Raw genomic sequence first — 144,179 nt, 5'->3', positions numbered from 1 at the left:
AGTATAATAATGTGTAAAAACGTTGCAATATTAAATTACCCTTTCTCAGACATAGAACTTGAAGACAATTTTTGAAGGAAAGTTGAAAATATAAAACGTTTTATTGTTTCCTTTAGAGTTCGCATGAATGCCTCTACAGTTGAGAATTATTATTGATCAAATAGCAAAGTCACTTCAAATACGACAGTATTTATTTAAAGCAACAACGTGCTATTGTTATCGCTTTAACTTCCTACTATGATAAGGAATATTGATTGGCGATAAGAAATCCCCAATGTGAGTGGGGATACCGCGGTCTTTGCTTTTCAACCCATGGAAAAAATGAAAATTTCAAAGCACTTAAAAAACAGGTAATTCAACAATTCAATTAAATTAAATGCCAGACACTTCACTAAGCTACCGTAAAAGCATACCGAAATGAAACATCTTACCTCACCAAGTAGCACGCATATAATGCCCCTAAAGTTTTTAGTCCCTCCCGTCTGGCAGGAGCAAGGATGTGGAGAGATTCTAAAGTTTCCCGAAGATGTGCGAAAGCTTTTGTCGGTGTGTATTCACTCTCCTTTTTTCCACTTCCTCGCCTCTCGGAAAATGTGCGATGATTGGTCAAGTAGAAAATATTTCGCAGAATTGCGCAGATTTTTATGCGCAATAATTATGTACCACATGTTCGTTCGTTCTCTCTCTCTCTCTCTCGCTCGGTGTGCTAAATTTGACTATTATCATTATGTATCGCGCGTTTGCTGTTATATTTCTAAACATTAATATAAATATATAAAAACACAACAGAAAGGTTAACGGTGCAGTACTATGAAAAACGATAACTAGCAAAACGGATAAATGGATCAAACTAAACGAAGTTCATGCGAAAAAGCTTCTGAAAATCGAATCCTAAACATACACCACGTGGAAATTGTTTCCCTCTCTAATAATCTGCCAGAATGGTTCTAATGGCTGGCCACGTGTCGTCATCATTGGTTATAAATCGTACTTTTCAATTCGAACGGGCCAACTCTATAATACCACTGGTGTTGGTGGAAGAATGAATGGGAATTGTGGGCAGCCTTCACCAGGCCGTTCATTGGCCGAGGTCAGGGTTGAGATCATTACATGCTGCCAGCCAGCTGCCAGCAGCACCTTCCAAACGGCTTCCAAATTCGATTTAGAGACGACGAATAACGCGGAAACTAACACCATCACAATGACTGAGCTGTGAATTGATGTTCACCGTATAGCCCTTAGAGCAGGGGTGACCAAAGTATGGCCCGCGGGCCAAACGTGGCCCGCGAGGTGATTTTTTGTGGCCCGCGGACCCATTTTGAATGATAATGTAAAATGGCCCGTTGACCAGTTGTAAAATGATTTCTATATTTTTTCAAAATGAAGGTTTATTTTAAACATTATTTTGCTTATTTTTTATGAAATATTATTTTTTTAAATCATGGATTTATCCATTTTTTGAACGACACAAATCAAGGTTGTTAATCGATAAAACTATCGTCGATAACATTCTCGTCTGACGATAACGACAATAGTTATCGTTATTTCGATAGTTCTATCGACGATAATCTTATCGCCAATAATGAACGATAACGCATTTTTTAAATCTTTCTAAAATCGATTAATTAAGCCATATCATTTTAAATTTTCAAAGATTTCACTAAGAATTTATTTTTTGAAATTGTAGAAAGTACATAATTATAAATATGTACTCAAAATGGTTCACAAAATACCGTATGTTTTCCTAAAATACTCAAATTTTCATAATTTGCAAAACAAACTAATTGAAATTTCGTATGCGTTTTTTAAATACTAAAATTTTTACAAATAACCGTATTTTTCGAAAAAACTCAAAATTTTCAAACATGCAAATTTGAAAATTTCAATATTTTCGAAAAATACGGTAATTTGTGATTTTTTTTGTATTTTCCAAAAAAAAACTCTAATAAATTGAAAAGGCATACCAAATATCCCTTCGTTTGATACCCATATTGCAAATTATGAACATTGAGTGCTTTCGAAAAAAATACGGTAATTAGTGAAAAATTTTGAGTACATATTTTACCTTGAAACTTACTAGATTTTCAAAAAAAAATCTTATTTAATGCATTAAACATTTAACATAATATGGTTGAATTAAGTCGATTTCTAAAACGAGTTATCGTCCATTATCAGCAATAAGATTATCGCCGATAGTATTACAGAAATAACGATAAAATTTTCGTTATATTTATCAATCCTCGATAATTTTAACGTTTACAACCTTGCTAAATACCTTTTTTCAAATACCTTATACAATCAAATCAACAAAACTGACGGGCAACTGTCATATTCTGTTGCCTATTATTGTTAATTTCCAAAAAAATTCAAAAAATTGCACAAGTTCAAAAAAAATCAAGTGATACATGAATTTTTTAGTCTACTAACGAAATTTCATTACTTAAATAACCAATTTTATACATTTGGCCCGCATGCTCATTTGAGCTTCAAATTTGGCCCGGCATCCAAAAACTTTGAGCACCCCTGCCTTTGAGCTTTCAAACAGCTATAACAGGAATTTGGCTAGCCTTGGACGGGATAATCTATAAAATATAGACACCGCTAAAAATTAGAGTCTTGTTTTATTTTTATATTTCTATTTTACTTTTTAAAGATAAGGAGTACTTCATATTATTTTTAATATTGATTAAAGCATTAGCTGCTTTAATATTTCAGCCTATCTAACCCCAGACTAGCCACTTATTATAAAGGGGCAGCATTTTTCGATGATTATAAATATTCAGTGCGCTTGTGATCAATTGAAATATCAAAGTTATATACAATCTGTAAAATTTAGTTCCAATACATAAAAAAATATGAATAATGCATATTTTTGAATCCATTATTATCCAAATTTATGAAGTTGATGTCAGTAAACGCTTCAGTTTCGTCAAGGTATGATAGATTTGAGCTCCTTAAGGTAAAAAATTTCTGTGTAAAATCGCATGCAAAAGCATGCACATCACCTTTGTGAGCAAAAGCATGTAATATTGTATGAGAAAACGTGTACACAAAAAGCATGTACAAAAGAAAAATAAGTAAATATTGCACACCTCAAAAATAACATCAGTCTGGTGAGAGTCATATCCAGATTACCAAGTCCGCGCCCCAACCATCTCGGCTATCTCGCCGCTGTGAAGTTAGATGGATCAACACCGATGTAGCTGTACGTTCCCCATACATCGTATACAATTAATTCAGTTTACGACATACGGGAAACCCACTGGTACATCGGCGTTGAACATGTCATTTTCAAGACGGTGAGATAGCCGAGACGGTTGGGGCGTGGACTAGGTAATCTGGATATGACTTTCACCAGATTGATGTTATTTTTGGGGTATGCAATATTTATTTATTTTTGTGTCGTACATGCTTTTTGTGTACACGTTTTCTCATACAATATAACATGCTTTTGCTCACAAAGGTGATGTGCATGCTTTTGCATGCGATTTTACCATCGGATTTTTTGCTGTGTAGCCTTATGTGTGGGACAAACTCGATTTGCTTTTTTCTCAGCTCACTTACATTTATGCGATCACGGGCAGTGCAAGTCTGTCAAACACTCTGTCTGTCTGTCTATCTGTGTATAAAAACAATCCTGAGATTTTGAGGAATTGAACTTTGAATATGAACAAAAAACCTATAAGAATCAGGTAGGATTCGAACTCACACCTTTGGATTGATGGTCTGGGACGCTAACCAGTCGGACATCATAGGGAGATAGCGTCGCTATTTTTAGACAACGTTTTCCACTTTTGCGCATCGAAACCAACTACTTTATCGACTGCATTTTGCTGGGCGAGATAGGACGCCGTCTATTTTTAGACGATGACTCAGCACTTTTACACTCTTGCGCTTAAAAAAACCAGGTGGCAGCACGATGTAACGCCACGTCCCTATTATATAACTACTAACACCGTCTCAAAACAGCCCAGGGCCATCTCATATACTCATCAACTGGACGAGGGAGTCGTGGATTGCCTGGCGCGAGTCATCTGCATTACCGAAGAAATCGTTAGCCAGAGAAAGGTATTCGTTTCAAAGGTTCTTGAGATATATGATGGTTTCTAACCGAACCGTCTCAGTTGAAATATACTGTGGTCATGGCCAAGTCCTGCCAAGACGGGGGTTCAAATACATACATACATACATACATCAAATCCACTGGTCCAGCAATTTTCTGATTGGATTTTTTTATATGATCGGGGTATGAAATAGTAGTTTATGCAACAAGTTGCCAAAAGATGATTTTTTTCTTAGCCCGAGACGTAAATTTATCGAACGAGGTTTACAAAGTTGGATAAATACGACGAAAGCTGAAAAACAATTTTTGCCACGAGTTCCATACAACATTTTTTGCAATTCCAAAAAACACCAAAAAAAAAAGCAATCCACTTTAACGACCCCCGGGTCTTTTGTGGTCTCTGTTGCAAGTTTCTGCTCATTTCTAGGCGTCCGAAGGTTATGTGTGGTGAGTCACTCAAAACCTCTTTTACGCTAATGGGCCGACGTTTTACTTCCCCATCCGATAGAAGGCGTGATCGGGCAAATCTCGTCTCGAAAAATGCCACCGGGACCGTGTGGGATTGAACCCAGGCCATACTGGGGTGAGAGGCTACCACGCTAACCACTGCGCCACCGTACTCGGCCAAAAACACCATTTGGATGGAATTGTGAGTCAAATGTCTATTGACTAAATAAATCCCCTTTTAAATCAAAACAATGTTTAAAAGTACCGTAAAACGGGGTGACTTTGATAGGATTTCAATTTGTTTTTAGAATATTTTCCAACAGGTAAGGTTTTTCTCAGGATTATTATTTTTAAAACATGTACTGGGGTAGGCCACACAAAGTCCATGCACTATTTTGGAAAAAAAAGTTTTTTCAATAGTGTTTAGAAAAATAGTTACGTTAAAAATTCTTAGTTTTAATTCCGGGGTGACTTTGATAGTCATAGTTTTTCTTGTTAAAATCATATTTAAGATGTTCAAACTTTATTTGTACGTTAAATGTACCATCACTAAAGTAGTTGATATAGTTTGTAAGAAAAAAAAAATTTTACATTTAGTTAACTAAGTTTATAAGCTTTTTTACAAAATACATATAAATTTTAGGTAAAATTGTTAAAAAGTCGGAATTTTGCCTGAAATTTGTTAAAAATAGTTTTGTTTATAAAATTATCGATTTATATTACATTTTATACTGAATTCGAAGCACGAATCACAAGTTTTCACATTTTACAGGAAATTTGTTCAACTGAAATTGCCTATAAATTTGGAGAATTTTTTAATTGTGTTTCAAAAACACATATTATATATTATTTACAAACTTATTTAACCTTCTCCTAGTGGAAAATTGTCCAAAGAATCCGAAAATGCATTCCGTTTTCCGGTTAAAAATCATGTTCATTGAGAAAACCTTGACACTTTGAGAAGTTTAAGATAATGACTTCCATCAACATTTTCTTAACTATAGTTAACTAACTTTATAAACTTTTCAAAAATTTATGAAAAGTTCTTCTTGAGGTACTTTGAACACTTCTCTACCACGGTCAGTATGTTTCTGAATCATTCCTTACGTATATTAATTGTACTCTTCATTTAGCGGAAAAATCGCAAACCTATCAAAGTCACCCCGGCTATCAAAGTCACCCCGTTTTACTTATTACTGTTCAAAACAAGTGGTGATAAGTTCAACTTTTCAGCCTCCATTTCAGTACTGAAAAGAAGATTTGTTTTGAAACGTGTTTCTATTCAATTCTATTATTTTTGGTAGAGAAAATTAGGCTGTTTCGTCGTTCGTGAATGACAGGAAAAATAAATATTTTTACGACGGAATTGTAAAAAAAAGGTTTTTGTTATCCGTTATGAAAATACTTACTTATCCTGTCATTAGGGGTCGTGCATAAACCACGTGGCCTTTTTTTGGAGAATTTTTGAGCCCCCCTCCCCCCTCATGGTTTTTCGTGGTTTCACGCCAACCCCCCCCCCCCCCGTATATGGCCACGTGGCTTTTTCCTCCCAGGTGAAAAATCTTTAAAAAAAACAAAATAAGTATAGATTTCAAAAATGTTTATCCACAAATGATGTACCGTCAGTGGTGGTGACTTTTGGTCAAAAAAGTTCATTTTTAGAGCAGGATTATAGCCTTACCTCAGTGAGGAAGGCAAAACGTTATTACTGTTGTTATTTTAACACAATAAAATCATTTCAAATTATATCGAAATAAATAATGTTGGGGAATGCTCGTGAATTTACCAACATTTTCCCAGAATATGGCTAGTATAATCACACCGTTCATAAATGCCAATCGTTTTAAAATTAACTCAAACTCACCCTTTAGAGGGGGTGACATTGGGTCAAATAGAAAACATTTTAATTTGTGAAGGTGCTGTAACACCATTAAAACCAATTTAATAATATATATTTAAAAAAACAGAAATTCACTTAAAAGTGTGAAAAAAGTATGATATCACAAAGTTTAAGGTAAATAATAACAGTATAACAATTTATTGAAATGGTACAGAAAGTAAAAAATACTCTCAACAAAACAAGCAACTTAGTAAAACATATGTATTCAAAATTATGGAATTGCAGTGCAATTAATTGCATCCAGAATAAATATGCTTTAAGAATTAAAGCTATTTTGATATATAAACAGCATTCATGATTTGATTTAAATGCGCTTTTAAATATTTTCTTAAAACCGAAATTAATTAAATAGAATAGTTTTGTTTCAGGAAAAAAATATTTTCATTTTATTTTAAGGGAAATATCTAGTTATGAAAGCTCCTTGTTAATATTTATTTTATTCCAAACATTCATAAAAATCCAAACTAAAGCATTTTTTCATTTTAATTAAGCATGATTGATTCCAATGATTCAGTTTGTCCAAAAAAGTCGAGCAATGTAATTTTTTTCTCCATACAAGAATCAGAGGCAGGGACAAACATTCAATATTACGACCTTTTGAAATGTTAGTCTTAATTTAATTTTTTTGAAAATATTGATTTCGAAAAGATCGGAAAATTTCACGAAAGTTTTATTTATAAACATTGAAAATCGCACCATTAGTTGCTGAGATATCGACATAAGAAAATTGTGGGTTGTTTGGGTAGTAAACATCCATTTTTCTGTTTTAAATTCTTTGCATGGCAATGTCTCAGCAACAAAGCAACAAAGAATTTTCTCAGCATTTCAAAAACATTTTTTTTCAAAATTGGGCAAACATGGGCAGCAAAAGTTACCTAAAAATAGCTATAACATGAAAACGGTGCACTTTATGAAAATTTCACTAAAGTACTTTTAGATTGCAAATTCGATTTTACATCGAAAAATAAAATTGAAATTAAGTTGCGGTCAACATTTCGATTTTTTTTTAATCAGTATTGATTCAAAAATTAATAACTCAAGCAACGATTTTTTGACCGTTCTGGAAATTTCTGAAAAGTTGGCAAAATAAAAAAAGTGTTTTTTTGCAAATCATGTTTTAGTAACAAAAAGTGAAATTAAAAATCAGCAAAGTAAATTACCATTTATCATTTTTTTCAGTGTAGTCCTTATCCATACCAACAACTTTGCCGAAGACACCAAATCAACCAAAAATTTCTTCAAAAGATACAGATTTTTTAATTTTCATTGCTGCAAAATTTGTATGGAAAACTATATGGACAAACTAATGATGCAAAATGGCTTGGGCGCCAAAAAAGGTTTCAGACGGATTAAAAAAATCAAAAATAAAAATTTAAGAATAAAGACCGATTTTGTATAGAATTGCTCGAAAATCGATTTCATGTCTTTGGAAAAGTTGTAGACAACGCGCTAAAAATCATTCTTTTAGTCATGGACATCCAAATTGTTTAAGTCTTACTCTTATTTAAATTGATTTTGCTATCGACTACGTGTTTTGATAAATTTAAAAAAGATTGAGCTAAAATTTGGAATTTATTTTACAATTTTTTTTCAGTTGTTTAAATAGGCAATTATCTACGATTTAAGATTTTTGATCCAACTTTTGGTTGCTGAGATATTACCTCAAAATAAATACAAAAAAAATTAAATAAGTTAATTTATCAATCTTTTCAATGTCTTTGAAATAATTACCACTGGGACGCCCAACGCATGTCCAATATACACGGATGCCAAAACCTCCCTAAAACGTTGGAACGGTAACTTCAACTCACAGGTTTTCGGGCTTGTCTCCGCGGATTTTCGAGCGATTTTTTTAACTAGAGCAAACAAAAGTTGGAACGACGTTTTTGATGGCATAAATTACAGATTTTATCAAATCGAGTTCTGCAAAGTTTAAGGATCATCTAGACATCCTTATAATTCACTCAAAAAAAAAAAATGTCCCGGTTGGTTGAGTTATGCCCGAGAACCAGCGAGTTGAAAATATCGTTCCATCTTTTTTTAAGGAGTTTTATTTATGTTGATCTTTAACGGCATTGTATTGAAATTTATTTCACAAATTGATATCGGCATTTAAAAATGAAGTGACTCTTTAAAACTTAAATTATTTTAATGTGTCTATATATTTGAGTGGTTTTATCTCAAATATGAAGTTGAGGGTATAGTATATTTTCTCAGCTTAAAGAAAAACTAATATTTTCAGGAAAGGGCACCTTTGGCCCCTATTTTTTTAATCTTTAAATTAATTGAGAAACAAAAACAATGTTTGCTTGAAGCTCGTTTTTTACTCTAAAAATCTAAAATATTTGCCCATGTTTCTCTTTGGCTCAAGAGATGGTCCCTATTAACATACAAAGAAAAACAAAAAAAAATACCTACAACTTTGACGATGGATAGTAAACGTGTATTTTATGAAATGTTATGTAATATAACATTCCGAATTGTGTAACCCATGAAATAAGGAATATATTTTAGACCAAAATATTCATCAAATTTTTTGGTGAATCTTAAAGTATGTATCGTTTTTTCGTTACTGGTTATTTTTTAATGTTAGACGTTTCATTTGCAAATGAGGTAGTGAAACTGAAATTTTGCGCGATAATCCTGAAATTGGGGTTTTTAGTTTCTTTGTACTTAAAAAAATATTGCATGAGAGAGGAGATACAAGATATCTTGAGTTTGTTTTAAGTGTCAAAAGGAAATCTTTCGATTAAGATTCTTCGATCACTTATAGGACCAGCTACGGTAATTAGCTAAGATCTGAGACTTTAAAAATTATTTTTTTTCGCAGAGAATCATTTTTAGACACTTCATTTATAATACATATTTAGTTTTTTGCCTTGTTACGAAAATCTTTTAAAATTGTCAGCAATATTTATTTTTTAAGTTGTTCCAAAATAGAACTATCGAAGACTACATCTACTTTCAATGCAAATTTGCAAGCACATTTTTAGCTACTTGATACCATCAACAAAAAAATGAAATTGTGTTTGCATTTTGGTACGCATTTTTTAGGGTGTATTAACTTTGGATACTGTCACTTTATTTTTTAACAGCCTTTAAACTTTTGCAAGACGTAGTTACATGAGTATTAAAAAGTGTACATTCAATAACAGGCTCAAAGTATTGATATGAATCTGCCGAAATATATAATTCAATATTGAATTGGAAAATATTCAGACATTGAAATATAAGTAATAATTTTAAACACAATAATTGTATGGTTTTGAAGTGTAACAAAAAATGTATGCATGTAAGTAAATTCAAAGCGCGTATTTTTTTGTTTTTTTTTTCAAGAAAAGACTTTTTTTTAAAGGCCACGTGGTCAGCCGTCGAACCCCCCCCCCTCCCCCCCATGGCTTTTCATGGTTTTTTTCGGTCGGATTTCGGACCCCCTCCCCCCCCCCTAAGGAGACCACGTGGTTTATGCACGACCCCTTATATATATATTGACAAAATTGCCTGTTCATCATAAATAAAAAAAAACAGGCAATTACTTGTTTCAAAAGTTATACTTCTCGACAATATTTTGGTTTAAGATGACCAAACACAAAGACACCTAACTAAAGCAGAGAAGCAAACGTTTCATTAAAAAGTCACATTCAAAAGTGTTTGCAAAAAAAATCGTTGTAAAATTCACGTTTTTTAGCACTCCTCGTATTTGTCCAAATCGTGCAGCAGTAAATATTTCAGTTGAAAACTTTTTTTTTCATGAATTTATCTGCAATTTTTTCTTCAAATAACCATAATTAACAATGGAAGGATTTTCATCTCATTTATCTCACCCGCCACGTCGTCGAAGACATCACTTGGAAAAGTTTCCCTGGACGACGGCGAGGGTCGTTCACATAATTTGTTATAAGGCACCATAAATTTTCTTTGATGAAGAAAACCAACCGACGACTCGAACGCTTCCGTTTGAACCTATTCTATTATACACGAAAAATCGTGCACAGTTCGGAAGAAAAAAGATTTATCACTGTTGCGAATTTTTCAATACCGATTCCAAGAAAGTTTCTCCTTCTTCTGTGCTTGCAGCTTTTATGCTATCATCAACTTCACATGGTTGCCTGCCTCAGCCTCCGCTGTCCATTTCCGTATCCAACCCGTGTGTTCCGGGCCCCAATCCAAACGTGTCTGGTGTTCAAGCAGCTTCCTCGCAACAAATTTATTTTAATCTTTCGGAAGCATCGTCCTGTCGTCGGTCATCTTCTGTCGGCCAAGACTTCCACTAGTAGGGCCGGTATATTTTTCCCATGTTTCCCCCCTCGATTTTTGTCGCTTTTGTGGCTGCCTGGCAGTGGTGCCGCGTTCGGACACTGGCTATTCAGCAAAACTGTGAAAATTTATGCGAATTTAATTTCGTTGGATACTTTGGCCACCGAACACGCGACCGTTCGTTGCCTGAGAACTTTTGTGCATAGTTTGTCACCGGGGCGAACCGGGGCGACTATCGTTGATAGGCAATTCATTTCCTTTGGGATGTTCCATTGCTCTTTCATGGGTGAGATGACACCGTACCGGCAAACCTAATAAATTGTCCGATGGCAAATTGGAACCTGGCGTCTAATGGAAATGACATCTAGTAAGGCGGCTCGATGATAAACATGTTCAGATTTGCGAATTCAATAGATAATTTACTTTATCAAATTGGCTGTATCAAAACTATGAGTTATAGCTTCTCTGCGTATGTATAATGAATTGTTGTTTATATTCGATATTAAACAATAAATCTGAAGGAGATAAATGTACTGGTTGGTGGTCTCAAGCAGGCAAACATAATAAATTGAAAATAATAATAATCAATTTTGAAAAACATAATGCGATCTCTATTACACAAGATACTGTAAAGTTTATTGTTCTGTCTTGTCGAGTGGAACGCCTACCGGTGGGCCTTTCTCAAATAGCCACAAAACTCTTACTTTTTGCCTTTCTTACAAAAGAAAGGTTTAAGGTTTGCTTTTGGAAAAACGCTTTTTTCAGAAATCTAAAAAAAATCGTGCTCGGCGAGGATTCGTCCCAGGAAAAAAATCCTATTACAAAATTGAAGGTTTAGATGCGCTCTTTCGATTGAATTTTGGCCCAAAACCCGGAACTCAAAGTCTGAGCTTTGAGTTTTGAGAGCTCTTTTTCTGAAATACATGAGCGATGTCTGTATCCGCTCTTAAAAATTTGTGTCTTCCATCACTGGAAAACCGCTCGTAAAACCCACAATTTTTATAAATCAGATCTGTAGCCGTGGGGTCGGAGACGAACATTTTATTTTTTGATTCACAATTTTCGACCGGTAAATGTGGTCAAAGCCATTTTTAGATGTATTTTTTGGACTATTTTACAGATAACACTATCAAATTAAACGAATTCAGTTTCAAACAAAAAGCCATTCGAAAACATGCGCCATAAACTGATTGGGCCCAAAATTTGAAGCTTTTCTAAAATGTATTTCCAGAGATATAGCCATTTTAGTGTTTTTCGTCTTATTTTTACCCTTTTTTTTCCTATTAAATTTTTGGATTTATACAAAATTATATACTGAACATCAAATTCAAAGTCCCAGCCCATTCTCGATCGAAAGCATTCGGCATGAATTGTATTCGAGTAAATTTTGGTATTGATCAGACGGTTGGTTCAAAAGTTATAGCTGTATGATTTTTCTTTATATACAGAGTAAATTTCTCAAAAAAGGTAAGGGGTCATTCAGAATCATTCTCCCCAATGATTTATTTGCAATTTCACTCAAATTTATCTTTCTAACTGAGTGTTCACGACTCGATCAAACTTCTCAACAAATTTTACATCGATTGGATTTCGCACTTTTATTTGAGAGCGTTTGATTTTTTGCCTTTCTTACAAAAGAAAGGTTTAAGGTTTGCTTTTAGAAAAACGCTTTTTTTCAGAAATCTAAAAAAAATCGTGCTCGGCGAGGATTCGTCCCAGGAAAAAATCCTATTACAAAATTGAAGGTTTAGATGCGCTCTTTCGATTGAATTTTGGCCCGAAACCCGGAACTCAAAGTCTGATTTTTGAGAGCTCTTTTTCTGAAATACATGAGCGATGTCTGTATCCGCTCTTAAAAATTTGTGTCTTCCATCACTGGAAAACCGCTCGTAAAACCCACAATTTTTATAAATCAGATCTGTAGCCGTGGGGTCGGAGATGAACATTTTATTTTTCGATTCACAATTTTCGACCGGTAAATGTGGTCAAAGCCATTTTTAGATGTATTTTTTGGACTATTTTACAGATAACACTATCAAATTAAACGAATTCAGTTTCAAACAAAAAGCCATTCGAAAACATGCGCCATAAACTGATTGGGCCCAAAATTTGAAGCTTTTCCAAAATGTATTTCCAGAGATATAGCCATTTTAGTGTTTTTCGTCTTATTTTTACCCTATTTTTTCCTATTAAATTTTTGGATTTATACAAAATCATATACTGAACATCAAATTCAAAGTCCCAGCCCATTCTCGATCGAAAGCATTCGGCATGAATTGTATTCGAGTAAATTTTGGTATTGATCAGACGGTTGGTTCAAAAGTTATAGCTGTATGATTTTTCTTTATATACAGAGTAAATTTCTCAAAAAAGGTAAGGGGTCATTCAGAATCATTCTCCCCAATGATTTATTTGCAATTTCACTCAAATTTATCTTTCTAACTGAGTGTTCACGACTCGATCAAACTTCTCAACAAATTTTACATCGATTGGATTTCGCACTTTTATTTGAGAGCGTTTGACTTTTTGCCTTTCTTACAACAGAAAGGTTTAAGGTTTGCTTTTGGAAAAACGCTTTTTTCAGAAATCTAAAAAGAATCGTGCTCGGCGAGGATTCGTCCCAGGAAAAAATCCTATTACAAAATTGAAGGTTTAGATGCGCTCTTTCGATTGAATTTTGGCCCGAAACCCGGAACTCAAAGTCTGATTTTTGAGAGCTCTTTTTCTGAAATACATGAGCGATGTTTTAAGGTTTAAGGTTTGCTTTTGGAAAAACGCATTTTTCAGAAATCTAAAAAAAATCGTGCTCGGCGAGGATTCGTCCCAGGAAAAAATCCTATTACAAAATTGAAGGTTTAGATGCGCTCTTTCGATTGAATTTTGGCCCGAAACCCGGAACTCAAAGTCTGATTTTTGAGAGCTCTTTTTCTGAAATACATGAGCGATGTCTGTATCCGCTCTTAAAAATTTGTGTCTTCCATCACTGGAAAACCGCTCGTAAAACCCACAATTTTTATAAATCAGATCTGTAGCCGTGGGGTCGGAGACGAACATTTTATTTTTTGATTCACAATTTTCGACCGGTAAATGTGGTCAAAGCCATTTTTAGAGGTATTTTTTGGACTATTTTACAGATAACACTATCAAATTAAACGAATTCAGTTTCAAACAAAAAGCCATTCGAAAACATGCGCCATAAACTGATTGGTCCCAAAATTTGAAGCTTTTCCAAAATGTATTTCCAGAGATATAGCCATTTTAGTGTTTTTCGTCTTATTTTTACCCTATTTTTTCCTATTAAATTTTTGGATTTATACAAAATCATATACTGAACATCAAATTCGAAGTCCCGGCTCGTTCTCGCTCGAAAGCTCGACAAGTCGTCAAGTCGAAGCTTCAACGCCAGCGCTTTTATGCTTGCGCATTTTACGCTGCGCGTGAAAGTGTTCTTTCTGGCTTCTCATAATAGATCGACAAAGTGCAATTGTGATACATATTTTTTGCCTTTCTTACAAAAGAAAGGTTTAAGGTTTGCTTTTGGAAAAACGCTTTTTTCAGAAATCTAAAAAAAATCGTGCACGGCGAGGATTCGTCCCAGGAAAAAATCCTATTACTAAATTGAAGGTTTAGATGCGCTCTTTCGATTGAATTTTGGCCCGAAACCCGGAACTCAAAGTCTGATTTTGAGAGCTCTTTTTCTGAAATACATGGCCGATGTCTGTATCCGCTCTTAAAAATTTGTGTCTTCCATCACTGGAAAACCGCTCGTAAAACCCATAATTTTTAAAAGCCAGATCTGTAGCCGTGGGGTCGGAGACGAACATTTTATTTGTCGATTCACAATTTTCGACCAGTAAATGTGGTCAAAGCCATTTTTAGAGGTATTTTTTGGACTATTTTACAGATAACACTATCAAATTTAAAGAATTCAGTTTCAAACAAAAAGCCATTCGAAAACATGCGCCATAAACTGTTTGGGCCCAAAATTTGAAGCTTTTCCAAAATGTATTTCCAGAGATATAGCGATTTTAGTGTTTTTCGTCTTATTTTTACCCTATTTTTTCCTATTAAATTTTTGGATTTATACAAAATCATATACTGAACATCAAATTCAAAGTCCCAGCCCATTCTCGATCGAAAGCATTTGGTATGAATTGTATTCGAGTAAATTTTGGTATTGATCAGACGGTTGGTTCAATAGTTATAGCTGTATGATTTTTCTTTATATACAGAGTAAATTTCTCAAAAAAGGTAAGGGGTCATTCAGAATAATTCTCCCCAAGGATTTATTAGTAATTTCACTTAAATTTATCTTTCTAACTGAGTGTTCACAACTCGATCAAACTTGATTGCCCTGTCTAACTCGGTGCGAGTCGGTCGTGTTTAGCGAGTCTCTTACACGCGAGTTTTTTGTGCGATTTTTCGGCGTCTTCGACGGCGATTTCCCGTTCCGGCGGTTGCAGGTGGTGCGGACCACGTTCCGGAAGAAGTGGACACGGCGACGGCGCAGAAGCGGCAGTTCCCCAAGGCAGCTTCCCGAGTTCCCGCTCCCGTGAGGCGGCAGCAGGAGAAGGCTGCGGCAGACGCAAACGAGCGGTGGTCGCAGGAGGCGGCCCCGGAGAGTCGACTGCAGTCGACGGACCAGTTTCCGGCCAGGCCAGGTCGGAGACAACCCCGGTGTTTGTGTGTGGCTGGCAGCAGGCAGCACAACAACAACAACAAGCGCGCGAAAACGAGCTTCCCGCGCATCCCGCTGCGGGCGGCAGCCAGTGCGGCCAGTTCGGCGGTGAGTGCGAAAGGCGAGTTTTTTGTTTGCTTTCAGTTTTTTTTTTCTCATAGTTTTTTTTTCCTGTTAGTTTTTTTTTCTCATTTCTTTTGCGTTATTTTAGTCTCATTATTTTTAGTTTTGATTAGTTTTCTTCCGTTTTTCCGCAATTATGGATCCGACCGAGTCGGAACATGAAGAATCTGAATTCGATTCAACCCTTGAGGATGATGAGGACGTGGAAATGGCGGACTCCGTTTTGGGAGTTCCTTCAAACACCACCAACAGGGACCTCTTCCTGAAGGATAAGGATGTTGGCGGTAAAGGGGGATCCTCGGACGGGTCTAAGACGAAGAAGCGAAAGCGTCCTAAATCAGTTCCGAATCCGGTTCCCCCTCAACCACCGATTCCTCCCTTGACTCCAGACCCGATTCCTCCCAATCCAGATCCAATTCCTCCCAATCCAGATCCAATTCCTCCTAAAACACCAGTGCCGAATCCGGATCCAAATCCCCCCCCCGCCCCTGAATCCTCATTCTCAAAAACCGATTCCACGTCCTCGTCAGTATCAAGAGGGATCGCAAACGGAATGGGTGGTCTTCTTCCGGCCCAAACAGAAGCCGTTAAACTTTGTACAGATCACCAAGGATTTGCAGAAGCACTATCCTGGGGTGGTCGAATGTACCAAGCTGAACAAGAGCAAGCTCCGCGTGATCGTGAACTCCGCGGTGCAAGCGAATCAGATCGTAACTGATCTGCGGTTCAGCATTGAGTACCGTGTTTGGATTCCGGCCCACAAAGTCGAAATCGATGGCGTGGTGACCGATGACAGTCTGTCGCTTGTCGACCTCTCAAGGGCGGTTGGACGCTTCAAGAACCCTAAACTTCCAGCTGTGGAGGTACTCGAGTGCCGGCAACTGGGCAACGTCACCACCGAGGGTGGCCAGAAGAAGTTCATTCCTTCTGCCTCGTTCCGGGTGACTTTTGCAGGGTCAGCTCTGCCGGACTACATTGAGCTGTACAAGCTTCGGCTTCCAGTTCGATTGTACGTTCCGCGAGTGATGAGCTGCGAAAACTGCCAGCAGTTGGGACACACCAAGACCTACTGCAGCAACAAGAGCAAGTGCTCAAAGTGCGCCGGCCCCCACAAGGACGTGGATTGCCAAAAGCAGGCTGAAAAATGCCTGCTTTGTGGCGGGGAACCGCACAAAACTCGGCAGTGCCCAAAGTACAAGGAGCGCGAGGACAAGATGAAGCGATCCTTGAGGGAACGCTCCAAGAAGTCCTTCGCGGAAATCCTGAGTCAGGTGACCCACCCCAATCGCTTCGCTCCTTTGGCGGACGAAGATTCGGGGGACGAAGATTCCGATGTGGAGGTCCTCTTCCAGAGAGACGAGGAAAGTGACTCTTCCGGGCCGAACCCGAAGCGCAACAAGGCTTCCAAGTCCAAAAAAGCCGCTGGCGGCAAGGGTAAGGAAAGTGACTCGTTGAACTTCGAGGAGGATTTTCCTTTCGGTCCGTCGGGTAAGCCCGCTCCGAAGCCGGTACCGAAGCCAGTTCCCAAGCCGCTGAAGCCCGTTCCCAAGCTGCCAAAGATCCCCCTGAAACCGGTTCCTCAACCGAATCCGATCACCGATGCCTTCAAAGGAGTCCTTCCTTTTTCCACAATCGTGGAATGGCTGTGCTCTTTTGTGAGTGAACCGACGCGTTTAATCATAAAGCGGTTTGAGCCTCTCGCTAGACACATCGGGAAACAGCTTGCTAGCACGATGCCCCTCTTGTCGTTCATTTCCTTTGATGGGTAATACACCAAAAACGAAAAACGGCATCTCCTTTCTACAATGGAATTGTAGAAGTTTAACCCCCAAGTTAAACGATTTTCAACAATTCGCATTCGAACGGGACTGTGATGTGTTTGCGCTGAGCGAAACGTTTCTTATCGGAGATGAGACGCCAGCTTTCCGGGGGTACAACATCATCACAGAGAGCAGGGCAGGACCAAATAGAGGTGGAGGCGTACTGATTGGGGTCAGGAAATGCCACACTTTTAGAAAGGTCACGCTCCCGAAGCTAGGAGGAATCGAAGCAGTCGCAGTACAGGCCAGGATCAGAGGATTGGACATTTGCATTGTGTCCGTCTACGTTCCCCCACAGGTGTCGTTAACTCGACAAAAGTTGTGGGGTATGCTTGAGCTGTTGCAGGCACCGCGACTGGTTCTGGGTGACTTTAATCTTCACAGCACCGAGTGGGGAAGTCACAAAACAGACCCTCAAGCATATCTGATTCATGAACTGTGCGACGACTTCCAGATGACCCTCCTAAACAGGGACAAGCAAGTTACGCGGATTGCAACTCCACCAACTCCAACCACGTCCGGTACGAAGGCGAGTGCCATCGACTTGTCGCTCTGTTCCAACAGTTTGGCAGTTCTCTGTGACTGGAACGTGCTCCAAGATCCTCGTGGCAGTGATCATTTGCCGATCGCTATTCTGGTTAGCCATGGCCCACAGCAATCGACAACGGTGGAGATGCCTTACGATCTGACGCGAAATATCGACTGGAAACAGTACGCGGAGGCAGTCTCTATTGGAGTTGAATTGCGAGCTGGGTTGGCACCGCTTGAAGAATATGCGTTTCTGGCTAATATGATCTATGACAGTGCGTTACAAGCTCAGACGAAACCTGTCCCGGGACCGTACATCCGAACGCGCCCTCCACTTCCCTGGTGGGACAAGGAGTGTACGGATCTCTCGGCGGCCAGGTCTGAAGCTTATGTGGACTTCTGCAAGTGTGGAATCCGAGCGAACTTCCAAAAGTACAGAGCTCTTGATCGCAGGTACAGTAATACTCTGAAGCGGAAGAAGCGAATGTACTGGCGGGAGTTCGTTGAAGGACTACCAGCAGATACGTCCATGAGCACTCTGTGGCGCGTTGCGAGGGCCATGCGTAGAGGTTCCGTTCCGAACGAGAGTGTGGAAAAATCGGACAAGTGGATATTGGATTTCGCCAAGAAGGTGTGCCCGGACTCGGTGCCGACACAACCATCATTCGACGTTGTTGATGGGAGCGATGCTAATCCTCCCTTCTCGATGGTAGAGCTCTCCATAGCACTATTGACGGGCAACAACACTGCTCCTGGTCCGGACAAGATCAAGTTCAGCTTGCTGAAGAATCTTCCGGACGTCGCCAAGCAGCGTCTGTTGAATCTGTTCAACACGTTGGTGGAGCAGAACATAATTCCACACGAATGGCGACAGGTCCGGGTGGTTGCCATTCAAAAGCCCGGTAAGCCGGCATCCGACCACAACTCGTATCGTCCAATCAGCTTGCTGTCGTGTCTACGCAAGTTGCTGGAGAAGATGATCCTCGACCGCCTCGAACCATGGATGGAACGAGAGCACTTGCTGTCAGACACGCAGTATGGCTTCCGGAGAGGCAAGGGAACAAGCGACTGTCTAGCCTTGCTGGCCACAGGAATCGACATAGCCCGTGGTAAAAAACAGCAAATGGCTTCTGTCTTCCTAGACATCAAGGGTGCATTCGATTCAGTCTCCATCGAGGTGTTGGGAGTAAAGCTGCGGCGAAGCGGTCTCAATCCGACGATGTGCAACTTCCTCATCAACCTGTTGTCAGAAAAACACATGCACTTTGTGCAAGGTGATCTGGCAATCACCCGGATAAGTTACATGGGTTTGGCACAAGGCTCACGCCTAAGTCCATCCATGTATAACTTCTACGTCAGCGATATCGATGATTGCTTGACCGGAGACTGCTCCCTTATACAGTACGCAGATGACGCAGTGGTTTCAATCGCTGCCAAGAAGGAAGTTGATCTGCTAGAACCCTTGCAAGATACCCTGAACAACTTGGCCCATTGGGCAGTTGGAAAGGGTATTGAATTCTCTCCGGAGAAGACGGAACTGGTCGTTTTTACGGGGAAGCATGAACCGCCGCAGCTCAATCTTTCTCTCTCGGGAAAGACTATCGAGCAGTCGGACCACTTCATGTACATGGGTACCATCTTCGATCAAAAGGGAACATGGGGGAAGCACATTAACTACCTGAAGCAAAAGTGCCTGCAAAGAACTAATTTTCTGCGCAGCGTCTCTGGCAACCGGTGGGGTGCTCATCCTTCTGACCTGCTTCGACTGTACAAGACAACGATACTCTCGGTGCTGGAATATGGCAGTTTCTGCTTCCAAACAGCTGCGAAATCACGCTTGTTGGTTCTCCAGCGGATACAGTACCGAAGTCTTCGCATTGTCTTGGGATGCATGCACTCAACTCACAACATGACCCTCGAGGTCTTGGCGGGAGTGTTGCCTCTGCGAACTCGTTACTACGAACTGTCTTACCGGTTCCTGATCCGGTGTGATTACAGGAATAAACTGGTAATTGACAACTTTGAAACGTTGCTGAACCTTCACGTTGAGTCTCGGCGCATGCTTCTATATTATGACTTTATGTCATCGTGGGAATGGAGCCCGAGCACAACGGTACAGCGCACGCCTCCGTTAACCAGCAGCACCCTGATTGGCTTCGACACGTCCATGAAAGCCGATACTCGCGGTATCCCAAACCATCTTCTGCGGGGGGTTGTACCGTCGATCTTCGCATCAAAGTACAACCATGTTCCTCCAAACAACAGATTCTTCACCGATGGCTCCAAGCTCGACGGCTGTACGGGCTTCGGTGTTTATCATGAATCTTATCAGCTGTTCTTTAAGCTGAAGGACCCGAGTTCGGTTTACGTCGCAGAGTTAGCCGCAGTTTACTGCGCACTGCGAATCATCGAGACCATGCCACCTGATCACTACTTCATCTTCACCGATAGCTTTAGCTCTGTTGGGGCTATCCGGTCTCTGAAGCCGACCAGGGAGTCTGCGTTTTTCCTCACGGAAATACGCAAGACTTTAAACAACCTGGCGGCTCAGTCCTTCAGCATCAAGGTGGTATGGGTCCGCGCTCATTGCTCGATTCCGGGTAATGAAAAAGCGGACTTGCTCGCCAAGAAGGGTGCTGAGAGTGGAGACATTTTTGAAAGGCCAATTAGCCTACAAGAATGCTACGGTTTTCCGAGGCAGCGTGCGCTTCAGGATTGGCAAAATCAATGGGACGACGACACCAAAGGACGTTGGATGTATTCCATACGACCTAAGGTGCAAAGAAAAGCCTGGTTCAAGGGAATGGACTTGACGCGTGGATTTATCAGAACGATGTCCCGCCTTATGTCGAACCATTACTCGTCCAAGGCTCATCTTTACCGTATCAACATGAGTGATACGAACTTATGCGACTGTGGGCAGGGTTATCAGGACATCGACCATCTCGTATGGGCGTGTCCAGATCACCATGTTTACAGAATTAAGTTGAAAGATACCCTCAGGGCCCGAGGAAGACCACCAGAAATTCCGATGCGAGACGCGTTATCTCAACTAGACCTTGATGTTCTCTATCCGATCTATCAGTTCCTCTTAGATTCCAAAATATCTATTTAGTTTTTCTTCCAGTTAGTTTTCCTTCAGTTAGTTTTCCTTCTGTTAGTATAACTCGCCTTCGCACAAAGCCGTCGTTTCTGGTTGCACCGGAAGCAAAGCAAGAACGCCCCAGCAGCTGGACACCGAGTTGCGGCTGAGGACAAAACGCAAAGGCCAGCAGAGCCAACCAAGACACAATCCCTCTTCCCTTCCCTCGCCTTGTCTTTAACATCAATTCCTTCCCTACTAACCCCGAGTAGGCCGCGGGTAATCGGCTCCCCTCCCACTAACATTTACACACAAGATCCTCTGTAATTATTAAGTCAAATGTAATTACAAAAGCCGACTCGGTCCTAACCAGGTCCCAGTACCGAAAAGGACCTAATAAAAATAATTTTATGAAAAAAAAAAACTCGATCAAACTTCTCAGCAAATTTTACATCGATTGGATTCCGCACTTTTATTTGAGAGCGTTTGACTTTTTGCCTTTCTTACAAAAGAAAGGTTTAAGGTTTGCTTTTGGAAAAAACGCTTTTTTCAGAAATCTAAAAAAAATCGTGCACGGCGAGGATTCGTCCCAGAAAAAAATCCTATTACTAAATTGAAGGTTTAGATGCGCTCTTTCGATTGAATTTTGGCCCGAAACCCGGAACTCAAAGTCTGATTTTTGAGAGATCTTTTTCTGAAATACATGGCCGATGTCTGTATCCGCTCTTAAAAATTTGTGTCTTCCATCACTGGAAAACCGCTCGTAAAACCCATAATTTTTAAAAGCCAGATCTGTAGCCGTAGGGTCGGAGACGAACATTTTATTTGTCGATTCACAATTTTCGACCAGTAAATGTGGTCAAAGCCATTTTTAGAGGTATTTTTTGGACTATTTTACAGATAACACTATCAAATTTAAAGAATTCAGTTTCAAACAAAAAGCCATTCGAAAACATGCGCCATAAACTGTTTGGGCCCAAAATTTGAAGCTTTTCCAAAATGTATTTCCAGAGATATAGCCATTTTAGTGTTTTTCGTCTTATTTTTACCCTATTTTTTCCTATTAAATTTTTGGATTTATACAAAATCATATACTGAACATCAAATTCGAAGTCCTAGTTTTTTAGTATAACTCGCCTTCGCACAAAGCCGTCGATTCTGGTTTGCACCGGAAGCAAAGCAAGAACGCCCCAGCAGCTGGACACCGAGTTGCGGCTGAGGACAAAAGCAAAGGCCAGCAGAGCCAACCAAGACCCCTACACAATCCCCCTTCCCTTCCCACGCCTTGTCTTTAACATCAATCCCTTCCCTACTAACCCCGAGTAGGCCGCGGGTAATCGGCTCCCCTCCCACTAACATTTACACACAAGATCCTCTGTAATTATTAAGTCAAATGTAATTACAAAAGCCGACTCGGTCCTAACCAGGTCCCAGTACCGAAAAGGACGTAATAAAAATAATTTTATGAAAAAAAAAAAAAAATTCGAAGTCCCGGCCCGTTCTCGATCGAAAGCTCGACAAGTCGTCAAGTCGAAGCTTTTTTTTCCACTAACTTATTTTTATTAGGTCCTTTTAGGTGCTGGAACCAAGTTAGGACCGGGAATCTACATTTTGAAGTTAAATCTAAAAATCATTAAACATCAAACAAAATAACTGTGGACAACGCCGAGTTCACTGCGAGGTTCTTGGCGACTTCCTTGAAGAAAGGTATCAACGGCTCGAGAAGCAATCTGGTTGGTTCACTCAAAACCGTCAGAACCATTTCCAAAATTTTGGAAAACGGTATTCGGTGGCTGCCCATTCTGCCTCGAAACAGCAGGCCCCGGCTTGGTGTTTGAAACTGGAGGAAACATACGGTTGAATGCTGCCGCTCCCGGTTGTGGCAGACGAGTTTCTGTTGGTGGATTTCCGGTTTTCGCACTCTGTGTTTTGCTGGATTTCTTCTTGATTTTCTTTTTTCGCTTTGGGCCTCCTCCTGGTGTAGAATAGACGAGTTCTTCTTCGGTGGCTTCCTCCTCCGATTGTGGGTCTTCTTCCGCAAGGACGGCGTAGTGGTTCTCGACTTTGCTGGTCTTCACGATCTCTGCAAAAGACCGCTTTGATCGCTTACTTATCTCCTGCTTCAACTTGTCCGACCGCTCCTGGTACTTCGGACAGCACCGAGTTTCGTGCACTGCTCCTCCACAAATCAAGCACTTAGTTGGCACTGCTTTGCACTGGTCAGTCTGGTGATTTTCTCCGCACTTGCCGCAAATCGTCTTGTTGTTGCAAAAAGCCTTGGTGTGCCCCAGCTTTTGACAGTTGCTGCAGCTCATAACTTTCGGGTAGTACAAGCGAACTGGCAGGCGGAGCACGTTGCCGATTTCCAGATAGTCGGGCAGTGCTGTTCCAGCAAAAGTTACTCGGTACGAGTTCGTTGGAACAAACTTCTTGTTCTCCCCCTCGCCATCAGAACTGCCCATCTGCCTCACCTCAATGACTTGGACCGTCAGAAGGTTCTTTCTTTTGAAGAGGCCAACTCCCTTCAACACTTGTTGCACCGTAAGATGATCTTCACTGACCACACCGTCGATCTCCACCGAACGCGCTGGGATCCAAACTCGGTAATCGACGCAGAATTTCGGGTCACAAACAATTCCGTTCGCCTCCTTCGCGTTGTCGAGAGCAACTCGTAGCTTGTTCCGGTGGAGCTTCGTAACTTCTGTCACGCCCGAGTAGTGCTTTTCCAAGTCCGCCGCAATCCGCATCACGTTCAGGGGCTTGGACTTCGGCCGGAAGAAAACGACCCACTGTCCTCCTGGATGGTCATGGTACTTGCGAACGCGCGGGGTTGGTTGACCCGGTTCCGAAGACTTCTCCACCTTCTTGTCCGTTGCCGGCTGCTTCTCCGCCTGAAACCCGTCCGGTTTCTCCCACACACTCTCCTTGGTAACGCTGTTCCAGTAAAACAACTTCCCCTCCTTGGTCCTTTGTTCCGTCCACTCACTTTCCGCCTTCGCGGCCGCCACCATGGCCGTCGGCGAAGGAAAACAAATCACCGTCAGGAAGTCGAAGCTTCAACGCCAGCGCTTTTACGCTTGCGCGTTTTACGCTGCGCGTGAAAGTGTTCTTTTTTTTTTTTTTTTTTTTTTCATAAAATTATTTTTATTAGGTCCTTTTCGGTACTGGGACCTGGTTAGGACCGAGTCGGCTTTTGTAATTACAAAAAACTTAATAATTACAGAGGATCTTGTGTGTAAATGTTAGTGGGAGGGGAGCCGATTACCCGCGGCCTACTCGGGGTTAGTAGGGAAGGGATTGATGTTAAAGACAAGGCGTGGGAAGGGAAGGGGGATTGTGTAGGGGTCTTGGTTGGCTCTTCTGGCCTTTGCGTTTTGTCCTCAGCCGCAACTCGGTGTCCAGCTGCTGGGGCGATCTTGCTTTGCTTCCGGTGCAAACCAGAAACGACGGCTTTGTGTGAAGGCGAGTTATACTAAATAGAGGAAAACTAACTGAAGAGAAACTAACTGGAAGAAAACTAAATAGATATTTTGGAATCTGAGAGGAACTGATAGATAGGATAGAGAACATCAAGGTCTAGCTGAGATAGCGCGTCTCGCATCGGGATTTCTGGGGGTCTTCCTCGGGCCCTGAGGGTATCTTTCAACTTAATTCTGTGAGCCTGGTGATCTGGACACGCCCATACGAGATGGTCGATGTCCTGATAACCCTGCCCACAGTCGCATATGTTCGTATCACTCATGTTGATACGGTAAAGATGAGCCTTGGACGAGTAATGGTTCGACATAAGGCGGGACATCGTTCTGATGAATCCACGCGTCAAGTCCATTCCCTTGAACCAGGCTTTTCTTTGCACCTTAGGTCGTATGGAATACATCCAACGTCCTTTGGTGTCGTCGTCCCATTGATTTTGCCAATCCAGAAGCGCACGCTGCCTCGGAAAACCGTAGCATTCTTGTAGGCTAATTGGCCTTTCAAAAATGTTTCCACTCTCAGCACCCTTCTTGGCGAGCAAGTCCGCTTTCTCATTACCCGGAATCGAGCAATGAGCGCGGACCCATACCACCGTGATGCTGAAGGACTGAGCCGCCAGGTTGTTTAAAGTCTTGCGTATTTCCGTGAGGAAAAACGTAGACTCCCTGGTCGGCATCAGAGTCCGGATAGCCTCAACAGAGCTAAAGCTATCGGTGAAGATGAAGTAGTGGTCAGGTGGCATGGTCTCGATGATTCGCAGTGCGCAGTAAACCGCGGCTAACTCTGCGACATAAACCGAACTCGGGTCCTTCAGCTTAAAGAACAGCTGATAAGATTCATGATAAACACCGAAGCCCGTACAGCCGTCGAGCTTGGAGCCATCGGTGAAGAATCTGTTGTTTGGAGGAACATGGTTGTACTTTGATGCGAAGATCGACGGTACAACTCCCCGCAGAAGATGATTTGGGATACCGCGAGTATCGGCTTTCATGGACGTGTCGAAGCCAATCAGGGTGCTGCTGGTTAACGGAGGCGTGCGCTGTACCGTTGTGCTCGGGCTCCACTCCCACGATGACATAAAGTCATAATATAGAAGCATGCGCCGAGACTCAACGTGAAGGTTCAGCAACGTTTCAAAGTTGTCAATTACCAGTTTATTCCTGTAATCACACCGGATCAGGAACCGGTAAGACAGTTCGTAGTAACGAGTTCGCAGAGGCAACACTCCCGCCAAGACCTCGAGGGTCATGTTGTGAGTTGAGTGCATGCATCCCAAGACAATGCGAAGACTTCGGTACTGTATCCGCTGGAGAACCAACAAGCGTGATTTCGCAGCTGACTGGAAGCAGAAACTGCCATATTTTTTTTTTTTTTTTCATAGAATTATTTTTATTAGGTCCTTTTTCAATATTTATTTATTCGTCAAACATACGTAGACTACATGATCGTTGCTTAGTTTCTAATTACAAGGGGGGAACATCTATCTTAGATTGTAGAACTGTTTTTTCATGGTGGATTTTGTCATTGTGAAATCGATTATGTTATTATATTTGTTATAAGTTTCCATCATTCTATTCATGGGCCCGTGTTTAGCGTAGTCAGTTCTGTGAAAATGCAATGCGAAAGGCTCACGTGCTCTCAATACGCGTGTGGGTTCATAGAAATTTAATGTTTGTAACAACTCTGGAGAATTAATTCGGTTTGCAATAAGATCATTTACGAACGAGAGAGAAGCGAATTCACGACGCTTTACAAGTGTTTCTAAGCTTATTAACATACAGCGTGCAATATACGAAGGAAGAGGAAACACTGTCCACCCTAGTTTACGAAGAGCAAATAGTAAAAATTGTTTTTGCACTGATTCAATACGGGTTTCGTGTGTTTTGATGTGTGGACTCCACACGACGCTACAATATTCAAGAATAGAGCGAACATAAGCTATGAACAATGTTTTCAATGTATAGGGGTCCTTAAAGTTATAACTGAATCGTTTTATGAAGTTGAGCATATTAGTTGCTTTGAATACCATCGTGTTGTAATGTTCGATGAAAGTCATTTTAGAATCAAGTATGACTCCTAAATCTCTAACATTTGAACAGGTTTCAACTATCTGGTTGTCTAGTTTTACGTTTATATTTGGCTTATTTATTTTTCTGCTGAACAAGATCGATGTACACTTTTTAATGTTAAGTTGTAAAAGGCTACGACAGCACCATTCAAAGAATATGTTGATTTCGTTCTGGAATCTTGAAGCGTCAGTTTCGTCTTTAATTTTCATAAACAATTTCATGTCATCTGCGTAAATCGAAACGTTGATATGCTTAAATATAAAGGATACATCATTTACGTAAAGAATAAAAAGTAATGGGCCTAAATGAGAGCCTTGAGGTACCCCGGAAGTAACATTGATGAGCCTAGATATGAGGCCATTAAATTTAACACATTGCGTGCGTTTTGTTAAGTAAGATTTAAGCCATGAAAGTAGATTAGAATCAATTCCGATTTTATCCAATTTGAAAAGAAGCATAGGAATGTCCACTCTGTCGAAGGCTTTGCTAAAGTCAGTATAGAGTGTCTGTACAGAGTTTTTGTTATCCATTTCATTCAATGTGTAGTTTACGAACGAGAGAAGATTAGTTGCGGTTGAGCGCCCTTTGAAAAATCCATGCTGTTTTTGTGTTATGTAGTCTTTTAATTGAGCAAACATTTTGTTGTTAACTATTGCCTCAAAGAGCTTGGGAATACATGAAATAAGAGCAATTCCACGGTAGTTTTTCACGTCAGATTTTTTACCGGATTTGAAAATTGGAACTAAATATGATTTCTTCCAAGCACTTGGGAATATTCCTGATTTTAATGATAGATTAAATAGCCAATAAAGTGGAGAAGCCAGTTCAGAGGCTACATCTTTTGCAAATTTTGGAGATATTCCATCTGGTCCGGTACTTTTTGAACTGTCAAGAGCTTTAAGAGCCGCCTGAATTTCATCTAAGGATAAGCTATCGACTGTTTTAGGTAAAATTCTCACTGGATGGTATCATTATGTTTTTGAAAAAATAATTGCACCAATATATTTCTCGGATTTTCATTATTTTGTAAGAAAGGCTCTATTTCACCTCTGGTGATATAAAATCGGGCCGCCATGGCCGTCGGCGAAGGAAAACAAATCACCGTCAGGAAGTCGAAGCTTCAACGCCAGCGCTTTCTACAATGGAATTGTAGAAGTTTAACACCCAAGTTAAACGATTTTCAACAATTCGCATTCGAACGGGACTGTGATGTGTTTGCGCTGAGCGAAACGTTTCTTATCGGAGATGAGACGCCAGCTTTCCGGGGGTACAACATCATCACAGAGAGCAGGGCAGGACCAAATAGAGGTGGAGGCGTACTGATTGGGATCAGGAAATGCCACACTTTTAGAAAGGTCACGCTCCCGAAGCTAGGAGGAATCGAAGCAGTCGCAGTACAGGCCAGGATCAGAGGACTGGACATTTGCATTGTGTCCGTCTACGTTCCTCCACAGGTGTCGTTAACTCGACAAAAGTTGTGGGGTATGCTTGAGCTGTTGCAGGCACCGCGACTGGTTCTGGGTGACTTTAATCTTCACAGCACCGAGTGGGGAAGTCACAAGACAGATCCTCAAGCATACCTGATTCATGAACTGTGCGACGACTTCCAGATGACCCTCCTAAACAGGGACAAGCAAGTTACGCGCATTGCAACACCACCAACGCCAACCACGTCCGGTACGAAGGCGAGTGCCATCGACTTGTCGCTCTGTTCCAACAGTCTGGCAGTTCTCTGTGACTGGAACGTGCTCCAAGATCCTCGTGGCAGTGATCATTTGCCGATCGCTATTCTGGTTAGCCATGGCCCACAGCATTCGACAACGGTGGAGATGCCTTACGATTTGACGCGAAATATCGACTGGAAACAGTACGCGGAGGCAGTCTCCATTGGAGTTGAGTTGCGAGCAGGGTTGGCACCGCTTGAAGAATATGCGTTTTTGGCTAACTTGATCTATGACAGTGCTACACGCAAACCTTATCCGGTGAACATCGGATGCGCATTCGGCTTTGACCATTCGATGTTCATACCTTTGAACATCGAACGTTCAAATTTCGTAAACATCACCAACACATATCAAACCCATTTAAATGTATGTGTGAGCCTCCCTATCGAACTGCTGTCTTCCTCTTCTACTTTGTTTTAATAGCGGAGATTCTTCCTTCTTCACGTTTGACAGTTGGAATTTTTTCTCGCGCAGCTTTTTGTTTTTTTTTTTTTTTTTTTCATAAAATTATTTTTATTAGGTCCTTTTCGGTACTGGGACCTGGTTAGGACCGAGTCGGCTTTTGTAATTACATTTGACTTAATAATTACAGAGGATCTTGTGTGTAAATGTTAGTGGGAGGGGAGCCGATTACCCGCGGCCTACTCGGGGTTAGTAGGGAAGGGATTGATGTTAAAGACAAGGCGTGGGAAGGGAAGGGGGATTGTGTAGGGGTCTTGGTTGGCTCTGCTGGCCTTTGCGTTTTGTCCTCAGCCGCAACTCGGTGTCCAGCTGCTGGGGCGATCTTGCTTTGCTTCCGGTGCAACCAGAAACGACGGCTTTGTGGGAAGGCGAGTTATACTAACTGAAGGAAAACTAGCTGAAGGAAAACTAACTGGAAGAAAAACTAAATAGATATATTGGAATCTAAGAGGAACTGATAGATCGGATAGAGAACATCAAGGTCTAGTTGAGATAACGCGTCTCGCATCGGAATTTCTGGTGGTCTTCCTCGGGCCCTGAGGGTAACTTTCAACTTAATTCTGTGAGCCTGATGATCTGGACACGCCCATACGAGATGGTCGATGTCCTGATAACCCTGCCCACAGTCGCATAAGTTCGTATCACTCATGTTGATACGGTACAGATGAGCCTTGGACGAGTAATGGTTCGACATAAGGCGGGACATCGTTCTGATGAATCCACGCGTCAAGTCCATTCCCTTGAACCAGGCTTTTCTTTGCACCTTAGGTCGTATGGAATACATCCAACGTCCCTTGGTGTCGTCGTCCCATTGTTTTTGCCAATCCAGAAGCGCACGCTGCCTCGGAAAACCGTAGCATTCTTGTAGGCTAATTGGCCTTTCAAAAATGTCTCCACTCTCAGCACCCTTCTTGGCGAGCAAGTCCGCTTTCTCATTACCCGGAATCGAGCAATGAGCGCGGACCCACACCACCGTGATGCTGAAGGACTGAGCCGCCAGGTTGTTTAAAGTCTTGCGTATTTCCGTGAGGAAAAACGCAGACTCCCTGGTCGGCTTCAGAGACCGGATAGCCTCAACAGAGCTAAAGCTATCGGTGAAGATGAAGTAGTGGTCAGGTGGCATGGTCTCGATGATTCGCAGTGCGCAGTAAACCGCGGCTAACTCTGCGACGTAAACCGAACTCGGGTCCTTCAGCTTAAAGAACAGCTGATAAGATTCATGATAAACACCGAAGCCCGTACAGCCGTCGAGCTTGGAGCCATCGGTGAAGAATCTGTTGTTTGGAGGAACATGGTTGTACTTTGATGCGAAGATCGACGGTACAACTCCCCGCAGAAGATGGTTTGGGATACCGCGAGTATCGGCTTTCATGGACGTGTCGAAGCCAATCAGGGTGCTGCTGGTTAACGGAGGCGTGCGCTGTACCGTTGTGCTCGGGCTCCACTCCCACGATGACATAAAGTCATAATATAGAAGCATGCGCCGAGACTCAACGTGAAGGTTCAGCAACGTTTCAAAGTTGTCAATTACCAGTTTATTCCTGTAATCACACCGGATCAGGAACCGGTAAGACAGTTCGTAGTAACGAGTTCGCAGAGGCAACACTCCCGCCAAGACCTCGAGGGTCATGTTGTGAGTTGAGTGCATGCATCCCAAGACAATGCGAAGACTTCGGTACTGTATCCGCTGGAGAACCAACAAGCGTGATTTCGCAGCTGTTTGGAAGCAGAAACTGCCATATTCCAGCACCGAGAGTATCGTTGTCTTGTACAGTCGCAGCAGGTCAGAAGGATGAGCACCCCACCGGTTGCCAGAGACGCTGCGCAGAAAATTAGTTCTTTGCAGGCACTTTTGCTTCAGGTAGTTGATGTGCTTCCCCCATGTTCCCTTTTGATCGAAGATGGTACCCATGTACATGAAGTGGTCCGACTGCTCGATAGTCTTTCCCGAGAGAGAAAGATTGAGCTGCGGCGGTTCATGCTTCCCCGTAAAAACGACCAGTTCCGTCTTCTCCGGAGAGAATTCAATACCCTTTCCAACTGCCCAATGGGCCAAGTTGTTCAGGGTATCTTGCAAGGGTTCTAGCAGATCGACTTCCTTCTTGGCAGCGATTGAAACCACTGCGTCATCTGCGTACTGTATAAGGGTGCAGTCTCCGGTCAAGCAATCATCGATGTCGCTGACGTAGAAGTTATACATGGATGGACTAAGGCGTGAGCCTTGTGCCAAACCCATGTAACTTATCCGGGTGATTGCCAGATCACCTTGCACAAAGTGCATGTGTTTTTCTGACAACAGGTTGATGAGGAAGTTGCACATCGTCGGATTGAGACCGCTCCGCCGCAGCTTTACTCCCAACACATCGATGGAGACTGAATCGAATGCACCCTTGATGTCTAGAAAGACAGAAGCCATTTGCTGTTTTTTACCACGGGCTATGTCGATTCCTGTGGCCAGCAAAGCTAGACAGTCGCTTGTTCCCTTGCCTCTCCGGAAGCCATACTGCGTGTCTGACAGCAAGTGCTCTCGTTCCATCCATGGTTCGAGGCGGTCGAGGATCATCTTCTCCAGCAACTTGCGTAGACACGACAGCAAGCTGATTGGACGATACGAGTTGTGGTCGGATGCCGGCTTACCGGGCTTTTGAATGGCAACCACCCGGACCTGTCGCCATTCGTGTGGAATTACGTTCTGCTCCACCAACGTGTTGAACAGTTTCAACAGACGCTGCTTGGCGACGTCCGGAAGATTTTTCAGCAAGCTGAACTTGATCTTGTCCGGACCAGGAGCAGTGTTGTTGCCCGTCAATAGTGCTATGGAGAGCTCTACCATCGAGAAGGGAGGATTAGCATCGCTCCCATCAACAACGTTGAATGATGGTTGTGTCGGCACCGAGTCCGGGCACACCTTCTTGGCGAAATCCAATATCCACTTGTCCGATTTTTCCACACTCTCGTTCGGAACGGAACCTCTACGCATGGCCCTCGCAACGCGCCACAGAGTGCTCATGGACGTATCTGCTGGTAGTCCTTCAACGAACTCCCGCCAGTACATTCGCTTCTTCCGCTTCAGAGTATTACTGTACCTGCGATCAAGAGCTCTGTACTTTTGGAAGTTCGCTCGGATTCCACACTTGCAGAAGTCCACATAAGCTTCAGACCTGGCCGCCGAGAGATCCGTACACTCCTTGTCCCACCAGGGAAGTGGAGGGCGCGTTCGGATGTACGGTCCCGGGACGGGTTTCGTCTGAGCTTGTATCGCACTGTCATAGATCAAATTAGCCAGAAACGCATATTCTTCAAGCGGTGCCAACCCTGCTCGCAACTCAACTCCAATGGAGACTGCCTCCGCGTACTGTTTCCAGTCGATATTTCGCGTCAGATCGTAAGGCATCTCCACCGTTGTCGATTGCTGTGGGCCATGGCTAACCAGAATAGCGATCGGCAAATGATCACTGCCACGAGGATCTTGAAGCACGTTCCAGTCACAGAGAACTGCCAGACTGTTGGAACAGAGCGACAAGTCGATGGCACTCGCCTTCGTACCGGACGTAGTTAGCGTTGGTGGTGTTGCAATCCGCGTAACTTGCTTGTCCCTGTTTAGGAGGGTCATCTGGAAGTCGTCGCACAGTTCATGAATCAGATATGCTTGAGGGTCTGTCTTGTGACTTCCCCACTCGGTGCTGTGAAGATTAAAGTCACCCAGAACCAGTCTCGGTGCCTGCAACAACTCAAGCATACCCCACAACTTTTGTCGAGTTAACGACACCTGTGGGGGAACGTAGACGGACACAATGCAAATGTCCAGTCCTCTGATCCTGGCTTGTACTGCGACTGCTTCGATTCCTCCTAGCTTCGGGAGCGTGACCTTTCTAAAAGTGTGGCATTTCCTGACCCCAATCAGTACGCCTCCACCTCTATTTGGTCCTGCCCTGCTCTCTGTGATGATGTTGTACCCCCGGAAAGCTGGCGTCTCATCTCCGATAAGAAACGTTTCGCTCAGCGCAAACACATCACAGTCCCGTTCGAATGCGAATTGTTGAAAATCGTTTAACTTGGGGGTTAAACTTCTACAATTCCATTGTAGAATGGAGATGCCGTTTTTCGTTTTTGGTGTATTACCCATCAAAGGAAATGAACGACAAGAGGGGCATCGTGCTAGCAAGCTGTTTCCCGATGTGTCTAGCGAGAGGCTCAAACCGCTTTATGATTAAACGCGTCGGTTCACTCACGAAAGAGCACAGCCATTCCACGATTGTGGAAAAAGGAAGGACTCCTTTGAAGGCATCGGTGATCGGATTCGGTTGAGGAACCGGTTTCAGGGGGATCTTTGGCAGCTTGGGAACGGGCTTCAGCGGCTTGGGAACTGGCTTCGGTGCCGGCTTCGGAGCGGGCTTACCCGACGGACCGAAAGGAAAATCCTCCTCGAAGTTCAACGAGTCACTGTCCTTACCCTTACCGCCAGCGGCTTTTTTGGACTTGGAAGCCTTGTTGCGCTTCGGGTTTGGCCCGGAAGAGTCACTTTCCTCGTCTCTCTGGAAGAGAACCTCCACATCGGATTCCTCGTCCTCCGAATCTTCATCCGCCAAAGGAGCGAAGCGATTGGAGTGGGTCACCTTACTAAGGATTTCCGCAAAGGACTTCTTGGAGCGTTCCCTCAAGGAACGCTTCATCTTGTCCTCGCGCTCCTTGTACTTTGGGCACTGACGAGTTTTGTGTGGTTCCCCGCCACAAAGCAGGCATTTTTCAGCCTGCTTTTGGCAATCCGCGTCCTTGTGGGGGCCGGCGCACTTTGAGCACTTGCTCTTGTTGCTGCAGTAGGTCTTGGTGTGTCCCAACTGCTGGCAGTTTTCGCAGCTCATCACTCGCGGAACGTACAATCGAACTGGAAGCCGAAGCTTGTACAGCTCAATGTAGTCCGGCAGAGCTGACCCTGCAAAAGTCACCCGGAACGAGGCAGAAGGAATGAACTTCTTCTGGCCACCCTCGGTGGTGACGTTGCCCAGTTGCCGGCACTCGAGTACCTCCACAGCTGGAAGTTTAGGGTTCTTGAAGCGTCCCACCGCCCTTGAGAGGTCGACAAGCGACAGACTGTCATCGGTCACCACGCCATCGATTTCGACTTTGTGGGCCGGAATCCAAACACGGTACTCAATGCTGAACCGCAGATCAGTTACGATCTGATTCGCTTGCACCGCGGAGTTCACGATCACGCGGAGCTTGCTCTTGTTCAGCTTGGTACATTCGACCACCCCAGGATAGTGCTTCTGCAAATCCTTGGTGATCTGTACAAAGTTTAACGGCTTCTGTTTGGGCCGGAAGAAGACCACCCATTCCGTTTGCGATCCCTCTTGATACTGACGAGGACGAGGAATCGGTTTTTGAGAATGAGGATTCAGGGGCGGAGGGGGATTTGGATCCGGATTCGGCACCGGTGTTTTAGGAGGAATTGGATCTGGATTGGGAGGAATTGGATCTGGATTGGGAGGAATCGGGTCTGGAGTCAAGGGAGGAATCGGTGGTTGAGGGGGAACCGGATTCGGATCTGATTTAGGACGCTTTCGCTTCGTCCTCTTAGACCCGTCCGAGGATCCCCCTTTACCGCCAGCATCCTTATCCTTCAGGAAGAGGTCCCTGTTGGTGGTGTTTGAAGGAACTCCCAAAACGGAGTCCGCCATGTCCACGTCCTCGTCACCCTCAAGGGTTGAATCGAAGTCGCATTCCTCATGGTCCGACTCGGTCGGATCCATGTTTGCGAATAAACGCGATAAACTAAACGAAAATGAAAGTGATGAAACTAATCGCAAAAGTAGAAAAGGAGAAAGAAAAAAAAAAACTAACCAAAAAAAAAAAAAACTATGAGAAAAAAAAAAAAAAAAAACTAAACGCTAACAAAAAACTCGCCTTTCGCACTCACCGCCGAACTGGCCGCACTGGCTGCCGCCCGCAGCGGGATGCGCGGGAAGCTCGTTTTCGCGCGCTTGTTGTTGTTGTTGTTGTGCTGCCTGCTGCCAGCCACGTAAACAACGGGGGTTGTCTCCGACCTGGCCTGGCCGAAAACTGGTCCGCCGACCGCAGTCGACTCTCCGGGGCCGATTCCTCCTGCCAACGACCGTCTCTCGCCTCAGCTGCCTCCGCGGCCGCTGCTGCTGACTCCTCCTGCTGCTGCTGCTCGGATGCAGGAACTCGTTCCTCTTCCACTGCTGCACCGCCGCCGTGTCCACGACGACCAGATTGTGGCTCCTCTGACCACCGGAACGGGCCTGTCCGCTCGCACACGCCTCGATTTCGCCGTGAAAAACGCGCCAAACACACCGCGAAAAAACACGACTAGCCGCTGAGACTTCTGCCGTAGCAATGAGCTTTTTGTTTTGCCCGGATTAAATCCGCAGTTTTCCGGATCTTCCTCCAAAAGTTCAGGTCCCAGTGTGTTATAGTCAGTAAGTTTTTTGTTTTGTTTTTGGTTTCTGTGAGAGAAATATTATTCATTTTTTTTGCTTTTGTTGACGTTCTTCAACTTTGTGCGCGAAACGCTCGAGGTGCTGTAAGAGTAATTCAACGAGCGCAAAGGGCTACAATTTGCGACGTGATACGAAGGGCCGGCAGGAGGAGGAGCAGGAGCCTGTCACCTCGCGGGTTCGGGATCTTCGCTGCTGATAGTTCCGGCAACCTCCAGTCAGAAGAGATCCAAGCCAGCACGTTCCGACCGAAAGAGGACCCGATTATCAGGAAGGGCGAGGACGGAGGATCGAGGCGATTCGAAGAGTTCAAACGAACGTTCCTTCTTCTTCTTGGTCACCTTGACCGTGTACATCAACTCGTCGGTCTTTCTCCAACTTGCCTGATTCAATTTCGTACAAACCTGGATTTTTTTTCTTCGACCTTTTGTCATGGAGTTTCTTATACGATCCAAATCGGCGGAATGGTGGAGACTGTCGACGGAACGGCGAATCCAAGGAAAATCGTCTCGGCAGTGATACTCGCGTTCCGTCTGTTGGCCACCACTTGCGGCAAACGAAACCCTTTTGTGTCGAAAAGCTCGACTGATCAACCAACGTCGTAGTCCTTTGCCGTTCCGTCGACAGTCTCCACCATTCCGCCGATTTGGATCGTAGAAGGAACTCCATGACAAAAGGTCGAAGAAAAAAAATCCAGGTTAGTACGAAGTTGAATCAGGCAAGTTGGAGAAAGACCGACGAGTTGATGTACACGGTCAAGGTGACCAAGAAGAAGAAGGAACGTTCGTTCGAACTCTTCGAATCGCCTCGATCCTCCGTCCTGTAGAAACCTTTTCGAATCGCTCGCACGATCACAAAGTCCACCCCGCAAGTAGGACGATCGCAGCTCATCCGTCGGGTTCACCGCTGACCGAAACCCTCGCCCCGATCGCGGAAAGACTTCAATAGCGGAACTAGTCGGGCCCCGTGATCTGGGTCCGGGTTTTGCCGAACAGCACGACAACGACGACCAAACAACCAACCAATCAAACGGATTCATACACTGTCCTGTTGTTGCGGGTAAAATTGCCATCGATTTGGCCCTTTCAACATTACCATCATCGAGAGGGTTTCGAGAGGGAAAATTTTTCGCCGGAATCAGTTGCATCCATCAGATCGGAGAAGTCAGTGCTACTCGTGCGAGTCGAATTCATCGACGCGGAAATACTGCTGTTGGGGTGCTTCTCTAACTTCACCAGCGCTTCGAGGAACTGAGCAACGTGTCCGTCGCCATGGCAGAAGCTGCCAGATAAGAGGAAGTCGGTCACCACCGGTAGCTTACGACGTAACTGGTCAATCGAAGTCCCTGCATCATCAGCCGGCAAAGCCATCGCCGCGTTGAGAAATCGAACGCCTTTTCGAAGCGGCACCTGATATCGCACTCAATGAAGCTCGCAGAAATGGGTCCCGTTCAGGTGGTATAATTCGAGTACTAGCCGCTCAAACGCTTTCAGGCGGACCTACCCCAACCAACCCATCCAGATCAATTTACCCGTCTCAGGAGGTGGGTAAGACGACGTATTACACAGCAACATTCTGTTAAACTGCTTCGATACTGCTCAGCGGGGGTGGCCACTTGAGCTCGGCACCAGCTAAAACGATTAATGGTGTCGCTTTTGTTGGCCGCAATACGCCAGAAACGTGATCGACTACCGGCGCAAAAAGTCCTGCGTGATCCTGCAAAATCAGATTCTAGACTCGTGATATAAGTGTGTCAAAAAGATGACCAAAAACTAAGATATACTTGGAACTTTGGTAATAATTTGTTAATCAACAGGAAAATTGATTTCTTATGTTACACAACTAATAAAAAAAAAGTTATTTTTTGTTCGTTTCGATGTATTCTCTTTTGGAGGAATATTTATCAAAACAGAGAGTTTATGTTGTTGTTAAACCTTAAATTAAACTAATTCTTTTGTAATTTCAGTTGATTTAGTTTAATTTTTGTTAAACAACAACAAAAATGGTCTGTTTTGATGAATATTTCCTCCATCATTTTGGTTTGCGTCCTAAATATCGATTATATCCATCTGGTGGTGAAAAGCGGTACTATCGCTAATGCAGAGACGTACGGTGGCGCCGCCAGTGTTGGATAGATGAAACCACAAAATTCTGCGTGCGACGACACGCACACATATAAACGAGCTGTCAAATTTTCCAGAAAGCACTTTGAACATCGAATGGTCAATTGAAGAATTCGACGACGTTTTTTCCGCTAGGTTCGCTGTTGTTCCAGTGGTGTTCGGAATGACAGCCCCCATACAGTTTGAGCAGTTTTTTGGGAAAAATCGCTTTTATAATGAAAAATCAAGCATTTTCAGAAAAGTGGGGTATTGCAAAGTGTGGCAATTTTGCTAACGATCATAATGCGTGGTGATTTGTAGTGATTAATTGTGACTGGTATTTTATTTAAACGATTTTTCTAAAAAGATGATCGATATTTTGGATAACTTGAGTTAAATGTTGCAAAAGTTAGAAGTAATGATGAAATATAATAAAAAAGTGTATAAACTTTACTTTTCTTCCCGTTTGACCAAAATATTGACCTTAAAAATGCATTTTGGTGATTTTTTGGAAATTTTTGAAAAAATTCGAAAAACTGGCAATTTTTTGAGAAAATTATTGTAATAATGCTGTAATATGACTCTAATAGTTTGTTCTAGTAATAATACACACATAAGGAGCATTATCAATCAAATAAAGCTAATTTAAATCAATTTTTCAAAAGATCTTTTTGGTAAATTTGAGAAAAAACATGAAAAACTAAACTCAGCCCCTATGATTTATACATCATTCGATTCGTTTATGCGATTGCCACACTTTACAATAGCTTTCATCGACGTTAAAAAATATTTAAAGGAAATAAAAATCAAAAACTGCAAAAAAAATAATATTTCCAAGCACGCTGTCATTCCGAACATCGTTGCGTAGTGCTTCTACTCGCCACCAGGATGCGTGCACGTTTCTGTCGAATCTCTCAATTCGTGTTGCGCATCGAATGCTCATGATCGTTTATGAGCATTCGATGGTCAAAATTTCGGTACCAATGGTCATATAATTCACATTGGCTGTTTTGCGTGTATACAAGCTCAGACGAAACCCGTCCCGGGACCATACATCCGAACGCGCCCGCCACTTCCCTGGTGGGACAAGGAGTGTACGGATCTCTCGGCGGCCAGGTCAGAAGCTTATGTGGACTTCTGCAAGTGTGGAATCCGAGCGAACTTCCAAAAGTACAGAGCTCTTGATCGCAGGTACAGTAATACTCTGAAGCGGAAGAAGCGAATGTACTGGTGGGAGTTCGTTGAAGGACTACCAGCAGATACGTCCATGAGCACTCTGTGGCGCGTTGCGAGGGCCATGCGTAGAGGTTCCGTTCCGAACGAGAGTGTGGAAAAATCGGACAAGTGGATATTGGATTTCGCCAAGAAGGTGTGCCCGGACTCGGTGCCGACACAACCATCATTCGACGTTGTTGATGGGAGCGATTCTAATCCTCCCTTCTCGATGGTAGAGCTCTCCATAGCACTATTGACGGGCAACAACACTGCTCCTGGTCCGGACAAGATCAAGTTCAGCTTGCTGAAGAATCTTCCGGACGTCGCCAAGCAGCGTCTGTTGAAACTGTTCAACACGTTGGTGGAGCAGAACGTAATTCCACACGAATGGCGACAGGTCCGGGTGGTTGCCATTCAAAAGCCCGGTAAGCCGGCGTCCGACCACAACTCGTATCGTCCAATCAGCTTGCTGTCGTGTCTACGCAAGTTGCTGGAGAAGATGATCCTCGACCGCCTCGAACCATGGATGGAACGAGAGCACTTGCTGTCAGACACGCAGTATGGCTTCCGGAGAGGCAAGGGAACAAGCGACTGTCTAGCCTTGCTGGCCACAGGAATCGACATAGCCCGTGGTAAAAAACAGCAAATGGCTTCTGTCTTCCTAGACATCAAGGGTGCATTCGATTCAGTCTCCATCGAGGTGTTGGGAGTAAAGCTGCGGCGGAGCGTTCTCAATCCGACGATGTGCAACTTCCTCATCAACCTGTTGTCAGAAAAACACATGCACTTTGTGCAAGGTGATCTGGCAATCACCCGGATAAGTTACATGGGTTTGGCACAAGGCTCACGCCTAAGTCCATCCATGTATAACTTCTACGTCAGCGATATCGATGATTGCTTGACCGGAGACTGCTCCCTTATACAGTACGCAGATGACGCAGTGGTTTCAATCGCTGCCAAGAAGGAAGCCGATCTGCTAGAACCCTTGCAAGATACCCTGAACAACTTGGCCCATTGGGCAGTTGAAAAGGGTATTGAATTTTCTCCGGAGAAGACGGAACTGGTCGTTTTTACGGGGAAGCATGAACCGCCGCAGCTCAATCTTTCTCTCTCGGGAAAGACTATCGAGCAGTCGGACCACTTCATGTACATGGGTACCATCTTCGATCAAAAGGGAACATGGGGGAAGCACATCAACTACCTGAAGCAAAAGTGCCTGCAAAGAACTAATTTTCTGCGCAGCGTCTCTGGCAACCGGTGGGGTGCTCATCCTTCTGACCTGCTTCGACTGTACAAGACAACGATACTCTCGGTGCTGGAATATGGCAGTTTCTGCTTCCAATCAGCTGCGAAATCACGCTTGTTGGTTCTCCAGCGGATACAGTACCGAAGTCTTCGCATTGTCTTGGGATGCATGCACTCAACTCACAACATGACCCTCGAGGTCTTGGCGGGAGTGTTGCCTCTGCGAACTCGTTACTACGAACTGTCTTACCGGTTCCTGATCCGGTGTGATTACAGGAATAAACTGGTAATTGACAACTTTGAAACGTTGCTGAACCTTCACGTTGAGTCTCGGCGCATGCTTCTATATTATGACTTTATGTCATCGTGGGAGTGGAGCCCGAGCACAACGGTACAGCGCACGCCTCCGTTAACCAGCAGCACCCTGATTGGCTTCGACACGTCCATGAAAGCCGATACTCGCGGTATCCCAAACCATCTTCTGCGGGGAGTTGTACCGTCGATCTTCGCATCAAAGTACAACCATGTTCCTCCAAACAACAGATTCTTCACCGATGGCTCCAAGCTCGACGGCTGTACGGGCTTCGGTGTTTATCATGAATCTTATCAGCTGTTCTTTAAGCTGAAGGACCCGAGTTCGGTTTACGTCGCAGAGTTAGCCGCGGTTTACTGCGCACTGCGAATCATCGAGACCATGCCACCTGACCACTACTTCATCTTCACCGATAGCTTTAGCTCTGTTGAGGCTATCCGGACTCTGAAGCCGACCAGGGAGTCTACGTTTTTCCTCACGGAAATACGCAAGACTTTAAACAACCTGGCGGCTCAGTCCTTCAGCATCACGGTGGTATGGGTCCGCGCTCATTGCTCGATTCCGGGTAATGAGAAAGCGGACTTGCTCGCCAAGAAGGGTGCTGAGAGTGGAGACATTTATGAAAGGCCAATTAGCCTACAAGAATGCTACGGTTTTCCGAGGCAGCGTGCGCTTCTGGATTGGCAAAATCAATGGGACGACGACACCAAAGGACGTTGGATGTATTCCATACGACCTAAGGTGCAAAGAAAAGCCTGGTTCAAGGGAATGGACTTGACGCGTGGATTCATCAGAACGATGTCCCGCCTTATGTCGAACCATTACTCGTCCAAGGCTCATCTGTACCGTATCAACATGAGTGATACGAACTTATGCGACTGTGGGCAGGGTTATCAGGACATCGACCATCTCGTATGGGCGTGTCCAGATCACCATGTTCACAGAATTAAGTTGAAAGATACCCTCAGGGCCCGAGGAAGACCACCAGAAATCCCGATGCGAGACGCGCTATCTCAACTAGACCTTGATGTTCTCTATCCTATCTATCAGTTCCTCTCAGATTCCAAAATATCTATTTAGTTTTCTTCCAGTTAGTTTCCCTTCAGTTAGTTTTCCTTCTGTTAGTATAACTCGCCTTCGCACAAAGCCGTCGTTTCTGGTTGCACCGTAAGCAAAGCAAGAACGCCCCAGCAGCTGGACACCGAGTTGTGGCTGAGGACAAAACGCAAAGGCCAGCAGAGCCAACCAAGACCCCTACACAATCCCCCTTCCCTTCCCCCGACTTGTCTTCTAACATCAATCCCTTCCCTACTAACCCCGAGTAGGCCGCGGGTAATCGGCTCCCCTCCCACTAACATTTACACACAAGATCCTCTGTAATTATTAAGTCAAATGTAATTACAAAAGCCGACTCGGTCCTAACCAGGTCCCAGTACCGAAAAGGACCTAATAAAAATAATTTTATGAAAAAAAAAAAAAAAAAAAAAAAACCCCGAGTAGGCCGCGGGTAATCGGCTTCCCTCCCACTAACATTTACACACAAGATCCTCTGTAATTATTAAGTCAAATGTAATTACAAAAGCTGACTCGATCCTAACCAGGTCCCAGTACCGAAAAGGACCTAATTAAAATAATCTTATGAAAAAAAAAAAAAAAACGCCAGCGCTTTTACGCTTGCGCGTTTTACGCTGCGCGTGAAAGTGTTCTTTCTGGCGTCCTCAAGTCGAAGCTTCAACGCCAGCGCTTCTACGCTTGCGCGTTTTACGCTGCGCGTGAATGTGTTCTTTCTGGCTTCTCATAATTGATCGACAAAGTGCAATAGCGATACATATTTTTTTAAGTTAATCATAGACTAACAATAAAGACTGAGTACCCTTTATTTTTTTTTCTAATAATTTCAATCCAATATGTTTTTCTCAATTTAATTTAAATATCTTGCGACAAATAATGTTCCTCTGAAATTAAAAAAAAACATTGCATTTGAGGTTTAGCCTAAAAAGATTCGAAGCTTTAGGTAAAATTCTAATTGAGTGGTATCATTATATTTCTGAAAAATTAATTACACCAATATATTTCTCGGAGTTTCATCATTTTGTAAGAAAGGCTCTATTTCACCTCTGGTGATATTAAATCGGGTTTTTTTCATTATCAACAGATTTTACAATCCATATGACATGGAAGATTTTTACTCATGATATAAATCATGAGCTTGAAAAAAATATGTTGTGTAGTTTTTTAATAATCGTAAATATACATTTTTGTATGATGTTCAGATGAAATATTGTCAAACTTCAAAGCCGAAGAGCCAGGTCCTGTCGTAGCAGCTCATATTTTAAATTCGGGCTCAATACGTCTGCCTGCAAAATAGAATGATTTTATAAATCCTATGCGTACTGAGGAAAGTTTAAGATATTGATATGATTTATCAAGAGCATTAAGTGCTTGGCGGTCATTCGTTCATTGAAACAGTTCATCACTTTGAGTGCCTTATTTTGGCAAATAACCATCTCTTATTCATCGATCCTTGGTGACCAAAGCGTCAAAGTCGTGAATTCGATTTGTCAAAGGTCTTGGGTTCGATTCTTGATATCGGCACATTTATGTTGGTAGGTGAACAATTTGGAAAATGCACCCATGATAACATTCTTGCCAATCTCGGTATAAATTTTATCCTCTGCGTCAGTTCACAGTAGAGTAATTCTCTACGAAATCGGCCGATTTCGACCATTTTTTTTGTATTATTTGATTTGGCTCAAACTTTGTGGGGGCCTTCCCTATGACCAAAGAAACTATTTTGTGTCATTGGTTCACCCATACAAGTCTCCATACAATTTTGGCAGCTGTCCATACAAAAATGGTACGTACATATTTAAACAGCTGTAACTTTTTAGTGGATTTTCTGATCAATTTGGTGTCTTCGGCAAAGTTTTAGGTATTGTTGAGGACTATTAAGAAAAAACACGGAAAAAAATATTTGCCGATTTTTTAATTAACATTTTTTTCACAAAAACTCAATTTCCCAAAATAAATATGTTTTAATTTTCGAGATTTTTTGATATGTTTTAGGGGACAAAAACCCGCAACTTTTGAGCTATAGAGGAGTATGGTCAAAAAATCTGCCGCCGAGTTACGAAATTTTATACAAACAAAAAATGACCTCAATTTTTTATGTTAAATTGAATTTGCAATCAAAAAATACTTCAAAGATTTTTAGATTAACGGCTCCGTTTTCAAGATATAGCCATCGAAAGTTTGATTTTAATGTAATATTTGCAGTTTTTCGATTTTTAAAAATAGTGACCATGAGTGACTATGAGCAGAAACTTGCAACAGAGCCCACAAAAGACCCGGGGGTCCTTAAAGTGGATTGCTTTGCTTTTTTACCAGGAGTGACCAATACTAAAATTTTTTTTTAAAGTTCACAAAATTTGCTAGGAAATTGTCTTAGAGACATTGAAGATTGGACCACTGGTTGCTGAGATACAGCGTTTTAAAGAAAAAGAAACAGGAAAATTGAAGTTTGCTAATGGTTCGTTCGTTTGATTGTTAGTTTCGCACTGAGTGCCGCACTCAGAGCTGTCAAAGTGTTTCTTTGAAGAAATTCGTGCTAGTTCCGCACGAGTTTCGTCGCCATCTTGGAACTGAAACTCTAGTGCCGCACTCGATATGTATTTTTTCAGTTCCATGCGAGTTCCACGCACACTGACAAATGACGTTCGATTGAACCAAAACTGGCACCGACGAGTGCGGCACTCAGTGCCGCACCGGCTGTTCAAACGAACGTACCATAAGTCTCACCCAAACAACCCGAAATTATCTAATATCGATATCTCAGTAACTAATGGTCCGATTTTCAATGTTAAAACATGAAACATTCGTAAAATTTTCCAATCTTTTCGAAAAAAAATATTTCCAAAAAAAAATAATCTAGATTAACATTTGAAAAGGGCGTAATATTGAATGTTTGGCCCTTTTAAAATGTAAGTCTTGATTCAAAAAAATATTGTTTTCGAAAAGATCGCAAAATTTCATGATTGTTTTATGTTTTAACATTGAAAATCGGACCATTAGTTGCTGAGATATCGGCATCAGAAAATTTGGGTTGTTTGGGTGAGACTTAGAAAACTTCAATTTTCCTGTTTCTTTTTCTTTAAGACGCTGTATCTCAGCAACTCAGAAGTTGCGGGTTTTTGTCCCCTAAAACATATCAAAGAATCCCGAAATTTGATTAGTAATTGAGTTTTTGTGAAAAAAATGTTAGTTCGGCAAATATTTTTTTCCGTGTACCTATTTTTTCTCAATAGTCCACAACAATACCTACAACATTTCCGAAGACACCAAATTGATTAGAAAATTCACTCAAAAGTTACAACTGTTTAAATATTTACGTACCATTTTTGTAAGGACAGCTGCCAAATAAAATCTATTTCCGGTTTTGGTAGAGAGTTGCTCAGTGCCAGTACTAGTACAGATCGTGTTCATTATATTCTCAGATGACGCTGCCCTTACTGTGGATGTTATAATAAAACATATTATTTTGGTTCTATTAAACACTTTAAGGGTATATGAATGAAAACTAAAAAAATGTACTTGTTCTAATGATTTAAATTTTTAAACATGGTATGGAAGCCTTGAATAATCTTCCCAAGTATTTTCCTGATTAAGTCTGTCAAGTTGTATAAATACTTCTCATATTTTCGCAATGATTGTTTTTTATTTATTTATTTAGTCATAGTAAAATCGATTGTGTCACTCTATTTGCTATCTGTTTCCATTAGTTTTTATGAGAAATATAATGCTGGGAAAACGTTTGAGGTTAATAAATAATTCGAACATGCAACAGTCCAGATGAAAAAAATAAACAAAATTCAAACTTTATATTTCCATATTTGTCTCCCGCACTGTATCTCACACACACTACCATAGACAAACGGTTTTGTCATTCCTTTTTACATCTTGCACCCTCCAGCCAGCACAGTTCATGGAACGGCCACGTGGTGGCAGCATCGTTACCCGACAGTGTTTGACGTTTTTCCTTACAATCTCAATCGCCTCCCCTCACATACATACAGCTGCTGCTTTTGCGGAACTGAAGTGGTGGTGTGAAGTGATCAACATTTTTTGGAACATTTAATTTACACTCAAATGACCTCACAAAACTGAACGAAACCAAGTTGCGTTTATTTTCAAGTGTTTAATTGTTCTTACTTTAGCGATTGTCACAGGAAACCCCCTACGAATGTGAGTATTGTCACACTTGAGGATAGAACAGACCTTGGGGTGCCTCACCCCATCATTGGAAACCAGGCGTTGTCAATTTCATTATTAGTTTTTGCTCTCCATTCATTGGCTGCACTGCACTCGGCCGGGGCAAAGAACGAAAAGAAAGTGAAAACCCTTTTTTTTTTTTTTTTTTTTTCTTCATAACTTATTTTTATTAGGTCCTTTTAGGTGCTGTGACCAGGTTAGGACCGAGGATCATTAGTACAAAAATAATAAATAGTAAAATAAAACCGTAATTGAATAAGATGATTATTTTCTCGTGCCATGTGTCAGCAAGTGTGCGATCACGTCAATCTGTTCCTCGGGTGTCTTGCACTGGCTCAAGCGAACTCTGTATTCCCGGTAAATGGTCCACAGCTCCGACTCGCTGTACAGCTTCCGTTCATCTGGTTGCTCCTTCGAGGTTGCACCGGCGCCGGCGCCAGTATTTTCTCGACTTCTTCCTGCGGGACGAGGATGTTTATCTTCCGTCCCGACGGACGGCACCGCTCCAGGTAGCGGAGGAAAATCCGCCGCGGTAAACACGGCTCCTGCAGGAGTCTGTTTGTCCTTCTTCCATGCTGGCGGCTTCGGCTTGGACGCCTGCTGCCTCGACTGGATGAACTGCGCACGTTTGGGACAGCTGCGGTCCAGACCCTCGTGAGATCCAGAGCAGTTGACACACTTCTTGGCTTGCGTTTCTTCTGCTTTGCACTTTTCCGTGCTGTGGGCACCCCCACAGCTGCTGCACCTGGGCTTGAGATGGCAGTTACTGGTTCCGTGACCGAACTGCAAGCAGTTCTTGCACTGGGTCACGTGCGGTTCTTTGCTCCGGTAGGCCACCCACCGGACGACGACTGGTCCCACTTTCTTTACCTTGCTACTCAACTCCTTCAGACTGGTGTGCCCCTTGGGGAAGAGCACGATGAAAGGCGTCTCATCGATGGCGGGAAGCTGCTGCTTCCGCCTGATGGCGTGTACTGCCAAGACGTCCAGCTGATGTTCCGTCTTGAGCAGCTCCTTGATGTAATCCGGTTCCACGTTCGGGAGACCTCGCATTACTACCCGGTGCGGTCTCGCACTGCGCTTTCCGTGCGTGTAGAACTGCACCTTGTTCTTCGTCAGGTGGGCTTGCACCGTGTCGAAGTCGTCGCTCGAGAAGCACGTAATTTTTGTGCCGTACCGCGTCAGTTTGTGTTCCGGCTGGACAGCACATGACGACATCACCTTCGCAAGGCGGGCGAAGCTCGTTTCTTTCACCACCAGCGGCGGCTGCTTCTTCTCCCCGGCCGACTTGCCGGTTGCTGGTACCACGGGGATGGTTTTTTCTGCTGCTGGGTTCGCATTGTTGTTGTTGTTGCTCTCCTCCGCTAGCGGGCTGAACTTGTTGTTGCTGAGCAGTTTCTCCACATCGCCGTCGTTGCCGCCATCGCCGACGTTGATCTCCTCCTTAGCCTTCCTGCGGCGAACCTTGACCACGGGACGAAATTCGCCCCCGTCCTCTCCTCCTCCTTCGGAGTCTTCCACCTCCATGCCCGTCGCCGCCTGCGTCTTGGGTTGAAACCCGTCCGGTTTCTCCCACACACTTTTCCTCAAGGCCGCGTTCCAGTAGAACGTCCTCCCATTCTCAGCCCTGTGCTCCGTCCACTCACTCTCCACCGTCGCGGCCGCCGCCATGGCCGTCGGCGAAAGTTAACAAAACACCGTCAAAAACGCGCTAAGCTAGCTCGAAAGACGACCAAACCCAACGAAAGTTGAACAGGGAGTGAAAGTGAAAACCCTTCTTTCTATGAGAAAACATGAGTCAAGCGATGATGGTTGCCGAAACATGTTCTGCGGTGTTGTGATTAGCTTCTTAGAATTAATTCGCCTTTAACATGGTTTACCGGAAGGATTTTAAACTATTTTATTGCTTGATGTCGGGGTTTCGGACATGAACGCATCGTGTGAAAGTGAAACTGTGCATTTTCCGTGTTGCGCTTAATTGATTGAAAGCTGGCGAGATTAATTAAAATTTTCTTTTCCATCCACGAGTGGAAAGAAAAATAAAGCGCGACCCCCGATATCATCACCGCTTGACCAATTACATGCTGTAGAAAGTAGATTGCAGAAGCAGAATCCGGCGGCCGCTTAAGAGTAGAGTGCTGCTCTGCATTATAAATAGAAACGCAGTATTTTTGGAATCGATTTATTGCCCAATCTTGTAGAACTTAAGTAGAATGTCTAAATTAGTGATTAACCAACATCCGTTGTTATGTTTCTTTCTTTTCTTCCACAGATGGCCTCGGGAAGACCCATTAAGTGTGTTGTAGTCGGCGACGGAACGGTCGGCAAGACTTGCATGCTCATTTCATACACTACCGACAGCTTTCCCGGCGAATACGTTCCCACGGTGTAGGTTTCATCAAACGCGACTGGTGTTCGCTGGCCATGGCAAAAACAAACATCGCGCTTGAATAATTACTGATCTTTTCCTTGTTCTTTTTTTCCATTCAGGTTCGATAACTATTCCGCACCGATGGTAGTGGACGGAGTGCAAGTTTCGCTGGGACTGTGGGATACGGCTGGACAGGAGGACTACGACCGGTTACGACCACTCTCGTACCCACAGACTGACGTGTTTCTCATCTGCTTCAGCGTTGCCAGCCCATCCTCGTTTGAAAATGTGACTTCCAAATGGTACCCAGAAATCAAACATCACTGCCCGGATGCACCAATTATTCTAGTTGGTAAGTTTTTACGCGTTTTTTTATGAAATGTGATTCACAGTTGAAAAGACAAAAAGTGCACGTTTAAGCTTTTATTTTTAGAATCGATGTATACTTATTTTATTGTTTTGTATTTGTTCTAACCAAAACTAATTCAAAATATTAAAATATTGTGCAAACTTGGCTAAGCAATTTTTATATCGTTTTCTAAAAACAAACTTGGAAATATGCCGGAATATGGTTCGGATGTTATTAAATATGGGTCAAACGGTGCATCTGGATATTACTTTTATCAATATGTCAAGCAGGACTGCTGTATCTGCAAATCTCAGATGATCCAAAATGGTCATCTGAAACTAATTTAAACTTACTTGTTCAAATCTAGATAATAAAATGTTTTGCTCACTATATTCTCTTCTTCCAAATAGGAACCAAGATTGATTTGCGCGAGGACCGGGAAACTCTCAGCGCACTAGCCGAGCAGGGCCTGTCGGCGCTCAAACGGGAACAGGGACAAAAACTAGCCAACAAAGTACGCGCCGTCAAGTATATGGAATGTTCAGCACTGACCCAGCGTGGCCTCAAACAGGTATTCGACGAGGCCGTACGGGCTGTACTCCGACCGGAACCCCTCAAACGACGTCAACGAAAGTGTGTTGTGATGTAATGAATCTGTCTCCTGTCTGTCTTCTGCTAGTTTGATAGTGTCACACACACTACCCGACGCTCTCTATTGTACATAGGTTAAATGGAGTAAACAAACACACACAACACTCAAAATTTGAACAACAAAACAGCTCCTTAGTTCAAATAGACAACTCATTTCGTAAAAATCTTTACAACATTTTTTTTATAACATAAAAATGTAAAGAACAATAAGTGTCAGAACTATGCTATTTGAAATTTCTCAACCACACAACTGAAAAAAAAACTTTTGAACCTTTATATTTTGTGCCATCGCAACGAATGTCAACAAAAGTAATGTACATTCATGAAACAAAACATTTTTTATGAAATCTCCGTATACCTCACGTGTCGATAGAACTGGTATTCGTTTTTCCGTTTCTAAATGGAAGACTGTTTTCCTAAACGTATGAAAAAGCACCAATTTTATGTGTATTCAATGCCTAACACAGCAACGCCGTTTGTTGTATAAAACTGAAACTATAGACGAAGAAAAACTTATGCTAAACAATATTTCCCAAAATGAAATCTAGAACTGAGTCTTTGTTCTTGATTGACTAAAAGTTGTTGCGATACAAATCATAAACCATATTTTTATGCTGGAAAAGTTTAACGCTCTAAAATTATCGCAAAGTAGTTGTACAAGATAACCAAACAGATTTCAAAAGACACGCATGTTTGTTCAAATACAACAATTCATTCTAGTTATAGCATATTGCAATAAAAGCGCCACCCAGTGTAATGTACGACCGAAACGAGCAATGTATAGACAAAAGAAAACTTAATTTATTGCAATGATCTGCATTATTTCTCTGGACCTTTATCAAAACTAGAAAGTTATGCATGACTTTAAAGTTTCAATATCAAAAAGGGCCATAAAACTCCATAGTCAACTCAAAAACAACAATGTGAAAAGGGATCCTCAAGACAAATCGTTGAATTTTAAACAAATTAACTGGAACCGAGCTGAATTGTTCAGAAGTTTGGATACTTAACGTATGTATGAACCGCCTAGAACACACGAAATTTTGATTACAAGTAGAAGTGTTACAAACCTCTGAACACTACAGCTCGACTTCAAACTTCCAAGTGATTCGTCTGCACGCTAGTATCAATTTTAATGAGAAAACTTGAACCATTCACGAGACTATAAGAATTCCAAAATTCGTAGAAATAAACTGAATGGAGCTTTCGCAAGATCTTGCACAAATTGATACAAAAGCAAAGGCAGGCCTTTTCTTAATATTTGCATGACCAACAGATTTCTTACTACAGGCAAAAAAATGGGTTCGCAAAAACGTGAACAGCGTTCATGCCAGCGGGAACCAGAAAGGAACTGTTCAATTTTCATGGTGCAAAATTCAAAAATGCGCCATAAAAATTGACAGTTTCTTCCTGGTTCTCACTGGCATGAACGCTGAACTCATTTTTTTGTGTGTAGCTTTTTTTTTTGTTTTAGCAGATTGTATTGGCTCTAATAAAAAGTATTAACTTAACATCAGTCCATTTTTCTTAATAATCTGTAAACAAATGCATTCAAAATATTAACAGAAACCACATTTTGCAATTATTTTCTCATCACACATTTGCTAAAGAGACTGAAAATGCAATTCAAAATTTCCCTTGTGTACCAAAGCCCGAAACAACGCATGAAATACATTAAAAAACAACAAAAAAACATCTTTGCTCAAGCACGAATCTGTTTCTAAAATGAGAGGACATGGAATTGTCCATCTAGTCACTAGCAATCTCCTCAATTTTCACGAAAAATTTTAAAACAACTACCTAGTTGAATGATAAAGATGTATTAAGGGAAATTGGAGAAACAAGATCAAAAAATCGAACAGTCAATTTCTCGTCTAGTGCAACGCTTACACCAGGCCAATAAGACAAAAACAAACATGAGTAATGAACAAAGAAACTAATAGATCAATGCCCTTCCGTTTTAGAAAACCCAGCGTGTAATAACAAAATGAAACAAAAAACACATAATTTGCTGTGTTAAAAATATTTTGAGAATCATTCATACGAATAATCAAAACTGATTTCTTCATATCATCATAGGATTACATTAAAAAATAATGTTCTGTAGTTTCAGTAATTTTAGTTTATCTAACTAAAGATTGCAAAACAGTCATAGCGTTTGCTTTGTCAAATACTTACCCGCCTGTGCTGCTTGCTCGACAAAAGGTTTGTAATATGATCGCCAGAAAAAAAAAATACGAACGAGGAAAGTCACAATGTAAGGAAAAACGCAACGCAATTTTCGGTTCAGTAAAGTATGTATTACTTGGTTTTTTCTGCCTTAATGTTTACTCTAATTGACATGACTCATGAAATTTTTTACTCAAAGCATCTACTGATTTTAACTGTATGAAATTCCTAGGTTTTTCGTGTTTCACTATTCTATTTTAGCATTTAGCGATCATTTACTCTCACATTATCATTATAATAACTACAGTAATTTTTATGATTGTAGCATACAATTATTAAATATATTTTTTCTGAAAATACATTGACTAAATTGTCCCAAATTCTTCAAATGCATTTCAAACGAAAAAAAACATTGAAAGAAAGAATCGCCCATCCTTTTGTTTCAACCACAGTGTTTATTATTACAGCAATTTTTAAGTTACGTAACTTCTCAGGCAAGAACTATTCTACCAAACTCGCAGTGTTGATTGTTCGGCTAGCTTTTGCTTTGCTTTTCGAGTTTTGTGATATGTGCATCTTCAGCCTATAAGTTTCAAAATAAGTTCCATCTGTCAAAATGCTTAGCCATTCTCGCGTTGATATAGATTCAGCATAAAATCGTTGAAATGTTCTAAAACTTCAACAAATTTAGAGTATTTTTCGTTATCGTCCATGTACTATGCGGAAAAAAAACAAATGTAGTTTTAAATGCGTTTACCACTGTTTGTAAACATAACGTAATGCCATCAGGGTGACATCGGGTCTAGGGAGTGAGATTGGTTTCTTACAGATTTCTGTATTTTTATGACCCAATCTCTCTCCAGACTCAATATCACCCCTAATGACGGTATTGCAAAGTGATTAACAGGTAACAGAATGCACCGATCACGCGAGCGTGTGGGCGGGATTAAAAACATGGTCCTTGTGAGTTTTAGTTAGAACTATTTTCCCTTTCTCCGGCTACATTTTTTTTTTAACATTGCCAGTTTTAAGTTTATAATCAGCTTATGACTCATCGCTTTCTGACAAAATAGTGCCGTTGTTTAATCGTTGTATCAGTTTCATAGAAATCCTTTCCACTTCGGAAAGAATCTAATAATGTCTGGATTTTGTTAAGATAAAACCTATGAGCACAACTTTTTGATGGTTTGTAAAAGTTGGTCAAGATTTATGAAATTATTATTATTATTTCTTCGATTACTCTAAAACTACATAATATGTTTGCAATCTTTTATAAGCAACTTGTTCGTTTTGTTCTAATCTACAATTAGCTTAGAAAAGATTGTAAAAACATTATGTCATTTAAGAGTTATCAAAAAAATACAAAGCGTAACGCCTGTGCACTATGCGAACTTCAGGTATGTATACAAATCTTGAAATGTCTAATAATATAAAAATAATCATAATAACATTTCATCAAATGCGAATCATGTATGTTGTGAATCTATAAATGTAAATTCAATATAAATAATTCTTTCTGCTTTCGATTAGTAATTCTACTATGAAATACAGTGAAACCTCTTTTAACGTGGTGCGTTACGTTTTTCTAATTTGTCGATTTCTCTGGAACGACGCAATATTTTTGCAAAGTTTTAAAAGCAATTTGTAGGTTTTGTTCAGATCTACAAAACGCTTTTAGAAACTTGCAAAAATATTGTATGGTTTAAGAGAAATCTACAAAACAAAAAGCGTAACGCCACCGCGTAAAAAGAGGTTTCTCTGTATCCACATAAACGATAAAAACGCCACAAAAAATAAAAGTTACATAAAAACTCAATTGTTAGCTATATCTGGGTATCCATATTGTATTTGGGACTGGAAGCTGTGCTCTCTAGTACTAGTTTTGCTTGTAGAAAACTCGAAAGGCAGTTAAAATCAATCATCAATTGGGCCACTCTTGTCTTGCTTAATGGCATAGATAGTGTTTCCAGGAATTGTTTGTGAAAAATTTTATGGTCGAGATTAAATATGTTTCATTAGTAAATTACAATTCAACCCTGCAAACCATGCGGTCATTTTTTCTAGGCCACTAATGCTAGTTATTCTTTTTGCTACAGTGACTTCGCCATCTTGGTCTTTTTAGTTTATTTTTTCTGAGTACAGCACAGGGGTGCAGGTGCCGATACCGCCGCGAGATTTGAACCAGCAAATTCTGGATTTGTAGTCCTGTGCGCGATCTTATTGAGCAACATAGTCAAACTTATACCTTATGGTTGTTCTCAATTTTGTTTCTTATTTTGCTCACCATTACTATGGTATGGTTTTAGTCACATTCAGATTTTTTTAGTGAAGATAGACGTTGCATCTATTTTGTCATCATCTTGTAGTTTTTTTTTATTGTCTCATAGATGGGTTATTTGGGATATTCCATGATATCAATATACCAGATTTCAGCATTTTTGGATGACCAAATCTCACCCCAGATCCAATCTCACCCCCGATGACGGTAGCAATTTGGTTTGTCATGTGTTATAGTTGCTTCTCTGACTGTTGCAATATTGCTCCAGCTGTCAATTAATTTTTCAGTCCCTTCAATTAGCTTTGTGCTTTGATTTTTCGTTCTATAATTCGATACATCCCGCTCTCGACGATCCCTTCATAATCGACAACGAGAGAGTCCACTGTATATCCTTTAAAGGAGCAGCTCCGATTTCTAACTGAGCCTATCTCACCAAGGAAAAGAGTAAGAGTGCTCCCCATATATAACTTGTTTTGATATGTGAGTATGTGAGCTTTTACAAATGACATAGAATCAGCCATGCCAGATATACAGATAAATCTGTATTATACAGATTTTTTGATCCCAATAATCACAAAAATCTGTATATACAGATTTTTTAAAAATGATTTAATTTGAAAATTTTAATAATTTAGTAATTGAATTATGCTTTAATATGATTAAAAAGCTTAAATCTGTTGTAAAAGTCTAAAACAATTTTCTATGGCTTCGAATTTGACATGATACAGATAAAATACAGATTTATTTTTAAGAAAATACAGATTTCCCATAAAATAATCTGGCAACGTTGCATAGAATCATAGATCATAGACAAAGAATATATGAAAAAAAAATCATTTGTATATAACCATACTATAGTCCCGATAAACCCCAGTTAATGGAACATTGACGCAGTTTTTTTCTCATGGTAAATAATCACCGATATTACTGCAAAAGACGACAACCACTTCGACCATTTGAATTGAATCTTTTGTAGTTGAAATATATCAACGTTTTTGTTCTTCTGTGGCCTGATCTAACTGATACATTATTGGTAGGGTTAGTGAATTTTCATGATTTTGTGAACAGCGTGAAATTTCTCATTTTCCACGTAATCCCGTAAAATTCAATGACAATCTGAAATCAATGCATAAAAAAAAATTATCCACAATGTTTTAAAAAAAAATATTAACTTTTTAAACTTTTCAGTTGAACACTAAGATTTAGAAGGAACACATCAAAATAGATTTTTAATTAGAGATTTAGATGAATGAAAATTTTATTTTATGTTTTTTTTTATTTACCTTGTCCACAACACAATACTTCAAATGTTTAGTGATTTAGGCTTTATAATTTTATTTTAGTCATTGAAATCTGTTATTTGCTGGAATATTTAAGTTTTTGCCTTTCTTACAAAAGAAAGGTTTAAGGTTTGCTTTTGGAATAACGCTTTTCTCAGAAATCTTTAAAAAATCGTACACGGCAAGGATTCGTCCCAGGAAAAAATCCTATTACTAAATTGAAGGTTTAGATGTGCTCTTTCGATTGAATTTTGGCCCGAAACCCGGAACTCTAAGTCTGATTTTTGAGAGCTCTTTTTCTGAAATACATGAGCGATGTCTGTATCCGCTCTTAAAAATGTGTGTCTTCCATCACTGGAAAACCGCTCGTAAAACCCACAATTTTTATATTTCAGATCTGTAGCCGTGGGGTCGGAGACGAACATTTTATTTTTCGATTCACAATTTTCGACCAGTAAATGTGGTCAAAGCCATTTTTAGAGGTATTTTTTGGACTATTTTACAGATAACACTTTCAAATTAAACGAATTCAGTTTCAAACAAAAAGCCATTCGAAAACATGCGCCATAAACTGTTTGGGCCCAAAATTTGAAGCATTTCCAAAATGTATTTCCAGACATATAGCCATTTTAGTGTTTTTCGTCTTATTTTTACCATATTTTTCCCCATAATTTTTTGGTTTTATACAGAATCATATACTGAACATCAAATTCGAAGTCGACAAGTCGTCGAAGCTTCAACGCCAGCGCTTTTACGCTTGCGCGTTTTACGCTGCGCGTGAAAGTGTTCTTTCTGGTTTCTCATAATAGATCGACATAATTTTTTAAGTTAATCATAGACTAACAATAAAGACTGAGTACCCTTTATTTTTGCCTTCCTCACTGAGGTAAGGCTATAATCCTGCTCTAAAAATGAACTTTTTATTAAAAGCTCAAAGACCCACCTTCATGTATACATATCGACTCAGAATCGAAAACTGAACAAATGTCTGTGTGTGTGTATGTGTGTGTGTATGTGTGTGTGTATGTGTGTGTGTATGTATGTATGTGACCAACATTCTCACTGAGTTTTCTCAGCACTGGCTGAACCGATTTTGACCAAACCAGTTGCATTCGACTTGGTTTAGGGTCCCATACATCGCTATTGAATTGTTTGAAGTTTCGATAACTAGTTCAAAAGTTATGTATAAAAATGTGTTTTCACATATATCCGGATCTCTTTTATATGCATGTAAACGATGTCCGGATCCATCATCCGACCCATTGTTGGTTAGGTAATCGAGAGACCTTTCCAACGAGGCCACAACATTGAAGATCTGGCAACCCTGTCTCGAGTTATGACCACTTAAGTGATATTTATGTACTTTTTTGAAGCCGGATCTCACTTAAATGTATGTAAACGTTGTCCGAATCCATCATCCAACCCATCGTTGGTTAGGTAATCGAGAGACCTTTCCAACGAGTCCACAACATTGAAGATCTGGCAACCCTGTCTCGAGTTATGACCACTTAAGTGATATTTATGTACTTTTTTGAAGCCGGATCTCACTTAAATGTATGTAAACGATGTTCGGATCCATCATCCGACCCATCGTTGGTTAGGTAATCGAGAAACCTTTCCAACGAGTCCACAACATTGAAGATCTGGCAACCCTGTCTCGAGTTATGACCACTTAAGTGATATTTATGTACTTTTTTGAAGCCGGATCTCACTTAAATGTATGTAAACGATGTCCGGATCCATCATCCGACCCATCGTTGGTTAGGTAATCGAGAGACCTTTCCAACGAGTCCACAACATTGAAGATCTGGCAACCCTGTCTCGAGTTATGACCACTTGAGTTATATTTATGTACTTTTTTGAAGCCGGATCTCACTTAAATGTATGTAAACGTTGTCCGAATCCATCATCCAACCCATCGTTGATTAGGTAATCGAGAGACCTTTCCAACGAGTCCCCAACATTGAAGATCTGGCAACCCTGTCTCGAGTTATGACCACTTAAGTGATATTTATGTATTTTTTTGAAGCCGGATCTCACTTAAATGTATGTAAACGATGTCCGGATCCATCATCCGACCCATCGTTGGTTAGGTAATCGAGAGACCTTTCCAACGAGTCCACAACATTGTAGATCTGGCAACCCTGTCTCGAGTTATGACCACTTAAGTGATATTTATGTACTTTTTTGAAGCCGGATCTCACTTAAATGTATGTAAACGATGTTCGGATCCATCATCCGACCCATCGTTGGTTAGGTAATCGAGAGACCTTTCCAACGAGTCCACAACATTGGAGATCTGGCAACCTTGTCTCGAGTTATGACCACTTGAGTTATATTTATATACTTTTTTGAAGCCGGATCTCATTTATACGCATGTAAACGATGTCCGGATCCATCATCGAATCCATCGCTGGTTAGGTAATCGAGAGACCTTTCCAACGAGTCCACAACATTGAAGATCTGGCAACCCTGTCTCGAGTTATGACCACTTGAGTTATATTTATATACTTTTTTGAAGCCGGATCTCATTTATACGCACGTAAACGATGTCCGGATCCATCATCCGACCCATCGTTGATTAGGTAATCAAGAGACCTTTCCAACGAGTCCACAACATTGAAGATCTGGCAACCCTGTCTCGAGTTATGACCACTTAAGTGATATTTATGTACTTTTTTGAAGCCGGATCTCACCTAAATGTATGTAAACGATGTCCGGATCCATCATCGAATCCATCGCTGGTTAGGTAATCGAGAGACCTTTCCAACGAGTCCACAACATTGAAGATCTGGCAACCCTATCTCGAGTTATGACCACTCAAGTGATATTGATGTACCCTGTCTCGAGTTATGATCACTTATCTGTGTACTTATTTTTGTGGATCTAAAAAATATCTGAAATATGTGTCCAAACCGCTCATATTATCCATTGTTGGTAAAAAGTGAGGAAGGCATCAACCACATAGGTGGATTAAGTTAGTTTTTCTAATAATGTCAATCCAATATGTTTTTCATAATTAAATTTAAATATCTTGCGACAATGTACCTCTGAAATTAAAAAAAATCGCATTCGAGGTTTAGCCTAAAAAGATTCGAAGCTTTAGGTAAAATTCTCACTGGTTGGTAGCATTATGTTTCTGAAAAAATAATTGCACCAATATATTTCTCGGAGTTCCATCATTTTGTAAGAAAGGCTCTATTTCACCTCTGGTGATATTAAATCAGGTTTTTTATAAGTCCTCGTGGTCCTCGTGAAAACTGGAAATTTCAGCTTGAAAAGTGTTTTTGATCCCTGTGAAAATTGTATGTTTTTAGTGTGAAAAATCACTAAGCCTAGTTATTGGTAACTAGAAAAATGTCAAATAACTTTAAAAAACATAAATTTAATTAAACATTAAAAAAATATCCACTTTCTTCACTTTCTTTGTCCGACGATATGATTTTTATTAGCGAGTGTCAAGATACCACCAAGTTGGTTATGACTTCCAATATTCTTATTTCAATTTTCCAATTCATACAAATTTCAAATACTAATTCCAACTGTACCCAAGTAAAATACCAATCAATGAAATATGATCAAATTTACAAAACATTCACTTACTAATAGATACGAAAAGGTTTCGGATGTATGGCACGGCCATCTCGTCTGAGAAAGCTTCTGGTGGATTCGACGCGACGTAACTTCCGTTCCGGCGATGGTTCCGCAGGACCTGGTGCCACCGATAGAACGATGCACTCGGCAGGTAAGGAAAGTGACGTGGTCAGTGATGACGGACGACGTGATGTGGTCAATGAAGCCGGTCCCGGTGGAACAACCGGCGGATTGGCGTCGAGTTCCCGGGCCAGCTCAACGCCGGACATGCTGGCAGCCATCCTGCGCATCGAACGCTTTGCGAAGAGGAGAGAGGGAGAGCATTTACTCGGAACAGTTGGCATTAATGCGCTGATTTGAATGCAATTTGGAAGCTACTGCAACTACTTGATGAATCGGCGGTTGGTCCGAGCAATAAATACTAAAACTTACATGTTGTTTGATTCACTTGAAGTGACTTTTGAACAAATCTGCTCTCTGGATTTTTGTCATCGAAACTCGTTGAACGTTTTTTGTGTAACAGATAAGCACGATCGCCGAACGAGTAATGTATCACAACTTTCGTATTAATAAGTGCTCACAGGAGGTTGTTTGCCTGATACAAATTGACATATCAAAAAATTACAAAAATAGTATTAAGTCTTATTTAAAAGACACAACTTTTGATACCCAGACATGTATAGGTCATCGCTGAAATTTTAAAGTTATCGCAGTTTTAGTGGAAAAAGTTGATTTTTTGCCGATTTTGTCATTTTTCCCGTTTTTGTGCGCGGCGCGTCGAAAAACACGGATTTTATTTTCAAAAATCATATCACGTAATCCTGTTAATGAACTCTTCCCATTTTTTAGTATGTTACGTAAAAAACTTCTTATTATTTTTCTTTGAAAGGTCAACTTATCACCTTTCATTTGCGTATAAGACAATTGAAATCGGTTAAAATGGCGAGGAGTTATGATTTTTCGAAAAAAAAATTTGTTTTTGCGAAAATCGACGAAAATTGCCATTTTTTAGACCACCCTAACACAGCGTAGGTCACACTAATGGCCAAACAAAAAAATACAGATCTAATTATTTCGGCCAGGGAACCCCCAGAAAAATTTTGAGCCCGATCCGAGCACTTTTGTTTTTTCCATGCTGTTTTCGTGGGGAATTGCTGTATATATATTTGACCCACGCAAAAAAGTGAGTCAATAATATCTGTGAATTGTTCATGTCTTACATCTTTGAAACGTTGATCGTGCTTTTCTGGTACAAATTCTACTAATCTGTGCGATGCGATACGAATCTTTAAGTGGCAGAGAAGTATATGGGAAGCGAAAAAGCGAAATAAAACAAGTCATTTGTTTTTGAACAAATAATACAAATTTGCCATATTTTTATATGTTTTATTTATCAATCATCCTCGAAGCCTAATTAATCATAAAGGTTACATCCATAGCAGCATGTTTTGTATGTTTTTGTTTTTGTAGTTATGCTTCAATCAATGTTGGTAGCTAATTGGTTGTAGTTTTGAATCAATGCTCTGTAATTATCGAAAGTCAGCAAAATAGTAATATCCTCAGATTAACTTTCGATAAATATGAATATATCAACTGATGCAAACTCTACAATCCATACAATCTTTTAAGTGTGTGTGTTGTTTTTGTTGCTCAAATTACATATAGACGATGACTAATTTGCTTTCGTTACAATCATATTTATGAAATATAATCATCAGCATCAAAGGAAATTGTCAAATGTTTCCATACTTCTGCTTAGGTACTTTCTATGATCAACGATGCGACTAGAAAACACTCTACAAAGAAAAGTTAGTTCCTTACACAAAATTTCTACTTATAAGGGCAACAAATGACGCAATTGCAACATAAAAATTTAACTGTCTTTTGAATATTTCACTCAAACAGAACCTGTCTCGTTATGCCGATTAGCATATTTACTTGCAGCATTCATTTCAGCACTTGTTCAGCTCAACTTACGTGAAATGGCCAATCTTTATCAACGGGTGACAAAATCAAATCGAAAAACTTAACCGGTTCACATCTTTTGTCTATTTGGTGCGCTTGCTACTATCAAAGTTTTACTTGTGTGCTCGTGTTCTATCAGCGCCTATCCAACACAAAAACTTAAAACTAATCAACAGGACCAATCATGATTCATACAGTTTACAGTTTGCAGTTGTTTTTATGTGTATATAGCTTTTTAGTCAGTATTGGCATCATTTTCATAGTTCGTGATATTATTTTTAATAGTAGGAATTTTGGTCGAATTCGGGAACAGGAGACTAAAAATAAAAAAATAAAAACAATAAAATAGAAATGATAATTGATAAACTAAAATACAAAACCAAGAATTTGCTGAAACCCTTTCAAAAAATTCAGCTAAGCAAACAAATACTTTCTCAAACAAAAACAGGGACAAAATAAGTTACAATATAAAACAAAGAAGTGATAATCTGAATGAAGATATTATAAATATACAACTACAAATCTTAGTTTTACACTACGAAAAAGGATCTTTACTTAACCCAATTTGTATTGTCATGTATTCGATAAACTAACAAAAAAAAAAATGCAATTTAATTCCATCGAGAACACTTCATATACAGTACATAGTAAAAGTAAGGTTGTATTCCATCTTGTCGCTGTTATGAACAAATGTATAGATGCGAATGTCAATATAACTAGATTGCTAGCAACCAGAGTCCTTTTTAACACTGGAACGCCCAACGCATGTCCAACTTACACGGACGCCCAAGCCTCCCAAAAAAGGTGGAACGGTAACTTCAACTCGCTGGTTCTCGGGCATTACTCAACCAATCGAGACGATTCTTGTTTTCAGTGATTTGTAAGAATGTCTAGACGATCCTAAAATTTTGCAAAACTTGATTTGATCAAAACTGTAATTTCTGCGACCGAAAACATCGTTCCACCTTTTTTTAAAACGACTGCCTCCGCGGATTTTTTGGCGAATTTTTTTTACAGGCGAAAAAAAAAGTTGGAACGATGTTTTTGATCGCAAAAATTACAGATTTGATCAAATTAAGTTCTGCAAAGCAAGGGTCCTGATTGTTCAAAATCAACCACTCCATTCGCGAGCACAAATAGCAGGCGACGCGATACTGCCCTGATGAATTCCTACTGTTTGTCACTTTCTCACCATTCGCTCCCGAACACTCTCGCTTCTACTCTCCTTCTCTCTCTGATCGGCTCAGTCTCCGAACGGCTCAGGCAGGCCGAACGTCACCGATCACTCTGAACTAAAAACATTTTTTCTCTGATGCGCTGCGTTATACTCATTCATTTGGGTTGCCTAAAATCAATGTTATCAATTAAATTGTGCATTTATTTTGATTTCATAACATTATAGACACCATTCAAAGAAACTTCCACCAAGAAAAAATCAAATTGATGGCAAACTGAGGGCGTGAAGACAAAAAGACTGCCGCGCTGGCATTTTGTGAGAATGGCTCTTCGCTGAGCATGGTAGTGTGTGAGTGTCGTCGAGCGACGGAGTAGGCAAAAATTTTCACGATGTATTTGTTCGCTGAGTGAACAGTTCGGGCCACTCGCTGGCTGCTTGCGAGTATCATTCGCTCATGAATGCTAGCGGGTTAGAATAGGCGACGACTGGATAGGCGATGAGTGAGTGGTTTCTGTTCATTGAACCGAAAATCAGGACCCTTGCTGCAAAGTTCTAGAATCATCTAGACATCCTAACAAATCACTGGAAAGAAGAATCATCTTGATTGGTTGAGTTATGCCCGAGAACCAGCGAGTTAAAGTTACCGTTCCAACTTTTTTGGAGCCTTTGGCGTTGGAATGTTAAATAGAAAGGCTACATTAAACAAGTAAAGGTCAATTTTCCAGGAACAAATCAAACAGAAATTATTCACGCGTAGAAAAAAAGTAAAACATATTAGGAGCATGCAAAAAATAATGTAAATGATTGTTTCTATAAGTGCATGGTTTGATTTATAACAAAAATATTAATGATTTACTGTGACAATGGTTTTTATAATGCCATTATTTTTTTATATATTTTTTTTAATATGATCTTGAGTGATTAAGCAAAATTTGAAAATGTTTTAAATTTTACAAAATTGTGTTACCTATATCAACACTTGCTAACTAAATTCTAGCCGTTACTTTGCAAGAATACGTATTTAAAAATGAAAATGCCCAAGTTTAAAAAAACTTAGCAGATTGCAGGTGGCTTAATTGTTATACTTGTTGCGGGTACAAAGCGAAGGTGCGTGAAATTTAGTTGGTTAGTTGTGTGTTTGTAGTAGTAACTGTTGAATGATGTGCATCTGCTTCTACGCTGCTTGCTTCGTTAATGCTGAGATCGTCCGGTGTAGGACTCTGTGAAGTTATAAAACATAAAATAACGGGTTTATCACTTTAAAAAATCACACACAAATTTTACATATCTAAACCTGGGTTTTTCTATGTTTATTTCTTTATACAAACAAAGGATAGAAACAAAATTAACTAAAAATCACCACTGTCAATTCTAAAGTCAGCAATTATCACAAAATGGTGATAATTCGAAGTAAATTCTGACAGAATAACGTCTCTTAGGTGGATTCACGTGGTCGGCTGCACTCGTGTTAACGAGGGGGTAGTGAGCGTTAACAAACTGGTATGATTGTAAAACAAACTCAAACCAAACTGACACACGGGAAATAACTTTCGAAGTAACTTACAATTATTTTTGAGTGAGCATTAACCATTAGAGAAAAATATAACCTATTCGTTGAACTTTCGTCTTCTCTTACTGTACATGGATCGGACTTTGATTGAAAAGTGCCTTAGTAAAACTTGTACAAATAATCCTATAAAACAAATTTAAAGGTAAGCTCAAGTGTTGGAAAAACGGATTAATATAAATATAAATAAGCAGACTTATTAAGGTGAAACCTACGACCAATTGTTACCAATTTAACCGTTCCAAATTTTAAAATCTAGCTAGAATTTTGGGGAGAAAACGATTCAGAAATAAAACTATGCCAAGATGAAACGTAATAAATCCTCTACGAAGCCAACAAATCACCAAAGATAGCACTGTACGAGGACTATCTGAGTAGAACAAGGCAGAGGCGAATTACAGCACGAATTTTGTGTGTCTTCAAAGGGCGACAATTTTAGTACAGAAGAAACTCTCTCGAACTAGATTTTACCTGCGATGGTGGTGTTGGAATTATGGGATGATCAATCTGCTTCAGATACTCCCTGTCATCAAAGATCTTCTTATCGCCACCTCCTGGTTTGTGCTTGACGTTTTCGAGCGATCCCACCTTGCTCTCCGCCTTGATATCCAGCTTTTGATTGATAATCTAAAATAAAACGTTTACCAAATCAATTAGGTACAAAACAACTGAGGAACATTTAAAAGCACTTCGTTCACGACAAATATGAACGATAGAGTCATGGTGTTTGGCTCCTTCATAGAAAAGTCTACTTGTGACCATTAGACGAAACATGTGACCGGTGAACAACGACAACGACCTGCATTGTTTGCGTTCAAGTAGTGCAGGTGCCATGAAGGATCGAAAATCAAAACTGAAATTTTTATTTAGCAAACAGAGAGGAAAAACAACATATTAAATCACCCATTAAACGCTCTATATTATTCATTTTTTTCTAATTACTGATAATAGAAATTTAAAAGTGAAACTTATAATTACTGCGTTGGAAAAAATGTTCAACAAATCAAACTGATTGTCAAGAGAATTTTCAAACTTTCAAGCAAACAAATATATGTTAATGTTCAATGTGTTTGAAAAGCTGGAATGAGTAATTATGTAATGATTATTATTATTATTATTATAATACCCCTCAATGATATTATTGATATTTTGTGAGTAACTCATGGTTACAGAACAATTACAACTCCAGACGGTTATTTTTGTAAAGCAGATGGTTTTGTACAATGCAATTGAAAGCTGATTAATTCAATGTGAAGCAATGTATCGCGACACAGTCACCCTTCCAATAGTTATAATGATCAAGCTGCTTCTGAGCCTATTTGAAATTATTTACATAAATCTGATGATGATGCTTTAAAATGCGAGTTTACTAAAAAATACTTTGAATAAATCGATGCCTCTGTTTTCTCTTGTTCTAGATAGGACTAGATATGAATATCAGCAAGGTTAGTAAAAGAGAGCATAGGGGCATCTAAATATTCAATTCAATTACTCAGACTTTAGATTGAAATTTTGCTTCGTTTCCTTAATTCCTGAATTGATGTTTTTATTACTTTTTTTTAATGTGAGAAACTATTCAAAAGAATAATCACAAAATTCTATGTAATCAAACTATAAGAAGAATGACTGTAAACACTAATGAAGCCGCGTTCTACTTTTATTTTGATTTTTTTTTTATAAATCCGTGATAACTCTGCAATACAAACATTACTTACGACTCTTTTGTTTTGTTCAACAATGGTGGTACTTCCAGGCTTACAAGAATATTCAAGATATGCATAACGATAAGTATAACGAAAATGTGTTCAGTATGAAAAGATTATTTAGTATTGAACATGACATGAAATTTACGAAATCATATACATGACCTAGTTATTCTGATTAATTGTTTAAATTTCCCGAATCTAACGATTAAATGTCGATTCAGACTACTATGCAAGCATTCCGAGCAACTCTCTTCACTGGCATTCAATGACGACATGATTTGAAGATCCTGCCTAACAACTAGCTATTTGATGAATGAATGGGTTGAGCGCGCGACAGACAAATTTTGGGTGTGGGTTTTAAAGCTAAAATCACTGACTGTAGCAATGAATACCGTACGGCCCTGCTGCTGCTCTAAACGACATGCTCATATTTTTTGGTTGACTGACGAAATTTTATGAGGCGAGCTAAATCCCAAGTTCCTCTACAATGAACAAAAAGCGCAAACATGACAACGAGCCGCGATAAAGTAAAACTAAATTGAATATTAGTATTGTTCTAAGCTTTTCTTCTTCTGGAATACAACGCAAAATTTTTGATTTTGCTTTTGTGATTTATAGATCGAGTGGTGGAAGGTACGGTGAACCAAATAAGAGGTGTTGTGTGATTTATGTTGGAACGAAAATGTTGTTTAAATTTGGATGGTTCATGCAGTGAAGGATCTTAAACAAACTTTGTTGATAGATGGGGAATAGCTGACTCCTTAGCTTATAAATTTCATGCAAACGACATTTATTGTGGCATATACTGTTGTCCTAACGTTCAACTCAAAGCTTCAAGTCTACCATAAGTGGGACTTTTCTATGAATTTGCCAATTTGTTAATTGACACCGAAACTGAAACTAAATCCTATTCTTCGATTGAAGATGTTTGCAACTTGTTGCATTTTTTTTTATTCTGCAGATACTTTTAAAGAAACTTTCATTGAAAGAAGAATTTAAAAAGATTAAGATTTAAAAGATTCTATGAAATTCCTTTACTCTGTATAAACCATATCGTTTTCATATTAAAGTCCTGTAAGGTTGGCACATAACATTCAATACTTTACTTGTTATTGAAATTCTGAATCAAATATATTAAGCGCTAAGCACACTGTAGCAAGTCACAGACTTAAAATGTAAATAACTCTGCCACAAAACCAACTGAATATCGAATAGTATTACATTTGTTAACTATTCCACGAACTGAAAACTCAAATTATCTCTAAATTTGAGATTTTTTGTCTGTTTCAAAGGTGCATTTCATGCATCAAAGAAATTTTTCAACCGTTTCCTTACAAATAGGTATGTATTTACACTGGAACACAACGCTCAAAAACTGCGATCTTTCCTTACTAGTAAATGACATGCCACGGATTTTCTTCGTGGCCCATTAGCACAAAAGATCGGTACTGCGTGCGTCGTCTTATTACCTTAACATCGCCGCCACCCGGCTGGTAGCCCAAGTTGTCCTTCGAGCCTACTTTGGGTCGGGCACGCTCCTTGAAGTCCGTTTTGAGTACCTCAATTCGTTTGTCACCACCACCTGGCTTGTGGGTGGCATTTTCGAGCGAGCCAATCTTGGGTTTCGCGTTCCACTGCAGCTTGGTTGTGATAATCTAGCACAAATTGAACAAATGTAGAAAAATAAGAGTTGAATTTGGTTTTATTCAAAAATATTATTGAACATCTTAACAAAAAAGATTTTCTTTTGGCAAAACCCAGATAAATTTCAAACAATATAGCCTTCTTTTTTTGGTAACTGAGTGTAACCTACCTTCTTATCACCACCCTTCGGGACGTAGTGCTCGTTTTTGGCTTCGATTCTGGACCCAGCTTTAATTTCAATTTTTTTCGTTTCTATCTTAACGTTTCCACCGCCCGGCTTGTGGGTTGCATTTTCCAGCGAGCCAATCTTGGACCGAACAACCTTCAGATTGGGCGACGGAGTAGCACCGACCTGAATCTTATTCATTGGTATTTCTGGATAAAAACGTTAATGGTAATGATGAATGAGACAAGAATGAATTTTAACAACTTTAAAACTTGAGCACTCACTTTTGATCAAAGGTTCGGTTGGAGTTTCTGGCGTTTTGGCCGTTAGTCGTTGCTTCGATGTGCTTCTGGAACGGCTATGGGGAGTGATGCTTTCTGGTCTTCGCAGTGACGGGATTTTGCTGGGTGATTTCACTGGAGATACTGGAGAAGTTGGACCATTTCGTTCCTAGTTCGAGGAAGATTAGACAAAAATTAGCCTCCGCTCACTACACCACACTACCAAAACACCTTTATGGATCTTTTTAACGAAAATTTTACTCTGTTGGTTTTCTTCGAAATTCTGTCCTTGATCATTGAACAATCAGTTGGGGTCACTTCGTATGCGTATTAGACTGATGCACCCTACTGTAACAGTAGCAAGTGACAGTGGGCGATCGAGGTTTGGCAGCACGCAGTTCGTTCCAGGTGGGATTTGGAAAATCCAGAGCAGAGCAACACGACTACAATTTTATTTTCCAGCAGCCAGCGGTAGACTGAATGTCAACCGACCAAAAACGATTTCTTGAGGCTAAGCAGACACAGAAAGTGATTAATACCAGGATGGGTAATGAAGCGCATCTTTCAGTTTATATTGTATTCAATTGTTTACGCATTGATGGCATTTCGTTTTGCATATATAGAGCATATTGTACAAGACATTGGCGGATCCAAACTAGCTGAATGATGCGGGGTCTGGTTTCGGTTATAAAATATTAAGTGATCACTGATCACTGATCAGTAAGAACTTACTGACTCGTAATTCCGCTCTTGCCAAAATAAATGAAGTGTGGTCATAGATAAACTTCGTTTTGAATGTTCAAACATTTTTAAAACAAAAAATAAATTGTTTTGATTTCAGAGCTATGGAGTCGGAGCCGGAGTTTTTTAAGTAGAGTAATTTAAAAGACCCAGTAGAGGAGTCGGAGTTCGAGTCAAATTCTGATGAGCCGAAGTAGACTAATAGGGTCCTAAAGCCCAATATAAATTTTGATGCACAGCGATTAAAAACACGCTTAAAACCCATTTCTGATCACCTTTTTTTAATTTTAATGCAAAAAAAAAGTTGAAAAGACAATTTTTTTTCGATGGATCAACTATGGTCCCCTTGGAAAGAGCTGTCAAGTGGGACCTTTTCTGTCAAGAAGGACCGCGAGGTTTATTTTTCAAAATAGATTTAAAAATCCATTTTAAACTCTTTGTTGTCGTACAAAGGGTCATTGTGCTCAGAAAAATAAGCTTTATCGCTGTAAACAATAATATCAGCAATCTACGCTTCATTTTAGGACCCAATTATCATCAACTTCGTACGGGATTTGTTGTTGGTGTAGGAGTCGGTGGAATTGGATTCTAAAGCCCTATGTCAATTTTTATGTACAACGGTAAAAAACACGATCAAAAACCATTTCTAATCACTTTTTTTCATTTTCATGCAAAAAAAATAATTACAAGACAACATTTTTTCGATGGATCAACTATGGTCCCTTTGGAACGAGCTGTCAAGTAGGAACATTTCTGTCAAGAAGGACCGCGAGTTTAATTTTTCCAAATTGACTTAAAAATCCATTTTAAACTCTTTGTGGTCGTACAAAGGGTCATTGTACTCAGAAAAATAAGCTTTATCGCTGTAAACATTAATATCAGCAATCTGAGCTTCATTTTAGGACCCAATTGAGCAATTTTGAAGAGCTGGGATCGGTATCGGAGTCGGGGTCACTCCATTTTCAGAAGCTGGAGTCGAATTTGGTGTCGGAGTTGCTGAAAAAAGTTAACCAACTCCGTAGCCCTGGGCTTCATATTTGCAAAAATGGCATAACAATAATTTTACTTATTCGATATTCTATCCATCATCATTGAACAATCAGTTGATCAGTCTGTCTGTTAATTAGGATGATGCACCCTACTATAACGGAAGTAAGGTGCAATCAATGTTTTGACCGAAAATTGGTACAATTAGGCAGTATGTGTGCATTAGGGTGTCCAGAAAAAATGACCCCCTGCTCCACAAGTGGAAAATGGTTTTTGGGTTATTTTAAGCTTCTGTGCAAATTTTGAGCGAAATTAATTGAGATTAACCCATTGATACCCGAGCATAAAGCTTGTGAAAAAAATGTTTTTCATACAAAAATGTCTTTTTTAAATCGCTGATAACTTTTCAGGATCGAGTTGTACAGTTTTGGTGAGTTTTATAAAGTTGTAGAGCATTAAATTTTTGAATGAGAATCTCACTCTCAAACCGTAAGAAAATTGGGGTTTCCATACATTTTTTCGATTTTTCTCATGCAAACTACACCTTTGAGTATCAATGGGTAAATGTTGACCGATTTTGCTCATATTTGGCCCAGAGTTCTAAAACTGCTCAAGGAACAGTATTCAGCTTGTGGAGCGAGGTTTTGAAAAATAAGTCACATATTCTGGGCACCCTAGTGCTACTCAGTTAATCAAAATGTGAATTAAGATTGTGATCTGTTATTCTCATAATAACATTGGTCTTAACCCGATACAGTATCATGTAATTTGCTGATTTAATTATAATCTATATTCATGAATTTCTAGAAAACGTAACAAAATGTTGCTACTTACTTTTTCTTGAGTTGATTCATCCACTCCACTGTCATTGTCACCTTCTGAAAGAGGATAGGACATGTTAACGTTTATAAAAACTTATATACTAATATAAACAATCGTTTGAAAGGAGAACAGTACAAGCATTCTAGCATTTAAAGTAAATCATGTTCTTACTGTTATCTACGGGCGAATAATTGCGCTCCACGGAGAGGTGATTCTTAAAAGGGCTGCGGCCACGCGTTTCCGCGTCGGGCTTTTTAAGAATGTTCGGCGGAACGGGTGTCTTCCGCAATGGTTCTGAATTTGGTACACTGTTTGTTTCTTCGGGCAAAACAAAAGTTACTCGCTCTGTTCCGGGTGTGGTCGGAGTGGCCTGTGGTGGTTTGCCAGGTTTCGAGGCCATTGAGACCGCCGTGGGAGGTTGTTGCTGTGATTGTGGTGCTGTCACCTGTGGACGAGGTGACGACGGCAGATCCATCGGTTTGTTCGGGCGGTTCATGTTGTCCGTTGACGGTGTCCGACTAGAAGGCTTGATCTGGTCGATGTTCACATATTTTCCCTGCTCGGGTGAAGGAGTTTTCATGCGTTCTGCAGCTCCAATTCCGTTAAGGGGCTTTTCAGGTGATATCATGTGCTTTTCCTTGTAGACAATTTCATTTGATTGGACTGCTGGTGCCGGAGAATGTGAGGTTTTCAGTGCTGCATCCGGTTGTTTTCCATAATTTCCCATGCCAGATGGTGGTCTAGATGGAATCGACATCTGACTGTCAGATCTGTGGAATGGCACTGACGGCGCAGTTTTTATCGTAGGGCTAATTTGATTGTCCGGGGATCTTGACGAAGCCAAAGGAGTTATCTTGCCAATAACAACGTCTTCATCGTCATCTGTAGATAAATAACTACTCTTGGGACTGTCAACTTTTCCAATGCTAAGGTCGGATTGCATTCGACTTAATGCTTCAGGTGACTCTCGTTCGTAAGTCTCCCCGGGATTTAAACCCTGAACAGGGGATTTGAAAGGCATCGCCGGAGGACGATTGTTTATGATCTGTTGAGGGATTGGTGCTGGACGATTCTGCTGCATAGAAATCATCCCGGGTTGATTCATTGGAGGACCGACTCCTGGAGGACGAACCGGCGGTGGTCCCGGTCTTATTTGGGGATTGCTTCCCGCGATAGAATTCTGTGGTGAGAATGGGGGTCTGGCATTCTGTGGCATCATGTTGGGAGCCCGAACTTGCTGCGGAGTAGTTGGACGCATATTCTGGTTCATGATCGGACGCTGCATACCGGGTTGTGGAGATGGCATTTGGGGTCTCATGTTGGGGTACTGACTAGGGGCAGGTGATCCCGGTGCGGGCGGGCGTGGCCCAGGACCACCCGGTCGATTCATCGGCGATGGTGCGATGGGACGCATATTTTGCGGTGATGCAGACGGATTTGGCGGCCGCTGAAATCCTGACCCATCCTGACTCATTATTATTTGACGTGGTCCAGGTTGGTAATAAACCGCTGGTGGTGTGTTGACTGGATATTGGTGGGTTTTGAAGGTTGCAAACTGTTGTCCTGGTGGCAAAGGCGGTTTAGTTGGTAGGTCTTGAATATGGGGTGCAACTATTGGTTTAGCATAGAGCGGACGAACTAGCGGAGCCGGTGGTGCAGGAGGTGGTAGAGATGTCGCTACACCACTTGTAGAATCGCCAACGATTGGCCTCGATGTTACAGGTGCTGGATTCTGGACATAAATCAGTATGTTAATGAAACAATATCTTCAAATACGTAACGGATGTGCAATGTTGTCTTTTTATATTTTTTAATATCGATTTTCCAATAAATCTCTTCAAATTTGACAATGAAGCTAACATATTTCTTCAAGATTCCTCGAAAATACTGTAGACTTGTAACACTACATTCGAGGCTCTAGATTTTGACCCCGAAAAATCACTTCAATGATGTATGAGCTTTCGGCACGCAAAGCAATCATTTGGAGCTCTGCGCTACGCTTTCCACCAGAGTGTAACCCAAAGTTCTGTTTCCATCGAGTGTAGTCAACCCCATGCTTACCATTTCGATAACTCACAAACTTTTCACTTTTGCTCAACGGAAAAATAACAAAACTAATAGATCATTTTCTGCATCGATCAACGTCTTGGATTTTTTTACTTTCCAAACGAGTGAGACTAATCCAAGCCCGGGGAAATTTGCGTTCTGCTATTTTGGGTTGTGGAGATTGTTTGTTAATCGTTTTTCATGCCTGTAGGAAAGACACAATTTGATTTAACGTTTCATTTGTTTTGTTATACTCAGTATCAAGTTTTAACAAATCAACTGTAAGCAATCGATTGCATTTTTGGTCATACGCTATTTACACTGTAATTCTGGTACAGGTTATCCAACAGTACCAATGTACACATTTTGTCCTTTCATTTTATGTACAGCTGATTTTTTTATGAACTCGGGTCATAGGACTGAATATTCAGCAATTCCCCACGAAAACAGCATGATTCGAAAAAAAAGTTCTCCGATCGGGCTAAAATTTTTTTGGGGGATCCTTGGCCGAAATAATTAAACCCGTATTTTTATGTTTGGCCATTAGGGTGACCTACGCCGTGTTAGGGTGGTTCGAAAAATGGCAATTTTCGTCGATTTTCGCAAAAACCACTTTTTTCAAAATTAAAAGACGCAACTTTTGGTACCATAACATCTATAGGTCATCGCTGAAATTTTAAAGTTATCGCAGTTTTAGTGATTTCTTGCCGTTTTCGTCATTTTCCCATTTTAGCGCGTGGCGCGTCGAAATATCCAGTTTTTATTTTCAAAAAATCGTATCTCAAATATCGAGAACATAACTTCACCATTTTTTGATATGTTATGTGAAATTTTCCGAGGAATCCGATAAAAATATTTTCAGACATAGGCTCTTTGGTCCCGAGACCTTCAAAACAGCATTTTAAGTTTTCATACGACCTTTTCAAAAGTTAAGCTAGATTTTTGAAACTTCTTACTATTTTTTCCAAATAGCCAAACTCACCTTTCTTTTGCGTCTAGGACAGCTAAAATCGGATGAAATGGCGCGGAGATATGATTTTTTGAAAAAAGTGGTTTTTGCGAAAATCGACGAAAATTGCCATTTTTTGCACCACCCTAACACGGCGTAGGTCACCCTAATGGCCAAACAAAAAAATACGGGTCTAATTATTTTTGCCAAGGATCCCCCAGAAAAAAATTGAGCTCGATCGGAGAACTTTTTTTTCGAATCATGCTGTTTTCGTGGGGAATTGCTGTATTATAAATTCTAATTACTTGAGCAAATTTGAGGAGTGCATCCTTACAAAGCGTCCACTTCATGTGAGGCCCTTCTCCATGACATTACGAAAGAAAACTAACTAGATCAGTAAAACTTACAAATAACTAAGATTTTTTTCTACGTAAAAACTATAACAAACAACTTTTTCTACTCCGCCATCAGCAGTATTTAAAACTTAATTTTTTTACAATATCTTTGAAAAAATGAAATTATGAAATACTAATGGCAAGATAAAACTACACATTTCTAAAATTTAAGCAAAAAAAAACTTAGGTTAGTTAGGTTATTAGGGCCAATTAATAATTGAAACCATTTTCCTCTCTAAAAAACTTGAAAAAAAACAAAAGAAATTAAATAATCTCACCAACTATCAAATCGATCATAATTTGTAATAATGTTTGCTATCTAGATTAATGTTCTAGCTTTTCGTGTTTTGTGTGTCCAAATCGATTTGATACGTTTCTTGACCTTTGACATTAGGTAGTAATTTGAAACGGGGTGCTCCACCTTGATCAATAATGTGTGTAGTCAATATCGTTTTTATAGAATTAGTATAATCGTTACTGGTTAACTGATGTCAAATATTCCCACAGTCACATTTGACAACATGTATTATTTCATATACTGATTAAGTACAACATCGTCATATTGAATATGCATCTAATATTAAAAATCAAATCAATAGTTCAGTGGATCATTATTCATAAAAATTGTTCAATGTAGTAAAATCACCAATGTCACGATGATTTCGATAACACCCACCACCAAATAATCAAAGTGGAACATGGCAGTTTGCACGGCATTGCTTGCTCCAGATTTTCCTCTTTTATTTACACACTTTGTGTATTGATTTTTCCTTCTACTTTCCCAATGTCTTCGCAGTGTCGGCAGCGACCTGAGACGCCGGCTGGATGGATTGTTGGTTGGTTGGGTCGTCGTAGTTGTGGGTGTGTTCGCGTGAAAGGATACCTTATCGTTGCTTTCTAAGGCCACTGGCACGGGCGTAGAAAGTCCCTAACCTTTAATTGGCAATGACGCTTATCACATTTATAGATATAAATAAAGTTAGTATTACAGGTCTTAGTTACAATATTTGACCGCCATAATGAACCAGAAAATTTTTAATAGTTCTTTTTAGATTTGTTTTATAAGATATAATGCTAACTTGTTCATAACAAAGGAGTTTTCCGTGCATACGAAACGGGTCGGTTTTTTCGTTTAGTGCTCTTTAATTCGATTCGATTTTTTCAATGTTTTCGAGACATTGCAGTATTATTTTAGTGTTAAGCATTGAGTTTGTGATTTATACTTTATGAATCAAGTGAAGTTTTTGCCCAGAATTACGATTAATCCTCAGAATAAGATGTTTTTTGGTAAATGGTTTCATTTTGATTTCCATTCATTTGACATTCGATGCGGCGGCGTTTCAGTTTCCCTCGTTCATATTTACAATATATTTATATATTTTTATTTTATATTATATATATTTTATTTATTGTATTATTATATAACATCACACTTGACACATTCTACACAACTAATGCAATCATAAATTGGAGCGTTTGGTACGGTATGTCCACGCATCCTTCCTCCCCTGTAGATTCTGTGAAATGTATTCCGTTCTCAGAATCCTCTCTGCGGTAAACACAACGCAGTAGGGCTGGCCGCTTTAATTTTTGCAGTACATTTTCGGGTGTTCTCGGATGTACTGCAATTATTAATACTGACAAGAAAAGTGCTTGGGGCGTAATCTAATCGCAAGACTTTCCATCATGCTTTCATCGGACTGGCTGCGTTTGTGTTAGATAAGATTAGATTAGATTAATGCTAACTTCAAAAATCAAACCATCCACATTAACGACCCCGGGTCTTTTGTGGTCTCTATTGCAAGTTTCTGCTCGAACCTAGGAGTCCGAAGGCTTGAATGGGGAGAGCACCCAAACCTCTTTCTACTCCAAGGAACCTTCCACCCCAGTGTTTGAACTGATGACCTTTGGATTGCGAGTCCAACCGCCGCCAGCGATTCCACCGAAGTAGGCTTGGTTTGGTGTGTTGTTTGTACTTATGGTATGGAGACGACTCCTACACCTGGAATGACTTAACGGCCTAACAACCAAGGCCGGGACCGACATTTTACTTCCTCATCCGATGGAAGGTTGGAGCAGATGGGAATCGAACCCAGAATCATCCGCTTACAAAGCGGACAGCGTAACCATTCGGCCACTAATGCTAACTTGTTCATAACAAAAAAAAACTTTTTCTATGGTTGTTGTTCATAATTCTTTTAAATATTTCAAACATGAATGATTTGCCTTCTACTCAGAGGACTGGGATCAATCATTTTCTTAATTCTTTCTCAAATTAGGGGAAAGTTGGGGCGAGGTGACCATATGGGACAAAAGGAACAATTGCACGTGTGATCATACACACACACGATCAATTCTTCCCCTTGCTCCATTTGGTCGTCTTGCCCCACTTTCCCCTACTGATATTTATTCCTTTAAAATAATATCCAAATCTATTTTGTTCAAGAATATGTTATTGAGAGATTTCAGTTTGAAGATGTGGAAATCCTTTACTAAGTTATGATCGCTTTTTTAGATTAATTTACATTTTAAGTCTCAGCATTATATTGGTCTTTTGTGGTCTCTATTGCAAGTTTCTGTTCCAACCTAGAACCTAAAGCCGAAGGCTTGAATAGTGTGAGAGCACCCAAACCTCTTTATACTCCAAGGAACCTTCCACCACAGGGTTCGATCTTTGGATTGCGAGTCCACCAGCGATTCCACCGGAGTAGGCTTGGTTTGGTGGGTTGTTTGTACTAATAGCAAGGAGACGAGTCCCACGCCTGGAATGACCAACGGTCAAATTCCTCATCCGATGGAAGGTTGAAGCAGATGGGAATCGAACCCGCACTGCCATCTCCGCCAACATAGGCTAATTTTAATATTTTTATGGAAGGTGTATTTGCAGACAAGTTTTCAAAAGTGAGTTCGTATCCAGAGCAAGGGTATGAAATGTAATTATTATTAAGAGCAACTGGACCAACGAATATTATGATGATTATTTGCGGATAAACATTTATGGTTTTCAGCGTTCAGTAAATACCACAATTGAAATCAAACCATTTCTCTTTGGCGAATCATTTCAACTTCCTGTCAGTATATGTCAATGCGTTCCTGGTGTCTTACTGGAAGTAAGGGAGGTTTGCAGGAGCACCAGCGATGACCTGGATCGATTGTTTACTTTTATATGCAAACCTTGTATATACGCTTTTGTTTGATCAATTGAACAAACATAAAATTTATGCGAAACAGAAGCCATATTTTTATGTGTGACTATAAATGTTTGCTGATATATCTTGATTTTTTTCTTTCTCTCTTCTCTCTCTCTTTCTGCGGTTTTGCCCAACTCCAGGCCTTGGCTTTATAGCTTTCGTGAGAATATCGTCTTCAGAGTGCGCGCCGACAGACACTGTCATAGGACTAATGTTTTAATATTGAGGTACCCATTCGGGCTTTGGAGGGCGCTTCTGGGTATGTACTACATCTGCATAGAAAATTCTGTTCCGCCCCAGGTATCGCATTCCGCAAGTATGGCACTTGCTAAACAGCCAAGTCAGAAATAACAACAATCCTGTACAATGAAGGAGAGATGGTGAAACTGCCACCACCAGGCCGTCACGTAACCTCGTCGAAATGTTCTGCCGACGACGACGACCTCTTAGTTCACGTTAGTAGTTCGTCGTCACACGGAGAGTCGACCGCAAACTTTTGCCGTAACGGGGGGCAAAAGCAACACTTTAGCGATGGTGTGAACGAGAACTTTCAGGTTGCCATTTGCACTTGATGCAGTTAAAATGATATGCCTATATCAGGGCGTTGAATTTAGTTTTTGTTATTTGTAGTTTTTTTTGTTTCACACATAGACATACAAATACACTCAACATTCAAATTAGCATCTTTAGAACGATTAAACTATTTGTTGTGTGATATCACAAGTAAGCAAAAGTCAAATTAATCAATCAATCTTATTCAAAACTTGTTTCTTTTTATCAATAATTTAGCACATTGAAAAAAATTGAATTCGAACGGAATGGCTTGGCCTGGAAGAAAAGTTTGTTGTTTAAAGGGTACAACAAACAAAATTTTCATTCAATTCATGAAATTCATTCAAAAACACCCAAAAAGTAAGACAAAATAATTCGAAAATCAAATTTAGTACATTTTTTCATTAAAACAATTTTCAAAAATTGATTGAATGATGTTTGTTTGTTACTAGTGTTAGACGCACTGTCAAGACTTGTGCTCAAAAGTTTAAATGATCAATACCGTCATCAAAGGTGACATTGAGTCTGGAGGGTTAGATTGGGTCATACAAATTTCTGGATTTTTGTTAGACCCAATTTCACCCCCAGAACCATTGTAACCCCTGATGACGGTACTAATAGTTATTATTGAAATAAGCCGAATACTGCCCATGTTCGCATAAATGTCCCATATGCAAAAACAGCAAGCTGAGAAAAACGCATTTGAAGTTTGGCCCATACATAAGGCTACGTGTTAAGTTTTCACGAAAAGCCTGGATTTCCTCCTGATTTCTAGAACAAAGTACTGGATGTTATAGGCTTTTCTGAAAGATCTCGCGATTCTGAACAAAACTGCATCCATAACTCAAAAACGATGAAAATGCATATGGGACGTTTATGCGATCAGGGGCAGAATAGCAGATGTCAGTTTTAGAAATGTAAAATCTGTAATATTGAATTATTGTTTAGATAAATAGTTGTTTTTTAGTAAAAACTTCTAAAAGACGAACGGATGATGCTCAAATTATTTGTATACTTTCTAAATACCAGAAATACTTGATCACACACATGTGTTTAAGATCATCAGGTAAGCTAAATTTTGAATTGCAACAAACTAACTTAAACTCATTTTCAAAAAGCATATCGCAAATATCCAAATTGCTTACGTACATAAACTCGTCCTACAAACTTTATAATTCCATTTGCCACGTTATGAATTATGATCCACACAAGCTGGAACTTTTCTCAACATCAAATCGCACCTTGCACGCTTTCCCACGTAGTTAATGCTGTATCGCGATAACTTGACTTCTTGTTATACGATGCACGATATTTTTAAACGTGTCACTATTTCCCATTCAAGTCAAATTGTATACTCGCGGCTTTTCCTCCATTCTTCGCAGAATTATTAGTTTTTGTACTACACGCAACATCATTAGAGAGTTTCTAAACTTTCTCCGTTTTCTACTTCCTCACTACAAAAATTCACTAGATGGCACATTCCGACACTATACACATCCTAGATCGATTCCAGTTTATATGTAGTATACTGCCGTTCCAAGCATAATTGTCCCATGTCATTTTTGGTCGATTCTGACTTTCTGTCATTTTTAAGTTTATTTTTACGTATTCTTTTAGAAAAACACATAAAATTTAGTACTTTGTTTGGAAACTAATGAAAATCAACACCAAGTCTGTTTGTCCCATCGTTAAACTTCTACGCATAATTGTCCCACCAAGTATTTTCTTGCACGGAATCATTAGTTTTACCAAGCATTATGTCTTGTTTACCTGTTGTATAGCAAGAGAATCACAAATAAGGGTGATAAACTGCTAACGGGGGCGATTACGGACACATAGGGCGAATAGGAACCCACGGGACAATTATGCGTAGAAACACAGAAATCAGTCGAAAAATTTCAATCGCGTTTTTCTCAGTTGCACTTTTTCGAACATGGGACAATTATGCGTAGAACGGCAGTATAGAAGTTTCAAAATGTTTGATTGCACCGCAACGAACTATGTGAAACTCGTGAGTAAAAGAAATGAGTAAAGTTGTTATTCACACTTGAAACAAAAACACTGCAAAGTTTTTTACAATAGCTTCAACTCTTTCGTTACTATGTATAGTTAACAGTGTCATACGTCAAATTCACTTGCTTTCACAAAGTTTTAACGTTCCAAGAGGTCTGAAGTATATAAAAGTAACCAAAATCCTAATCGTGTGTTTGTGTGAGTGATGGGGGTTATGTGTAGCCTCAGTGTGTGTTGGCTGGCGCTAAGTAGTGCCCTACTACTACTTCTACTTCTGTTTACCTGCTATCTTTAACACTATTCCCAAAATGCGTGTTAACTGGTTCAAAGAATACGGTAGACTGAAAGTTTTCTTGGCGGCTCGGATTGTTTCTATCAAAAATTTCCTGGAGACCAAGGAAACCACGAGTCGGCGCACAGCAAGAATACCGAGCAGCATAATAACTTCTTCGGACGCAAAAAGGATATCCTACCGAGACCAGAGGAATAACACAGAAATTCAATGTCAACAGCCAATGAACTGATTGTGTACGGCGAGATGTTATCTAAGCGCGCTATCGAGTCTGACAGAAATGGTAGGGTTTCAATTTTTCTATGGTTCGTTTTGTATTTCTAAAAGATCAGGATATTTGAGGATATTATGGTTGACAAACTTACTGTTCTCCTTTCAAGATTTGTACAATTAGCAACGCAATACCTGGAAGAGAAGAAAAAAACGACATTAATTAAGAACAAAAATCATTGCAATCCCTATTGTTAGTAATAATGGTAATTGTTTAGTATTATTCTGAATTTAGCGATATTTCTTCGCGATTTCCAAAAGGTGTATCGAATAACACCGACCAACAAAATTTCTGCGCAGACTCAACTCGAGGGGAAGCAAAAAGTTTGTAGTCCCGGTCGCATACTTATCCTACTCAAAAATCATTTTTATTTTTATTTAACAGCTGAGTCCGGTGATGTAGTGGTATGCGTAGTTGCCTCTCACCCTAGTTGGCCTGGGGTCGATTCTGTTGGATGGGGAATGTTGGTTCCGGCACGACTTAAAAAAAATGTTAGGTCGTTAGGTCAGTACAGTATAAACCTGCTTCGGTCACTGTGTGGATCGCGCACTGGACTCACATTACAGAGATCGCCGGTTCATCTTTACAGAAAAGCATAGGAAAGCTAATACGAATACCTTTTCAGCTTAGTACATTAAAGCTTTAAAATATCCATAAAACATGCTTTAGTGCTCAAATTTAATGGCAGGGTTGCCAGATCTTAGAAGTGATTCCTTGAAAAGGTTTTCCAAATATACATACATGCATTGCAAGACGACTCTGGAAATCTGAATTCTTAAAATTTACGAATTTTGGTTTTAGACAAGTAAGTAATATTCATTGAAGTACTGATAACAAAGCTTAGTAAATTTCCACGCTTATGCTCAGCCATCCCTTTCTCTCTTTATCTTGCTTTTATCTGAAAAAGAGAGACGGGTAGATACGAGCGTGGACATTTACAAACTCTACTGATACCTTCAAATAGCTATGCAATAACTTTTTATAATTGGAAAAGCCTTTCATAACAGTTTATTAATATCACTGAACAGAATTATTGCTGGATTTTCAACTTATTTCTTCTTCAAACAAATGAGAAAGCATTATAATAAAAGTGATCAATTATTTCATCGTAATTTTGCTTCTTGATTCATAAAACCACTATTTACCATGCTTTAACACCACAGTTGAATTTAGTGAAACATTACCAAAACATGTTTAACCAAGCAAATTTGCATTAATTGTATCTATTCACACAGATGCTTTAAATTATTATTTGATAAAATAAGGACCGAGGTATGTGCTCAACAATTGTCACCCATTCTAATATCCAATAAAGTTGCATTGCTCATGTGGATATCAGAACGAACGAGATATTTATAAGCTCCCAAACTTTTGCCAGAATCGATCAAACGTTTCACCTTGCACCAGCCAAGGAAGAGCCAATGAGCTTAATTTTACCACTACTGAGCCACGCTATCTTTGCCAATCTTTTTGGAAGCCAACACCAAAACAATACCAAGTGCACTCAATGAACAGCCAGAACACAACCGATACAGACAAGTTCAATGCACTCGTGTCCTTGCGAATAATGCATTTCTAGTTAGACTCACCAAACTGGTAGATCAAATCAAAATGAAAAAGATCAAATGTTCCAACTCGAAAAAAAAAACTTTTTTTATTAGAAGTAGATAAGAGTGGCCTCAAAACCTCACAATGAGAAGGTTAAGCTTCATGGGAGTACAACAGCACGAATCACCTTAGAAAGAACACAAGGACACTTTAGAGCACATGTACAATATGGCAGTACACGTTAATTTATGTGCCTTACCTCTATATTTGGAGACAGTTTTTGGTTTCAAAGCCTTGAAATTCCGCATGATGATAGTCGAGGCCACTAAAAACACGCACAAGGGAATCGTGAGAAAGTACTGGTCAATGCTTTACTTTTTTAAACGAAAATTCAAAAAGCCAAATTTTCTTAAGCTCTTCCGCGAATTCGAGCACGTCAAGCAACGACGATTGTTGATTAGGAATTGATGTGCGTTACGTCTCAAACCAGCCAAAATCCTTCCATCAACAGTTCACCAGGCACAATAGCACTGACTGGCAGTAGAACAACTCTACACATAAATCTGGCTGGAGCTTTTCATTTTTTCGCTAATAAGCCTTGCCACATGTCCTAGCAACAGGACGGGGAGGGCACCAGGAGCTTGTTTCCACAAACAACCATGCCAAACCGTATCCGAACGACCAAAATTTACTCGACTTCGGGCAGTCGGAGGGGGAGGGACAGAGAAAGAATGAGACCAAAAATTAAAGCTTTGGGAAAACTTTGCCTCCAGAGGAACCGAGGGGCAAGCCGGTAGTCTTCGGCAAACTTGGTCCCCAAAAGTCACGCAGCGTTGAAACGGAACGCGATGGCCAACTGGCAGGTGGTGCACCAATAAGGTCACAAAAAATCAGTTAATAATTAGCTTCGGTTTATGTGTAGCCTAAGGGGCCACCCATGAACCACGTTTAATTTGTTTTAGACCTCTCACTGCCTCCTTGTGTAGATTTTTTCATACAAAACATCTTTTTTGCATGGAAAAAACGAAACTATTGGCACTACGCCCCCCGGGGCATGGCCTTCCTCTAACGTGGGATTTCTGCTCCAGCGCCTCTGACGAGACAGGAGAAACCGGGACCGACGTTTTACTTCACCATCCGATAGAAGCTCAGTGGATAAGGCGGGAATCGAACCCGCGTCTCATAGCATCATCGGGATCGGCAGCCGAAGCCGCTACCCCTGCGCCACGAGACCCACATGCATGGATCGTGGGTAATCGCACAAGTGGAGTCACCCCTTTTAAATGATCACGTGGTTGATGGATGGCCCTTAAGCTATATAACACCCTCACCAATTGACCGTGAAGCTTTAGCGTAGCTTTCAACGCTTTTATTGTTTTGAAAAAAAAAAATCGTCTGAGAAACTAGGTACTACTGTTGAAGTTCTTCAAGTCTAAAATCTCAAAAAATGCCACGTAATTTGTGAAAGACACCTGATTCAATTAATTTGATTGCCGGAGTCCCGAAAATATAAACAGTAGGAGTGCCTGCCAAAATGTCAAACTGAATCAGACTAAAATATCCAGAGAAATTTTAGCGCAATTGCAGGCTGCGGCATCAGATGTTATAGCAACTTTTGGTATAACGATTATCAACATTGAGTGGAATTATTACAATTTTGTACAGACTTAACTGTCTCGATGATTCGAAGGTTTGTATGGGAAAAAATATTTAGTAAAATGTAAATTCTCCCTTGACCCATGAAGAGTATAGGACCCGCATTTACAAAGCGGATTCAGTGGATTTTTCTTAACTTAATGTTAACATGTTTAGGTTAATGTTAACATTCCATAGGTTGCCTTCCCTAAGGTGTCATGATAAGGTCCAGTTTGTGACGATACACTACCTTCCCTTTACCAAGCAATCGATTCCAAAAGGGAAAAGATCACCAGTTATGTTGGTCCGAGCCGGGATTTGAACCCCGATCTACCGAGGCGGGGGAGTTACCACTGGGCTACGTGTAATGGTCACGTATGTGGTTCTAAGCTGATTGGTAAGGTATGTATGAACCCATTTTAGTGAACTTCGAATAGTTGATTGCCTACTATATTGCAAAATAAATTCTTCAATTTTTCATCATGGTCATGATCACCGCCATCTTGGATGTTAATATTCTAAATCATACTTAAACTCGGCAATCAACAATATGACATAAAAAAGTATTTTTTGTGATTCGATTATCCGAAGTGAAATTATTTCATCGCCTGGACTGTATTGACATCAAGTTTCAGGGATCGGTGAAAGTCAAATGGTGAAAACTGGACAACATTGATTTTTAACTCAGTTCAGCCCTTAATGTCCATGCGAAGACGAATAAGTAAACATGGTTTCTAATTTGAAATTATTTTTTTTATTTTTATTTTCAGATTCGTGCAGTTAAAAAGACAATGCGCAAATTAGCTTTTATTTCAGTTTTTTGATCACATCACATTGCATTTTTAAAACAGTGCAAATATAGGTGCTCTACCCCTTTGTAGACAGTACTATCAGTGGTTTACGAAACTACTAAATAAAAATGTTCCACTTGCTGGCACTAGCGTTGATGACCTACGTAATATTGTGACGACGACGACCAGCCGGTGACAACATGAGAGTGAAAAAAAAACCTGAGAAAAAGAGCGCTTTCTGAAATAAATGGAATTATAAAAATAGAAAACCGACAAACAGTACCTATGTGAACGTGGTCATATGTGAGATAAGCGAAATCGATAATACCGTTATGTTTAGGGGCAACTTTTAACAAATCAATTGTTGGAGAAATAGACAGTTTTTGTACAGTCTCACCTATATAATCTATTTTAATTGCATTACGTGTCAACGTTCGCTGAGTTCACACAAGTCTAGCGTCCTTTTAGTCAACGACAACAGCCATCGACCGGTCTGCCATCTGTTCAATAATATATAAAAGTGAACCTAGAGTACTGCAATATGAGTATTTAGTATATGTGTGAGCAATTTTGACATATGAGCCGTTTGGTGAAAAGAGCACACTATTAGAGTTGCTTCCTGTCCAACCACGGCGGCGGCTGACCGTTGGCAATGAGCTCACTCTAGAGGTTTTTCAACAGCAGTGTGTGAATTGCGTTGAATAACACATGACTAGATTAATCCACATATTGACATTTGAAATGGTTCAATCTTTTATGGTGAACGAAAATCAATTTAATATTATACCACTTATTCCAAATTAAATTTAGATTCGAGTAACGAATGGCAAAATATTCTAATCTCTTTCCTAAGATTTTGCATTTTGTGTAGTTAATAATTTCACGATACTGAATGTTGCAATTTGATCGATATACTGTGAAACATTCCAACAGACAGATACAATACTAAAAACTACCCTGCACCTCCATTACATTGTTTAACACCAATGCAGAACAGAAAAGAGTAGATTTCCACAGGAACCAATCTTTCTAAAAGAAATTCTCATCATAAAATGAGACAATAGCATAATCTAGCAAAAATGTAGACTGATGTAGACTGTTGTAATGTTCAAAATGTATTTGATTCAAATGAGATCTAACTTATGGGCATATCATCCAGGACAATAGTTTGAGAGCACTAACGAACATCAAGAATAACTGTATGGTTATTAAATGGTTTCATACGGAACCAAAAATTGAAATGATTAGCAAAACATGTCTAAAGCAGCTAGCTCAATACGCTTCGTTTTAAACTTTTTCTCATACCTACCAAAGCATTAGACTACAAATTTACCAATTTATTTATTGGCGGGAATTCCACTAAAAATTCAATTTTGTTGATTGAAGCGTGTTCAGGGAACCCAAATTTAATATACCTAGACGAAACTGAGGTGTTCACTGACATCAACTTCAAAAATTTTAATTGTGTGATACGCAGAACTGCAGTTATTGTGCTTGAAATAACTTATTTGTGTGTTTTGTTTGTATTAAAACAAATCATATTTATTGCATATATAGTTATGATTATGATTAGTAATAGACGATTGTCGATCGAAGCCTCCTCTTTGTAACAGTTGGCCTGTTTGGCAAAATTATTTATTTATTTGTTTGAATGTTAAATGTTATTTATTTACATTTTGCAATAAAATCCGTTTAGTCAAACTCCGCTTGCACTTTTCTATAATAGCTCTGTTGTATTCACCACGGTAACTCAACCTGTTTTGGACCGATTGCGTTAAGACCCGGAGAGAGACTCTTGAGAGAGATGAGCCGATCTTGAACTACCTCAGTGAGAGAACACCACAGCTAGACCCGAGAACACAGTTGCTAAAAAGGGATGGGGAGTTCGCTACTTCTGTCGCACGCAGTTACCCAGAGAGCATCTCAAGGAATGACGTAATTCCGGTCAAACCGCTTGAGCGTCCGTTGCGACCTTCCCTATTCTGAGGACTCCAGGGCTCGTTCACTTTGTCCCCAGCTATCAACGAGAGTGGAAGTGCGCGTTTTGTACCGCGAGTTTTTGGCTTTTTGTACAAAATGTAATTTAGTATAGTGACGTGTTCCATTTTTTGTTGACTAATTAAATTTCCATTTATTAGTTTCCCGTTAGTTTGTCGTGTGTGCGCTAGTGCTAAAATTTGTTTAATTTGTGTGCGAACAGGAGAAAAGGTAATGTGCTCATTTAGAAACCGTGCATGTGCTTATAGCGTTTCTCCGAACAGCATTCGCCCGTTAGCAACAGCGCTAACCATCCCGCAGCAGCACCAGCCCAGCAGCAGCGCGAACACACGAGCAGCAGAAGCAGCAGAGGAAAACGGAGACGAAGTTCCCCGCGCACCGCACTTCTCGTTGTCGCCGTACGTCACCAGGCGAAGCACGAGGACGAAGAGCGTGAGCGCACGCTAGGAGGCGATCCGTAACCACATCGCCCGGTGAAGAAGGGAGGGTCCCTGAACCACCACTGAAGGACAGCGGAGATCGTTAGTCCCGGCCGGAGTCAACCCTAAGGCCGGAGCTTCCTGTCCGGTTGCGAACACCTGACAGCCGCGGAACCGGGTAACGTCTGAACCGGCCCGAGCCACCCCGTAAGGCCGAGTCCCGCGCATTCCGGTCAGCTGTTCATCAGCTGACGGCCACGTGTCGTCCCTGAGCTGAGCAACCAGCCACAAGCAGCAGAGAACAACAGCAGCAACAAGATCATCATTCGGTGAGTCCGTTCTTTTTCATCGGGTGAAGGGTGACGGCCACGAAAGGCGTCACGAACGTTTTTCCGTTCCGGCTGCGGCCGTAGAGCGGACGCCATTTTGATGGACGGCGTCCATTTTGTTTAAAGCGCGTGTTGACCATGCGCCCGGAGTGTGACGGCCTTTATTGACACGCCCCACACGTCCACGAAATAGCACGCTAAGTGCCTTTTGTCTGCCGCAGTCCGCTTGACTGCCGGTGTCGTCAGCGATCAGCTGTTCCAGCTGACGAGCTGAAGATTTGAGGTTCGGGAGCAAGCACAAAAGCACGGGGTAACAGAAGAACGAAGAGTAGACAGTAGGGAGAGCAAACGCACACAGTAGGGAGATGTCTAGACGCTAGAACAGAACAATGAATGAAATACACGAAATGTTAGACTAGTCCAATAAACGAGCACCTTTTCTTGATTCCCCACCAACTAAATTATGAGTTATTACTTTGGAGTGAAATAAAGTCCCTGCAGTTAAAATGAGCTCACGTGTTAGTTTTTTTGGTCGATCCGGAGCGCTGCTTCCGTCACTTTAGGGTCCGTTCCCAGTCCCTTCCTCCCCAATGCAAAAGTTCTGCGTATTTCCCATGCTTCGTGAAGTTCTCTGGTGGCGGGTGTCGGTACTACCCATGATGATTCATACGGGCACGGGGGGTCCTATACTGGCGGATTTCTGAGGAGCTTTTTCGGGAGGCTGAGCTTTCCGTACCGTTCTTGTGGGTCACTTTGGTACGCTGGCCGATTCGATCTTGCTTCTTCCCTGGGAAGAAGTTCAACCGAGCACCTCTTCGAGGGTCTCAAACCGGGCGAATTTAACATGGCGGGCAGTCTCCCTCACGGGAGTGGCGCATAAGCTGCACCGTTTGCAACCGATCGAATCGCAACGGCTACATCTTTAACGAAAATGTAATCTTATTGACGCCCTTCAAATTCTCACTGCAGTAAATTGTTGATAAGAAATTGTAATCATGAGATTCAATCTACTCATCGAAACAGTTTAAACCTGTTCAACTATTCTGGGTCGATCGATTTTTGCTCGCAATTAACCCTGCTGTGAGAATGAAACGTAGACGTAGACGCCATCATCATCGCAGCATCCCCTCTGTTTTCAAAAACACCAAAAGTACACAAAAACACTGCATCACGCTGTTTTCACTTGCTTTTCAAAAAATCCTTCTTTATTTACCTGTACTCTGCCTTTGACGCTGCTGCTGCTGTTGTTGTTGTTGAATCACAGCATCCGCCGCTTCTGGTTGATTTTCCGACGTCGATGCTGTGCTCTCGACGACCGTCGCCATCTTGCTTGCGTGCTCCTTTTAGCGGTGTGTCCTTTTTTTCTACAGCAGCGTCAGACACAGACACAGGCACAAAGGGGGTGAGGAGGGAAAATCTGGTGCACACACAAAGAAAAGACGAGACTCCGCCACAAAACGGTAGGAACTGCGCTATTTTTTCACACTGCTATTTTCCAGAACAATTTTCAAAGCGAGGGCCCTTTTTCGCCCACCTTTTCTTATGATTATTTCACTCTTTGGACACAGATTTCGACCCCAACGATGCTCGTTCGTCACAGTCCACAATAGTAGCAAAGATGGGCGGATGGAACTATTTTTATAAAAACGACGTTACCACTAAAGAAGAAATACACAGCTTTAATCGAGTATTCGCGCGACAGGCAGTGAAGGTTCGCGAATCGCTATAGCAAAACTGACCGTCGTCGGACGACTGTTTGTACAACAAGTGTCACCACAGCTTCACCAGATTATCACGTATGGACCTAACCTAGCGTCAATTGGGGAGCAGACCAGCCGATCCGTAATCCACTTTAGAGAGTCCACCTTCTTTTTTTGTTTATACTGCACCGCGCAAAATTGTCGCCCGCCGTACGAACAATGCTGATGCTGATAGGAGCAGATATGATAACAGATTTAGGAAGCGCTCATAAAAACTGCCGTTTGGACTGTGTGCGAGGGAATTTTCGTTTTGCCAAGTTGCCTAACGCCTCTTTTCGGATTACAACGCATGCGTGGCCGCGGTTCGCGGGCATTCTCCTAGATGGCACTCATTGAAGTCACCGTTGAAAGCTCGGGACTGATTAAAAAGCTTTTTGCCAAGCATTTGTATCCTGAAACGGTTTCAAGTCTCAGTAAAAAACTTTGAATAGAGAAGCATGATACTTAGTTCCCAACGTAAACAGCATTGTTCGAAAAAAAGTTCTCCGATCGGGCTCAAAATTTATCTGGGGGTTCCTTGGCCGAAATAATTTTACCCGTTTTTTTTTTCGTTTGGCCATTAGGGTGACCTACGCCGTGTTAGGGTGGTCCGAAAAATGGCAATTTTCGTCGATTTTCTCAAAAACCACTTTTTTCAAAAAATCATATCTCCGCGTCATTTCATCCGATGTTAGCTGTCTTAGACGCAAAAGAAAGTTGATTAGTTTGGCTCTTTAAGAAAAATAGTAAGAAGTTTCAAAAATCTAGCTTAACATATGAAAAGGTCATATGAAAACTTAAAATGCTGTTTTGAAGGTCTCGGGACCAAATTGCCTAGGCGTCATCCATAAAGTACGTCACGCTCTATGGGGGGAAGGGGGGTGGTCGCCAATTGGCCAATTTTAGCGTGACATACTTTATGGATGACGCCCTATGTCTGAAAATATTTTTATCGGATTCCTCGGAAAATTTCACATAACATATCAAAAAATTGTGAAGTTATGTTTTCTGAATAACTTTGAACTAAAAAGGTTTTGAAAAAGTTTTTTTATTCTGAATAACTTTGAACTAAAAAGGACTATTTTTAAATAATAATAATTATTAATTCAAACATTTTGAAACTTAGAAACATTAAAACAACGGATTGGTTTTTTATTTTCAATTTGTTCAGCGACGTGTGGGTCATCGATGAGACACTTTTGGTTTATAACTTTCAATGATTTTTGTATTTTTATCAGCTGTATGTTTGTCACATTTTTTATCAATGTGCTCTCAAAATATGAGATCTATCTGACCTTAACAGCCAGAGTTATTAAACTGTCTCATTGTATACGCACTTGGAATCTACGATTTGTGAGACCCATTTTATAATTGTTCCCCGTGTCTCATTGATGACTATTCTATCCGAGACCAGATTTCGATGACTTGGGTGTACAAAACAATGAAAATTTCTGCACTTTATAACTCTTTGCTAGCCCTTAAAGTTTGAGTTTTTGTTCAAGCTATTTTTGATAAAATCACCCCAGCTTAATGCAACGTCATCGACACCTGTTGATTTTGGAGACCTTATTTTTTCTTTTAAAAAATGGCTGTAGGAAAATCGCAAATGTTACTGAATTTGACTTATTTTGTAAATAACCTGAAGTGTAAACCGGTTATCAATATGTCCAAAAGAGAAAAAAAATGACAAACATTCTCGTCAATGGAGTTCAGAAGAAAAGCATTCTGACAAATAAAGTTTGGGGAATAATATACACTATGCATTTTCGTTAACTATTTTCGACAGGTGTTGGAATTTGCTTGGTAATGGGAAGGAAATGTATCATCACAAGCTGAACGCTTTCACACCACCTTAGGGAAGACAACTATGGAATGTTAAAATTTACTTCAAAACATGTTAACATAAGTTGAGTAAAAACTACCACTGAATCCGTTTTGTAAATGTCGGCCCCGACATTCTTCAAGAGTGTTCTTCTTAGGGGATAACTTTTAAAAAAATAACGAAGAAACTAGTACATATATCAATTTCCAAATTTAAATTAGGTTCTCTTAAACTTTTCAGGCAGACTGTAGTAGTACAGCAAAAAAAATTATGCGACACACCTCGCGCCGTTTAGGCGCAGTTTAATTTTGCTGAATTAAAAAAAAAACAAAGTTTAGTGTTGCGATCTCTTCAATTCAAATCTATAACAACATTTGTAAACAATCGATTGTGTTTCCAAAGTGCTTAAACAATCAACATGAAAGGATTGAATATCATTTCATGTTCAAAGGCTTCGTCCTGCTTCGTCCAATCAAGCTCATATTTGGTATTTGAGCTCAGTTCACCCACATGAACAAACCCCTGAATGCCCGCAAAATAATCATTTTTAATACATCATAAACCAAGCGCCTCCACTGAATAGAAAAAAAAATCTAGAAATAAATCAATGGAGACGCTTGGTAACCTAGAATGATTCCGTACTATATAAGCAAAATTTGAGCTATTATTTTCTGCCCTGAAATTTACTAGGATTTTATTCTTTAGGTTGAAACAGCTTCGGGTAACCAAATTCTTATAGCCAATGATAGAAATCAACGTCAGTGACATTGAAAATGTAGAGCTGTGTTATGAAACAAACTATAGACCTATCGAGATATTTGATTTTCATATGATCACACTAAATAAATTCTGTCATTGTATTGTAGCACACTCCATAAGATTTAGCCAAAGTGGGTTTTCAAAGATTTTTTGTTCTCTTGATGGGCCAGGAGACAACAGGTTTTAATTGGCATTGACTACTACTTTTTACTACTTTTTCTCTCAGACTAACCTTTCTGTTATCTAGTGAAATGAAGTTATGCCTTTGATTCCTCTGTATTTATTTTTCAAAATAAGTTACAATCCCAACGGTACATGTGATATTTTTAGAATGTAAACAAATGGATAGTCCAGGGATTTTTTTATAATCTCTTTATACATATACTTTTATTAAAAACTTAAAAAAGAAATTAATAATAACCGCTCCCATACTAGATGTCATTATAAATTATCAAAGTTTAATTTGTTAACGTGCTGATGTTGATAAAACGCAGATGTTTGTTTTCTTTCTTACTTCGTCGATGTTGTTATTCGTTCAGATAGTATATTTCCCTGGACGTTTGGTGGTGGTTCTTTGTTTGTTGTTAAGAAATCATATAACCATCATACATTCTCTGCAATCGGAATCAACTGCAGAAGCTTGGTCTAATATGCTTATGGTTTATGGTCACACAATCTCTGAAGAAATGCTATAAAGTGAAAAGTAAAAAAAAAACATTAGTTAAAACTTGCATTATAATCTATGATAATCAAAGGCTAAGCAAATTAGTGATGAAAGTTAACAAAAAATAAGTTAATTAACTATGTGAAATAAACGAAAACCACTGTGAACACAGTGTGGTATGACATGGCGCAGCAGCACATCACGATTCAAAATTCTAAAAATAAACTTTCTGCGCCAAATTTTTAACTCACGCAGAAGTGAAAGAGCAACAGATTTTTCTAGATTTTCATGATGTGCCGCGTGCCAAAAATAACTGAAAAATAAGTTGGACCAAATACTAACGCATTACCACATTGGAATGTGGGCGAGACCAACTACGTAGTACATGTATTAAATAATAAGTGGTGAGAGGTGTGATATTTATATGAATAATTTGCGAACGAAGCGTCAAAGTGAGGAGATCAATACTTACGAATACTCTTACATATTACTTGTTGGTAAATTAAGTTATTGAAAGGTGTTGGATGTAACGTTTAGTGGTTGATGACGATCATGTTGTCCATCATTTTCTTCAGGAAGGCTGTTATCACAAAATTTCGTTGAACACATTTGACACAAAGAATTAGAAATTACACAAACGCCGGGACGATGATGTAACAGGAACACAAATTATGGAAAGACACATGGAAGACATAGGAAATATGTTAAGATACATATCTTACTTATCCAAAGATTTTGTGGTTTTAACAATAATCTTAATTCTTTTGAATGAACTTGATTGATTATTGAGACATGAACCACATAAAGAACCATAGTTTTGATCAAATAGGAAACAAAATACTCACGGGCATATGGGATGTTGCCGTCATCATCCTCGGGGTCCATGCAATCCTTGAAGACATCGTCGAGCTCATCACGGTCGAGCTTCTCACCTGTTTAGTGCAAAGAAAATTATAAGAACTTTTGAAACCTTCGGGTGAAATAAAATATCTCACCCAGAGCGAGTAAGCTGTGCTCCAGCTCAGCCAGCAGCATGGTGCCGTTCTCCTCTTTGTCGTACAACTTCAGACACTCGAGGAAGTCCTCGTAGCAACCCATGTCCTTCTCCTTCTTGACCTGAGCGTAGATGGGGAGGAACTCGTCCAGCTTGACCTTCTTCTCTCCGCGCTTCTTGGTTCCACCCATCTTGCCGATGAGTTCCAGAGTTGGGTTCAGGTTCAGGGCACGCAGAGCCGGTCCGATGTCCATGGCATCCATAGAACCGCTGCCATCCCAATCGTAGACGGAGAACACGAACTTCGCCTCTGCACAAAGTTAATAAATGATTGAAAATATGAGAACAGGAATCGAAATTCACGATCTGTTTATAGAAAGTCTGGAAACCTCGCTTCAACCGAGTTTCTGCACCATGTGAGTTCTAATTTTAGAAGATTATATTCAAGGCACGACCAGTTCTTCCACATTTAACTGTAACCACTGCTCACTTATAATAGAACTTTAAATCAGTCGAATTTCCGGACTTTTATTTTTAACTATTATAGTTTATTTCCATAGCACACTGATTGAATCACATTTCCAGACTTCAGCTTTTATCGATCATTCTAACTTCAATCTAGATACTTACTTTCGACTTCAACGTCCTTCAGGTCTGCCTGCAAGGGGAGAAGACAATGCGTATTCCATTAGAATTTGTATTTAGCTCACAGTTATCCACATAATCTTAGTTTGTTCAAATTATTTTGGAACTAGAACACTTTGAATCTTTATCACACATCAGTCCAAAGAATTGCAAGTCCACTAGTAATACTTTTATCCAACTTTTTTTTTCAAACTCGGGAGCACTCACCATTGTGATCTTGTGTAGCTCGCGGATCGCCGTAGACTCAACTGAGGAACGATTCTAAACCACGGTTCACGACGATGTAAAACTAGTGCGAGTTATATTTGGCCACTGCAAAGCCGAATTTGGCGCAGGAAACCTTGAGCTCGCGCACGTCCAATCCGTACCTCGGCACCGGTCGGCATGCGCAGTAGGCCGCAACTTTCCAATGAGCCAAACCAGCCGGTCGAGACATTTCATTCAAAGCCTCCTACGAACGTAACTTTTTCCCATTTTCCCATGCCGGACCCACTGCGGCGAGAAAATCCGGTGCCCGGTGATATGTGCGAAGACGATCCCTATCTCTTTTCCTCACTTGGCAGACCCATGATGTTTTTCTCTCATACACGGTAGCATCGAAGGTTTATCAACGGTCACACAGGTCTTGTTTTTCTTGTTCCCTAAAGTCCATCGTCTTTCAACGAACATTCACTGCTCAGTCGTATTTTTACTCCTACGATAAGAAGCGCCATCACAAAACAACCTAACATTTCCCTTTACAAAAGTGAAAAACATAATTTGCTTACTAAATGAAAATTTGTGAAGAGCTAGAATTTTAGAAATTTGATTGTTAGCAGAATCTTTTTAAGTGATGTTCATTTACAATAAAAAATAAAGTTTTCAATAACTATTTTTATTTATCTTTAGAACAAGCATTCAAAAAATCATCCTAATATTAAAGCATTCCAAGTAAAGTAAAAGCAGCATTTTGAGTAAAACTATTTAACCTTCAGAATTGTGTGTAAATCAAGAAAGTCTGCATGCCCTGAACCTGCGGTGTTTTGCGAAAGCTTCAAGCATAATGCTATCTCAATCAATATCTCAATATCTCAATGCTATTATATTACATCTCTCGATCGAACCTAGCCATCTAAACAACAAATTTTAAACCAAAAGAGTTCTACATGACAAGGTATCGAAGTACTCATCACAGATCCTACTTCATAAAAGTCGACAATCAAAAGACACTACTACAACAAAAAGCAAACCATCAACTTTAACGACCCCCAGGTCTTTTGTGGTCTCTATGGCAAGTTTCTGCTCGAATCAGGAGTTCAAAGGCTTGAATGGAGAGAGCACCCAAACCTCTACATACTCCAAGGAACCTTCCACCCCAGGGACGATCTTTGGATTGCGAGTCCATCAGCGATTCCACCGGAGAAGGATTGGTTTTGTGTTTTGTTTGTAGGGGAGAGTGGGGAGACTTGATCCCCGGGGAGACTTGATCCCAAGCCTGTATCTCGTCAGCATGTGGGTAAAACAATTAGCTTTGTTCTAGAAAGTTGTGCGAAATTGACTAAAACTCATTGTAGAAAACATAGAAAAAAAATTAAAAATGTTTAGATTGAGTTACACACATTTTTCTAAAAAGTGCTGCAAAAAACTTCCAAGAGATCTTTTTTCTTTGTTTTGATAAGTATAGAAAACACTCAAAAATTATTCAAAAAAATATTTTTTATACATGAATTGTTTGATAAACATATCAACTCCAAAACCCTTACGCATTTGACGTTAAATTTATCGTCATACTATTTTTACAATCAATTGTTTAAAAAAGTGCGTTGAGGGAGACTTGATCCCTGCATTTTTACAGTCACTGGAATCAGCCTCAAGATTAATTAATTGAGCTGGGTTTTCATACATAGTTTCCTTTAGTATAGTTGTACATAACTAACTGCAGTTTGAACCATTTTTCAAATGTTTTGTAAACAAAAATTACCAGCTTTTGTAAACATGCTCAATTTTGGTCTAAAAAAGAAAATTTTAAGTTTTTAAATATTTTACATGCTAAACTTGTTATATTTTGAACACAAACGTACAGGTGCAATGTGAAATTGCTGTATCTTATAGAAAATTAAAAGTTTGGATTGATAAGAAACATTTTGCTTAAGATTTCTTCAAAATGTTGAAAGGGGGATCAAATTACCCCCAACATTTTGAAAATGCCGGTTTAAAATATTTTTTTAAAACGCTTGGCATTATTCTAAGAGTTTATCTGATGAAATACCCTTATCAGCCAAACATAGTTGAATGTTTAAGCTTTCAATTCATGCAAAAGGGTCATAAATTTGTGAGAAATTGACAGAGTTATGTGCGATACAAAAAAAGGGGATCAAGTCTCCCCACTCTCCCCTACTAATATCAGGGAGACGACTCCCACACCTGGAATAACTCAACAGCCTAACGATCACACTCAAAAATCAGTATTTTAGGCTTTTGCGATTCATGTCAACAATCAAATACACGCACGGTATTGTGAAAAATTTATAGATATTTTTTTTAGTTTTTCAAACCGTTGCACATGCCTCAGAGGAGCAATCGTATCAGCTGAAAGGTCGCCTCCATCCAACGCCTATTCTTTGTTTTTGATGCATCATTATTATCGTACATCATCATCAATCATAAACGCAAAAAATGTCCTACACGCTTAATAAGGTGACATAAACACCAAAAAAATCAATTCAAGGGTTTTAAAGCCTTAAAAAATCTACCAATTTTAATTACTCGTGATTGTGACTTTATGGAAACTGTTTTTATTTTTCTCAAAATAAAGTTTAATTCCTTAAATTTTCAAAAAATCTGGGAGGGGGCACAACAAATATTGCTAAAAATAACCATTTTCATACAAAAAAAAAACTTTTACAATCCAATCCAAAACTATTAAAAATTCACTGTATAAAAGTTTCATTTTCTTTACTAAGTAATCGAGTGTTGGTCCGATCACAGATTCGAACCCCGATCTACCGCTTACGAGTAGAAAGCCCTACCACTAGGCTACATGGCACTGTCTATCCAACATTTAAGTTAAAGGAAAAGTGTAAAAAGGGGTGGTAGGGGAACTAAACCCTTTCTCAGCCTATATCTATTATCGGCCTATCAGCACTTTGATCATGCATTACAGCTGTCAAAAAGTGTTTTTGACTGTTCCAAAGTAATAACACGCTAAAAAAAAGTGAGCAAGCAACTCTTCATTGTTGATACATCTGAAAATGTGGATTTAATAGCGAAAACGGCTAAAGTGATGAGAATTGGTCGAACGGCTTAGAGTGATTGAAATGGATATATTTCCCCTATATGGTCCAGAAAATCTATGGACGTAATATTTTAGCAACCTCATATGAGTTGACAGAAACAAAAAATCCTAGTGAGCGCACATTTGCATAATTTTTAAATCTCATTTGAAGGTACAATATTTACAAAATGCCACATAAAACATAAAATCTGACATCTAGTTTGTGTAATTCCTATATGTACCATTTAAATCTCAGGTTAGTTATCGTACAATCTTTGGCGTATTGATTGCTAAATTCGCCAAACGAAGTTTGAAGGCATATTTACCATTATCAATAATTGAGCCGATGCAAATAATTTTCAAAGCTTTTTTCCCACGGCTCTGGCCGGGGTCGAGGGGATGGGCAAAAAATATAAAAATTGAAATATCAAGCCATAGTCCCAACATTTAAATGCCAAAAGTGTTTTAAAAACGCATTTTACACTAGTTCAGTTGTTTTGCATTCATTTGAAAAATGTAAGATTTGACGAAAACATAAATTTTAGCGAAAAAAAACTTTTTGCGATATTAAATATCGTAATTTTTTTTAAGTTGAAGATCTTTTTTTATTTAAGAAACTAACCCAAGCATGCTCAAAAATGATTCTAAACGCAGAGGAATCCATTTTACATTGATTTCAGTTGATTGCACTTACATTTCCATTAAAATTATGAAGTTTTTTGAAAAAATATGTTTGAGGGTGACATAAACTATTAAATAAAATTTGTGCCAGCCTTATCAAAACATTTAAAAATGAGTTGTGTTGTATTTGATTAATATATAATTGCACATCTACGTATGTCTACTTAATAACATTTGTTTTTCTTCTATTCATTTCAAATAAAATTGCAACACTAACGGAGATCATCTACCCAAATCTGATGCATCAAGATTTGTTTAATAACCATTTTAATATCTCTTCAGCTACGGAAACTATTGATAAGTTTTTTTTTCAAATGCTTAACTTAAAAAAACCATCTAAAATCAATGGTATGTTTTACAACCAAGTTATTGTTATATTGGGTCTGAGAACATTTTTTAAGAATAAGGGAACAACTTATCCGGTCCTTATAATAAAAAAGTCAAAGCACAGCGATAAAAGGTATCCATTTATTTTGCTCTTTCATTCAAAAACATGTTTTTACGTAATCATACACCGAATGTAAAAAAAAACACAACTCAGTAAACCCGTTTTTGAAAATCTTAAAATAGAATAAATGGAAGCTGAGCGTAAACCAGGTCAACATATCGAAGATTGACACAACCTTGTCGTATGTTTTGCTGATAAAATCTCACAAAAATCACCGAAATCTCATTGTCGCAGCCAAATATGTCCAACGGTAGCAAAGTAAGACACGCCATGTGACGTCAGGAGTACAAAGATTTTTGACACATGATTCATTAACAAAAAACCATGCTACACGTATTAACGCCAGAACACACAGTCAAAAGACTAAAATTAGATTTTTGAGAAAAGTTGCACTCTGCAGGCTGCCACAGGTTTCGCAAATGTGTGTACCTTCCTACTCGAAGTTTTTTTTTCTCTCCGAGGAAGATTCCGAACCAACCAATATTGTTGCGAGCACGTCAGAGCTCTGAATTCCAACGAAATGGTTGCATCTGACCGCTAGGGGCCGTAAAATATTGGTTCCAACTGTAGAAAAAATAACGAACTCAGACGGCAGCAAAAGTTCCTAAACAATTTGAAGCCAACAGAACGGGCAAGCTGAAAATTTCAAACCCATTTTCATCTCGATTTTCCTTCTCTCTGATGAGCCAGGCAGGAAAGTTTCTGTTGACCGTACGGCTGTGAACTAACGTGTTGAATATCGTTCCCTTTTGCCACACAGAAACGAGACGACAAGAGTAAAAATAAATCAGAGGAGCAAAACACAAACGAGCTATCAAACTAAATTTAACCTCAATACTCCATCTGACCGGCTGAGGCATCCGAGCAAGTTGCAGAGAAATTCAACAGTTTGCCTATATGAACAAATTCAACAGGTTCGAGACCCCCTTCTATCAGTTGGCATCGAAACGATTGCGTTTGGGGTACTGTTGCTTGATGAATAAAAAATAACCGAAATTATGTGAGAAGCTTAACCCTTTAAATTAGTTCCAGAAAATTGTTTATATCAATTATTTTCATGACAACAATTATTAACAATATGACTTATTTTTTGTTAAAACAATTAGGGATAAATTTTACTGTAAAAATTGTGCAATTTTTAAGGTGTAAATGTACCTCTATTAAGACTGCAAAAGTGAAATACACCGGAATAGTGATGGATTTACACATTTTTAGAGGAAAAGTTGTACCCATTCCAAGATGTAATATTACCATGATGGAAGGTACGACATTGCTCTTACGGCCTATCATTACACGCGTTTAAATGAGACGAATGGTCGTAAGAGCAATGTCGTACCGCCTTTTTCAAATTAGTGTTGCACGATATTAATCATTTATTGAACGTTATCTGTTCTTACTGAGAACTGACTAATTCTTGTTGAGAACTAACCCGAAAATTTGTCTTCTATCCTTGATATCTGTTTACAATGTGTAAAATTCAACAATTCACGAAGATACTCTGAACCACCTTCACACACGAATCCTGTTTTGACCGAATCTATTTTAAGATTTTCTGGCCTTAAATTCCCATCCATACGTAACACACTGTGGAGCTAAGGAATTATATTCCTCCCACTATGACACACAAACCAAATATTTAAATATTGGTTTATTGTGCAGCCAGATGTCTAACTGGGAAACGTAGAAAATGTTTTAAACATTGTTTCTTACTTTAATTTATGCGTTCACCGGGGATGCAACTTTAATTTTCATCATTTATGATTTTCAATTGTGACGAAATAGCCTATTTATTGTTACTGTTGTATTGTTGTAAATTGTTGTAAAAATAACAGTGCTGATAGCTTTATTAAAGCACTCGTTTATGCGTTGAAGCTAAGCTATTCACCATTTGTTACAGAAAGTAATACTTTTCTACACTATGGTTTTTTATCTGATCAAACATACGTAGGCCAAGCTAAAATGGTGTAACAAACGTTTCACCGGTAAAAAAAACATTTCACCGGTAAAAAAAACGTTTCACCGGAAAACTTCTTTTTAAATGTGTTTTCCGGAATGGCAAAAATGTTGTATGTAACTCGCACTTGTTTTTTTAATGGTCTAATCCTGGGTGATGAATAGAAAGAATGTGTAGCGTGATTTTCGAATGATCCCACTTTGTTTACATCTACAAAGTAGGAGGCTGTTCAAGCATAAGCATGACTTTTTTCTAGCTGGTAAATTAGCTGTTTTATAATCAGTATATGTTTTATTATGTCTAGTTTTTAACATTTTTAGCCTGAATATTGTGTGTGTGTTTTCAAGTTTCGATCGGATAGATGAGGTTTTTCTTTTTTACGGGTTATGAAGAACTGCGGCGAGTGTCATTTGCGATGTCGCAGATAAAACCCCTGGCTGATGGAATTCTGCAGCCAACCTGTAGCTCTTCCTGGTCCAGCGAAAAAAACATCGCTTATTCTAGTTAAGCTGATCCAACAAACAGAGAAGATTTTCACTAAACCAGTAGGTTTTCAAACGGAATCAATCAATAAAGACAGCATCTGGATGGATACAACCGCATCTATTTCATAAACAACTTCCATTCATAATTATAAAAAATGACGATCTCGCCTCCAACTTTCTTAAGATTTCTTGACTACAACTCCCGGTCCTCAAAAGCCACTAATTTTTCATTCTTGCAGAAAAAATGAAATGATCGATAACAATACTCTTTACTTTTGACGAACAGTAAATTGGTTCCAGTTTGACAGTTCAAAATTGAGGCCGTTTTGCGAACCACTATTCAGCACCCAGGTCTAATCGTGCTTAAAAAACATCATTACGCAATTCGTTGCATAAACTTCATAAACTAAACTAGGTGAAGAGGGGGTAATATGCACCCCCTATGAGAAAACTGTAGTTTCTCAACCATAACGGCATTTCTGTGAAATTCCATGCCCGTGTTCTATTTTGTACTATCTAGATAGGAATCCCAGTAAGCGTACACCCAAAACTGGCAACGCTAGTCCGAGAGAATGATGGTCTCGAGTCGAGAGAATAGTGGTACCATTCACGGACGCAGAGAACACAGCTCGAGATGGGCGATAGAACTATTCTCTCGAGGTTCATTTGCAAAAAAAGTTCATCCGTCAAACAAAAAACCAAAAATGTCGACAACGAGAATCGAACCAGAGACCTTTGACAAACCAATCCAATGACTTAGCTGCCTCGGCCACCACAGCTTGGTGACCAAGGAGAAGTCAGTAGTCGATGTATGACACTTGTTGGAGATTTATTGATTCAACTAACGAATGAACTCATTTGTTATGATGGTGTGAGTTGGTACCATTATTCTATCGATATTGACACTGAGCCCTCAATAAATTTTGAGAGAACGATTATCTCGACTCTGAATTTTGGGTGTAGTACTAGAGAGCACACGGGCATCGTATTATTATACGACATCCATTTCATGTGAAGCGGAACACCACTCGAAATCGACTTTTGCTAATCATGCTCAAATTTGGCAGAGCTGTTTATACTATCGAAACATGCAAGAATCTCGATTGTCAGCAAAATCGACACACCCTTTCTTTTTCTGCACCTCACCAATGTTTTGAAATTATTGTCATATTCAACAAATTTCTGTTTTCAAAATGGCCATATAATGGAAAATAATAATAGAACTAAACTCAACCATGCAATGTGATTTCATTTTCAGGAACATTTCAATTTGCCGCGTGGTCTGCAATTCGTCGCAATCGTGCTAACATGTCGCACGTTGATTTTGTGCCAAATTCAGCTCACAATACCTTACCATTTGACCTTCACAGATCTCCCAAATTCGATTTTCAATCTTGATATATTCAATTAAAACCGACAAAACTCCGTGCATTTTTGTCACTTTTAAAATGAAAGAATTTTCAATCAGGCCTACAGACAAATTATGTTGAAAATAATCGCATAAATGGTCAAAATGCCTCAAATATCGACATTTAAAAAAAAAATAACGGTTTAAATCCCTTCTAAAATTAAAGTCCGGAGGGATAGCTCCTGTTACGTCCAATCAAGCTCATTTTTGGGATTTGGGCCCAGAACGTCCATCCGAACAAGTCCCATAAAGTCCGCATCAAAAGTAATTTTTGTTACATCCTAGTTTATAATCTCAAATCGTTGGAAATGCTAAGCCCTCAGCGTGGTTTGTGGACGGCTCTGTACATTCCATGAAATTCCCTACACCCAATGTTAAAGAACGAGAGGATAGTCCTCACGAAAATAAACGTGAGAATAGTGCTATGTTGCGAGAGTAAAGACCTCTCGCGTGTTCATTCGTTCATTAGAACAGTTCATCCTATTGAGTGGCTTATATGGACAAACGACCGCCACTTAGTCACCGAACCATGGTGGCCCATTCGGCAAAGGTACGGTTCAATATGCCGAAGGTCTTGGGTTCGTGTCTCGGTACCGGTTCTTTTTTTTTTTGATAAATGAACTTTTTTTTGAAAATGAACCATGAGTAAAGTACTCACGGTAATTTCGGGATTTATCCTCTCCGTCCGCACACAGTACCATTTTACTACCGAATCGTGCTCTTTATCCTCTCGTATGCCGATGCCCAGTTCTGGGTGTATCTTTTGAGCTAAAGGTGCTGGAGGCTGTTGCAAAAAGATATGGGGGCTTTAAAAATATTCATTTTTACAGTAATTTGTAAAGCTATGAAAAAAGTGAAACCAATCTCGGATGTTTATGGCACTTTTTAAAGAGCTTCAAAAGTCCTTTCGAATTAATTTAAGAGAAATGGAAAATGCGACCAATTTTAAAAAAAAAATGAGTATTTGACTTCAAACTTCAATACCAGCTTTACCCCCATTGCTCATATTTGACATGAGTTCATCTCATGTATACACAAACAAACGCTGAAAGTTTCATCCAAACCGGAGCACCTTGATACAACCTTTGACACATTGGTGAAAAATTCGCTCTTAAGCTAATTATATTAAATAAATTAAATGTTATGGATATATTAATGCTTTCGCTAGAGAACACGTAAAGAAATCCCAACCGGGACATAAATCTAAAAGCCACCAACACGCAGATGAAACGATGTCAGTCCCAAACTCTTGAAATATTCACAAACTGAATCGTCTGAAAACAGATTCCCAAGCTCATCTCTTATTAAAGCTACTCCGCGCCCAGCCCACATAAGCTTAAAGTACTGCGTTCAACATAACTACAGGCAATCTGTGTATCCACATTTAGAGACCAGCTGATCTTCTGGTTACCATGGTGCTGCAAAAGCTGCTCACATCTCACGGAAAGTTCGGCGATATCTTCGGATTACCATGGGAACATCCATCGGTTCGAGCAACATGTGGCTCAATAGATCCTTCTGCTTTCGTCCACCGCAAAGCTTGAAAACAATCATATCGCTGCACTGCTCCAAACAGTAACAGCTGATATCCTTGCCGTTATCCTCCAGCTTCCGACTCCAACGAACGGATGTAAACAAGCCGAGTGTACCACGTGCTCGGTCGGTTTTATGAATGAACGCACGTGGCTTTGTTTACCAACAAATCGACCGCCGAATGCAGCGCGCACACTCGGGTTTTGTTGCAAATTCCGAAATCTGAAAGATAAACGACGCCAGTCTCCATCAGGGCTTTTCCATGAAGCTCTGCTCACTTTTGCTCAACCAGGGAACCAGTCATCATCTCCGGTCGCTCCGGAGCAAAATGAAGTCGGTACGCCATTTTTCGGGTCATCATCGTTGTGCAAATTAATTTGCCAACCGAAAGTGCAAATGTCTAGGTAATTTTAGTCTCAAACGATACAATTTGTCAATTGCAGTCGTTTGAGACCACTTTCGGGCAGATCGGTTCGGTTTAAGTGCGTGAAAAGTGCAAATGAAAATTCGGGTGGAGTACCGATCATGGATGACATGGTGCTGTGAAGATTCAGTGAAAATTGAGATAAAATCCAGAAAAAGTGCACCTTCTTACATAATTTTGTAACGAATCGTTAGTTCAACCCCGGGGATGTGATTATCCAACATTTAAGCCAGTTCTGAATCACTTTTGGGCTGGTAAAAGGGTGCAAAAGTGCAACTTACTGAATGGATGAGAAAAACCATGATGGCGACATATTGGAATTTTCTTCCGTTTGCTTCCGTCGCTGGATGTAACACACACAGAATAGGCAGAGTGCTGCGCTGGTGGTGCTTTGAGTGGGTGGGTGGGTGTGTGATGGAGAAACAGTGTAATGATGAAAACGAAAAATCATTCCTGTGCCTTTACGGGGAAAACGAGCAATTTTCACGAAAGTGCTTTCCGGGTCGATATGGCCGGTTGTTATCTGCGCGCTTGGGAAATATTACCACGGTGTGAAGCGTGAACGTGATAGTTATGGATTAAGCAACAGTAATTGAGTGCGTGGCAACATAATGAAGAAATATAGAGGATTCGCAGTCGCGGGTGTATGAAACGAATAATCATAACATTTACACAAAAAAACGTATAATTGTGGTGAAAAAAATCTAGTGTATGTAGAATGAATTAATGCATGTGAGGAAATTTACTTTCTCAGATATGAGTATTTGTACGGGGCATCAATGAAATCGCCTAAAAATATTAAATTGACCTTTGTGGCGTAATACTAGTATAAATTTTAGTATATTTGAGACCTGACAATACTTTTTTAAGCAATAAAGTCTATAGAAAAATTGAAGACCAGGTGTGTTTTGAATTAAATTACTCAGTGAATACGAGACCCAAACCAACTCAAGTCAGGGACAGCGAATGACCACGCAGGTTAAAGCCAAATAAAAAGAACTAACAACAACAACACAAGTCATTTCAGTTTTTCAAACATGAAATTTTGCACATGTTTTATACACTGTTTTTTTTTTTTTTTTTTGCTGTTTTTTGAAACCAGTAAAATATTGAGCGTCAGTCTGGCTACTGCGCAAAGTGCGGCGGTTTGTTCTGAACTGTTTGGCTGCGACTAGGCTGCGACAGGATGTCAAAAGCCAGTATGGCACCCCGAGCATGCTTTGCTTATTTGAGATTATTTGCAACCACGTGACTTATTCAGATATGAAATGAAGCATGTTGATCGAGCATGCAAACAATTGAGCCTGCTAAGGGACCTCTGCGATTTCCGCAATGATAAATAATGAATCCTGATACCCGCAATAACTAAATGAAAGAACGATTTCGGACTCGGCTTTTATTTTGCGAAATTGCTGCCAATTATGTGGAATAGTGATTAGAAAACTGCCTTTACTCTATGCACAAAGTTTCAACAAAACTTTGTCTTAATGAAACAACTTTAGTCTAGTAAGTGTTACTTGAAAAGCTGGAAACACTAGTGCTTTGTACTACTGAGAAACATAAAATAACCATCAAGAGTATTGATTCAGCAGAATGATGCTTCTTGCTGATTCAATACAATAATCCACAAACCGATAACATTCATTTGCATACAGCAAATAAACCAAATCTCGCCCGCTCATTTCCATAAAAAACAATCCGTCTCTAATGTATGATTTCGTCTCGTCTACTTTGACGTTGCCAAGCTTTCCATAATCCATAAAAATAACTGCTACTGCTGCTGTTGCTAGGGCTAGTACGCCACGCTATTGCCCCTGAACCTGTCAAGCTGGAAATTGCCTAGACATGGCAGCTTCCAATGACCCCACCAACCCGATGGATGAAGGTCTGCAGGATTTGGGAGTTCCGGTTCCGGTGCAGACCTTTCTTTGGCAACAGATTGCTCCATTCATCCGGCCTAAGCTGGGAAAGCTCCACGAGGCTAGCTGCATGGTAAGTGACTTTTAACTTAATATCTTTAGTTGTTACTAATATGTTAAATGTTTTAATTTCTATTGTCATTGCCAGTTGTTTTTTTCCCTGGAGTTTTGTCTTTTGAATTGAACTAATCAAGTTTTTAAGTAGGTGAAACTGAAGAGTTATAGATCATTTTTTGACAAAACCATTGCTGAAAATAAATTGGAGCTTTTCCTTTAAAAAATCGGTTCAGTGTTTCCTGAAAAAATATCAGCTGTATATTTCGCCTTTCTGTGTGCCATGTCCTGTAAATTCAATTGTCCTAAACATTTCAACTCGAATTTTGGAACGAAATATCTTCAAACTTAGTCTATTACTCAATAAAGCATAAATTCAACTCGATATCAATGGTAATTGAAAGCCAGTGACTTCCCAAGTAGCACTCATAACTTGTCGACTGTTGAATAATAGTTAGACAGCTGTTTTGGATCAACATACGAGAAAAAATGTCAACGTTAGTTACATATCAGTTTGTTTCACTACTTGTATAACTGACTTATGTAACTCATGAGATGTGTGCTATACAAGTGTTAAAACACAGTCAACTTCACTTTTTTCCAACTTTTACACACAACATAGGCAATATGCACTCGCTCCTAACTCCATCCAATTTGCTGATTTACACTGTTTAAACAACTTATTTTGGAACAACTTCGATAGAAACTTGCTTGCTCACTTCCTATTAAGCTATTTATCACTTTATTTCACTTGAAAACACTTTTTATGAGCTGTAATTGAACGTCAAAGTGCTGATATGCCAAGATGCTGTTTCCTCATCTGCAATGTTTTACTCGAAAACAGTTTGTTGAATAAAAACAATATTGCACTGTTTGTTTCACTGCTTATCTAACATTGTCATGTGACGGCATCTTCTGAAAATTGGGCGTGGCCAACCATTCTATAAATAACTTTAGGTTTTCTCGCTTTGTTACACAAATGTTATCGGAGAATAGATTATATAACTGATGCTCAACATACATATTCAACTTGACATTGCGTGTTGTTAGGTGGTGTAGATTTGTACATGAGGAATTTAGAGTTTCAAAAATATTTATGTATTGAAGATTGCGATAGTTTTGATTGTTGACCGATTCATTTGTGAACATATCGCTGGTAAAAGCTACAAAAATTATCAGCTTATAGAGTTTATGATAGAGAAAACAACAAATCAAAATCATACCTATTTTCAATATTACTCCGTGGTACGGTAATCGAAATGACAGTTGAAACGGTTTGTTATAACAAAGTTATATAGTGGAGTTATAAAAACTGATTTGAAACAAACTTATATAACTTCAATTGTAATGACAGCCTTCGTTGGAATTAAGTTCTTTAGCTAACAAAACAGACAGCAGCCTTCTTATTGACGCTTTGGCCAGCTTGTTTACTATGAAGCCCCGTGGAGAGATGTGGAAGCGCGCCTGGACCTGCCGTGGAGATAACAACAAATCGTCGAAGTCATCGGATCGAATCTTGGGACAGAGGAAGTTCATCAAAAAAGGAAAATTTAAAAGTTCTCCATGCAAGGAATTTCACACTAATCACATTCGCGTCATGATTGTTTTTCTTTTTTTTTTTAATTCAATTTCGAATTATTTTAAATGAATCTTGCAGAAACAAGCGTACTTTTTTAATTAGCTTCGTCGTTGACTAAAATTCTAATAAGAAACGTTTGTTTACATGTAAGTAAGTCGACGGTTAGATAGCTGTTTTCAATCTAACTTTCCTTTCCAGTGTGCGCTTTGATTTGACAGCACAGCCGTAAACCACGCCCCTTTTTTTCTTTGAATCTCTTGTTAGATGGCACAGTGCTGTCAAATACATTTGTACAACTTACTCTGATAACTTGCATCTTGTTCTGGCAAGTTATACAACAGAAAAAAGTGCGCTTTTTCCAGTTCACAGGAGTTGTAGAACAAGTTGTGACAACGAGGCGGATTGGTTATACAACCAGTTAGGAAATACGTTTATCTGACAAAGTGTGCTGCTTGGGTTAACATAGGCCAAACGAACAGTAATGTCGCTATTTTCATCAATTACTTAAGAAAGCTCCTCCCATTAGCATCCAATAATATCCTGCGACGTTTACGCCGGCGAGGACAACCGAGAATGCCTCGTCTGTGTGTCTGAGCGCTAGGATTCAACAGTCGTCTGCTGGCACTCCTTGGCCATTGCTGCCACTGCTGAAACGAAAAATGTAGTTGCCGACGGGTGTTATTATTTGATTATTACCACTTCGCACTCCGCTTTCATGTCGTGCCAACAAGTTGGCATCGGCATCGATTCGAAAATTCCACTGACGGGATTCCGTGCCAAGTCGGTGCTTCGAAATGAGCCACAAAACACATACACACCAATACACATACACACAAATACTGACACTCGAACACACTCCCAATTTATAGGTCGGTTTTATTGGCAAAGTGATCCGTTCCGGAGGTGGTGATGGACAATTAAAATGAGCCAATTATCGTACATTGGAAACCAATCATACGGCTTTTATTATCATTTGTTTGTTCTGTTCCTATTAACGATGAATTGTGGGATAATTGTAAATAATAACTTAATGTACTTTCTTCCAAAACCATGTTTCTTTATGCTTCTTCTCTTTCCTATGCGTAAAAATAATGTTTCAACAACCTCGCTGTTCGTGTAATATTTTTTTAAACATTAATTGTCTGTATAGTACTGTCAACATGCACCTGGACATCATGTAAGTGTAAATAATGTGCCGAAAATGCTTCTCTGTACACTGATTCTCGAATACTTAATATCTCAATCGTTTGTTGCTTAACTGTTACACAAAACCATACTACCCTAATTAAAAACCTGTGTTTGTTTGTTGAGAAAAATAAGGGAACCGGAGAGGAACCATGAGGAATTACAATTTTATTAGTATTGGACCGAGAAATAACATGTTTGTTTTGGGAACAGCCTTAATGGAACATTACAGCAATCAACCTAACAAAAAAAAATCTTAATGGAAATTATATCTAGTTTGCAAAAATATTCGATATTAATGAATTTAAATTAGTGATGCAGGAAGACTAATAATATTCTTTTTTTTACTGGACTAAAGATTTTCTATGAAAAAAATAACTTTAAAATTAAATCCTTAATGTACTTAAAAGACTTTAGGGCTCGCCGAAGTCGATTTTGCAAGTCCAATTGAAACTCCGACTTTGACATTTGCTACCGTTCTACGCATAATTGTCCAGTGTCATTTTTGGACGATTCTATCTTTTTATCATTTTTAAGTTTAGTTTGACATACTTCTCGAACACCCATAAAATGTAGTGCTTTATCCGAAAACTCATCAACCAAGTATTGTTTTTAACGGAATCATAAGTATTACGAAGCATTGTCTCGTTTACCTGTTGTGTATCAAGATAGAAGGCAAGACGATTACAAATAAGGGAGATAAACTGATAACTGGGCGATTAGTTGGCCAAAATCACCATACTTGATGACCTGACTAGATCTTGTAGCAATTTTTCCCTCATTCCTTATTCTCCACATTTAGAAATTCTTGTCAAGTTTAGTGAACTCTACAAATGCTCCGAATATATCTTTATCAGTTAGCTGTTAAAACATATTTTTGTCGAAATAAACACGAAAATTGCTACCTTTATGGAACATTTGCAGGTCAATTTGCAGGAACAAACTCAAATCAGTCGTGCTCTTACTTCCCAAACATATGAATGTTTAGTAAAGAGTTTTCTAGATCACATAAACCTAAAGCAGACGAAACATGTTCCGTTTTATCTACAAAGTGTCACTTGATTGAAAACAATTCGCATCTGTGAAAATCATCGTGACAATCCCATGTCGACGTGTGCCAATCAACCGTTTTACTCAGCGCAAATTATGATTGTCTCTGTACGACCCCCCCTCAACATTGTATTTAGTGTACACAACTCAAATTCTGTCTGTTTTTGCCTGCTTTGTATAACCGTCCCGATTGAGATATTAAGTATTCAGTGCCGTTCATGATGATGATGATCTTAAAGATCCTAATTGGCCATTCGCTTTGCTCAGAGCCTAACACGATTGTTGAGTTACCTAACGTAATCTAATTTTATACCCATTTCTCCACAAACTTTGTGAATCTCTCGCACGACCGTTTCATGCTGTTGAACGTTTGGTTCGCCCGGTACAGGAGCTCAAGGAAGCTTGCAAGGTATGAGACCGGAACTGATTATATAGGATAGAGTGAGAAAAATAATGAATATTTTATGTTTTCGTATCCTTCGCATACCGCAAACGTACAACAGTCCTTTGAAAAGTCACTGGTGCAGAATATGTTCTATGGTTTGTCACCTTCCCTTGAAGCTGCACTAAAATCGATTCCACGGTGGAGATTGGTCCAGGCCGCACTGCCCCATGTGATGCACTGTGCCGGAGCACTCTTGCACAATCGGTAATGTCTAATTTAGAAACAACATTGTGGTTCTAAAAATCCTCATCTGATTGCAGCGTAAAGGATCTGCAAGCCCTCGGTGCTGTTGAGACTAAAATGCTATACACATTGCACTGGATATTGCTGTTTGCCGCCGAGGAGTGTGCCGACGATGACCTGGAGGCAAACAAGGATGTTAAAAGGCACCAAAGCTATCTCTTCTCCATTCCGACTATTTCGGTAAGCACCGAGAGTTATGTTGACACAAGCAATTTTCATCATTTTTTGCTTTTCCTTTCCAGTTGTTCGTGTACCTTTTTGCGCCTATAGCTCACTTGCTGAAGGAGTCCGATTTTCAGAACATACGCTTGGAAAATGGCCTCAAGATGTGGCAAGGGATGTGGGAATACAGAGCTCCAAACGCGTCCTGCTTTATTGCTCCCGTTAAACCGAAGGCGCGACACTACTTGAACTCTGTCAGCACTACGCCGTCGGTAGAGGTGTTCTCTCCAAGTAAAACAGTTGTCCCTACCTAAGCGAGCATTTTTTATAAATCATTATCTGTCCACAGAAAAACCTGACAGTGCCCATCACGGCATTGATTCCCCGCCTAGCATTTCTTTCTCGGAAACCCCTAAGCATGAAGATGAAATGTCCTACGTTTCCTCACCCAAGGATTCGGTTTTTCCGGAAACAATTCCTGAAGAAGCTTCGAGCGTAGAAGAAGAACGAGTAGTCATCTTTCAACTGCCAATCGGTGGTTGTCCTACCGATCCTGCTTTTTACACTGCAGATGCCAGCCTTCTCCATCAATCTACCAGCAGCCGAAGGGGAAGCAAGCAACTACCGCTGCAACATCAAACACAACAAACTTTCAAAGATCGACCCGAAAAAACGGCGACCAAATTTGACTTTGATCGAATTGATACATTCAGTGTTTGTATTTTAACCAAAGATAATCGCGTTGTTTTTAAACAATTTTACTCTATTACAGAAAGGAGAAGACTCCAAGCCAAAAACCAGCTCTTCCACTGAGAGAGAATCACTCGATACCGATCCCAAATCTCCACAGTGTACAAAGGGAGACGTAGCCGCTGCCACATTTTTAGATGTCGCTGTACTACGTTGTCTGTTCATATCCCATTGGCAGGAAGATGGAGTATATTGGAGTCTGCATTATCTGAACAATAGGTAAAAGACGTCTTTTGAAAGTATTATTTGTATAATTATGTTTTTCTCTATCCTCCTCAGACTGCGAGACATCAGTGAAGAAACAGCCATACCACCATCGCAGCCAAGGCGACGTTCAAATTCACTGCCAATTCCCCAAATAGAGATATCAATGTACCAGGGGCCTACCAGTAGCAACCGTGACAGCCCTAGCATTGGTTCGATCAACAAGGATTACATCGAAATCCCGGAACCACCGATCAGCGCGCTTCTCATCGATTCACCGTACCATGCACCGAAACCGTCCAGTGACGAACAGAGCACACCAACGGCTGAGAGAAAGGGCAGCGAGAAGAAGCGCCGGGTCAAAATGGCCGACTTGAGGACATTGATAGAATCGCGGATCCTCTCAAAGTCCGACAGAGGACTCGAAAAAATTGGACTTGAAGTAACAGGCAATGGCAAACGTCTCCAACATATAGTAGGTTTGAATGAGCTTTGATCATGAGTCAATTATTCTGAATTTTCTGTCTTAACAGGATTGCCATCGCAGCCTAGACACCGGCGAAAAACAATTGTCTCGGTCATCATCGATGATTTCCCGTGCGCCTTCGACAAATCTTGTCAAAGGAAAAAGCATGCCAAGTCTTAGGTAAGTTTACCATCCAATTTATAACTCTTTACTTTCAAGCACAACCAATTTATCTGCGACAATTTTGATTGTTTTTTCTCTATCTATGTGCTACACACTGTACTCATATCAATTCTAACGATATCAACTATAAATCTATAAAATAACTATCTGTGTGATACAAATATACCAGCTGTCTTCTAGATAGCGGGTAAGTTTATTAGTTTCTCTAACCCACCAATGTTTTCCCCATACAGCACCATTAGTCATAAGAATTCGATACTTGCCCACGTAAACCCAGCTGATTCGAAAAACCTGAGCATTTTCAAAATTTTCCCACTTCAAAATTTTACCTCGACTCATTGCTGTATATTACGCACACCGAACACACTTTTAATTCCTTGTATACCCCCCTGTTTGTAGAAAGCCAACTGCACCATACAATACATCGCACCAACTTGGTTCTAGATTTCACAGATACGTGGAACCGCCGCGTGTAGTGCGCAATCCACAGCCGCTACCCCAGCCACCGCCACAACAAGCACCAAGAACTTCGATGACGATGAGCCAGCAGTCTGCGCCACGATATCCAATCATAACCGTAACCGAGCACACGCCAACGCCGTCACCGGACTATCTGAGACGACAGGTTGGTATTTTTTAGCTGGAGCAGAATATTATTAACTTGGTGGTACCAGAGTGTTTCCGGGGGGTCACGTATTTCTTCGAATTTAAGAGAATTTACAGCGAAAAACATAACCATTTTTTAATTCAAGTTATCTGAATCATGATTTGAATGTTATTCTAAAATGAACATGGCCGCCAAAAGGTCGATCGGGAATGATTCCATTCAGAGCCTTAAGCAACCATGCGCACCCCTTTATTATTGCTACCCCCACAGATACACGTGGGTGCGCATGGTTTTTTGAAACTATGTCCATCGATTCCTTATGTCTGCAAAAACCATTTTGCATCATTAGTTCCTTTATACAATTCTCCAAACAAATTCGGACGCTGTCCATAGAAAAGTGCTATAAAACATTCAAAAATCTATACATCTGGAATCGATTTTCTGATTGATTTGTTGTCTTCGGCAAAGTTGTCTTTAAAAAATGCCCATTTTTTAAATAACTTTTTATCCTTAAACTCATCAACTTCGATAAACAAAAAGTTTTAATAGACGTTTTGTTTTTTTTTTTTTTGAAAAATGTGTTTTTTTGAAAGGTATCGAAAGTGTACACAAAAAAATCAAAATGTAATTTTAGATATAAGATGTAAAATGTGATTCTAAATCGAAAAGTACTTTCGTAAAACTTTGAAAAGAAATTTAAGAAAATCGCAATATTATGATAATAAGTTATTAAATAAACGTTATTTTTTAAAAAGTGTATTTTTTTCTGAATAGTCCTAATCATAACCTACAATTTTGCCGAAGACATCAAATCGATAAAAAAAATCCTTCTCGAGGTACAGATTTTTGATTTTTTTTTTCATAAAGCAACTAAACCTAAAGAAACTAATGATGCATATTGGCATTTTTGCACATAAGACATTATTGGAGGTGATTCTTGACATCCTTCCGGATCGAATCATCTAAATCGGTTAAGTTTTCGCCTTAACTTCTTTGACCCTTGGTGCTTCGCGTAAGTTTTGACCCCATGGCAAGGGTCCTGATTTTCGGTTCAGTGAACAGAAACCACTCACTCATCGCCTATCCATTCGCCACCTATTCCAACCCGCTAGCATTCATGAGCGAATGAGTCTGGCAAGCATCCAGCGAGTGACCAAAACTGTTCACTCAGCGAACAAATACATCGTGAAAATATTTGCCTACTCCGTCGCTCGACGACACTCACACACTAACATGCTCAGCGAAGAGCCATTCTCACAAAATGCCAGCGCGGTAGTCTTTTGACAAAGAACGTTGTCCTAAGGGCTCTATTCTGGTGAGGTGTCAATCCAGAAAACCGAAAAATGTCGCGCGTTACGAAAATGTTGCATGCTTGGTACTGGGGAAGAGGTCTGCGACGCAACAAAGCACTGTTGCGTGGAATTTTCCACACAGTTGAAACAAAAAGCGAATGATGAGGTTTGGGATAACCGGCACAAAAAGGCGGGGCATCCGTCACCATTTCGAGCCAATATAAACCCCGCTCGATCAGCCCAAGAAAATCATTCTATCGCTGGACGCCGAGCAGTGAACAACAACCTGGACCTGGAAGCAGATGGCCTGGAGGCCCAGAAGCAGTTGGCCGAAAAGCAGCTGGCCTGGAGCAAGGAGCAGCCCAAGCGGAGGCAGTCCAGCCGGAATATTCTGGCCACAAGACACGGAGTGGCCAGAACCCTCAGGAGTGTTCCGATGGAAGGCCATACGAGACTGGGCAATATGGGTATCAAACTTCTTGGATTTTGATACTGGTGATGAAAATGGCCATTTTGACAGTATTGGCCACAACCTGGAGTGGCCGGTGCCCTCAGGGAGGTTGTCCCGGGAGGACATTTACCGAACCATACGATTTTTGGCAATATGGGTATCAAACTTCTTGGTTTTTAGTACTCGTAATTAGAATGGCCATTTTGACAGTATTGGCCACAACCTGGAGTGGCCGGTGCCCTCAGGGAGGTTGTTCCGGGGAGACATTTATCAAACCATACGGTTTTGGGCAATATGGGTATCAAACTTCTTGGTTTTTGGTACTGGTAATTAAAATGGCCATTTTGACAGTATTGGCCACAACCTGGAGTGGCCGGTGCCCTCAGGGAGGTTGTCCCGGGAGGACAATTACCGAACCATACGATTTTTGGCAATATGGGTATCAAACTTCTTGGTTTTTAGTACTCGTAATTAGAATGGCCATTTTGACAGTATTGGCCACAACCTGGAGTGGCCAGTGCCCTCAGGGAAGTTGTCCCGGGGAGAAATTTATCAAACCATACGGTTTTGGGCAATATGGGTATCAAACTTCTTGGTTTTTGGTACTGGTAATTAAAATGGCCATTTTGACAGTATTGGCCACAACCTGGAGTGGCCGGTGCCCTCAGGGAGGTTGTCCCGGGAGGACATTTACCGAACCATACGATTTTTGGCAATATGGGTATCAAACTTCTTGGTTTTTAGTACTCGTAATTAGAATGGCCATTTTGACAGTATTGGCCACAACCTGGAGTGGCCGGTGCCCTCAGGGAGGTTGTTCCGGGGAGAAATTTATCAAACCATACGGTTTTGGGCAATATGGGTATCAAACTTCTTGGATTTTGATACTGGTGATGAAAATGGCCATTTTGAAAATATTGGCCACAACCTGGAGTGGCCGGTGCCCTCAGGGAGGTTGTCCCGGGAGGACATTTACCGAACCATACGATTTTGGGCAATATGGGTATCAAACTTCTTGGTTTTCTAGTACTGGTAATTAAAATGGCCATTTTGACAGTATTGGCCACAACCTGGAGTGGCCTGTGCCCTCAGGGAGGTTGTCCCGGGGAGACATTTATCAAACCATACGGTTCTGGGCAATATGGGTATCAAACTTCTTGGTTTTTGGTACTGGTAATTAAAATGGCCATTTTGACAGTATTGGCCACAACCTGGAGTGGCCGGTGCCCTCAGGTAGGTACTCCCGAGAGGACATTTACAGAACCGTACGATTTTGGACAATATGGGTATCAAAATTCATGTTTTTCGATACTGGTTATGAAAATGGCCATTTTGAGAGTATTGGCCACAGCCTCATAAGTTGGCCAACTGCGATCGTTTGACGTTTGATTGTTAATATTCGTTCTATTTTTTTTAAATGGAAATTGTTTGGGGGAAAATATTTAAATTAATTTAAACGCCAAGCGTCAAAAGCTATAAAAATGCACCAAAAGCAGTGCATGAATCATTTGAAACAAAAAACTCTTTCGTGAATTTTTCGTTGGCCCTGAAAAGCGCCATTTTGTTGCATTGCAGCAGAAGTTGATTCTTGTGGCCATCTCCTCGAGCGTCCATCCAAGTAGGCCTTGCTTTTCTCCTTCGACGTCGTTTTGGCAGCAATTTCACGCACACGCTGGCGTGTTTCTTCTTCTCGGAGCTCGCTCTTGATTTCCTCCAGTCGTTGTTTTTTTCCGCTGCTGCTGCTGCTACGATGTTGTCGGTTCGAACGATGACGATGGAATGAAAATCGTTGGCAAAAATGCTGCCTTCACGACTCCACGGCAAAACAAAACAGCCAATCAGAGAGCGGAAAGATTTTTTGCGTGGGTCAAAGCACGCGCTTGCTTGTTCAAGGCCAACTGCGATCGTTTGACACTTGCAAGCGAAAATTTTTAATATTCGTTCAATTTTTTTAAAAATGAAAATTTTGGGGGAAATATTTGAATTAATTTAAACGCCATGCGTCAAAAGCTATAAAAATGCACCAAAAGCAGTGCATGAATCATTTGAAACAATAACTCTTTCGTGAATTTTTCGTTGGCGCTGAAAAGCGCCATTTTGTTGCATTGCAGCAGAAGTTGATTCTTGTGGCCATCTTCACGAGCGTCCATCCAAGTAGGCCTTGCTTTTCTCCTTCGACGTCGTTTTGGCAGCAATTTCACGCACACGCTGGCGTGTTTCTTCTTCTCGGAGCTTGCTCTTGATTTCCTCCAGTCGTTGTTTTTTTTTCGCTGCTGCTGCTGCTGCTACGATGTTGTCGGTTCGAACGATGACGATGGAATGAAAATCGTTGGCAAAAATGCTGCCTTCACGACTCCACGGCAAAACAAAACAGCCAATCAGAGAGCGGAAAGATTTTTTGCGTGGGTCAAAGCACGCGCTTGCTTGTTCAAGGCCAACTGCGATCGTTTGACACTTGCAAGCGAAAATTTTTAATATTCGTTCAATTTTTTTAAAAATGAAAATTTTGGGGGAAATATTTAAATTAATTTAAACGCCAAGCGTCAAAAGCTTTAAAAATGCACCAAAAGCAGTGCATGAATCATTTGAAACAATAACTCTTTCGTGAATTTTTCGTTGGCGCTGAAAAGCGCCATTTTGTTGCATTGCAGCAGAAGTTGATTCTTGTGGCCATCTCCTCGAGCGTCCATCCAAGTAGGCCTTGCTTTTCTCCTTCGACGTCGTTTTGGCAGCAATTTCACGCACACGCTGGCGTGTTTCTTCTTCTCGGAGCTCGCTCTTGATTTCCTTCAGTCGTTGTTTTTTCCGCTGCTGCTGCTGCTGCTACGATGTTGTCGGTTCGAACGATGACGATGGAATGAAAATCGTTGGCAAAAATGCTGCCTTTACGACTTCCCATCCCCACCAGTGCATTAAAAAAGCGAATGACGTAGGAATGGGATAACCGGCGCAAAGGGGCGGGGCATCCGTCTCCATTCTAAGCCAATATAAGCCCGCTCGGTCAACCCTGGGAAATCAATCTATCGTTGGACGCCGAGGAGTAAACAACAAACTGGACCTGGAAGCAGATGACCTGGAGGCCCAAAAGCAGTTGGCCGAAAAGCAGCTAGCCTGGAGCTTGGAGCAGACCAAGCGGAGGCAGGCCAGCCGGAATTATTGAGAGCCACCGGAATATTCTGGCCCCAAGACCCGGAATGGTCAGATCCCTCCGGGAAGGCCATACGAGACTGGACAATATGGGTATCAAACTTCTTGGATTTTGATACTGGTGATGAAAATGGCCATTTTGACAATATTGGCCACAGCCTGGAGTGGCCGGTGCCCTCAGGGAGGTTGTCCCAGGTGGACATTTAACGAACTAAACGATTTTGGGCAATATGGGTATCAAAATTCATGATTTTCAATGCTGGTAATGCAAATGGCCATTTTGACAGTATTGGCCACAACCTGGAGTGGCCGGTGCCCTCAGGGAGGTTCTCTCAGGAAGACATTTACCGAACCATATGATTTTGGGCAATATTGGTATCAATATTCATGGTTTTCAATATTGGTAATGAAAATGGCAATTTAGAAAAAAGTTGGCCAAAAGCTGGAGTGGCCGGTTCCCTAAAGGAAAGTTTTCCCGGGGAGACGTCTACTGAACCAACGAGTATTGGCAATATGGGTATCACAACTCATGGTTTTCAATACTGACCATTTCGAAAAAAGTGGCCACAATCTGGAGAGGCCGCTACCTCACGATTGTTCTGATTGGGGGACAAACATCGAACCATACAGATATCATGGTTTTTTATACAAAGCATAAAGAGAAATTGAGCGAAAATAAAATCCAATGATGCTTTGATTTTATCTGACGCATAATTCAACAAAATGGCTTAGTTTTAAAAGCTTTTCTGCTAAGTTCTTTGTCATACTGGTCATGTGTAACATAACCACCTGCACCTTTTTGTCTCCACGCCCTCAGTTTGCCATCAATTTGATTTTTTCTTGGTGGAAGTTTCTTTGAATGATGGCTATAATGCTATGAAATCAAAATAAATGCACAATTTGATTGATAACATTGATTTTACGCAACCCAAATCAATGAGTATAAGGCAGCGCATCAAAGAAAAAATGTGTTCAGTTCAGAGTGATCGGAGACGGACGGCCTGCTTGAGCCGATCAGAGAGAGAAGGAGAGTAGAAGGGAGAGTGGTCGGGAGCGAATGGTGTGAAAGTGACAAACGGTAGAAATTCATCAGGGCAGTATCGCGTCGCCTGCTATTTGTGCTCGCGATTGGAGTGGTTGATTTTGAGCAATCAGGATCCTTGCCCCATGGTGCTACAAGTGATAATCAAACATATTGACAGCATTTTTTTATGTCGGACAAGTACGTGTGTCAAACGTGTTCTGATTAGAATCCCTTTGGCCAGTTGTCGCACCAACAGCAATTTCCTGGGTAAAACTTGAAACTTCTTTCATATGAAGAGTGACAACAATGCACGGTGTTAAACCATTTTAAAATGAATATCTCAGGATTGAAATCGAATTTTGGGGATCTGTGAAGGTCAAAAGGTGAGGCATTTAGAGCTGCACAAAATTGCGTTCTTAACAACGTTAACGTTTTTAACTCAATTTGGCCCAAAATCGACGTGTGACAAGATAAAACGATCACGATGATTTGTTGAAATTTCTATCGACCTCTTTTGATTTTTATTAGGTTTTTATACAATGCAAATACTGTATCAAAAGTTGATAGAAAAATTAATATAATTTCACCATACAAAATTTTTAAAGTAATAGCTGGTATAAAAAGCCTTCAAATTGTCTCAGATTTTGCCTTTTGATTTTTTATCAATATATTTTAACAAAGCCAATCAAATTATCACAGTATTACACTAACTATTACATGTATGAATAACTGCACGCAAAGAAATTCCGGTGAACGTTGAATGCTCAACCAGCCTAACCCATCTGATGTTCAAGTTTTTGAACATCGGATGTTCAAAGCATTCCTAAAATCACCCACACATGAGCAGTACGATTCATACATTTGTGATTTTGAATTAGTATGCGTGATATCTGTGGGCAACGTACCGTCTAGCGAAGAAATTCTTCTTCATCCTTTTTAAAATAGCCACTCTTCTTTGTGAGCAATTTGACGTTTTGTTTTTTTTTTCTCGCAGGAGACTTGTCAGATTTTTTCGCGCAACAACTGCAAAATTTTCAGCTGGTGATTCCGTGCTCGCCGCACCATCACACCTGCCTAAAAGTGGTTCCCGGAGGTGGGCAAAGGTGTTTTCCTATCCCCAGCAGGCAGAAGTGGGCATAAGGTATGTTTATTAAACGACGTGAACAAAGAAAATGTGAGAAACATTTTCTTTGCGGTAAAGTTCATCCCCGTGATTCACCACTAATCGAAAAGTTCCCCCGCAGAAATAACGGAACCCGAGGAGGTCACATCCCGGTTGGCCCAGTTGGCTACGACACGGACGGAGCGGACTCCTCTGCCAAGGAACCACTTCCGCCGCCGGACGCAGCAAGCTGGCTGCAGTTTGACGTGCATTTGCAAGACAGACCCCCGAGACCCGCGAGCAGCTGGTGCGGGAAGTTTCGCGTTGCGCAACTCGTTAGATGAGCAAGACGCTCGGAAGGATCATACGGCGGGGAAACGGAAAAACTTCGTCGAGTCTAATACCGGGCAGTTTATGAATCGTGCCGCGATCAACAGTGCAGTCTTGATTGCAGTCGTGGAAGCGGTTTTCGAGAAGGTGTTGTGCAAGTTGATTGAGCGGGGTTGCGGGGAGGAGGAGGAGTGAACGTTTTCGGAGGTCCCGGGGGATGTAGCGAGTACATTTGTGGCGGAACGCCGAAGAACAACTGCCAGGAAGTACCGAAGCTGTCTTGCTGGTGCTGGTCAAGCTGGCTGTGTCCGTGATGCGTCCCGTGGGAAAAAAAACCGTGCACTTCCCGGCCAACCAATTCCGAGCGTTACGTCGTGTGCCAGGAGCGCCTCAACAAGTGTCTGGACATGGGCGAGTTCCTTTTCTGTGCGACTACGACCAGGTCCGACATTCTGGTGTCGGAGGAACTGATTCAAAACGACCCTTCCAAGTCACTTGAAACTTAAACAACAAACTGGCCAGCCACCAGATCGACAGTCTAAAAGCGATTATCGACGCCCTGCAGTCCAGCTACCTGCCGAAACCGGTCGACCACGACATTGTCCAGGAAACGATGTTGCGCTTCTGGAAGTTGGACCATAAATCGGCGCTCGCTCCAACCGCGGACGCCAAGACCAAGTCGGCCCCGGAATACGTCGCTCGATTCGTGGACGCCAAAACGCTCGAACTGTTCTGCTCGTCCGGAAACATCCTAAACGGCAGTCGTCTCCTGCGACAGACCTCTGGCTAACCGAACGACTGGAGATTTGTGGCGCTGAACGTGTCCGTCGACAAGAGCATGAACATCCGCACCATGTTCGTGAGCATGGACAACGGAAATGTGCTCTTCTATGAGTATTAGTTCATTTTGTCGCCGCGAACGGAGAAATTGTCGAGGAAATTCAAGTCTGGACAACCGGGAAACTCGCGTGTATGCTCTCTAAATCATGAAGCAATCATCCTCGGTGGCGTCGACGACCAGGCCTTCCCGCTGGCCAAGCGCCCCAAGTTCGCCACCGCGCTGTGCCACCTCAGCACCAACCCAGCCGGCCCGGTTCCGATATGCGCTCGCCGAGATGGAGCACTTTTTCGCGAATGTGACCATCTACACGCTCGAGAGCGGCACCAAGGATGAGGATGTGCCGTCGAGCGGTTCAAGCCGCGCAAAACCCAGCGCTTTTAAAAGATTTTTAGACCTAACTTGCACGATTTGTCTGAGAGGTGAGTTGAAACGGGTTTTAGAGGTTGAATCAAAAAGTTCTGACGGTGTTTTTCTTTTTGTTTCAGGAGGGGTTCATCACAAAGTGCATTTCGAAAACCTCAAGTCGAGCACGATTATTATCAGTTCAGATCGAAGCCGTAGTACGAGTTGAAACCTCCGACCAAACCGAACGAAGTCACACACCACTCACGGAGCGATCAGTGCCGAGCCGTAAAAAACGCCCAAAACTCTCGCTGCTCAGGAGCCAACCAAATTGCAAGTTAAACCGTAAGCCCCAAGAGGCGGGAGACAAGTCCATTTATTTTTTGATCATGAAGATGACCAAGTTAACTTACGTTTAAAAACTAGTTAGGATTGTGCAAAATTGTTATTTTATGTAACAATAAAAAAAATACTGATTGTTCGTTTTTTTATATCGATTCATCGTTAGAATAATAATCAAAACAGACAATTTTAGTTGCTATTGAACTAAAATAACAGCATCAAAAATTGTCTGTTTTGAATAATATTCTCAGCGGAATTTGGGTATGCGTCCTGGGGGCAAAAATCGATTGAATCCATCTGGTGGTGAAAAGCGGTACTAGCCCAGCTACTGCGATGTACGGTGGCGCCACAAGCGGTGAATAGCGAAAACAACAGAAAAGCCGCCCGTGACGACACGCACACACTGAAACGAGCTGTCAAATTTCCAAAAAAGCACAGTGAGCATCGGATGGTCATCGCGCTTTGAACATTGAATGCGCATGATCGTTTATGACCATCCGATGTTCAAGAATTTGATACCAACGTTCAAAAAATTCACATTGGCGGTTTTGCGTGTGGGGTCAATTTCATCTTGTACGTTTAAATTTACCTTTCACAGGGATCCATCGATTCTCAGCTTGACGCATTGAGCATTGGTGGCAGTACTGGTGTGTTTAAGAGCCAGATGCTCAGATCTCACACAGATTCTCATATAGGTAATGCTTGCTAATACAGTTAATACATCTGAACGAAAACACGTCTCTTACCATAAACGCAATCTACAGGATACAACACCGGAGCAGACGAATCAGAAGCTCCCGGATCAAGCTTTTACATCACCAAGGAAGGTGGAATCGACTACGAAATTGTACTGCTGGCAGTTCACTGCGTTTTCAAACGAGATACGCACATATGTACGCTACGCGTACTGGAAACGGGATTAAACATTTGTGAACTTCTGCTGGACCTGGGAGTTCTGAAACTGAGCGAACACGCACACACACTCGCCATGGGTATCGTGAAGCGGGCATTGCTCCACTTGGGATGTCCCCATGGGTGTAACGATGGTGAGAGTTCGTCGTTCATCGATTCTCAGCTAGCATGCCAAGGAACTATTTTGATCCGTTAATTCACAGGTAACCGTGGGCCACCTGCCGAGGTACTTCGAACCACCTGCCATTCTATCCTGTCTCGTTTGCTTCGCCAAGCCTCTAAACCGTCAAAGGCTTATCTCCGTAATATGATTAGGACAACGCAACTACACGAGTTGATTGAGTTCTTCCATGCTTTTGTCGGATTTTGCGTTGATCCCAGCTCTTTGCTGTCGCCACTAAGTAAGTACCATTTCACCGACCTGGATAACGACTCGTTGGAAACGTTCAACAGGAACCCATAAATGAATGGTTCATTCCAATCCTTCACCTGAGTAATGCAACCATATTGTTTGTTGGAAGTTGTAATTTATTCACAACAAGTGAAAAAAAAGTTACACATTTGTTCTCATTGAAAACGTTGAAGTTCAATTTTCGAAGCCGATTTGATTTTCTTTTTCGTTGTAAACAGCATGACACGCTTGTAGAGGTCAACGTTCACCCGTTCTATATTAGGATTTGGAAACAAAATCGTCAGATTCTCTTCTTACCACGCAATATTGCCCTGTGCTCGTGTTTGGAACGAAAGGCTCTAAATCGACTGTTATGTTCGTTATTATTATTTTGCGTACAAGAGTTTTCCACGCAGAAATGTGATTGCAAATTGCTATATTTCAAAAATATTTTTCTAAAAAAAAACTAAATTTTTCTTTCTAAATATCGGTACGTACGATTAGTCGCATTGTGAGTTTAGTTGAATTATGTATTTCAATTGCCACCTTTTCGTTTGGATTTTGCCTCGATTTTCCCTCTTCAATTCTCCCCAACACTGTGGTTTTCCACCAAACCACTCCCACATGCCAGCCAGGCAAAAGGGACCTTGCGACGAGTGTGCTTATTTCACTTTCAACGCACGACTTCAACATCATTTGTTTGCGCCGAAAGGAACGGTAAAAGGACGATGACGACGAGGCAGATTTTTCGTTTCGCCTTTACAATTCTCCTGAACTGTGTGTGTTGTGTTATGGTATAACCCTACCTTCGGCTTAATGTAAATCTCTTTCTCGAATTGGCAAACAAATCACATTGAATGTTCGCATTAATTCATCACGTTATAATTTTTTTTTTTTTGACGAAGTTGATACAATTCATGAAACACGAGCGAAATGCGTGCAAAACACAATCAGAGTGTGTAGGCTTGGGGAAGTGAAATCAACACCAAATTCCGTATTGCACACAGTTATGCTGAGTTATTGGCTGATCCAAATTGCTATCCTTCAGTAATCGTTGAAACATCTCTATTTGTTTATTGTGTGAGTATGTAGTAAGTATAAAATTGCGTTCCTACATGTAACTAGAACATATTAAGACAAGTCATTTTAATTATAATACAAACTTTGCACACAATAAAATAATTTCTGTGTGAATACGTAATCAAATTTGTCATAACTAAACCTACCTTGAAAATTAACTTTAGGGTTGTTAGTTGAGTTTAAAGAATCGGTTCTCTTTAATCCAGAGATTTGATACTATTTCTGGTAAATTAGAACAGGTTTGAATACAAATTCAAGAATGCCTTTAGTTCAGACATAGTCTTCCAAATCAATTTGAAAATATTTTTTCTTACCATAAGGAGGTCCAATCCCGGATACCTCTTCTTTGAAATCCCTTGAATTTGAAAATTAACCCATCACTAGGTTAAATTCCAAATTTTTGATCGATTTGACATTAAGGCGCTCCAATTTGTATAGGAAAATTGTTAAAATATATGAAGAAAACGACTTTCAGTATTTTAACGCGACTATCCCAAAAACACATTTGCTTTAGAACTATTAGATAATGCCATCGCAAATATATTTGAAAGTCCAGGTCCCCCTCTCACTTTAAATTTAGCCAAAATATATTTCTTCGAAAAACTTAATAATGTTGATGGAAATAGAAGTTTGATCAACTTTAAACAATGGTTGAGCTCGTATAAAAATATTTTGAATTTTAGTGAAATTCCTATGCACAGTATCGCTGAAAGCATTTTTAGCATTTTTTTTTTTCGGTGCTATGTTTTGAATCCTAATGATGGCAAAACAGCTGAATTGGTGTATAATGCATTTAAAACTTTTTTTTTCATCCAAACATTGTAACCATGCCTTATAATTTTAATATATTTTTTGGCTCCCCCCCCCCCCCTTTTCCTCTCCACCAGCTCGACTTTGATCAGAGTAGAGAGACATAAACTTCAAAAAATATTTGCAACGGCCCAAGCGCCAGACCACAACAAACAGAAAGCAATGTTTTGGAGTGTACTCACTTCATAGGAAAATAATTCATACCCTCTTTATACTAATTGGCATTCTCCCAAAGATTTTTTCAACGCGTAGTTACTTTCGATGTGTACAACACCTATCGCTATTTCCAACTTCGACACTGTTTCTTCATTGCTTGTGAAGTAGTTGCTTGCACGTATATGTGTTTCATCTATCACCTATTTAGACCATAAAAGACCATCCAAAACGCTGACCCCTGACTACGGTATATCAGGCGGACAAGGTGGATATGCTAGCAACTTTGGCAGTGGCCTGAGCGGTGGACCCGAGAGTGCCGTCATAGCTGCGGTGTTCAAAACCTTGGTTACGCGTTTGGTGGACTCACTGAAGGATTTGAAAAGTCAGGAAAACATCGCCCTATACTGCGACGTTCGACAGCTGGTAACATACGTGAAAGGAGCGCACGGTGGACCGTTCCGTCGGGTCGCACTCAGCGGCGTCTTGGCTGTTACGCCCAGACCGAACAAGCAAGCTCCCAACATGCAAACTACACGCGTTATAAGGTACGGGTTCACTGTTGATATCCAAAAGTGGTTCAATCGAAATGATTTTTTTTTTTTTTTTTTTTTTTCAAACAGACATATTCCTCCGAACGACATCCAGACGTTCCAGCAGGACGAAAAAGCTCAGCGAAAACTACTGTTCAAAAAGAAAAGCACATCTTCCACGTGTGCCGTAAGTAAAGTCGATGTTGTTTTGGTGTTGGATGTTGAATAATAAACTCGCAAAAATACGCAGTTTGTACCACTGTTATTGCAGAGCTTGTTGGAGACGGAAGGTTTAGATCCGGAGCATTGTCGCATAAGCCAAAGTCCGATTTACAGCGCTAACTTACGGCGAAAAGGAGCTCCAACACGCCCTACCTTGACACCGAGACATAGCGAAAGGGCTCTACTTTCGGACTCGACTTCAAGTTCCGAGCGGAACTCAGTCGGAAGACTGAGCGGTATTGTTCGCTGGTTCCGGGGAGGTTCGAAAGATCGCGAATCTATTGATTTGGAGGTATTATTGTATATTGCTGTACAATCAATGCGGATCATACACCCAGCTCATTTACCCAACAGAGCCAATCCGGAGTCATGGGAAGCTCGGAGATTGCTAATACCTTTATGCGGAAAGGATCGTTGAGTTTCCACGCCCGTACACGTGCTACAGAGGGCATAGGACGTTCTATTCAGAGGGCTCGAAGACGCGTCGAGCGGCGCCTCGGAAGGTTCGGCATTGGCAAAGGAAAGAAGAAAATGGACGGCAAAGAGGACGTCTCTGGAAGTTGTGAGTTGCATCGAAAGCCTGAGACCTTCTGCTTACTGTAAATAATTATTTTCAACCCCCAACAGACTTCAGCCGCCGCAGTTCCTTCGACACGGCTGAAGGGCCACGCGAGTCGGAAGTGGTCGTCCTGAAGGAGCGACGCCTGATTCCGATCACTCCCTTGCGCGAAGGAATGGCTCGCTTTTCTTTCCTGCTGGAAACCTGTGCTCCCGGCTCCATACCGGATCCCCCGTTGATCGCGGCGTTGCTCGATCTCCCGCAAGCTCCAATCGTGGCACGTGCCGCACTGCTGATCGAGTGTGCCCACTTTGTGCACCTGTGCAATCGGGGTCAATGGCCAAGCTGGATGAAGCAGAACATTCCGGCGTTCAGGCCGTCCGGTCCGGCGATGGGAAATCGAACCTCAATGGCTGCCGGGGCCCGGCGGATACATATTCTGCAACGCGCTGCAGGAAAGATGTTCCATCAGGAATGTATACAAAGATATTGTAGCATTGCACTGTTTTATTATATTTTTTTAAATATAATTTAGTGGGGTGAAGCACTGGGATTTCGATTGGATGATTTGCTGAGTACTGAGCGGAAGAACTACGATCAATTCACCACGAATTTGTCCGATCCAGAGAGACAGAAACAATTGTTGCAACAAGACGAGGAGGAAGATTTTCTAGACGAGAGTAGGATGATCTTTTCAAATTTCAGGAACAAACCAAACAGTGCTTTCTTATTTTAGTGAGTGTAAACGCCAGAGGGAACGATTGTCCGCCAGCACTGAAACTAGTGGCATGCATTTTGCTCTTGGAAATTACAAGCTTCCTGAGGGAGACATACCAAACATTACCCAAAGCTTCCAGGTTATCAACTAAGGAAAAACAAGGACCTTGGGATAAGGTTTGCCGGTGAGTATAGGAAAGAAATAGTTCACAAAAATCTCCACATTAAAGACTCAATCAATTTAGCGAAACAAATCGCCGCTGGTCAATGGCTCTAAGTTCGATGGGACACTCACAAACCTCGGCGCAAAGTTTACAATCAATCGCCGGGCAAACTGAGCGCAAAATATCATTCGTTCTCCAAGAGCCAGATAACGAGTCTGAGGGTAGTAGCAACACCACCCTAACCATCCAAGGCGAAGAAATTGTGCAGCGTAAGTGGCGAAAAACTCCATAATACATTCTAAAAATCTTTCAAATGTTACCTCAACCCTTAAAATTTGTAAACTCCCCCTGTCTTAATGCATGACTCACCTATTCATTCGACAACTGTAACCATGTGCTCTTGATATTGTATGTTTCCACCCTTTTTCCAAAAGCCCCAAAGCGTTCCATCACCACAACGAGAAACTTCCTTTTGAGACGTGGAACAACCACAACCCCCGCCGGTGGTTCCTTCAAGCGAAGATCGCTAAAATTAAGACGTGGAGCTAAGGATCTTAAGGACAATGATGATTGTAATGTCTTGTAGTGGATGAAACTCCACCTGAGCCACAAAACTAATCTTCCAACTCTACCTTCCCGCAGATCCCGTCCGGCGAACCGATTCCATTCAATCCCGACGGAAGGTGTCCTCACTGTCCGATCGCAGCGACAACTCGGAACCGGGTCAAGTGAGTGGTGGAGAAGAGTCTCCCGGAATACTGAGCGATGATCATGATCAGCCGCCGGAATCGCCGTGCGACTCGAACGAGTCGGACGAAACGGCTAAGAATCTGCCCTGGTTGAGATCAGTTACGGCGCTGTTGAACTCGTTCAATTTCTACTGCGATCATCAGAACTTTTGCCACCCGTACTGCTACCGGAGGCACATGCGAGCTGCTAGCAGGCTTGTTAAGGCGGTTCGGAAGGTGAGTTTGGATTTTCATTTACATTTACAGTCCAGACTCGGTCTTCCGAAGGCCTCGGAAAAATTTCACTTCGTAGAATAAAAAAAACATTTTTTTCGCTGTCTTATTTTTTATTGTTGGGCTTAAGTATGACCCGTCGTAGAACTCGAATTTAATGTTTAAAACAATAAAAAAAACGAAAAAAAATTGTTCGTGATTCGATTATCCGAAGTTCCAAACAAACCTTCGGATAATCGAAACATCGGATAATCGAGTCTGGACTGTACTTTCCTTTGAAAAGAAGCACACCTTAAAGTTAGGCCGTCCATCAATCTCATGTAAAATGGATCCTTACTGTAATGTGCCTGTGTTCAATTTTTTAATTTGCCAAAAATCTACACAATATTTGCTAAAATTTTACTTTTCGCCATGTATTATGGTTATGGTCATAATTGAGTCTAATACGATAAATGTGAACATCATTGGCGTGTAGGCTAATTTCTTGTGGTAAATTTTGGTTTATGGTGATTTCTAAAGATTGTGAATCTCCTCGCGCCCGCTCAGGCGATACGCTTTTTTCCGCGATTTCTCTGGAGTGACGCAACATTTTACAATTTATACGTCTCGCTAAATCTACAAATTGCTTTCAAAAGAATGTAAAAACATAACAATGTTCTCGAGAAATCAACCTTATAAAAAGCGTAACGCCTGCGGGTTAACAGGGGTTTTAGTGTAACTGAATTAGAGAAATCAGTGAAAAACGAAGCACAAAACATAATTCCTGTGTGTATCCAGTTATATAACGCCCCGATCGACTGTTGTCAGCCCGACTTTATAATCCATCAGACTGGTGGGGCGTCACATTATTCAGAGGGATTAGTTGCAATAAGTTTATCCAGTAGAAGGATCTTTATTCCACTTTTGGATAGAAGGACGTCACACTCATTCTTATATTGTGATTTCAATTGTTATGTTATGGTAAAATAGCTAGACAATTGAGATAAAGATCCATGCACTAGAAATATATAAATAATACAAACAAATGTATAAATAATTTATTTACAAATGCTAATAACTACGTACATAAGAATTGTAATCAGCCATACCAGATATACAGATAAATCTGTATTATACAGATTTTTCGATCCCAAAAATCACAAAAATCTTTCTATACAGATATTTAATAAATGCTTTGATTTAAAAATTTCAGCAATTTAGTAATTTTAATTATGCTTCAATATGATTAAAATGCTTAAATCTGTTGTTAAAAGTCTAAAAAAATCTTCCATGGCTTTGATGGCTATGGCTACAGATAAAATACAGATTTATTTTTAAGAAAATACAGATCTCCCATAAAATAATCTGGCATCGTTGATTGTAATGCCCCGACCGAGGCGTTACACTTCTCAGCGGGTAGATTCGATATAGCATAACAGAAGTAACGCATTGAAACAAGACATGTTCACAGTTGCGTAATTTTATGCTATTCCCTTAACGTTATCCGGCAAACTCAACGCATGCGCACCCCGTGCCAAATTTAAATATAGCTCTAACATCCCCTCCATCATCAGCCTCTTTAGCTCAGTGGTAGAGCGCTGGTCTCGTAAACCAGCGGTCGTGAGTTCAATCCTCACAGGAGGCAGCGGCTTTTCTTTTTTTATCAAGTTAATCCGTAATTTATTGCAGGTTTACGGTGAAGAATTTGGTCTAGTTCCAATGGCCTTTACCAACGTGACCGAAGCAGGCAAAAACAGCACTAGACGGGACCGCACAAAGCACGGCAGAAAGGTGTCCGAAGGCTCGTCGCAAACTTCGCCATCGAGACGGAAGGATAGCATCCCGAAACGGGACAGGTTTTGTTACTATTCGGAAGGTTATTGGAGTTAAGTTAATCAATGTTAATTTCCAGGATCATCCAGGATGACTCGGAACCGAACACATCGCAGTATTCGCAACGCCCAGAGGACAACAAGAAAACACAAGAATCTCCGCTAGTTCTTAAATACATTAAAAACCACGTGCGTGATTTGTTCCACGTGCCACTATCAACGCTAGTCAAGGGAGCCTCTGTTCTAACGGAGGAACAATTCGTGGAGGTCACACCGGTGGCTTGGGAGCTACTGCTTGAATCCAACCAGGAAGTATCGGCTGCGTCTTCGGCACTCTTTATTCTGGCGTCCGTCAAAGCTCCAACCACCGCCTCGGAACTGATGCAGCGTGCAATGAAGAATAAAGATCCGAACATCCGAATCGGAGCCATGCTACGCTATCAGGTGCTGTGGAAGAATCGCTTCCAGGTGTGGCCACGCATGGAGGAAGGCGCTCACCTGAGCTTCAAAATCCCACCTCCAGGAATAGAGTTCACGCTGCCGTCGCCGAAAATCGGAATCGAGAGCCTGCCGGTGGTCGACCCACCCTGGTGCCCGCGACAGCAAAACAAGGACATGGAAGTGACATTGAACCAAGAACGACATGTAGCTATCTGATGCAAATCATACACCAAACGAAGAATTGAATTCAGCTGAAATTTAAACCTCACCTCTACTTTTGTTCTAGCGCTCGCTGGTGACGGCCACGAAGACCCGCAAAAAGCAGCAAACGGAAGCAATTCGTCACGCCATTCAAGAACGGATGGACAAGCAACGCTCCGAGCGGCAGTCATTCCTCATTACCACCATCCCAATAACACAGCTGGCCGCATACGAGCCAGGCCTCGATCACAGCCCTGGCGAGAATATCGACATAGAAGAGGAAGAGGATGGTGCCCGGGCCCACGGAGCCATTCATGCCGCCCATTCTGTCTTCCCTTCCTGTCTTTGTTCCTCGGTAATGCAAATTGTGGCCTGTCTCGATGATGCCGCTGTCAACTCGGACGGATGTGCCGTCTACGAGACCGCTTACCAGGTCATTTGGGTTTGTTTGGTGGAGGACTCCGCTCTCTTTCTACGCTACGTGCTGGAACGACTTACCCGGGATCATCAGCAGCAAATGTTTAAACTGCTCAGACACTTGATTCGATTTGTTCCAAGACTTCCACAACAGGCTGCCTTCGCCTGTTATAATTACATCATTGGATACGTTATGTTCTACGTGAGATCAACGCACGAATGTAGTCAACAGGTTTGTGTTAGCCGTTACATCTTGCTATCCCCGTTCCACTACACCACATCTGTAAACTTGTCGAGGATGGTAGCCGTGCGAGCAAAGGCGCATCCTCCTTTAACCTCTCTCAACAATAGTCACTGGTTTGAATCTCGATATTTGGATTATACTATATAGTTATGCATATCCCATTTTCATTCAAATAATATATGATCTTGATGTACTTTGCAATAGTATATCAATCATAACAAAATGGGTAAATTATAATAGTAGTATAGGGTGAGAAAGATCATTCCCATATCATGAATATCCTTCTCAATGTATTACTGAACATGTTTTTTTTTAACACTGAGCAATTCAATGGATGAAATATTGGATGTACCGTAAACGGGGGTGACTTTGATAGGTTTTTCAAATGCCCGTCAAATTAATATCTAAACATTTTTGAGAATTTTGAGTATGTAAACATAAAAGGATAGCTTATTATCGAACATATATGCAAAAATGTGACTGTTACATTGGATGTATCAAAAATGTCACCCGGGCTATCAAAGACACCCCAGTTTACGGTACTATTTATATGACCATCATTGCATCATTAGTTCATCCATACAAGGCTGTATACAATTTTGGCAGCTGTCCATACAATAAGGCTATTAAAAAATATTCAAAAATACGTACCTTGAGAACGGATATCTGATCGATTTGTAGTGCTTAGGACTTCCGTTTTACGCATAATTGTCCCATGTCATTTTTGAAGGATTGTGACATTATTTGGATGTTTTCAGTTTAGTTCGACGTATACTAAAAAACCCATAAAACCTAGTTATTTATTCGAAAACTCATTAAAAACATCACCAAGTGAGTTTGTCCCATCGTTACACTTCTACTACGTATCACCATGATTTGTTTCACGAAATCATCAGTTTTACGAAGCATTGTTTCTAGTTTACCTGTTTAATAACAGAGATTACAAGTAAGAGTAATAAACTGCTATCTGGTGTGATTAGGGAGACATAGTGTGAAAACACAGGAATCGGTTTTCTCAATTGCACGTTTTTCACATGGGACATTCTGGCTTCGTTAACCATGGAGCCGCATGGTACCATTTGAAGGAAAGAAAATTCACACTTCAAATTATCATCATAATCAGCTTTAAAAACATTTCATCCAAATCTCTAATCGTCACACTGCTCAGCTGGTCGGATCGGCCCTTTCAGTTCTGTGGATGGTGGTCCACAGCGTACACGGAATCATGTTTAAGGATCTGAAGCAAATCCTACGCAAGGAACAGTGCGATGCATCCATTTTGCTCACGGCAAACGTTCCCTCTGCGAAGAAAATTATCGTACACGGCCCTGAAGGTGAGGATTTATCGCGTTGGTGATTACGATTAGATTGCAACTTTTTATTTGTTTTACAGACGAAGGTGGAATTCCGTCGCAATTTCCGGTTCAGGAAGACACACAATTTACACAACTGTTGACAGAGTCGCTGGATTTCTTCGGAATCGACGAGAAAAAATTTAACCAGTACGTTCTGGTGGACTACAAAACTCAGCAAATTCTGAACCCCAATTGGTACGTGCGCGATCTGTACTTCTTCAAACGCTCCCAGTATCCGCAGCTGCGTCTCGTTGAGATGAAACCGGAAGAAGCGTTCAACGCACTGCAGAAACAAGAACTGTACAAAAAGTTTGTGGAGATTGGTAAGGTCCACCTTACCTGGGCCATCTTGAAAAATGTGGATATGGTGGTGCAACGAGTTGTGTTTCTGCACGAAGAGCTGATGAAGCTACCATCTTTTCCGCGAAAGGCTCTGGAGGTGGATCTGGATTTGCACCAGGGTGGTGAATTTGGCAAGGAATTACTCGGATTAGACGTTCTGCACAAGTTCATGTGGGTTCGTCTGATTGCCAGAATGTTCGAGGCGATGGCTGGCAACTTTGCGTACTCTGCGGATATTCAGTTATTTTTGAACGTTTTATCGGGCGCTGCTTTGCTTCACTCAGAGGACTCCTGTATCCTGCGCTACGTTACAGCAACGTTCATCAACGCGGCGTTCAACTTTAAGAACATCTTCTCCACCAATGGATATTTCATGATCATGCCAACATTGTTACAAGTGTATTCCCTGCACCAGACTAACAAACTCGTCACCACTACGATTGAGTACGCGGTTAAGCAGTTTTACCTGCTCAACAGAAAACCGTTCATTTTGCAAATGTTTGGATCTGTGTCGGCCATTTTAGATACAGATGAGGATGGTGCATACGGCGAAGCACACAAGGTGCAGTCTAGTTGCTTGTTCAACCTGTTGCTCAGTTTGGAAACGCCCTCTCCAGATCCATTGAATATCGCGGAATTGGTCAAGGAACCCAAACCACTTAAAGCTATCGATTTTTGCTACCACGATGAAGACGAAATGGTTACAGTGCTTGACTGCATCACTTTGTGCGTTATGACGTCATCCTACTCAGCGGAAAGCACAAGGGGTTACCAGATGCTGGTTGGTTTGATCCGATGGATCTTATTATGATCGTATAAACTCCAAACCCTTTTTTACAGATCATTCTGGAAGCCATCCTACCTTGTTACATGAAACAGATGCAATCGCCAAGTTACGTTCCCCTGGAGGGAAAAAGTGAACGAGATATTATACTACAGCTGGCCGTAGCCATTAGAACCATGGTTCATAACTGCGAAGGATTGTCCAAGTATGCAGTCATTCGTCTCTTCGTCCTCAAAGATTAACCTTCATGTTTTTTAGGAGCTACAACGGTCCCTATCGCAACAGTCCCGAGCACAAGGGTTCAAGCCAACGGAACTGTTCCCGTGGGCCGCCTTGCTCACCCGGACTAGACTTTGACGAGGAATCTCACTCCAAGTACGTCAGCGACGTCGGTCGCACCAAGATTCTGAACGAATCTGTCGAAGATTCCGAAACTATCCGAGCCGAGTATCGCCGTGCCCGAGACGTGCTACTCTCCCTGGTTGGAGAGTTCATAACGATGGCCTCTACCCGTTTGAACGAACTTGCCCGAAAGCAGGGAGATAACAAACCGGTGGATCTGCTAGACGTCAAGTGTCACGTTCGGCTGGCGGAAATTGCGCACTCCCTGCTGAAGGTGTCTCCGTACGATCCTGAGTCGATGGCATGCAGGGGTTTGCAGCGATACATGCAGTGTATCTTCCCGAGGGCTGAATGGGCTGACGATCACGGTATGAAGCCCACGCTGGTAACGATCTTACGCAGGCTAGATAAGGTGTTTTTGAAGATCTCCAAGAAGACGTCCATAAGGGTAAGTTTTCCGAAACTGAGCACGAGTTTTTAACCAAATTGTCTCATGGTTCCAGCGAAATACGGATTGGGAAGCCGCGGCAGGTTTGTTGAAGGGGGTGCACGAATCGATTGTGCGCTACCCACACGTACTCCATTGGCGTGAAATGAAGTCTCTGCTGACAACCGTCCAGAATCTAATCGTCAACGAGCCCGGAAATTTTCCGGAGGGAGTATCCAGTGCTGGGGCTGCCCTTATGTCCAAGAGTCCGCCTCCGTTCTTCTGTTCGCAAGTCGTACGATTAGTGTCGCTGCAAGTGGTCAGTCCGGTGGATTCTCTTTCACTCGGTTTGGAACAGATATGCGGAGGTAGCACCGAATTTCCGACCCAGGAAAAAGCCGAGAGCTTCCTCATGCATCTGATCATGCCATTGTGTTTGAAGGTCTGCAGTGGACGCAACATCTCGGAAATCGGCGAGCTAAAGCAATCCGATGTCTCGTTTCTGGTAACGGCTATTTTGAACGCGATGAGTCCGGTCGCAGGAAGAACGGCTCAATCGGGTATGCAGGGTAACCGCACCGTCGGAGACATTCGAGCCGGATCACTTACATTCACCGGTAGCCGGGATGCAAAGCGCCCTGCAAAGATCTCCACCTCACTTTACCAGGCCACGTTTTTGGCGCTGAAAGTGTTGTGCATTTGCTTCGAATCGAGGCTCTCCAACGAGTGGCCACGAATTGTACGCGTTATGCGAGACTTGGGCAGACGTAACGAGGCTGCTCCAGAGTTGTGGAATTTTTTGGAATTTGTGGTCACTCAGCGGACGCCCCTTTACATTGTGTTGATGCCGTTCATTTTGCACAAGGTTGGTTTCAATCACACTTCTGGAGCAACATTTGAAAGGGGCGGTACGACATTGCTCTTACGGCCTTTCTTCCCTTTTAAACGCGTGTAATGAAAGGCCGTAAGAGCAATGTCATACCGGCCCTATCAAATGTTGCTCCAGACTTAAATTAAGCATTCATTACGGATCATTGCCGATTTCAGATATCGCAACCGCCAATCGGCGATCATGAACGACACATGCAATTTTTAATTCGAGAACGCATGAGAGGAATGCCACCACCAGGGGGAGTTAAATCAAGAGGAGCTATCTTGTTGGAGCTAGCGCGGGAAATTAGAGATTTACGGGAGGAACTAGAGGAAAAACGTTACGGTAAATTGAACGAATAATTCGTCTTGCTCAATCAAACAATCTTTTTCTTCAGATCGGGATCCTCCGCCCCCGGAACCACCTCGCCGGGAGGTGTCAAATGTACCACTGGCGTCGGATCCCCCTTCAAAGCATACTCAGCGACCGTCGCTGATTTCTATGTTCACTGGGGGACCACAGGTTCCAAGTTTTTCGTCATACCAGCAGGACTCGCGCAGTGGAACCGGCGTTTGTACACCAAGTGACACATTGTCCCAGCACACGTTGCACGCTCCTCGGGGAGAATCTCTGTCCAGTTCAACAACCACGACGAACAAGGATGGCCTCGGGGCGGACACTCAAAGCGGCGACGGAATAACTCTTACCCCGGGAATAGTTCCGGAGGGTTGCATTATCAACAAGGGTCCCCTCTCTGGTATAGCGCCCCATCTGACCCACTCAATGTCGATGCAACCTTCGAGCAAGGTGCAACCTCCCAAGTTACGATTCGTGTCGTCGGTCGAGTTCAAAACCTCTTCGGGAGAAACTTCGACAACGCCGCTTTCGCCGGACAGCCTAGCGGACGATAGTTCCGGAGAAAATCCAAAACATCGCCTCCAGCGATCGCGCGCCCAGAGTCGCAAGACTTTCCGATGCCGCCGTGGTGCAACCAGATCGAACAACAACCAGGGCATGGAAGCGCAAAATCAGCCGCCCTCAATATCATCCATCGTCAGCAGTGGCGGTGCTGGCGGCATTTCCGCTCTTCCGCCAAGCGTGGCTCCGATCGAACCACTGGAACTGATCAACAAGAATATCGCCGCAGTTGGTGACCTTTCCTGGGACTCGGTGTCCCAAACATCGTCCACATCGGGCTATCGAGACAACTACAGTCTCCAGACAGGGCTGCTCTCGCCGGATGGTTCCTTTACAGGTAAGAATCGTTTGATAAAATATATAGAAAAAGATCACTTGTGCTGATCACTTGATCGATGTTGTGGATGGCAAAAGCGATAATTTTGTTGGTTCACGGTTAGTCTCGAAAAGCAACAATCCGCACGTATTTTCAAACCATAACCTTTTACAACCCATCCCGACAAAAAAAAATCATAACTTATCCCCAATAACAAGCCCCGTCTCCACCCACTAAGTAATGTAACGACCCGATCAGTCTGATGGTTGAATGAAATCGGGCTGACGAAGGCCGATCGTGGTGTTACATTTCTCAGTGGGTAGATGGGCTTCGATATTAAATTGTCGAAAATCAGTTTTGACATAGGACTATGTCTCTACTTACTATATTGGGGGGCCAGTTCAGAAATTCGATCCAAAGCGTCACATTTGAGCGTTCAAAAAAAAGGGGACATTTCGAACGCTTATATCTTTTTTCCGTGTGAATTAATCCAGACGGTTGAACCACCAATCGAAAGGGGAAGACTTCAGCTATCGTTTAACTACATAGAAAGTTTGACTAAACATAGTTAAAGCACTTAAAACATGCAATCAAAATAAGTAATTTTTCAGTACAAATCGGACAGATGACCAATCAGAGCGAGCGTATGCATTCGAGGCCGCGCCCCTTTTGTGCCGTTCTCCGGCTGTGCCGCTATTTAAGCAGAAAATTTCGCAAAAGCAAGTCACTTTGGAACGAGCACTCGAACTGTGCACATCGGGCCCAGCGTTGCCACATGTACAGATTTATCTGTCATGGTACAGATTTTCAGCAAAGATCTGAGTACAGAATCTGTACGTACAGATGACAGATATTTGGGTCACCGTACAGATTTGTACAGATTTTCAGATAAAACAGATTCTTACTCAAAATGATATTATTGAATAGTTAAGTTATTGCAATTATCTCAATATTTAAGAACTTTTCATTGATTAAATCTAGTTTAACTTTTGAAACATTTAGAAATGGATCATTCTTATATTTTTTAACGGTCTTAGATCCAGTTATGCTAGAATATTTTGAACTAGCAATCTCTCTCAATACTAACCCCCAGTACGCCGCGGGTAATTGGCTCCCTTCCACTAACATTTACACACAAGATCCTCTGTAGTTACTCTTAGGTTTAAGAGAACTGTATTTACAAAAGCAGACTCATTGCTAACCAGGTTTCAGTACCGACAAGGACCTAATAAACATAATTCATAGCATAGCATTTCGTTCTAATAAAGTTATAACATAATTTCCAGCATTTCCCATTCTTCTCAAAAATGATTTTGAAATGAAGGAGAACACAGGTAAAATAAAATCTTAAATACTTCAAAAATTTAATAAAAGTTGTAGTGAATCCAACTGAAATTAATGAGGCATAAAGTTTATTGTATTTTTTTTATTAATTTGAATATATTTTTAAATAATATGAAAAAAAACATGATTTTTTTTATATCCATAATCTTGCTTATTGCATTTAACGCATTTTTTGCAAAAAAAAAAGTTTGATAATAAATATTATCTTTTAAGCATTCCATACTTTACATGCACTAAATTTGAAAAATATTTACAACCGCCTTGTAGGGGAAATCTACCCTTTCCAATCAAACACCTATCTTCGTCATATGGAGAGTTTGATGCTCGATTAAAGCTCCAAAAATACTATTTGGGCTATAAACTTACCAGCAACAGCACCGCCTCGAGTAAGCACGCAAATGTATGCCACTTACTGGCCAAAAAGATCACATTTAATGCACTTTTGATCATAATTTGTATTTTGCGAGACCACTTCTCATCATTTTGTTGGCACACACAGTGACACACACGAGAATCCCTCAAACGCTTAATGAATATCGCCAAAATTAACTTTTCACTTTCGCTTACTTTTTCACGGCGCTTAAGATATGAAATTGCTTCCAACTACCGGCAACATGTTCTTTTGATCATTAGTAAGGCACTCACTTGAAGAATAATCCCGAAAAATGTAATAAATTAGCAAGCGCCATCAAAAAAACAAACGCGCCAAGTCGTTTGACGTTTCAATTTTCACTTTGCATTCCAACCGAAGGCTGAAGAAAACCGAGCGAGAGACGAAGGCAAAAAAGAACAAAGGCTGGCCGTCAACACCACCAGCAGCACAGCCAGCGATGCCAGGAAACTTTCCCTATAAATGCCACTTTTCGTGAGTGTTCGTTTGAACTGTCAGCGCAAATGGCAACACTCGACAGAGTGTTGGAAGAAAAAAGAACTAAGCCGATATTAGAAAAATGGGCGTGGCCCAATGCATTCGCCTCGATTAGAATACCATTGGGAATTTTTTTTTGTTAAATGCTTGGTAAAGAAATAGAATAACTTTTAGTGAAAGTGAAAATAAACAGAAATGTTCACAAAAACTTGCTCTACTCGTTGGTGTACTTGGTTTTAGTAAAATTCAAGGGAGACTCTAGATTATCCAGCATCATTCAAACACGACCGCTTATTAGGATTAAAATGGGTAGATTTCCCCTAGTTGCCTGAATATTAAAAATGTAATCCTCGTTTTTCAAAACATTATTTGTTTCTTGAAAGGTAACGTCATTATGTCACATTAAACTATTTAGTAAATGGAATTAGGCCAAAGTAAATTTTATTGAAAGTTTTCGATAAATTATGTTTTGTACCGTCAACTGGGTCGATCGGGATTGCAGTCTGAATATTATGGACATGGATTACAGTCTAACATAAATTCTTAAATTCTTAAATTCTTAAATTCTTAAATTCTTAAATTCTTAAATTCTTAAATTCTTAAATTCTTAAATTCTTAAATTCTTAAATTCTTAAATTCTTAAATTCTTAAATTCTTAAATTCTTTAATTCTTTAATTCTTTAATTCTTTAATTCTTTAATTCTTTAATTCTTTAATTCTTTAATTCTTTAATTCTTTAATTCTTTAATTCTTTAATTCTTTAATTCTTTAATTCTTTAATTCTTTAATTCTTTAATTCTTTAATTCTTTAATTCTTTAATTCTTTAATTCTTTAATTCTTTAATTCTTTAATTCTTTAATTCTTTAATTCTTTAATTCTTTAATTCTTTAATTCTTTAATTCTTTAATTCTTTAATTCTTTAATTCTTTAATTCTTTAATTCTTTAATTCTTTAATTCTTTAATTCTTTAATTCTTTAATTCTTTAATTCTTTAATTCTTTAATTCTTTAATTCTTTAATTCTTTAATTCTTTAATTCTTTAATTCTTTAATTCTTTAATTCTTTAATTCTTTAATTCTTTAATTCTTTAATTCTTTAATTCTTTAATTCTTTAATTCTTTAATTTCTTAATTCCTAAATTCTTTGATATTTTTTTAATTTTGAATTTGAAGGATTTTAAATTTTTGAATTATTAAATTATACATTTTTTATTTTATTTATTCTTATTTATTAGAATTTGTTATTTTTAAATTTTGTTTTGTATACATGTTTCTTTTTATTTTTTTAATCTTAGAATTTTTTTTTCTCAATTTTGATATGTTGTTTTTAATATTTGTATTTTTGAATTTGTGCGTTTATGAATTTTCTCTTTCGTCTACTCCTTTTCAAGCAAAATACAAAATCCTTCCTTTTAATTTCAAGATTCTGCTTTTTGAGATTCGGCATCATAAGTCAATTTGGAATTTTCAATATTATAATATCGATTACAAAATTATTGATAAATTTATAACTTTCAGTTGCAATAAAATAAACAAACTATGAATATTTAATTTTTTTTACTAGAACATTTTGCAAACAAACATCGCGCGAAGAAACGTCTTTCCTTGACCGTTTCTTGGGCGTTTTTTTATATGGAGTTTTGCATTCCTTCCGAGCTGCATATCAGCATTTAGTATTGTCATAAGATTGTTCAAAACGCACGTTAAAAATTTTTTTTACAAAAAATATACCGTACAGATAATGGTACAGATATTCGCCATGCTTGGTGCAGATAAGACAGATTTTTGGACCCTCTGATACAGATGAGCATGTGGCAACACTGACGGGCCGGCGCGGAGCAGCAGCAGCTGCAGCCAATAGAAGAAGAGGACCAGCATGCAGAAGGAAGAACCCCAGCAGCAGAAGGAGGAAATTCTTACAAAGGCGCACCAAGCGAACCGGTGGAAGTTACCATGATGTGGCGGTTCTCATGAAACATGGCCATTTCGACAGTGGTGGCCAAAACCTGGAGTGGCCGGTGCCCTCAAAGCAGGTTCCCCCGGGGCCCGGAGGGCCTTTTACAGAACCATACGAGTTGTGGCAATATGGGTATCAAAATTCATGATTTTTGATACTGAACATGATAATGGCCATTTCGACAGTGGTGGCCAAAACCTGGAGTGGCCGCTGCCCTCAAAGAAGGTTTCCCCGGGCCCGGAGGGCCTTTTACAGAACCATACGAGTTGTGGCAATATTGGTATCAAAATTCATGGTTTTTGATACTGAACATAATAATGGCCATTTCGACAGTAGTGGCCACAACCTGGAGTTGCCGGTGATCTCAAAGCAGGTTCCCCCGGGGCCCAGAGGGCCTTTTATAGAACCATATGAGTTGTGGCAATATGGGTATCAAAATTCATGGTTTTTGATACTGAACATAATAATGGCCATTTCGACAGTAGTGGCCACAACCTGGAGTGGCCGTTGCCCTCAAAGCAGGTTCCCCCAGGCCCGGAGGGCCTTTTACAGAACCATACGAGTTGTGGCAATATGGGTATCAAAATTCATAGTTTTGATATTGATCCTGCAAATGGCCATTTCGACAGTAGTGGCCACAACCTGGAGTTGCCGGTGCCCTCATGGAAGGTTCACCTTGGGGGAACATTTATGACAATTTTGCCGACAAATCTATGAAACAAAATAAAATAATCTTATTCCAGATTTCACTAGCAATCCAGCAAAGCAATCCAGCAAAAACTCATTCAAATTGTTTGGTCCTATGTCTTTCGGTTATGTCTCTGACATATCATCTTGAACTTTTTTAACCATTTTTAATAATAATATAAGCAAACATTGGAAAAGAGAATTCTTTTATTTTTAAGGAATGTTTTGAAAAAAAAGTATTTTTCAGGAGTCAACTTTTGCTGTATTTTTAACTAATTGTTTTATACTTTAACTTATCTTTAAATTTCAAAAAATCAAGTAAATTTTGCAATATTTTTATTATATTTCTAAATGATGTTTGACACACTTTGTGCGACTTAAAAGCTAAAAAAATACCAATCAAAACACAAAAATACAAGACAAAATACTTAAAATAAATGAAGAAAACATAAAACATCACATCACACACATGTCAAGATTGAAACATTTTTGATATGAAGAGTGACAACATTGCACGGAGTGCTTCTTCTAATCTCAGGATTAAAATAGAGTTTTGGGGATCTGTTAAAGTCAAAAGTGAGGCACTGTGAGCTGCACAAAATGGGGTTCTCACTCAATTTGGCCCAAAATTGACGTGCGAGAAATGATCTTTTGAGCGAGGGAAAAAGTAACTCGAAAAAGAAAATTTGGCTGTAGAGAGTTAAAAAAACAAAACTTTCCAACTATCAGTTGAATCAGCCAAGACGCGATTATCCAAAGTGTCAATTATTAGAATGAAAACATGAAAAATCTAGAAAATCAATGTATTATTCTTATTTTTGTGATCGTATCCAAGTTAAGCGACCACAAATTTGTGACATTCGAGTGTATAAGGTGAAACTGCCTCGACTCGAGTTTTGAAGCACCTGTAAAAAAATACCGTTTTAGTTATTTTCGTTGCTATCAAACTTCTTGTACTCTAAAATCTATTTATGAACTCGATAGATTGCTAAATAAAAATAAATAAATATTTCACACCAACCAAACATTTTTTTTTTAATATTCTTCACAGGAACTGCCCTCGGCGGCCGCTCGTCGTCGCAACACTCGTTGCTCATGTTGTTCGAGACGCAGGACGAGGATACACTAATCTAAAGCGTTTTATACACACATATTTACAGTTGAATGTCTGTTTTAACCAATTACCGATTTTAAACTGCAAGTTTTAATCACCCGATTGCATGCAAAACGTAGCTAGTTGTTACTGTGTCAAAATATGAAAAAGCAAAGTAAACTTTAGGTGGAAATATTTAGAGGTAGCACCAAATGCAACTATCAAACAATAAAAAAGCGTAAACAGTTTAGAGTGTTGTTAAAGGCTTTCCATGTGTGATATTTAAGTTAACAAAAGGGTAGACAATGTTTTAAAACCAAACGAGTATTGTTTTTAAAAGTGTTAAAACAGGTACAATTTTTTAAACTGGAATAAATTTTTGCGAGTAGGTGAGGAAGTTGGTCCATACAATCTTATGACGCACAAGTATTGTGAACAGAGAGACAAAAAAAATCACAAGTAAATAAACCAAGCAGTATTCGAGAGTACAGAAACCCTGCAGGAAGATAACAATGGTTGCCAAAATATTTGCAATAAGCAAAACCAATACGAAATAACCAAGTCTTATTTATTTTACTACAAACGAGACATAAATCCCACGACGAAAATTAATCCCACTGGAACAGATGTTTTACGAAATTGTTTTATATTTTACACTGAAAATCGTTGTTTTGATGAATGATTAGAAAACAGTAGAAGAACAGTAGTAGAAGCCCAACGTTTATATGAAGCATATATTTAGAAAGTGAAATATATAGTTAACCGTTAAACAATGTTGTGAGAATTATTTTGTCGTTTTTAGTGGACTTTAGAATACAGTGGAAAAACCCAGGTGGTATTTTATAGATAAGCAGTTTATTTTTAACGCAATTTAAAAAGGAAGAAAAAATGCGACTACTGCACGCGTACACAAACATAGGACACACTTACACACAAACACACGTGAATGTTAACATGCCAAATCTATTTTAATCAAACACTTTAATATGTAACTTAACGAATGTATCGAATGTTTACAGAGAAAGTGAAAAGAACACATGCCAAAGTAGGAATGAAATCATCGAAAATATGCCGGTCACTGATAATCAAGTATTTGAATGTTGCATAGTTATAGCGAAAAGTGTAGTCAAAGTAATAGCATAGCAAGGTTTGAAGTTTGAAATGATGAAAAGAAATCTCAAGAATTGCAAATTTGTTCAAAAGTTCCAATAAGAACTTTGTGAATGTGCCAGGAGATCACAAAGTAGACACGGTATCGTCCCGGCTGATGGTGTCGGTAAAGTAGAACGATAGAAAATGCTCGGAAATATTTAAAAATAGAATCATAACGTATGAACACACATAGTGAAGGGGATTTTGAAACTCGATTGGAAGTGGTTTGTGTCCTGACTAGATTCACAGTAACGCATTGTAACGATGTTGTGAGTTTCAAAAACAACTTTACGGAATGATTTCGATTGAATGAACATAGCTGGAACGTGTTAGTTAGCAAAAAGGAAATAAAGTGTGATTAGGAATAAGACTACTTTTCGGCCGGAAAAAATTGTAACAGAAAGAGCTAACAGAAGATCAATGGAAAGTATTAAAAACGACAAACTGCACAAGAAACTGCAGCACGGTTACTAATCCACAGCAAGCACTATAATCCCTAGCAAAAACATCGTAAAGATAGTCTGATTTACATGTGATAGAGCAAAAATCGTTGATGTTAATGTGTTGCACACGATGAACCCATCAATAAAGAAAAATAAAAATTGTGCAATTTAGGTAAAATGTTTAGACAACGCTTTTCTGTACATCCAAACAAAGAAATATAGGTGTTCTGGTTGACATGATCGTGTATTATTTTTTTTCGGTAATTCGGTAATTTCGGAATACACCCTTCCGGCAGCAGCTGAAGATTCATGCAGTCCCACGTCGCATGTTCGGGTGTAGACCTACGGAAGACCTTGCCGCGAGGATAGGTGAGTAAGACTATAATACGAGCCACCTACGGCATAATTCCTCGGGCTCCCCAGGTCAACCATAAGCTACCCCAGGTTCTCCGTGCAGGACACATTGGGGGTAGAAAGCGGATAGAATATGCAAAAGATCAAAGTAGGCCACGAGGCATACTTTTAAAGTGGTTTGTATCTGCAAAGGAATTTGTATTAACAAAAGGATCAAACATAAAAAGGCGATACTAATTAATACTTCCCTGCGACCTTGGAGGTCTCTCGGTTGGACATATAGCCGTGGACACCATACTTGGTAGCAATCCTCGTCAGTCGGTGTGGTATTGATCACAGCTGGTGTTATCCTGCGGTTGCGTAGCAAGTCAGATGCTCGCTAATTCAGTTTGAAACGAAAAGAACAAAAGAGAACACAAGAAAACATTAGATTCTGATAGTGAGTTTCAACTCAGCTGTAAAGTGTAATATCATATTAAATATAAATAATTATAATTATAATTTCACCTCATGATTATTTACAGACACTTTATTTATTTTGCTTTCACTATCACTTTCACTATTTCTTCGGGTCGTCTAATTTTCGTCGTGTTCCGTACTTGGAGAATTCCGCATAACTTATCACTGCTGGTTTGTAGTGTCATGTCGAACATGTTACAAGCTAACACAACAGTGGCATAGAAACAGAACTTCACAAGCACGGGAATTTGCACACGACCTCCCAGTGAATTAATACCGAGCTCTAACTATTTTCATACTACTATTACCTAAAATGTCCAAAGCAGCTCAGTAAAACTCACTGGGAGCGTTCCACAATTTAGCCCCATCCGGGGGGAGCTTATCCCTTTGTACTATAATATCTCAAACGTTCGACACTACGAGGCGTAAGAACCGCGGGGAAACCTGCAGGGACTTTCTTTGCATTAAGAGCTATCCAAGGTGTGGTAGACTGCGAGGTGCAGTAACCAGCTCGGAGCTCGAAATAAAGTAGACAAGTCGCCTAGATGTTCCAGCCGAAAAGACTCCTTTTTGTTTATTTGAACTCGGGTATTTATACTAGTCAAATTTGTTGCATCACATGTAATTTGAGTGGTGACACTTACGTGCTACAGTATAGACTTCTGGAGTTGGCTTGTACTGGGTTGAACCCTTGCGCTGGCTCAGCAGGAGTCAGCGTCCCGGCCAATTGGGTACTAAAGCCCTATGTCAATTTTTATGTACAATGGTAAAAAACACGATTAAAAACCATTTCTGATCACTTTTTTTCATTTTAATGCAAAATTTTTTTTTGACAAGACAACATTTTTTCGATGGATCAACTATGGTCCCCTTGGAACGAGCTGTCAAGTAGGAGCTTTTCTGTCAAGAAGGACCGCG

The 144,179-nt window shown here is 40.3% G+C and overlaps 5 protein-coding genes, 1 long non-coding RNA gene and 1 other non-coding gene across 20 annotated transcripts; 5 read left to right on the top strand and 2 right to left on the bottom strand.

Annotated features, from left to right (window-relative positions):
* The first annotated feature begins 44,994 nt into the window (after window positions 1-44,994).
* LOC120425113 (ras-related C3 botulinum toxin substrate 1) lies at window positions 44,995-48,932 on the top strand. Of its 4 annotated transcripts, none has more exons than XM_039589514.2 (4): window positions 44,995-45,201; window positions 47,501-47,616; window positions 47,719-47,951; window positions 48,359-48,932. In XM_039589514.2, exons 2-4 carry the CDS (start codon window positions 47,501-47,503, stop codon window positions 48,595-48,597), a joined length of 588 nt encoding a protein of 195 aa, XP_039445448.1. In that variant the 5' UTR covers window positions 44,995-45,201; the 3' UTR covers window positions 48,598-48,932. The 4 variants fall into 4 exon arrangements, with proteins under 4 accessions (XP_039445448.1, XP_052566545.1, XP_039445449.1 ...); XM_052710585.1 differs by lacking the exon at window positions 44,995-45,201 and adding an exon at window positions 47,202-47,358; XM_039589515.2 differs by lacking the exon at window positions 44,995-45,201 and adding an exon at window positions 47,292-47,425.
* Window positions 48,933-57,773: 8,841 nt separating this feature from the next.
* On the bottom strand, window positions 57,774-87,415 carry LOC120425109 (microtubule-associated protein tau). 9 transcript variants are annotated; one of them, XR_005606470.2, is made up of 10 exons: window positions 71,038-71,181; window positions 69,148-70,708; window positions 68,989-69,032; window positions 66,430-66,595; window positions 66,149-66,354; window positions 65,805-65,990; window positions 64,345-64,383; window positions 63,101-63,256; window positions 62,627-62,755; window positions 59,293-60,202 (listed from the first exon to the last, which is right to left on the bottom strand). XR_005606470.2 is itself a non-coding variant. In XM_039589505.2 (9 exons), exons 1-9 carry the CDS (start codon window positions 71,038-71,040, stop codon window positions 57,929-57,931), a joined length of 2,649 nt encoding a protein of 882 aa, XP_039445439.1. In that variant the 5' UTR covers window positions 71,041-71,189; the 3' UTR covers window positions 57,774-57,928. The 9 variants fall into 9 exon arrangements, 8 of the variants coding, with proteins under 8 accessions (XP_039445439.1, XP_039445443.1, XP_052563305.1 ...); XM_039589505.2 differs by lacking the exons at window positions 59,293-60,202; window positions 62,627-62,755 and adding an exon at window positions 57,774-58,216 and having other exon boundaries at window positions 71,038-71,189; XM_039589509.2 differs by lacking the exons at window positions 59,293-60,202; window positions 62,627-62,755; window positions 71,038-71,181 and adding exons at window positions 57,781-58,216; window positions 78,405-78,543.
* LOC120425111 (uncharacterized) lies at window positions 84,273-86,420 on the top strand. The gene is made up of 3 exons (XR_005606471.2): window positions 84,273-84,737; window positions 84,798-84,867; window positions 84,921-86,420. It is a non-coding gene; the product is annotated as an uncharacterized LOC120425111 (long non-coding RNA).
* A 2,656-nt stretch (window positions 87,416-90,071) lies between the features above and the next one.
* On the bottom strand, window positions 90,072-92,367 carry LOC120425115 (myosin light chain alkali). Of its 3 annotated transcripts, none has more exons than XR_005606474.1 (6): window positions 92,236-92,367; window positions 92,014-92,041; window positions 91,385-91,693; window positions 91,235-91,321; window positions 90,862-90,969; window positions 90,072-90,414 (listed from the first exon to the last, which is right to left on the bottom strand). XR_005606474.1 is itself a non-coding variant. In XM_039589520.1 (6 exons), exons 1-5 carry the CDS (start codon window positions 92,236-92,238, stop codon window positions 90,923-90,925), a joined length of 474 nt encoding a protein of 157 aa, XP_039445454.1. In that variant the 5' UTR covers window positions 92,239-92,367; the 3' UTR covers window positions 90,072-90,414; window positions 90,874-90,922. The 3 variants fall into 3 exon arrangements, 2 of the variants coding, with proteins under 2 accessions (XP_039445454.1, XP_039445455.1); XM_039589520.1 differs by having other exon boundaries at window positions 90,874-90,969; XM_039589521.2 differs by lacking the exon at window positions 90,862-90,969.
* A 9,667-nt stretch (window positions 92,368-102,034) lies between these two features.
* Window positions 102,035-141,973, top strand: LOC120425107 (protein unc-80 homolog). The gene is made up of 37 exons (XM_039589501.2): window positions 102,035-102,194; window positions 103,960-104,206; window positions 106,917-106,943; window positions 108,390-108,410; window positions 108,505-108,650; window positions 108,707-108,869; window positions 108,932-109,142; window positions 109,201-109,565; window positions 109,624-109,820; window positions 109,881-110,280; window positions 110,339-110,451; window positions 110,624-110,641; window positions 110,854-111,079; window positions 120,531-120,627; window positions 120,697-120,978; window positions 121,048-121,245; window positions 123,490-123,826; window positions 123,902-123,998; window positions 124,062-124,325; window positions 124,388-124,595; window positions 124,661-125,064; window positions 125,128-125,272; window positions 125,329-125,494; window positions 125,540-125,742; window positions 125,908-126,045; window positions 126,116-126,438; window positions 128,104-128,270; window positions 128,327-128,891; window positions 128,974-129,537; window positions 130,718-130,883; window positions 130,943-132,027; window positions 132,087-132,235; window positions 132,289-132,820; window positions 132,876-133,664; window positions 133,847-134,015; window positions 134,068-134,925; window positions 140,812-141,973. Exons 2-37 carry the CDS (start codon window positions 104,060-104,062, stop codon window positions 140,892-140,894), a joined length of 10,023 nt encoding a protein of 3,340 aa, XP_039445435.1. The 5' UTR covers window positions 102,035-102,194; window positions 103,960-104,059; the 3' UTR covers window positions 140,895-141,973.
* On the top strand, window positions 117,729-120,075 carry LOC120425108 (uncharacterized). Its single transcript, XM_052706254.1, has 3 exons — window positions 117,729-118,116; window positions 118,220-119,667; window positions 119,734-120,075. Exons 2-3 carry the CDS (start codon window positions 119,394-119,396, stop codon window positions 119,817-119,819), a joined length of 360 nt encoding a protein of 119 aa, XP_052562214.1. The 5' UTR covers window positions 117,729-118,116; window positions 118,220-119,393; the 3' UTR covers window positions 119,820-120,075.
* On the top strand, window positions 127,988-128,059 carry Trnat-cgu (transfer RNA threonine (anticodon CGU)). The gene has a single exon. It is a non-coding gene; the product is annotated as a tRNA-Thr (tRNA).
* Window positions 141,974-144,179: the final 2,206 nt, after the last annotated feature.

The sequence above is a fragment of the Culex pipiens genome, chromosome 1 (genome assembly GCF_016801865.2).
Source record: "Culex pipiens pallens isolate TS chromosome 1, TS_CPP_V2, whole genome shotgun sequence".
NCBI lineage: Eukaryota > Metazoa > Arthropoda > Insecta > Diptera > Culicidae > Culex > Culex pipiens.
The sequence above is the reverse complement of the archived record's forward strand: the minus strand, read 5'-3'. Positions and strand labels throughout refer to the sequence as shown.

Excerpts from the sequence above, each read along its gene's own strand:
- LOC120425108 (XM_052706254.1), top strand. The coding sequence starts at position 119,394 with ATGAAGCAATCATCCTCGGTGGCGTCGACGACCAGGCCTTCCCGCTGG. Across the intron at positions 119,668-119,733 it reads TTGCACGATTTGTCTGAGAG|GAGGGGTTCATCACAAAGTG; the intron begins GTGAGTTGAAAC and ends TTTTTGTTTCAG.
- LOC120425107 (XM_039589501.2), top strand. The coding sequence starts at position 104,060 with ATGGCAGCTTCCAATGACCCCACCAACCCGATGGATGAAGGTCTGCAG. Across the intron at positions 123,827-123,901 it reads CAAACTACACGCGTTATAAG|ACATATTCCTCCGAACGACA; the intron begins GTACGGGTTCAC and ends TTTTTCAAACAG. Across the intron at positions 132,028-132,086 it reads CAAGGGGTTACCAGATGCTG|ATCATTCTGGAAGCCATCCT; the intron begins GTTGGTTTGATC and ends CCTTTTTTACAG.
- LOC120425109 (XM_039589505.2), bottom strand. Across the intron at positions 66,596-68,988 it reads ATGAATCAACTCAAGAAAAA|GAACGAAATGGTCCAACTTC; the intron begins GTAAGTAGCAAC and ends TCCTCGAACTAG. Across the intron at positions 65,991-66,148 it reads CGAAGGGTGGTGATAAGAAG|ATTATCACAACCAAGCTGCA; the intron begins GTAGGTTACACT and ends AATTTGTGCTAG.
- LOC120425113 (XM_039589514.2), top strand. The coding sequence starts at position 47,501 with ATGGCCTCGGGAAGACCCATTAAGTGTGTTGTAGTCGGCGACGGAACG. Across the intron at positions 47,617-47,718 it reads GGCGAATACGTTCCCACGGT|GTTCGATAACTATTCCGCAC; the intron begins GTAGGTTTCATC and ends TTTTCCATTCAG. Across the intron at positions 47,952-48,358 it reads TGCACCAATTATTCTAGTTG|GAACCAAGATTGATTTGCGC; the intron begins GTAAGTTTTTAC and ends TCTTCCAAATAG.
- LOC120425115 (XM_039589520.1), bottom strand. Across the intron at positions 91,694-92,013 it reads GAAGGACGTTGAAGTCGAAA|AGGCGAAGTTCGTGTTCTCC; the intron begins GTAAGTATCTAG and ends AACTTTGTGCAG. Across the intron at positions 91,322-91,384 it reads GCACAGCTTACTCGCTCTGG|GTGAGAAGCTCGACCGTGAT; the intron begins GTGAGATATTTT and ends TGCACTAAACAG.